This window comes from Dromiciops gliroides, chromosome 2 (assembly GCF_019393635.1).
Source record: "Dromiciops gliroides isolate mDroGli1 chromosome 2, mDroGli1.pri, whole genome shotgun sequence".
Classification (NCBI taxonomy): Eukaryota; Metazoa; Chordata; class Mammalia; order Microbiotheria; family Microbiotheriidae; genus Dromiciops; species Dromiciops gliroides.
Window position 1 is genome coordinate 210,362,228 of NC_057862.1, and position 121,336 is coordinate 210,483,563.

General features: G+C 37.1%; 1 protein-coding gene and 1 non-coding gene across 2 annotated transcripts; both read right to left on the reverse strand.

Annotated features, from left to right (window-relative positions):
• Positions 1–2,011: 2,011 nt before the first annotated feature.
• On the reverse strand, positions 2,012–59,015 carry TC2N (tandem C2 domains, nuclear). Its single transcript, XM_043986689.1, has 14 exons — positions 58,957–59,015; positions 58,612–58,682; positions 44,879–44,932; positions 44,224–44,325; positions 40,188–40,418; positions 29,798–29,965; positions 27,004–27,095; positions 25,638–25,713; positions 24,785–24,885; positions 24,058–24,174; positions 22,999–23,190; positions 14,468–14,582; positions 6,764–6,963; positions 2,012–3,494 (listed from the first exon to the last, which is right to left on the reverse strand). The coding sequence occupies exons 4-14, from the start codon at positions 44,267–44,269 to the stop codon at positions 3,384–3,386; spliced, it is 1,449 nt and encodes a 482-aa protein (XP_043842624.1). The 5' UTR covers positions 44,270–44,325; positions 44,879–44,932; positions 58,612–58,682; positions 58,957–59,015; the 3' UTR covers positions 2,012–3,383.
• Positions 59,016–94,973: 35,958 nt separating this feature from the next.
• On the reverse strand, positions 94,974–95,080 carry LOC122744810. The gene has a single exon (XR_006355153.1). It is a non-coding gene; the product is annotated as a U6 spliceosomal RNA (small nuclear RNA).
• Positions 95,081–121,336: the final 26,256 nt, after the last annotated feature.

Here is a 121,336-nt window from a genome sequence, read left to right on the forward strand (position 1 = left end):
AAACTATATGTATCCCTTGTACTTAGCACATGAGCTTCATACTTATGTTAGTACTTAATAAATGCTTTTGATTCCATTCCATTTTATCTTCCATCTCCATAAATTTGCATAGACTTCCATAACTCAAATGTACTCCTGCTTCATCTGCCCATTTGGAAACCTCTTTCTGCAACTTCCAGCTTCTGTGTTTCTTTTCCATAAAATCTTCTCCAATCCCTTCAGCTAAAAGAATCTTTGCCTCCACAGTTTTTTTCTACAACATTTTGCTGGACCTCTCCTTTACCTCCATCACATTCAATATTGTATCAATATCCATGTTGGATCTTCCCTAGTAGAATACAAATACTTTTAGTATTGTCCTAGAAGAAATGACAAGCAGGATGATTACAGAAAGGTCTGGAAAGGCTTGTATGAACAGATATATGGTGAAGTGAGTAGAACCGAGAGAACACTATACACAGAGACACAACACAATATTGTTTAAAGGACTGTGAACTACTTAACTATTCTCAGCAATACAGTGATCCAAGACAATCCCAAAGAACTAATGAAGCATACTATCCACCTCCAAAAAATGAACTGATATTGAACACAGACTGAAGCATGCTATTTTTCACTTTTTCATCTTTTCTTTTATTCAAGTTCCCTTGTACAAAATTACTAATATGACAATGTTTTATAAAGTTACACATGTATAACCCATATCTGATTGCCTACTGCCTCAGGGAGAGAGGGAGGGGAGGACGGATAAAATTTGGAACTCAAAACTATAAATAAAAATGTTTATTTTTTTAAATACAAATTTTTTTATAATAGGAACATATCACAGTGGATTGAATATGTTGGATGCTTTAGCAAGAGTTAGACTTTTAAGCATTTATTAAGGAGAATAAGAATTTGGTAAAGAGAGAGAAAAAGGCCTAAATTCCTAGCTATTAAAGGGAGAGCACATTTCTAGCTCCGCTCTCCACCAGAGTCCAGAGGAAAGAGCCAGAGTCAGCGCCAGTCTCTTCCTTCCTCCTCCCACTAGCCCGCGTCACTTCCTGACTCCTGGTCTTGCCCTCAAAGACCTTCGCTTCATGGGCAGAACTCTTCTACAGTAAGTATCCAGCAGGTGGCGTTATTCCAATCGTTACAATATATCAAATATGATCAAATTAGTCATGGTGGTAATAAGGTATTTATTTTCCAGGTACCTTAGAAAATATCTATGACACATACATAGGAAGATATAGGTGGGGACCATGCAGTCTGGTCCTCCAACTCAACCCAAATCTAACTATGAATAAGTCACATCACATACTAAAATGTGCTTTCTATGATCATTTTTCCCAAAACAAAAAAAGAACTGTTAGCATGCTTGACATCAGGGAATTCCTCCTACCACCATTCCTAATGCTTTTGTATAGACTGATTCCATGGTGAATACTGTAAAGCATAAAGAGCAGAAGCAAAAGGCAGGGGGATTGAAGGGAATATACTGAATTTTGAGGAAAAGGGGAGAGGCAATAAAAACCAGTGCTGAAGTGGGAAATGTGTATTATGTATTTTTGTAAGAGTATTGATGAGCTGTAAATTGTGAGAAATAATGGGATTTGGCAGATACTCAAAGGCTCATCTGGAGATTAATCTAAACTGATTGAATTAAGTGAGAGTGATTGACTTTGCTGATTAGCCTACTTAAATTAATTAGATTGTAACCACACCTGGCTGGCCCTTAAGGAGTATTGTTCTCAGAAGCTAAGGACTTTGAGACCACTTTCGAGTACAGTGAACCAATGGATTTGGATGACGCCCATCAATCAGCTTGAATCAGTGTGTAAGGACCACCTCTCCTCCAGACCTATAAAAAGCTTCCACATTCAGTTTGACAGAGTTCATGGTTGAAGCAGGCTCATGGCGGAGGACTTGAGAAAGAACCAGACCAGGATGGAACTCTAGGCTAGATAGGCCGTTTCTTAACTCCATGTGTTCTCTTTTTTCTAATAACTAGTATGCTTTAATAAATGCTTAATGCCCAAAGACTGGTGCTAAAGCTTCTAATTTAAGGCGACCGCACATTTAGATTTTAAACATCACAAAATACATAAAGGATACATGGAATGAAAAGGGAAGTATGGGGCTGAGTTGTAGTAGAATGCTCATACTCTCTAAAATAATCACCAGCTGTCAAGAATACAAACCAAAGTGAGTGCAGAGCACGTGGTCTACATTAGCACTAAGCAAAACCATGAGTTTGGAGTTTGGCTTTTTCCCCTCAAGATCTTCATGTTCGAGATGCTGTTATAACCAAATAGAATTTTAATTTCCTCTCTCCCTCTCCCTCTCTGCCAGTTACTTGCATGTCCAACTAAGATGAAATTTCTTATACAAAGAGTTCTAATGAAAACTTGAAAACAAGTTCCAACAATAAATATTTACTTGCAGCTTTGGATAACTCTGCCTGCCTGCAAGGAAACATAGGCAAATATTCCTTCTCATGAGAAAAGTGATTCCTGTTTTAAAAAATCATGGAAATGATTTTTGCCAAATGCTGAGTTTTCCACTTATCCTCATTTCATTCTTTTAATTAGGATTGGCCACATGGATGCTGATCTCATTTTAACTTGGTACAAAATGAGTAGTAAAATGCTTGAAGGATAAAAGCACATACATTTGATCAAATTGGGAAGCCACTTAAAATCCATGGATTCTAAGTTTTAAATTAAATTTCAGTCTTCTGAGGATTAATTTCATTTACTCAAGTTCTTATTTCAGAGGGTGAAGGCTCATTAGCTTTTGGAGATCACATAGCTCTTACAAAGTGGTAATGTTATTCATTATGAATAAAGAGATTATAAAATATGAGTCAAATTTTCTTCAAATACACAGAGAATGAAAAAGTTAGGGGAAAAGTATTTCATTAAATATATTTGGTCTTTTGGAAGAAAGTATGTATATGAAGATATTCCACAAAACAGAGACATAGTCAGTGATTACGATGACTTAAGTATTTGGCAGTAAAAGACTTCCAATCTCATACTACTGTTATCTGAGATTTGATTTTAACATATGAAGCTTTGAAAATATGATTAGAGCTTTAGGAAAATGGCAAGCAAAGACTAGCAAGATCTGAAGTCAGTGTTGTCATCTAATTTGAATTGTATTTTTATTGTATTGCCTTACTAATACCTACATTTCATTTTATTGCCTGTTTTCCCATAGAGCTTACTTTTTGAACAGCTCTTTCTTTTTCTGGTAACAATTTTTTTTTAGGTTTAACCACATGAAGTACCATGAAAGACAATGATTTTCCCTTTCAAAAATGATTTTTAAGTTTTTGAAATCAAAAATATTTTCTACAAGAATTCCAAAGTCCTCTAGCAAACTCATTGCTAAGATCTTCAAGATGGATGTAATTTGTGCCATTTGATAACAACCTTCTCTGGATTTGCAATTGTGTCCTTCCATTGGTTCACAGCTTCAACACAGTTGCTTTCCTCACTTATCCAGATCTGTAAAGGAGTTAATGATGAAACCAATCAATCAGTGACATAGCTAATTGCTAGTCCTAATATCAAGAATTCTTAAGAAAGCCTGAGATTGTTCATTTTGGTTTACATATTATCATATTTTAATTGCTCATGAAACTATTTGGGATTTTAAGAAATTGGCAAAAGATCTGGTTATATTTAGTCTAGAGAAGACCTTGAGAATGCTGGGTACAAGAATTTGGAAGACAGGACATGAAAATGATGGCAGACTTTCTGTATGTCTGCAGAGGAGCCAATAACAATGAAAAGAACACAACCAATTTAAAGCGAGTCATGGTGTAATTGAAAGAGCATTTGCCTGGCATTCAAGAGACTTGTGTTCTAAGGTGGCAGCTATGCTGCTATTTAATGGTGCAGAAATCATTCCAATTTTCTGGGTCTTAATTTAGACAACAGTAAAACACACACAATGGGGTTGGACTAGATTATTTCTAAGATATTTTTAAACTCTATTTTATAATTCTCCAAGGTATCAGCAACATGCTTCTTTTTTTTCTTTACCTAAAGTATTTCTGGGTTGCACAGCCATGGAAAGAACTTTCTAAGTAAAGGTTAAAAGTTATGGTATATGACTATAATGGAATACTATTGTGCTGTAAGAAAGAATAAGCAGGCAGATTTCAGAAAAACCTGGAAAGACTTACAGGAATTGATGCTGAGTGAAATGAGCAGAACCAGGAGAACATTATACACAGTATCAAAAACATTGTGCAATTATCAAATGTAATAGACTTAACTCTTCTCAGCAATACGATGATCCAAAATAATTCCAAAGGACTCATGATGGAAAATACTCTGCATAGCCAGAAAAAAGAACTGTGGAATCTGGATGCAGATTGAACCATACTGTTTCTACATTTTGGGGTTGTTTTTTCTTTTTTGAGGTTTTTTCCTTTTATTCTGATTCTTCTTTCACAACATGACTAATGCAGAAATGTTTAATGTGATTGTACATATATAACCTTTATCAGATTGCTTGCTATCTTGGGGAGCGAGAAAGGAAGGGAGGAAGGGAGAAAAATTTGGAACTAAAAATCTTATAAAAAACAAATGCTGAAACATTTTGTGTTGATCAACTGTGATAGACTTGATACTTCTCAGCAATACAATGGTCCAAGATAGTTCCAAAGGACCCATGAAGGAAAATGCTCTCCAAATCCAGAAAAAGAAAAAAAAAACTGTGGAATCTAGATGCACATTGAACCATAGTATTTCTATTGTTTTTGCTGTTGTTGCTTTTGTTTTTTGAGGTTTTTCCTTTTTGCCCTGATTCTTCTTTCACAGCATGACTAATGCAGAAATATGTTTAATATGATTGTACATATATAACATATATCAGATTATTTGCTTTCTTGGGGAGGGGTAGGGAGGGAAGGAAGGAAGAAAAATTTGAAACTAGAAATCTTATAAAAACAAATGTTGAAAACTATCTCTACATGTAACTGGAAATAATAAAATACTTTTATGACTTAAATAAATAGATAAATGAATGTATAGTTGAATAATAAATAGATAAATGAATGTATAGTTGAATAAATGGCTAAATAAATAAGTGAAGGTTAAACAATATCAACACAAATAAATTATGAGCTGAGGAATATATACTCTGGAGTTGATACCAAATCCTGGTGAATATATGTGTTTTGAAAATCATATATACCACTAAAAATGATAAAGTTACAAGTACCAGATTTGGATATTTTGGTAAAGAATGAAAATTTTTAATTAAGAGATATACATTTTAGGGGCAGCTAGGTGGCGCAGTGGATAGAGCACCGGCCCTGGAGTCAGGAGAACCTGAGTTCAAATCCAGCCTGAGACACTTAACACTTACTAGCTGTGTGACCCTGGGCAAGTCACTTAACACAATTGCCTCACCAAAAAAAAAAAAAAAGAGAGAGAGAGAGAGATATACATTTTAAAACTTTGGTACATTTTTCCTACATTATTTTAAAAAGCTATGGAAATACTTATGATTAGCACAAAGGTATAAAAAACTATTACTGGTCCCCTATAAAATAGAAAAAAGACATTTTTGTGAAGAATCATAAGAGACTTAAGCAGATCTTAGGCTTTATTATATCAATTACTGAATATTTTTAAATAGTGTCTGAATAGGATCATTGAGACCATCATGATAGAAAGTTATATAATAGACAGACATATCTTATGTAAACATTATTTCATATACTGGCAAAAGTTCAAAAACTTTTTTTTCAAGCTACCAAGCCTAGCATAATTTATTCACTCATATGTAAACAGACCCAGATTAATCATAAAATATAATTTGGAAAAGAACCAAATGTTTGATAAGAAATCTAAATAAGAGTTCACTTAAACACATGCTTCCTCTCCCATAAGGATTTGTCATTAGAATAACAGTCTGATCCTGCCTCTTATATAATATTCAAATCTATAACAGAACTAATTTTAGTGTTTTGCTTCTGTTGAATACCTGCAATTGATCTTGTCTATATCTTGTTTGTCCATAGTTGTTTGCATATTGTCTCACCCATTAGACTGAGATCCCTGAAGGTAGGGATAGTCTTTTGCCTTTCTTTGTAGCCCCAGTACTTATTTAGTATAGTTCCTGGTATTAAAAAAAAATCATAGCTTATTGATCATAAAGCTCAAAAAAAAATCTTCCCTATTTTAATAGAAATCCTGACAGTTTGGAGGATTTTCACAAAACGTATTGATACTTTATGTATAAAATATACATAGTAGGTAAGTTTCTCTTAGGATCTCACTTTTAGCAAGGAATAATCAGTTTTGTCTTTTATTAATCTATTAACCTGAACTGCTATACTTTCACTACACAGGACCCTATGTTGATAATAATAATAAGGCACCTACCATGTGCCTACAAATATTATCTTACTTGATCCTCACAACATCCCTAGACGGATAGATGATGCTGTTATTATCCCCATTTTACAGATGAGGAAAATAAGGCAAACAGAGGTTAAGTGATGTGCTAGTAAATGTTAGTAAATGTTTAAGTGTTAGTAAATGTTTAAGACCATATTTGAATTCAGAAACATGAGTCTTCCAGACTGCAAGCCCACTGCTCTAAGCTGCTGCCACATTTGGTACCAAAAGGTAAGGATTTCCCATTAATCTTCCCTATGCTAATGAACTGTGTCTGAAATGCAATAAACTGTAGCCGGATGACAAAAGCATAGAGTCCCAAAAGTTTAAAAACAAATAAACAAACAAAAAACACTAACCTGTCCTACAAAGTGTTTTCTTCTTACTGAGCTCCGACTATAAAGCTTGATAAGAAAATTAATTTCTTTCTCATTCTGTGTAAATGGAAAAATCATTGTTTCTCCCCACTTTACTCTGCCATTGTTGGATTTTAGCAGACGAGTCTTCTTCTTGTAAATCAAATCTCCTGAACTAAACATTGCCACCTTCACAAAGAAATCTAGAAAATTAAAAGTTGGGAAATGGTTATTGTTGGTTTTTTAAAGTACTTTAAGTAACTAAAAACATTTCCTTATCAAAATACTGTTAGATAGGGAGTATATACATTATTGCCCACATATCATACATGAAAAACCAGTTTCCCTAACACTAAGTGACTTATCTGTAGCCAAACAGCTATTGTCAGACACGAAATTTGAACCTGGATCCCCTAACTTCTGGGTCCAATACCCTTTCTATATCATTACATGGTCTTCTTATATGAAATAGTTACAAATTAAAACCTGAGAACTTTTTTTTGAGGGACAGAACTCAAAATTGATAAGCCACAATTAAATTTAAACTTTTTAAAAAGCCCAAATTACCAAAATAATAAGAAATAGTAGATAATGATGAAATCAAGAAAATTATCAGATACTATATTTTTGTATTAACTCAAAATTGTACGTAGTATGAATAGAATTATGGCAAAGAATACTTTTTGGCCAATAAAAATGAGAACTTAAATGGTGGTTATTGTTTTTATTATTCAGTCGTTTTAGTTTTGTCTGACTCTTTTTGACCCCATTTGGGTTTTCTTTGAAAAGACACTGGAATGGTTTGCCATTTCCATCTCCAGCTCATTTTACAGATGAGAAAACTGAAACAAACAGGGATAAATGACTTGCTCAGGGTCAAACAGCTAGTAAGTGTGGGAAGCCAGATTTGAACTGAGGTCCTCTAGGACCAGTGGTCTATCCACTACACCACCTAACTGCCCCAAATAAATGGAGGAACATCTACAAAAATATAAAATACCAGAGCTGACAAAATAAGAAACAAGTGGCAAATAGCACAATCCCAGAGAGAAATAAGGCAAGCCAATAACAAATGTCCCACAAAAAAAAAAAAAATTCCAGGACTAAATGGATTCATGAGTGAATTATCCCACAATTACAAAATATTTAATTCAACATGTTCAAGGTACTCTATAAGGAGTTATGAATAGAAAAAATAAAATAAGTAAGACTCCGTCCCTGCCTTCCTGAAACTTATACTGTAACAGAGGGTTAAGACATATATTGGGGGAAGGGAAAAGCAGAAATAAGGGAGGAAAGAGTCTGGACAGTGACCTAGCAATGGAGACTGAGAAGTGGGCAGGCAGACAGGAGGAGAACCAGGTTAGAACAGAGTCACAAAAATCCAAGGAGGAGTATCATGAGAAGTCATCTTCCATCACCACTCCATTGTGGGAAAGAATGGGAGATGGCCCAGGGGTAAACTTGTTTGGGGGTTTTCATATATTGGTTACTTTTGTCAATTTTTTTTCTTCTCATTCCTGTTCTTCTTTTTTATTTTAAAAAAATTCCATTATAAGGGACAAATCTCTGGAAGTAGAAAAGGGAAACCGAGGAGATGTAAGAACAACAAGGAAAAAAAATCAATAAAAATTTACTTTAAAAAAGATGATTGGTAATGTTGGAGGAAAAAATGTCAAGTCAACTGGTGGTGTTGGAAGTCCTGAGTTCAAACCTGACCTCAGACACTTCCCAGTTGTGTGACCCTGGGCAAGTCACTTAACTCTGTTTGTCTCAGTTTCCTTATCTGTAAAATGAGCTGGAGAAAGAAATGGCAAACCACTCCAGTATCTCTGCTAAGAAAATACCAAATGGGGTCAAGAACAGTTAGACACAATTAAAACAACTGAACAACAAGTGAGTGGTCAGTCAGAGAGTGGGAGGCAAGAAGTCTGGCCATTATCTTCAAGGCATTTGTCTACAGAAGAGATATAAAATGATAATCTGAGGGGAATGGCAGCCAAGTAAAGGATTAAAGAACAATTTGGACATGTATATAGGTATCATATAAGGGAAGGAAACTGAAGCCAGTAAGTAAGATTATTAAAAAGAAACAGAATAACTGAAAGGGGAAAGCTCCCAGAGAAGACAGTATCAAGGACTCAGGTAGAAGTACTTGGACAAGAAGGGTCACTTCTTGCTCAGAAAATGGAGTAAAAAATGAGACAATGGAACAAAATAGATAAAGAAGCATTGAGTTATGATTTAAAGGGGGGGAAGGGAGCTCTCAAGAGGTGGCCTCTATTTTCTCAGTAAAAGTAGGAGTTGAGGTCATCTGCTAGGAAGCAAAGGAGAAGCCTTAAGGGATAAAAAAAAGTTTTAAACAGCTGCATTGGGTAAGAAAAAATAAATAAAAGTGTTATGTATCAGTGAGAGTCCAGGTGCAATTACACAACAAATTTGTGGTGAACCCAGTCAGCAAGGTTTTGTGACTTCTTCCAAAAGTATTCAGCAACATGCAAGCAGGAGCAGACAAAGACAAATAGCAGGGATAATCAAGAGTTGTGGTTTGGCAAGAGAAGACAAGGGGGAAGGGATTCAAGGAAATAGGATCAGGAACCTGGCTTACTCTAGTCCAGATGGTGAAGGGAGATAAGAGAGGCTATAATACAGGTAATGGACTAGGAGAACAGAAAGTTATGGAAGGACTGAACATCATAGGGAATTTAAGAACAGATTTAAGAGTGAAAAAAATGGAAGACAAGGAAGTTACGATCAGAAAGAGAAATTTCAGAATTCAGTATTATGGAAGTAGCACAATTAGGGGTAAGAATTAAATCTAAGATGCTATCATCCCTGTGTTTTTGGAGGGGGAGTGATGCCTACATGTCACCGAATTTCTAGAGATTGATGACCTAAAAAACTAGCATGTTTAAGGGAAAAACAATAGTTATAAATAATTAGAGAGATATTTACTACTCATGGTTGGGCTATGCCAATTTTCCAAAATTGATTTAGAAATTAAATTGTTGTCCAGAAAAAAGAACTGTGGGTTATGAATGCGGATTGAACCATACTGTCTCTACTTTGGGGCTGGGTTTTTTTCTCCTTCTTTTTTGAACTTTTTCCCCTGTGCTCTGATTCTTCTTTCACAACATGACTAATGCAGAAACATGTGATTGTACATATATAGCCTATATCAGATTGCTTTCCGTTGTGGGGAGGAGGGAGAAAAGGGAGGGTGGGAGAAAAATTTGGAACTAAAAATCCTATGAAAAAAAAAGTTGAAAACTATCCTTATATGTAACTGGAAAATAATAAAATACTTATTAAAAAATTTAAAAATTGGGGGCAAGCTAGGTGGCACAGTGGACAGAGCACCAGTCCTGGATTCAGGAGGACTTGAGTTCAAATCTGGCCTCAGACACTTGACACTTACTAGCTGTGAGACCCTGGGCAAGTTGCTTAATCCTCAGTGCCCCATGCCATAAATAAATTAATTAATTTAATTTAATTTTTTTAAAAATTAAAATAGAATAAAGGTTTGCCCTACTGGTAAAAAAGAGAAATTAAATTAAATTGTTGAAGGGATGCCTTTGAAAACTAGATAATATAATGAGAAATTTCATTTAGAAGAACAAAGCAGTTCAAACCACCTAGGAAGAGGTGATTGTTAAATTTTTAGAGTAAGCATTGACACCTTAGAAATTGGCAAATGCAAAAAAATCAGGGCTTCATTTACTGTTTTGTTGATTGAGCTTCAAAAAGTGATGGAGAGAATGTTAATAATGCAGATTAAATTTGAGGATGTCAAGTCTTTTTAGAGAGCTAGTTGTTAAAACATCTACCAGCATACTGCTGCCTCTAAAGATGATGAACTCATTATCTCCTAAGGACCAAATGTACTCTTAGTTCTAATTTTTAGAAAAATTTCCCTTACATAGAGCCAAAATTAGCCTCTTCTGTCCAGATCTATGATTTCATTGGCATAGGAATCTCCCAGTGTGCTAATTCCCTCTACCAATAAAGAAGAGCAATTGTTCTCCAACTTATTCTCTTCTAAACCTTGCAAAATTAGAGAAGGAAACTCTTCCTTGGCCATCCTTTTCATTTGTGAGCCCATCTGCCAACATACTCTTCCTCCCACCCACCCCCCTAAAAAAAGTTATAATCATAACTAATAAGCATAATAGTAATAAAACAGCTGATGCGTGCTTTGTAGTTAAAGAGTACTTTTGTATTCTTTATTTCATTTGATCCACAAACAGTCCTGTAAAGAAGGCAGTCCAAGGATTATCATGTCCATTTTACTTATAAGGAAATTGAAGTTTAAAGAGTTTAAACAACCTGCCCAAAGATGTATGGTAGCAGAGCCAAGGCAAAAGCCTATATCTTCTCACTCCAAGTGAGTTCCTATAACAATGCCTAGAAGAATGCGTAAGAGTAAATAAATTTTTTAATAAAGAAATATCTCATTTTATCCTCAAATCAATCCTGGAAGGTAGGAGCCACTATTATCTCAATTTTACAAATGAGGAAACTGAGACAAACAGAGGTTAAGAGATTTGGATTCAGGTCTTTCTGCTTTCCAGTCCAAAGCTCTCCACTTAACTATCTCAGATTATCATTTTATATCTCTTCTATAGACAAATGCCTTGAAGATAATAGCCAGACTGCCTACTCACTTGTTGTTCAGTTGTTTTAATTGTGTCCAACTCTTCATGACCCCATTTGGGATTTTCTTGGCAGAGATACTCCAGCTCATTTTACAGATGAGGAAACTGAGACAAACAGAGTTAAGTGACTTGCCCAGGGTCACACATCTGGGAAGTGTTTGAGGCCAGGTTTGAACTCAGGAAGAGGAATTGGTCTTCCAACACCACCAGATGACTTGACATTTTTTTCTCCAACATTACCAATGATCACAAAACCTTGCTGACTGGGATCACCACAAATTTGCCTTGTCTATTAAGATTTTAACTAAAATCTGATATACTAAAGTGCTGAAATCTCCTTTATAATCTCCATAATTCTACAACTACCTCCACCTTCTCTTCTAATTAAATTGCCTTGCTTCAAGCATTATTATTCAAAATTAATGTTCTTTGGGGTTTTTTTACTTACTAATAATATGAACTTGTTTTCTACTATTTTCATTATAAATATATTATTCCATATGTGTTATTGACTAAGTAAGTTTTCATATAGAAAACTGACCATGATTTAAAACACTGGAACTTAGATCTCTTCTAGGAATAAACTTAGACATTTAGAGTGGAACCTATCTGTACATTGGGGGGACTTCCTGTAATGAGAAACTAGAGAAGACACATAAGAAGACATGGCATTCAGTGAAGAACCTTGGAGTTGTTAAGGGCTGTGAAGGGGTCCCCTGAACTCGTCTTTTTGAGTTGCCATATGTTCCAGAAACACTGGACCCAAGACATGCAGGAGGCCATGAATGAATGTGTCAAGGACAAACCTGCATCATCCCCCCGCCACCTTCCCTCCCTAACTGACGTAATTTGTTGTTTGCACCCCAAGCTGGATTCTCTGTGTATCCTTGGGAGGCAAGACAGGAGTCAGCCAGTCTGGGATAGGGTTAAATGACTTGCCCAGGGTCAGTCAGCTACTGTCTGAGGCCAGATTTGAACTCATGAAGATGACTCCAGATGTGGCACTCTATCCACTGCACCAACTAGCTACAGGGCAGTGAGGTGGCACAATGGATACAGACAGCAGTGGCCCTAAAGTTGGGAGGACCTGAGTTCAAATCTCACCTCAGACACTTACTAGCTGTGTGACTCTGAGCAAGTTACTTAACCCCAATTGCCTTAAACATCCTGGGTTATCTCTAGGCATCCTGATGTATATCTTGCCACTGGACCCAGATGGCTCTGCAGGAGAGAATGAGGATGATGACCTTCCATAGCCCTCCCTCCCTTAAATCCAATTCACTGCAAGTTATGACATCACCCCCTAATGTCATGTTCCTTTTCAAGAATGAAGGAAAAAAACAAGCCAGGCTGGGATAATGTTTGTGCAGCTGGGTCCTTTACAGATAAGTGAACCCTGCTTGCTTTTCCCAAGGGAAAAGAATGTGACTTTTGCCATGGCCTTGCTCCTCACCCTCAGGAGGGGTTTTGTCTCTTTCCCACCTTTCCTGAACCTTTCCCCTCCCATGTCACACCCCTTCCTGTTTTCTCCTTCTCTTTTTGTTGTACTATCATATATATCCAACTTCTGTAAGGATTGTAAACTCTTTGGGTTCTATGTGCACGTTAATTTCTCTTGTGATAAACCTGGTTTTCACTTAAGTCTCAAGACATTATGATTGCCTACTGACAAAGTCTTGGTGGAAAATTTAAAATTCTTTTTAAAAAAAAGTTATTTTTTTCCACATGATAAAAATTTGATCAAAGGAATCATCTTGTAACAGCATATGCAGAAGAGGAGACAATAGTAGGAACTAAAAGATAAATTAATAGACTAGGAATTTTGTAGCTATAGTCCTAGACTAGAAACCACTGTGTGACTTTAAGTTACTGTGTGACATCTGTGAATTTCAGTGTCCTCATCTGTGAAATGGGAATGATAATATATTACCTGTCCTTATGTGCTAAGTATGGGAAACTATTTTGTAAACTATAATGTACTGTATAGGGCAGCTAGATGGCGCAGTGGATAAGCACCGGCCCGGGATTCAGGAGTACCTGAGTTCAAATCCAGCCTCAGACACTTACTAGCTGTGTGACCCTGGGCAAGTCACTTAACCCCAATTGCCTCACCAAAAATAAAAATAAAAAAATATATAATGTACTGTATAAATTCAAGTCACTACTCTGAAAGGATAAAGGACTAAGTTAGTGTTAGTGCTGACTAGGCAGCTAGGTAACAGGGAAGACAGGATTGAACTTGGAATCAAAAAGAAAGACCTGAGTTCAAATCTACCTCAGACACTTATTGGCTGTGTGGCCCTGAGCAAGTCACTTACCCACTGTCTGCCTCATTTTCCTCATCTGTAAAATGGGGATAATAATAGTACCTATTTCCAAAAGTGTTTGTGAGAATAAAATAAGATATTTGTAAAACTCTTTGCAAATTCTAAAATGCTATATAAATGCTAGCTACTAGCTACTATTAGCTGTAGGAACAGAAAAAAAAATAATGAATCCAAGAGATAGTATGAAAAAAGATGAAAGTGGTGAAAGATTAGATATGGGAGATAAATAGATAGGAAGATTCATTATCAACTGCATAGTTTTAAAACTGGGAAGACAGGGAAAGCAGTGAGAATATTTTCAGTGATTTAGATATTGGGAGATTTTCTTGGGAGATAAAATGACTCAATTTTGCATACTTTAAGTTTCAGATATTAGTAAAACTTCCAAGTTAATATCCCTCAGACAACTGAAGACATAATCCTGGAGAAAAAGTGAAAAGCATAAGGTATCAATCTTTCATATTACCGATACCTGAATCTCATAAAGAAATGGTGTCAAATACCATAGGGGGTTCAAGAAGGATAAAACCTGAGAGAACCATGACTAAGACATTAAAACTGATGATTTTTAATTTATCAATGTAAAAGTTAAGAGCATAATCTTTGCATTAAGAAAAAAAGAGTCATAAGACAATAGTTTTTTTTATCCTAGATGTGAGAAATGAGAAAAGTCTCTTATTAGTAGTTTTGTTTAATATTCTTTTACCAACTGTTATTTAACTTACTCAAAGTTAGAGGAGTAGATGAGCTCGGAAGGTGTTGTGCCTCAAGAATTTGTAACTGAATCCTGCTGTTGACTGCTTGAAAACAAGTTCCCACTTCAAGTTCTGCATGACACACCTGAATAATAAAATAAGGTTACTTTATACTTAGGATTAAGGTATGTGTGTACTTTGAAAATTCAGAGATGTATACCTAGAAAACTTTGCTTTCTACAGGCTTTCAAAACCAAAGATGCTTGTGATGATTATGGAGTTAAATTCCATGGATTCTATAAACACAAATACTCACCTACCACTAATATCTCCTCTTATATCAATGAGTCAAAGAGTATCATAAGCTAGTCTCTAAAAACAGGAAATCTGATCCCTAAATAATGTTACATAGAATGTTCATCATTTAATAAGAAGTATACTTGGACATAATGCTGGGGGAACAAGTGTTTGAAAGGCTGACTTTCTAGAAACAACATAATTCCAAGGTTCAGAATCCAAATACTTAGAAAATCCAAATAGCCTTTTTTTTTCCCAAAGAATACATCAAGGAGAGAGTTTACTGCCAAAACTAGAAATTCAAGAAGCCATTTGATGATGTATAGATTAACTGACTAAAAGACTATAAAAGCTGAAACACTGCTCATATAAGAAAAGAAATTTCTTATAAAAATGTAGGTAAGTCAAGGAAGAAAAAAATATCAGTAGTAGAAAACCAGCAATGAATAAATGAGGAAAGTAATAGAGAGGAAATAGCAGCCAGAAGGAAAAATCAGCATGTAACTATTCAAAACAAGAGGCAGCAAAAGAGTTAACACCATTGTGCAAACAAATACAGTACCAGCTATCTTATTACACAGCTTCAAAAATACCTCCAGTGAGGGCAGCTAGGTGGCGCAGTGTATAAAGCACTGGCCCTGGATTCAGGAAGACCTGAGTTCAAATCCAACCTCAGACACTTGACACTTACTAGCTGTGTGACCCTGGGCAAGTCACTTAACCCCTGTTGCCCCACAAAAATAAAAATAAAAAACAACAACAAAACACAAAAATACCTCCAGTGGAAAAAAATGATGAAGAAAGTTATGTAAATGCTATCAGAGAAAAAAATAACTTCTTAGATCTAGAAAAAGACAATAATATGATCATTTTGGTAGGAGCACAATATTTGCTAGTTTATTAAAATATTATTGTTGAACAATGTATATGACTAGCCTCTACACCTACATAGTCAGTGAAAAAGGTAACCACCATCTCTTGCTAATAGCATTCAAAAGGGAAAACAACTTATCAATAAGCTCAACTTATTAAAACATGTATATTTCCTGAAGCATATCTTTCAAGTTTTAAAATTCACTATATCACAAGAAATCTGCATTTACCAAGTGAAAAATAAGTCATTGAACATGAAATTGAAGAAGAATGAATTAAAATATAACTATTAATTTGGAATTAGGTAAATAAAGTGACTAAAGTGTCCGTACCTTTTGACCCAAAGATTCCACTGCTAGACATACAGCCCAAGAAGATCACTAACAAAAAGAAAGCTCCACACACATCAAAATATTCATAGCAATATTTGTTGTAGTAGCAAAAAACTAGAAATAAGTAGATGTAAACTGACTGGAGAATGGCTTAAAAGAAATCATGGTACATGAATGGAAAGGAATATTATTGCACTTTAAGAAATAATGAACACCGGGGCAGCTAGGTGGCGCAGTGGATAGAGTACCAGCTCCGGAGTCAGGAGTACCTGAGTTCAAATCCGACCTCAGACACTTAACAATTACTAACTGTGTGACCCTAGGCAAGTCACTTAACCCCAATTGCCTCTCTCTCTCTCTCTCTCTCTCTCTCTCTCTCACACACACACACACACACACACAGAAATAATGAACACCAAAAAAAAAGAAATAATGAACACAATGAATAGAGACATAAGTAAATACATGAAGTGACACAACATGAAGTACTCAGATCAAGGAAAACAATATTCACAATGACTACATCAACATAAACAGAAAGAATGTCGAAAAAATAATTGAAAACGAATGTTGCCAAATTATACAGAACAAGCTTGGCCCCAAAGGAGTCAATGAAAAAGAGGCCTTTCAGGCATTTGTGATGAAAAGACCTGAACTGAATAGAAAATATGACTTTCAAATACAAGACCCCAGAGAAGCATAAAAAGGTAAACAGGAAAAAGAAATCATGAGAGATATTAAAAGGTTAAACTGTTTACATTCCTATATGAAAAGATGATACTTCTAACTCATAAGAACTTTCTCACTATTAGGGCAGCTGAATGGAATATATTTAGAAAGAGGGCACAGGTGGGAATTGATTATGAAGTGATGATATATGTAAAGCATTTACTTTTTGTTTATCTTTTTTCTTTTTTTTCCAGGCAGTATAGGTGCAGTGGCATGCCTAGGGTCGAGCAGCTGGTGAGTGACTTGTGTCTGAGGTTGGATTTAGGCTCAGGTCCTCCTGGATCCAGGGCTGGTGCTTTGACCACTGTGCCACCTAGCTTCCCCATGATAACAACTTTAAAATAAAATTAAGGGGGGCAGTTCGGTGGCGCAGTGGATAAAGCACCTGCCCTGGATTCAGGAGTACCTTGGTTCAAATCAGGCCTCAGACACTTGACACTTACTAGCTGTGTGACCCTGAGCAAGTCACTTAACCCCCACTGCCCCGCCCAAAAAAATTAAATTAAATTAAATTAAATTAAATTAAATTAAATTAAGGAGTGAGAGAATTGCACTGGGAAAAGGGAAAGGGCAAGGTGGGATGAAGTTAAGTATCTCACATAAAAGACGCAAGAAAAAGCTAATGAAGTGGAGGGCCAGATGGGGGGAGACGGAGGGGGGCTAAATGAGCCTTAGTCTCATCAGAAATGGCTCAAAGAAGGAATAACATACACACTAAAGTGGGTATAGTAACATATCTTGCCCTGCAGGGAAGTGGGAGGGGAAAGAGATAAGGGGGGAGTGGTGAAGGAAGGGAGGGCAGATTGGGGATGGGGCAGTCAAAAGCAAAAAGCTTTTGAGGAGGGAAAGGGTAAAAGAAGATGGAAAATAGAGTAAATACCATGGGGAGAAAATAGGATGGAAGGAAACACGGCAATAGTCACTGGGGAAAAAATTTGAAGCAGAGGCAAGAGCAATGTAAGATGATGATGGTGGTACTTACTCTGCTGGGCTATTGTGAAGAAAATTCTTTGTCAGGTATAAGGTACTATATAAATGTAAGCTATTACTGTTGCAATAATCAACCTCATGGGTGTTTTGCAAGGAAATCTCCCTTTAAAATACTATATAAATGTAGCTTACTATTAAAAAAAAATGGGGGCAGCTAGGTGGCACAGTGGATAGAGCACCGGCCCTGGAGTCAGGAGTACCTGAGTTCAAATCCGGCCTCAGACACTTAACACTTACTAGCTGTGTGGCCCTGGGCAAGTCACTTAACCCCAACTGCCTCACTAAAAAAAAAAAAAAAAAAATTATTAAAAAAAAAAAAATGAGCAGGATGCTATCAGAAAAACCTGGAAAGACTTATATGAGCTGATGCAAAGTGAAATGTACTATATACAAAATAACAGCAATATTGTAAGATGATCTGCTGCAAATGACCTGGTTGTTTTCAGCAATTCAATGAACCAAGACAACTCTGAAGGACTTCTGAAAAATGTAATTCATCTACAGAGAAAGAACTGATGGTATTTGAATACAGATGGAAGTATATTTTGTTGTTAGTTTCTTTTCTAAAGTTTTTTGTTTGCTATGGTTTGCATGACTGCACATGTATAACTTATACTGAATTGCTTGAGTTCTTAAGGAGGGCATAGGGAGGAAGGAAGAGAATTTGGAACCCAAAGTTTTAAAAATCGATGTTACAATTTGTTTTTATATGTAAAGTGGGTAAAATTCTAAGCAAATAAATAAATAAAGCCACCCTCTTATTCTTACTAGCTGTGAGAATTTAGGCAAGTTGCTTAACCTCTATCTAACTCAGTTTATTCATTCACAGAATGGATATAATAGTAGCATCTATTTCTCAGGGTTGCTTTGAGGATAAATTGTGATAATATTTATAAAGCATTTTGCAATACTTAAAAGTTCTATAAATTCTAGTTATTACTATTGCTGTTGCTATTGTTAATAATAATAATTACTTCTTAATATTTTAGTTTAAAATTCATCAACATTCATTAGGGATATCGGTCATTTGTTTTCTTTGTCTCGTTTCTCCATAGTTCACATATCAAGAACAAATTTATATATCTTAGAAATAGATTGAAAGCGTGTTCTATTTTATTACTTTATTAATCATTTAAAATATTTAATAGAATTTCCTTGAAAATCAAAAAAAAGAATAATCCTAAGGGACTTCAATCTCAATACCTTGAAGTCATTTCAATATTAAATTATACTCAGTACAGTTTTAGTATTAAAAAAAATTTCATTGTGCTCTAATTCTTTGAAAATTGTTAGTTTCTACAGATTAATTCTCAATCTGCATATTCAATAACCTAGACCCCTCTTCTAACCATTCTGGATAAATGAGAATTAATATGATCATCAGACTGAAGAGAATATAGTTATGATTTTAAAACATTTGACAATAGTCATAATAGATTTTTATTTAACTGATTTTACATATGCACGGTGCTTCAGTTTTATACTTTTATCTGTTACCACAAAATAAAGGCCAGAGAAAATTTCCTTTACCCAACTAGAAAACTGTCCTTTCAAGGAGAAGACAAAATAAAAATGAACTCATAAAAGAGATCACTAGGACACACCTTCATATATAAACATGAGTATATCTTGAAGAACAGGAAAATAAAAAACAGGAAAAAAGAAAACATTAGAAATCTTCACAGTTAGGTTCTATTTATAACTCAAGTTATAGCACAACTTCATTTATATATATACATATTTAGGTGAAACTGCTCTGCAGACTTAAAAAGATCCCCAATAAGAGGAAGTATTCTATGGTAATACTTTCTTTTATGGCAATTTGAGTTCTCCAAAATTAGTTTTATAAAATGTCCTCTTACTAAAAAGATCACTCCAGTAGAGTTGTTTCCAGAGTAGTCCTTGTAACTTTTTGATTATTGGCAAATATTTATTAAGGATCTTAGAGAAGTTGCTTGGTAATACTTACTCATATGCTTAGAACACTTTATTAGCACAATGACAGACCTCCATAACACACTAAAGTATTTCATTTACATAAAATAACCACTTCAGCTAAAACTTGTAGCCTTAGAAAAGTCTCATAACACTTTTTCCTACTAATTCAGATTTTCTTACATCCAGAGAATATACTCGAACTGAGTGCCCATACTAGCCATCTTCACTTCAAACCCAAAGCAGCCCCCAACTCCACAAAAAAAATATGACTTCTCTATCTTGCTCTCTCCACATAGACACTTTCCACTTACTCTTCTTAACTCCATTTGATGCATTTTCTTCACTTGCTAGACCAAGACTTCTTAAAACTTTTTCCCCTCATGACTCCTTTTCACCTGAGAAATTTTTATCCAATCCTGGATTTATAAGTATATAAAAGAAGTATACATAATCTTTTTTTTTCTTTTTTTAGTGAGGCAATTGGGGTTAAGTGACTTGCCCAGGGTCACACAGCTAGTAAGTGTTAAGTGTCTGAGGCTGGATTTGAACTCAGGTACTCCTGACTCCAAGGCCGGTGCTTTATCCACTGTGCCACCTAGCTGCCCCCATAATCTTTTACTGTTGCCAAATTTTTCACAACCCCCACATTCAGTGGTGGACCATCTGGACCCACCATATAAGAAGCCAGATGGTAGAATATAAGCAGCTTGAGGAAAAGGATTGTTTTTCTTTTAATTTGCTTTTTTTTTTTTTGGCGGGGCTATGGGAGTTAAGTGACTTGCCCAGGGTCACACAGCTAATAAGTGTCAAGTGTCTGAGGCCGGATTTAAACTCAGGAACTCCTGAATCCAAGGCCGGTGCTTTATCCACTGTGCCACCTAGCTGCCCCCCTAATTTGCATTTGTATTCCAGCACTTAACACAATTCCAGACACAAAGTGCTTAATCTACCTATCTGAGATTATACTGAATATTTTTTTCTTCTTGTTGAAGAAAAAGTATATGTTTTCTATTTTATTTCTGTCCGGTCCTATGAAATTGGCAAATTCTTGGTCATTTAAAATCTTAAAGAGGGGGCAGCTAGGTGGCGCAGTGGATAAAGCACCAGCCCTGGAGTCAGGAGTACCTGAGTTCAAATCCAACCTCAGACACTTAACACTTACTAGCTGTGTGACCCTGGGCAAGTCACTTAACCCCAATTGCCTCACTAAAAAAAAAAAATGGAACTCAAAACTAAAATCTTAAAGAGTTTCTTATTATTATATAATATAATCTCATGATCCCTTACATTTACAAAGTACTTTTATTTATTACCCCCACACCCAAACTCACACCCACCCCATTAATGTCCTAGGCAAGGTGTTAAATGCTGGAAACACAAATACCCAAAGAAAGAAAAGAGTCCCTGCCCAAAAAATAAGCTTACATTCTAAATAGGAAACAATTCAAGTAAGCAAAGGTAGATTCAGAATAGAAACAAGGTGAACTGGAGGGGAAAGCAGTAACAATTTTGGAACATGTAGAAGGTGGCTCTTGAGCTGAATCTGGAGAAAAGCTAGGGAATCTTAGAGGCAGAAGTGAGAAGGGAATGAAGTCTAGGCATGGGAACAACCAGTGCAAAGGCAGAGAGCTCAGAAATAAAGTGCCATTCATAGGAAAACGATTAAGAATAGTGTGACTAGACTACATAATACATGGAGGAGACTTCCAAGTTATAGTATCAGTACTCTGTTCTCAATTCCTTAGACTTTCTTTATCCATATGCTGTACTGATATTATATAAGAATGATCCCTAAGGATCTGCCTATGTAATAAGTCTGGAAAGGTAATTTGGAGCCAGATTTGAAAGAACTAAACTGAGGCATTTATATTTTCTCCAGAAAACTGGGAGCCACTCATTAGAGTTCATTAAGTGACAAGATCAAACCATCACTTTTGGATAATCACCCTGATAGTTAAATAGAAGATAATTTAGAGTGGGCCCTAGACTTAAGACAAAGAGATCAAGATCTGAGCCATTTTTCACAGAAAAACTCCTTTCAGCCCATGTAACGAATACTGGACCAACTAACTGTCTAGACCTTAACACAAGTCTGGCTCAAACTTTCACAAAAGAATTACAACTGTATCTTTCATTCATACCTAGTACCTGCAGCATATGGTTCTCACTTTAACCAACACCTAAACAAGAGATACTTTTTTTGAAGACTAAATCATAAATTTTCTGAGGGTCAGCACTTGACAAATCTTCATTTGAGATATCTGATATGTATGAATCACAGTTGAATAAACATGTTAACTGTCTATATAGTACAGATAGATTGCCCAAGTTTTCCCACTGAATTAAAACATCATATCATCAGAAAGCAAAGTACCCAGACCATAAGCAACTAAGCCCACTGAGTAAGTCTGAGCCTTCAAAGCAATTTGAAAAAGGAATAATCCATTTTAACTATGGCTCTTACTTTTGTAAAACTATTGAATAAGTTTTATCTACTGTTATTCAACAAATATTCCTTTTTTTCAAAGAACCTAGGTAACAAATAAAAATACATAAATATAACAAAGGTTTAAACTTAATTCCAGGGAGGAAAAAAACTTCCCCCAAAATGAGTTTATATAGAGTGTAAAATAGGAGAGGGGAAAGTTGGTAATACCTTCTCTTCTAAGAAACTTAAAAATGTAATTCAGTACACAAATACCTATTCCTCCTGTTTCCTTTAGATGGCTTCTCTTCCACCTATATCTCAAATTGTCCTATATTGTATTGTGTTCAAATTGTAAAATACTTCAATTATTCTTGAGGGCAGCTGGAGTATAAATGCTAAATAATCCACATTTTGACCCTGGGTAGACTTACCTCCCATAGAAATCAATGATATGCCTACACAGTAACGTCTGAATTCAATCCTTATGGATTAGTAAATTTATAACCAACATCTGGCTGGTGAGTTAATGAAAGCAAGTAGTAGCTCTTAAAAGCAATCAGTACTATTGACATTTATGCTTCTTATGGGAAGATCATTTATGAGACCAGGAAATATTTTATTGTAGGAAATTTGTGGGCAGGTATACTATTTTCTGGTAATTAGAACAATGTGCTTAAGATAGCTACAGAGCATTCTCTGATTTGAACAGGCATTTATAATTCTTGCTTTTCCGAAGCAACCAGCTGCTGTCTGTTACTATGATATAAATTTATAATAGATTTCTTTCTTCTAAAATATGAAACCATTTTAAAAAACTTAATGGTGCTTAATATAAAGCACTCATACTTAAAGAGGTAAGCTTATTTAACAGGAAGAGTGTTTAAAATCCTGGTTAAGTCTAATATTAGCTTATTACCTTCTACAAAATCCATCAAGTATAAAATCTTTTCAAGTTACATAATACTATTACTTACTGAAATTTTTGAAGGAGGTGTTATATCCAAACAGTAATCCTTTTCCTGTATGTTAAGCTCTCTGAGAGATAATGAGCATTCTCCAATGGTTTTCTTCCTGGGAGTCTGGGTTTGGATCTTAAACACCAGCCTAACAGTTTTCAGGCTTTGGAGTTTAATAGCAAATACAAAAGTCTCCATAAATTCAATAACCTAAGAAAAGTAAAAATCAAAGCAATTACACTCATTTTATTTTTGAAAAGGATTTTACAATTACAAACACCAATCACAAATATTTTTTTAGTCTTCACAGATAGGGCACATGTTAAAATATTCTTATAAAAATGAGGAAACAGGTTGAAGGAAGCTAAGGTCATTCTGCTACCAGATTAACAGAGCTAAAATTAGAAAGTAGATATTATAACTACTAGCCTAATGGTCCTACTAAAACCATACTGCATCCTCAAAGACGACTGATTAAAACAGAAGTAACTTGGATGTTTGTTTGGGGTTTTTTGGGGGGGAGGGGGGTGTTGGGTGTTTTTGCAGGGCAATGGGGGTTAAGTGACTTGCCCAGGGTCACACAGCTAGTATGGCCGGATTTGAACTCAGGTCTTCCTGAATCCAGGGCTGGTGCTTCATCCACTGTGCCACCTAGCTGCCCCAGTAACTTGGATGTTTAAAGAAAAAGAGATTTATAGATAGAAAAACTATCTATACATTGTAGTTTTGGTGGTGGTCTGAATATTAAATTTTTATAGTCAAACAATCATGACAATTGACTTCTTTATTAGCTTGCTCATATATAATAGTAATTCACATTTTCATAGCACTTTCAAATAAAAGCTGCAAAGATAAAAATTTGGAAATTCTTTAAAATTAATTTTATTACTACATTTTTTCCCGGGACACCTTTATATTCAATACTTAAAATCTAACATTCTGAGCTTCAGAATAGCATTTAACTAGGATGGGTTACATATCATTCTTTCACTTTATTCTTCCAGCTCATTACAGACACAACTGATGAAAACAAGAATGAAATAATGAAATTCAAACACAAACACACTTGCCACTTACACTGGATCCTTCTTTTGCTGAAGATTTGAAATGTACTGGTTTGGGCAAAGTTAATATTCCTTTTATAGAAATAGTAGGGTTTTCTCCATAACTGGAAGACCAACTCAAGTCTCTGCACTAAAACATTAAAGATGGAGTTTTTTAGGAGCCATTAAGAATATAAATGTGTAATTCATATTTAGCATCTTAACCATAACCGTAAGAAAAACAGAACTTCAAAATTAATCCCACTGCACCATCTAGCTACCCAGTTGCCTTGATGAGGTACAAAGATAAACCATAGTAAAGACACACAAGGAATCTGCAATTTCAACAATTCAGGGAACTTCTTCCACCAATACAGATTACAATCTGGCTAATGCCATAGTAGATAAATTCTAGGTAGTTAACTGAAGTTAAATAACATTTCAAGGGTCACGGGGCTAATAAGTGTCAGAGGTGAAATTTGAATGCAGATCTTCCTGACTCCAGACTCAACAGTCTATGTACTACACCATAATACTTCTACAGAGCAACTAAATACTAACAGTAAATAAATCAGATCAAGTGAAGACAATCTACAAATTTGACCGAGTACTTTTGCAGCATATTCCAAATAAGTTAACTCCAATGAACAGGCATCTGGTCCTATTGTTTGTATAAGAGAAAGCCACAAAGGGATTATTTGTAGTATCCCAGAATTCATTTTGTAACAAAGGGAAGAAACCAACTATACTGAATTAATTACCTGTAGAATTGTGATCCAAATCTGTTCTACTGATGAATTATAGAACAATTTTATGTTCAATCTTCCAAAATCTCTTTCATCTCCAGATAATGTGATTGTATCTGAAGTGAGAAGGCACAAATGACATTTGAAATGCCACCAAAAAGTTAAGTCTACATAAACTCTGATCTTATCCAGTTTGACTTTCTGGACTTCAACACAATAATACCCCTATTCATGTTCTTCCCCTATTCAGGTGCAAGGTACTAGAAGGCTGGGACTATATTTTTTCTTGTATTTATTAAATATAAATGCTGGTCCCTCTTGCTTTCCTTTGTAACTCCACTGTTTAACATATTACCTTTCACAAAGCAAGCAGTTAATAAATGCTTGCTGCCTTGTCTTGTTGCCTTGATAATTTAGTTGTTTAAAAAGAAAAAACAAAAGCTGTCATTCAGAAAACTAAATTCATACCATAGAATTATTTTTCAAGGGACTAAGAAGCTGAGGAAATATACAAGCAGATCTTAAAATAGATCTTTAAGATGCAGTGAAGGGGATATAAATTAGACCCAAGAAAGAACTTCCAAATTAGTATTTCTGTGACACTGGAATGCAGAATTCAGGAACCTCCATTAAAAACTTAACCAGCAGAGTCATTCAATTGATGATGTTGCTGGACTGAAGGCAGAAGAACAGACTCTTCAGGCCAAATGACTTTCCTAAGGTCACCTATGACCTTGGTGATACTCCCAGTGTTATTTAGACATAAAACTTTCCCTCCCACCCTACCCATACCATATCACATGTAGTTTTTAATGACTACTATTTGAAATTGACTCAGTGATATAAGCAATAAAATTATATTCTTTACCCAGGCTTCGAGTACTGCCCTGAGAATTCTTCCTTGAAGACGAACTGCTTGGTACACTGGACATTGAATCATATCTCTACAATGAAAATTTTTTCATTATTCAACAAACCTCACATCAAATTCTAAAGATCCTGACATATTTTAAAAACATGGCACATGCTTTAATTTCCATTCTGCAAATAAACTAATGTGTGAGTTCAGCAATGAGAATTTTATACTTTTAGATACTAAAGAATCACCCCACCAAAGTTATCACTCAATTATGGCAATTAAAGGTGGTTCAGAGAGAAACCCTGTTACCTGAAATGATACTAATAATTACATTGTTACTGAAAAAGTTATTATTCATAATAGATGACATTTAAATAGCACTTTAAGGTTTACAAAGCCCTTTTTGCATTCATGATTTCATGTGATCATCATAGTAACCTTGTGAGGTAGTAAGTAATGTATTATTAAATATAGAAATAGAAATAGAAAATAAGACTCAAGAGAGGTTAAGCAGCTTGCTCATGGTCACAGAGGTAACCAGTGATTTGACCTATATTTCTCCTGACTTTAAGAGCAGTGCTTGAAAAATTCTATACTTTTACCAAATGAAAAAACATTGTTCATGCTCAGTTCAGTTTTATTATAAAGAGAAATAAAATATGTTAAAGCCATTGATAATTATATGTAATAAATAATGTAGAGAAAACTTCTTCTAAAGTATTACAGTCCCCTAAAATTCAGCCATTCATAAAATTATTTTAAGACAATGAACTGGGGTTTTTTTTCTATTCCAAATAGATGTATGTGTTTTTATTTTTTGGACTTGATCTATGACCTTTACTGGGTCCAGTAACTAATTTCCTTTATGAATGTAGGACAGCACCTTCTCTAAAATATATAGTCTTAGAGAGTTGCAGCTATATGCAAAATATAGGGAAATAAAATTATTCAGATTTTTGGTATGCAATAGCAATATTTTTTCTTGTTCTCTCAATTGGCACCAAGTGCAAAAACTTGACAGTCAATGGATTGATTTTTTTTTATAGGTAGTTACATTCAAAGAGAAAAGGCAACTTAGATAAGTAATTTCAGATCAAAGTTTAAGTTCCAGAGAAATCAGGTTTCCCTAAGTATATACCAAATAAGAAATAGGAGATCCAAGGAAAAAAAATATATTTTAGTTGTCAACTGAAACTTTCCTGAAATTATGTATCTTAATACTTTCAAGTACTTATTCATCCTACATTGAGGTAAAAGAGGGATTCCATCATAATTTATTGTTCCCATTGCAGTTTACTAAACTGTATAAATTTCTGGAATTCTCTAATCTAAAAATCAATTACTAGAACAAAGTAAATGTATTTTAACAACTCACTTGGATGAATCGCTGTGATGAACCTGTAAGATCAAACATAGATTTGCTTAGTCCAGGGGACCCAGGTGTTTTGGGGCTCCGTAAGTCACAAACTGTAAAGGGAAATAAAAAACACATTGGAATTGTATTTATGTCATGAAGGAAAAATGGACTTACTGTCTTAATAGAAAAATATAACCTTCTGAAAAAAGGATTTTTATCAAAAATTAGTTTAGATTTATTTTGATTATTCAATTTGATTAAATCAGCTGTTGTAGAGAACAAAGTGGTTAAAAAACAACATGAAGAACTAGGTAAGATTCTCCTAACCAAGTCAAGATATACCTTAGCAGACAAGTCACTTCACAGTGTACACAGGGGGAGTTGTGATAAACATAAACAAAAGGTTTATAATACTAATCAGAAGCTTCACCTCTGAATAACATGAATACTTTCTTTGAAGAGAGAATCAAAATGTGCTGTAAATGGCAAACTATAATATCGCAAAAAAATGAAATCAACTTCTTTCACAACATGACTAATGTGGAAATATGTTTAATGTGACTGGACATATTTAACCTATATCAGATTGCTTGCCATCTTGGGGAGGAGGAAAGGAAGGGAGGGAGAAAAATTTGGAACTCAAAATCTTATAAAAATGAATATTGAGGGGCAGCTAGGTGTCGCAGTAGATAAAGCACTGGCCTTGAATTCAGAAGCTCCTGCGTTCAAATCCAGCCTCAGACACTTGACACTTACTAGCTGTGTGACCCTGGGCAAGTCACTTAACCCCCATTGCCTCGACAAAAAAAAAAAATGAATATTGAAAACTATCTTTACATGTAACTGGAAAAAAATGAAATCAACTATACATTAATAGATAGGAAAGCACTGGTTACTAGTATGGGAACAATTTTGTAATTGCTGTTTATATACAAGCAAAATTCTGACCATTGAGAACAATGGTCAAATTCAATGTCAAATTAGAAAAAAAGACAAGTGCATGTTAAAACTGAAGTTAAATGAAATTAAGTTAAATGACTCTTGGGGCAGCTAGGTGGCGTAGTGGATAGAGCACCAGCCCTGGAGTCAGGAGTACCAGAGTTCAAATCCGGCCTCAGACACTTAACACTTACTAGCTGTGTGACCCTGGGCAAGTCACTTAACCCCAATTGCCTCACTAAAAAAAAAAAAAGTTAAATGACTCATCATATTCACACAGCTAGTACATATCACAGACAAAAATAAAAAATCAAGCACTCAATCCTCCTGACTCAACACCTTTTAAGAGTAAATGCTGGGGGGCAGCTAAGTGGCGCAGTGGATAAAGCACAGGCCCTGGATTCAGGAGGACCTGAGTTCAAATCCAGCCTCAGACACTTGACACTCACTAGCTGTGTGACCCCACAAATAATAAATAAATGAATAAATAAATTTTTAAAAAGAGTAAATGCTTATGTTATTAGATTTTGAGATTAAAACATTGTAATGTGCAAAAAAAATTTTTGCATACCTTAAAGCACTACATGTGTGCTGTTATTATTGTAACTGGATTAGGGATATATCCTTGAAAACTAGCTAGTATTTTATAAATGAGGTAATTACAGAAAAGATTTTTAAATTAAGTGCAACATTTAACTTTTACAAAAATTCACCTTGACAAAAAATGAAATGAAAAATTTCCACCATTATATAATATCTACTTCCTTTGTTTACACTAATCAAAAGGTTTGTAGTCATCAAAATATTAACAGATGCTATTCTTCTATTACTGTACAAAATTCTTCTTACATAAGAAAAAAGATAATATTAACATTTCTAAAGGAGGATTTGCAAATGAACATACTGCAATATTAAAAGCAAAGATTCTTTCTCTCAAGGAAAATTAAAGTGTAATTAAGGTTTGCCCAAATTAGGTGACTTATCATACACAAATATGTCATAGAATCATGAACTTAGTGCTAGAAGGGACCTTGAAGGTCATCTAGCCCAACTCCTTCATCTTACTGAAGAATAAACCAACTCTCAAAAAAGCTAAGTGACTTTCCAAAAGTCACAGGTAGTAGTAGTACTAAGTGGCAGAGCCAACCATCTAATCCACAGCTTCCATCTGCAAAAGTTTTCCATACTACCATGCTGCCTTACAAGTACTAAATTACCAAATAAAAAGTTGTTGTTGTTTGTTGTTATATTGTTTGTCCTTCATTCTCAAAGAGGACCATGAGGGGGCAGCTCAATGGCGCAGTGGTTAAAGCACTGGCCCTGGATTCAGGAGTACCTGAGTTCAAATCCAGCCTCAGACACTTAACACTTACTAGCTGTGTGACCCTGGGCAAGTCACTTAACCCCCATTGCCCTGCAAAAAAAAAAAAAAAAAGAGGACCATGAAATCAGGGTGATGTCATGAGTTGCAGTGAATTGGATTTAAGTGAGGCAGGACTGTGCAAAGTCATCAGCCTCACTCTCTCCTCCAGAGCCATCTGGATTCAGTGGCAAGATATACATCAGAATGATTCGAGATGACCTCAGATGTTTAGAGCAATTGGGGTTGAGTGACTTAACCAGGGTCACACAGCTAGTTAAGTGTCTGAGGTGAGATCTGAACTGAGGTCCTCCCAGCTTTAGGGCCAATGCTCTATCCAGTGCATCACTTAGCTGCCCTAAATGAAAACTATGCATTTTAACTACACCCAAGCAACAACTTTTAAAACTTTATTTCCAATAACAAGAATGTTATTGCAGAGTACTATGATTTAGCTTTGCTTCTGTATATGCTGGGGGAAGAGTGTAAAGATAGCAGAACACTACTTCCTACCTGACCCAGATAGCCTCAGAGCTTCACCATTAGGAGGAAATCGCCTAGTTAAGTCTGGTGATACATGCTGATGCATGAAGACTGGATTATATATGTCATAGTTAGATCCATCCAAAGGTGAACTGCAAAGTTCTGTTTTTCGATCTGTAAAGGAGGCTCTGGCAGAACCTGAAAAACACAATGTCCATTAAATGTATTATATAGACACACCTCACCAAACATTGTTAATTGGTTCTATGGAAACACAACTTTAAGTGAAACAAGAGTGGAATAGGACAAAGAGGTAGAAAAGAAAAATTTAGGAATTTTCTCATGACTAGTTTAAGCTTGGACATTTGACTTCCATCACAGTTGGGGAAGTCATAATCCATTCCCCCAAGGAATAAAGCAATAGAAAAGTACCAGGAAGTTGTATTTTATGTGAATAGCTTGAAAATAGCTTAGGAGAGGACAAAGCCAAGATGGTGGATTAGAGGAATCCCAGCTGAACTCTCTCAACATTCTCCTACAAACAACTTTAAAATACCACCTCAAGTCAAATTTTGGAGTGGCAGAGTCAACAAAAGGTCAGGGTGAGACATTTTTCTGGTCTAAGAAAGCTTAGGAGACTGGCAGGAGAAGTTTATAACACCAGAGTGAAGGTGTGTCTGGACCCCAGGGACACACATCATGGCAGCAACAATGACCATAGCAACAGCAACAGCACCTTCAAGAGCTCTCAGCTCAGACATGGTGAGGAGGTCAGACAACTGCTCAGAGATCATAGAAGACCCTTTCTTGGTACTGGGTAGAGCTGGTACAGACTGGAAACTCTATTGCACATACACAGTTCTGGGTCACAGTCCCAGGACAGAGAAAAACTCTACATGTTGGTCACAAGGAAGCAGAGGCCCTGATCACAATTCCAAGGCAAAGAGGAGCCCTACCATTTGTGGCTACAGAGGGTTGGAGACTTTCTTGGGTAAGGATAAGACCACAGATCAGGAGAGTACTGACCACACCTCTCCTGGCATCACACCATCTTGAAAGCACTGAAACTAGCCCCAGGAACAGCAGCTCAAAAAGAGTGTGAAACCTGGAATGGTGCCTCTCTACTCCAAGGTAAGCAGAGGCCAACTTTAACAAAAGGTTCAAAGTCAAGAAATAGGCTAGAAAAAATAAGCAAACAACAATGAAAATAGAATTTGAACATAAAAAGTACTGAAGTGGCAAGGGAGACCAAGAAATAAACTCAGAAGAAGACAACAATGTGAAAATAATTACCCAAAAAAGCATCAAAGAAAAAAGGCTAATTAGACCCAAGCCCAACACTTCCTAGAAGAGTTAAAGATACAAGAACGGTAGAGGAAAAAACTGGGAAAAGAAATAAGAGTGATGCAAGAAAAGTATGAAAATAAAATTGACAACTTGGTAAAAAGAGGCACAAAAATTATTGAAGAAAATAAAACCCTAAAAAAATAATTGGCCTAATGAAAGAGGCACAAAAATTCATTTAAGAAAAGAACTCCTGTTTTTTTTTTCTATTTTGAGGTTTTGCATCACTGCTCTGATTCTTTCTCTTGTAACAGGATTAATGCAGAAATAGGATTAATGTTATTATGTGTATATGTATATATATGTATATATATATATATGTGTGTGTATAGAGATATAACCTATATCAGATTACCTGCTGTCTAGGGGAGGGGGGAGGGAGGGGAGGGAGGGAGAAAAATCTGAAATTGTAAAGCATGTATAAACAAAAGTTGAGAACTATCTTTACATGTAACGGAAAAAATAAAATACCTCATACATTAAAAAAAAAAAAAAGAAAAGAAAAGAACTCCTTTAAAAAAAGAATTGACCAAATGGAAAAAGAGGTACAAAAGTTCACTGAGGAAAATAAATCCTTAAAACTTAGTGTAGGCCAAGTGGAAGTTAATGACACTATGACACATCAAAAAACAATAAAACAAAGTTAAGATCGAAAATATAGAAGAATACATGAAATATATCATTGGAAAAACAAATGATCTAGAAAATAGATCAAAGAGAGATAGTTTAAGTTAAAAGGAGTTTACAAAGATGATATGAATGTGAGTCAATTATGTTGAAATGATTTCCTAAATAAAAAGAAGGGGTAAGAAAAAAGGTTGAACTAAAAGGTGGAAGGAAGAAGAAGAATGGGGAATTCTTTCTCACCTAAAAGAGGCACACAAGGAAAAGCAGGGGGTGATGGACAATGCTTGAACTTCACTCTCATAAGAATTAGTTCAGAAGGAAGAATATATATACACATTTAGCTGGTATAGAAATGTAACTTAACCAATAGGGAAATAGGAGGAGATAAAAGAAAAAAATGGGGGAGGAGGGAAGGAATGATAAAAGGAAGGACAGATTAAGGGAGGCAGTGGTTATAAGCAAAATAGACTTTTGAGGAGTAACAAGGTAAAAAGAAAAAGAAGAAGAAACAAGAAATTGGGATGGAGAGAAAAATATAATTTGTAATCATAACTATGAGTATGAATGAAATGTACTCTCCTATAAAACAGAAGCAGTTAGCAAAATGAATTAGAAACCAGACACACTTGGAATACACACATAAAGTGGTGGAGCTGATATGCCACAGCTAAATTAGAAAAAAAACAAAAGGCAGGGGTAGCAATCATGATCTGACAAAGCAAAAGCAAAAATAGACAATTAAAAGGGACAATCAGGGAAACTACATTTTGCTAAAAGGTACCACAGACCATGAAATAAGATAAAAAATGTTTACAGCAAGTTTTTCTGGTAAAGGCCTCATTTCACAAATATATACTGAGTATGGAACTGAGTAAAATTTATAAAAATAAAAAATATTCCCTAATTAATAAATGGCCAAAGGATATATAAGTGGCAGGAGATAGGCACATTAGATAGAGTGCTGGTCCTGGAGTCAGGAAGACTCATAGCATCTTCCTAAATTCAAATCCAGCCTCAGACACTTACTAGCTCTATGATCCTGGGCAAGTCACTTAACCCTGTTTGCCTCAGTTTCTTCATCTGTAATATGAGCTGAAGAAGGAAATGGTAAGGGGCAGCTAGGTGGCACAGCGGATAAAGCACCGGCCCTGGATTCAGGAGTACCTGAGTTCAAATACAGCCTCAGACACCTGACACTTACTAGCTGTGTGACCCTGGGCAAGTCACTTAACCCCCATTGCCCCACCAAAAAAAAAAAAGAAGGAAATGGTAAACCATTCCAGTGTCTTTGCCAAGAGAATCCCAAAAAGGGGTCACAAGGAATCAGACATGACTGAAAATGACTAAACAACAGAGGACAAAAACGGGCAATTATTAGAAGAAATCAAAGCGGGGCAGCTAGGTGGCGCAATGGATAGAGCACCAGCCCTAGAGTCAGGAGGACCTGAGTTCAAATCCAGCCTCAGACACTTAATACTTACTAGCTGTGTGACCCTAGGCAAGGCACTTAATCCCAACTGCCAAACCAAAAAATTAAATTAAATTAAATTAAATTAATTTTTAAAAAATTTAAAAAGAAATCAAAGCTATCCATAACCAGAAAAAAATGAAAAAAATGTTCTAAATCACTATTGATTAGAGAAGTGCACATTAAAATAACTCTTATAAACCACCTCATACCTATCAGAAATGATAAATGGTGGAGTGATGAGGGGGAAATAGGTGCACTAATGAACTGCTGGTGGAGTAGTGAGTTGATTCAAACCATTCTGGAGAACAATTTGGAACCATGCCCCCAAAGAAATATGAAACCAATGCATGCCTTTTGACCCAGCAATCTCACCACTAGGTCTATATACCAAAGGATAAAAGGGAAAGGACTTACATGTACAAAAATATATATAGCAGTTCTTTTTGTGGTGGCAAAGAACTGGAAATTGGAGGGATGCTCATCAACTGGGGAATGGCTGAACAAGTTGTGACATTTCATTCTGTCAGAGTACTGTTCTGCTATAAGAAATAATGAAGGGAGTGATTTCAGAAAAAACATGACAAGACTTATGTGAACTGATGCAAAACGAAGTGAGAACTGAAAAATCATTGTGCACAGTAAAAGCAATGTTATAACAATGATCAATTGTGAAAGGCTTGGCTACTCTGATCAATGCAATGATTCAAGGGAATTCCAAAGACCTCATGATGAAAAAATGTTATCCAATTCCTAAAAGAGAACTGATGAACTGAGCATAAACTGAAGTATAATTTTCTCACTTTCTTTTTTAAAAAATATGTGAAATATGTTTTGCATAATTTCACATAAATGATTAATATACTATTTGCCTTCTCAATCAGTGGAGGAGGAGATCAAACAGAGGGAGAGAATTTGGAACTCAAAATTTAAAAAGAAAATGTTAAAAATAAACAACAAATTTTTTTTTTTTAGTGAGGCAATTGGGCCTCAAAAGGGCCTTTATCAGGAAAGAGCCTCAATTTTTTAGTGAGGCAATTTTTTATTTTTATAAATTTTACTCAGTTCCATACTCAGTATATATTTGCGAAATGAGGCCTTTACCAGAAAAACTTGCTGTAAACATTTTTTATCTTATTTCATGGTCTGTGGTACCTTTTAGCAAAATGTAGTTTCCCTGATTGTCCCTTTTAATTGTCTATTTTTGCTTTTGCTTTGTCAGATCATGATTGCTACCCCTGACTTGCCCAGGGTCACACAGCTAGTAAGTGTTAAGTGTCTGAGGCCGAATTTGAACTCAGGTACTCCTGAATCCAGGGCCGGTGCTTTAACCAACAAAATTTTTTAAAAGAAAATAGCTTAAATTCCTCCTTAAAATACACAGTACAGTATCTCTAACTGTTGTAGCTGGCAAAGGGAACTCAGTCTCTTTTAAAGAAGGCAATCTGTATCAGAGAGCAGAAAATAGAAACAATTGAATATATATTTTATCAGGAAAGAGCCTCAATGAGACTTCTCTGTGAAAAGAAAAATGCAAATACAGATGTTTAAAAATAGCTAACAAGAAAACTTATAGAGGGAAAGGTACCTTTGAATAGGCTTCACACTGATTATATTAGGAAATCATATTACCACATAACTTTCTTTTCTTGTTTCACTAAGGAAATCAAAAGATGCCCAGCAAGGGCCCTCTAGAGGTCAGCAGAAATGATACAAAGACCAAGAACAAGTTGTCCCTCTTATTAGCCTCAGCAGAATGACTACACTGTGGGTAGGAAGATGAGATTCTAGTATTACACTGTACCAAACAAAGGGACCTGATATGATTGGGGGAACAGGGGATTCCTATCTCTCTTCTCACTCTTTAAAGTACAAGCTTATTGAGTGGAATAACCCACAAGATTTAAATTATTTTTCTGTCACTGTTTTCCTCAAGTCCATAAAGTTGAATATGAGTAAGTGAAATAAATACCATATGATGCAACTCCATTGTAATGAGCCACAGAATTTAGTGGAGAAAGAAGATTAGAAGTGAAGCTTAGGAATGAAAAAAGCAAATTATCTGATCTCCCCTCTTTCAAATAGGAAGGAAAAAATGAAGGTGAATTTTATCTTGTAAAAGTTGGACTATACATATAAACCACTTTAAGCTTCCTCATTTCTAGAAGCAGCCAAATTACTGTAAATGCTAACATGACTCTATTCTGTAAATGCAATTGCTTATCAGTGAAATATTTACATAAAGTACTTGATATATCTCTTACATTTAACAGCTCAGGGAAAGCAAGAAAGGAAGGAAGGAAGGAAGGAAGGAAGGAAGGAAGGAAGGAAGGAAGGAAGGAAGGAAGGAAGGAAGACTCAAAATAGGTAGCAAAGCTAAGCAGTTGAGTTGGAATTGGCTAATAAAAGAGGAAACCCTGACTTTGGGGTAGGTTTTAGATATAATGTGTTTATTAGGGAACGGTGAATTAGACTGGCCTGACAACTTTTTTTAAAAGTATGCTTGTAGAATTTTCTGTTACAGTATAAAGTAATTTTTAATTACTCATAAATTTAAATAATTGTGATTATTAATCATAAAGTTTGTGACCCAGAGAAAAGAGGAAAAAAACCCCTCAGGAACCAACCATCTTCATCAGTAAGAGAAACTCCTAGTATGGAAATTCCCTTCACCAATGTAGATCAGCAACTCACTTGTAACTTACAATTGTATAGACCTGCCAGAGGCAAGGAACTTGCTGGTAGGCACACTGTGTCAGAGGCAGGACTTGAACCCAAATCTTTGTGAGTCCAAGGACATCCCTCTCTTCTATGACACACTGCTTCTCATCATAGCAGTAATAACTTCAATGCAATTCAATCATTTACATACCTACTACATGCAAAAGTTACCGACAGATTTAAAAAAATAAAGACTGACATGGTCACTGACATCAAAATAACAAGATCTAAATAACAAGATGAAATGTCTTGTCTATACAAGCTACTCAAACATAATGACCACTGAGCAACATGTGATAATCTTCAGACATATGAAAAATAAAAGCAAATTCATACTAAGGTTATACCACAACCACTTGGAGGGGACTAGTAGTTTTAAAGTTATCTGAAAATATTTATTCTGAGCTCTCAATTTACTTGATTGTAAAATGGCACAAACCAGTGGTGGGAGAATTAACTATTCAGAGTGGTAAAGGAAGAGAAAAAGAATTAAGGATCCAATCCTAGCATGTTCAACAATATTTAAACAAGCTTCGGCATACATTTCTAAATTGAATTCTTCCATTCATTTATGAATCTGGCTTCTTCTTATAACCTACTACTAAAATCACTGTCAAACTTACTTAACACCCATAGGATTCTAAGACTAGTAAAGCAAAATATAGATTGGCATCATGATACATTAATAATGTACAGTACAGGAAATCATGTGAATAACAAGATGGCACACTAGACATTTTCTCCAAACCCATGACTTCTTAAAACTCTACAAAACAGGAATTAGGTACCAAAGATAGAACAGCTTTAGCTTTCTCCATGGTACAGGACATACAGAATCCTATAGAAAGTTAAGAAAAAACTCAAAACCCAGTGATGCTCACTAACCTTGAATTCACACTGTACCCCTCTCCCACCTCCAACACTTCCAGCAGCGAAGCCAAACAAGCAGACCTAAGGACACAACACAGGTTTACAAAAGAACCTACCTCCTGTACTCTATTCTCCCCTCACTCTTTCCAGTTCCATAGAGATCCCAATTCCAGGCTACAGAAATTTGCTTGGGCCTTAACAACCAGCTTTGCCACAGTCCTCCAGAAATAAAAGCTCAGAGGGGCTGCAACCTGGAAGCATCAGTGCTGCAAAGCCCTGAACTGCCAATTCCAGGCCAAAGAACTGTGGGAATTTATTTTGATTTGGGGACCCTGCCTTCGGGCTAAGATTAAAAAGCCTTAGGCTCTCAGGGGCTTTTTCTGTGTTGGGGGCTGATGCCCCTCACCCTATACTTCAGTTGAGCCAAAAAAAACCCGTGGGCTTTTCAGGACACCAGGTCAGACGGCTGGGGGGAAAAGAAAAAGAAAAAGAAGGCCCAGCTCCCTACGCCCTGAGGGGAGCTGCCCCAGAGATCCCAGGCTTGTTGTGCCAGGCCCTAGCATAGCCTGTGAGGAGGTCCCAGGTGCACAGCAGGGGGCACGGCCCCTCGAGCCCCACTGGGAACAGCCTTAGTGCAGCTGGTAGATTAGCTTGGTGTGTGCGGGGGCGCAGAGAGCCTGAGGTTTGAGGGGAGAGAAGGAACATATATACAGGGGAGCAAAACAAAAGGAGGCCGGAAGATTAAGAGAACAGAAGGACGCTGGAAGATAGAGAACACGAGAGGAGACTAGAGACACTGAGAAGTCGGTGAAAAAGGTATGGTAGAGACACTGAGGAGGAGACAGAGAAAAAGCTAAGAGCAAAGAAGGAGAATGAAACAGTAAGAGACTTTTCAGGGGGGTCAACAAAGTGAAAGGGGCTTGGAATTAGAAAAAAGGAGCAGAGCAGTGAAAGCGGAGTGAAGGAGGAAAAGTGAAAGTTGGAGAAAGCTGGAGCATACCCTAAGGCAAGAGGCAGCATGGGCCCTTATTATATTAAAAGCAGACAGGTTGTATAATTTGCATTTCTTAACCCTTATTGTTTACATTGATTTTTATAAATAAATTCTGCCTTGATTATTTAATTAAGAGGCTTCTTTTTTTGTGTGTGGGGGGGGCAATGGGGGTTAAATGACTTGCCCAGGGTCACACAGCTAGTGTCAAGTGTCTGAGACAGGGTTTGAACTCAGGTCCTCTTGAATCCAGGGCCTGTGCTTTAACCACTGCACCACCTAGCTGCCCCCAATTAAGAGGCTTCTTAATTGTTTGCTTATCAATTTGGGAGCAGTGTGGAGAAATTTTTAAATGGCCAATACTAAATTAATAGCAGTCAGATAGCCAGCCAGTCAAAAGTCCCCAGATTAGTCCATCCTAAGATTAGCTCCTCAATAAAATTAGGCCCAGCTAGTCGGTTAAAATATTTTTTACAAAACTAAGAAATAAGAGAGTGATACAGGAGCAGCTAGGTGGCGTAGTGGATAGAGCACCGGCCCTAAATTCAGGAGTACCTGAGTTCAAATCAGACCTCAGACACTTTACACACTTACTAGCTGTGTGACCCTGGGCAAGTCACTTAACCTCAACTGCCTCACAAAAAACAAACAAACAAACAAAAAACTCAAATAAGACAAGTGCTTAGCACTCTCTCAAAAAAAAAGAAAAAAAGAGAGAGTGATACAGGTTACCAGAACTGAACACCTTGCATGTGGAAGGCTCTGTAGTGCTCTATCCAGCCTGAGGGAAAGAACATGGCGTCCAGCTGGAGCCATTTCTGACCACTCAAAAGTCTCTTGCTACAAAGGGTGATGTTGAGCAAGTAGCTTACCCTCTGAGCTTCAGGTTTTTTTCATCTGTAAAAACAGGGATAGTATGACCAGCCCTATACTTTGCACATTATACCAGCTGTACATAGGTACTCTGGTATAACTTCCAATAATGGGACAGGTCAGATGTTTTCCTACCTTCAAACGTATTTTCCACTTTGCAACCTCCATTAATTATTCTCAGTTCTGATTCTGAGGTCAAACAGAACAAGGCTAATCCTTCTACTACATAACAACTTTTTAAATACTTGAAAACAGCTATCAACTACCCCTTGTTCTGAGATCAGAATACCACCAGTTCCTTGAACCAATTTTTTTAGACCATTGAGCAAACTGATTGCCCTCCTCTAAATACACATCAATCCATGTCCTTCTTAAACTATGGTGACCACAATAACAAGCCCAGAGTACTATAAAATACTTTTTACCAATGTCTTCTGATCATAGTTTAAGAAGGACATTGCAAAACAATACTTCAGATGAGATCTGACATAGCAGAATACAATGGGCTCATTACCTTCCTGTTAACAGAAGCTATGCCCACCACAAGATGACAAAATCAGCTTTTTTTGGTTGTCATGGCACTGCAATCTTATATCAAGCTTTGTAGTCCACTAAAATTAACAAATCATATTCATAGCAAATTCTACCTAAAAATGTCTCTCTAACCATATCCTTCTTTAATTTGGGGTTTTCTGTGTACCTAGGTCTAAGATCCTTGAGAGGAAGCATGGTTTTCTTTTTCTGTTCATGTCCCCAGTGCCTTGCACAGTCTCTGGAACAGAGTAGGTGCTTAATAAATACTTGTTGCTTTACTGACTGATTTATCCTTGTTGAATGTCATTTTATTAGATTCAACCTAGTAGTCTAGCCTGTTAAGATTTTTGGATCTTGATTCTGTTACCTAGTGTGTTAGCTATCTTTCCAAGATTTGTGGCATCTATAAATTTAATGAGCATGTCATTGATGCTGTTAACCAAATCATTAATTTAAAATGTTATACAACATAGGGTGAAGCACATATTCCTAAAATGAGATCACCTGCCACACTGACATAGAACTATATGCAACTACTCTCTGAGTCAGGCCATCCAAACATTTCTGAATCCATTGTAATTGTATTATTATCTAGTCCATATTTCTCTATCCTCTCCTCAGTGCCTCTATAAGCTTTCAAATATTACTTAACAGTGGCTCAATAATTATATTTGCCAGTTCTTTCAGTAAATTTTAATTGTAAAAGGTTTACAAAAAAGGAAGAAGTACAGTAAAGTGGAAATAGCATTGACTTTGTAGTCATACAATCTGGGTTCAAATCCCACCTCTGAATCTTACAACCTACATGAATGAGAAAACAACAATAACCCTGGGTCTCAGTTTCATCATTTGTAAAATAAGCAGGTTGAACTAGATATCCTTTGAGGATTTTACCAGTTCTAGATCTATGACCCTAGAAATGCAAAAATTCTAGCAGTATCAACATTTAATATTGCACATGTGAACTTTTAACATGTCATTTCACCATTTACCTTGAAGTTCCTCCATATGTGAGGGAGTTGCTTGAGTCTTAGGTTGAATATAAGATAATTTAAATCTGGGAACAACAAAGGGCACTTCTTTGCCATCAGATGGAATTTTGGAAAGGAGGTAATCCTCAGTACAGCCAACCTGACGTTTAACAGACACTGAAGACATTGGAGGTAGACATGTAACATTTTGTCCTTCTGGGACTGATGTTTTAGAGTCTTTTTCTGTGGAAGCTGTAGCAAATAATAATGATGATAACAAAAAGAAAAGAGAAGAAATACACATGAATTTACATATAATAATAATACAACATTACATAGAAGGTGCAAGGCATAGTGGATAGAGTAGTAGGTTTAAAGATGGGAAGACCTGGATTTAAATTTCACCTCTGGTACCAGTTGTGGGACCCCTCCCTAGGCAAGTCACTTAACCTGTCTGTTGTACCTGCTTCAAACAACTCCCTAAATACATACTCCTAACTAAATCTATAAGAGTTGGTAGAGAAATACCCCCATGTTGATTTGTAGCTCTTTCACATATTGCCCAAACCCAAAAAGTCTTATTCCAATATAGAAATACCCTACCTTTTCTCTAGTTCTCACTGTCCATCATGACTTTTCCTTTGTCTAGCTGTTTCACATTCCCTCCTGCCAATCTGCTCATCCTCACTAGAAGGCCTATGGGTATTTCAATCATACATTGTAGATTTTCCCTCAAACTATTGCAACTTAAAAATACTGCATCCCGGGGGCAGCTAGGTAGCGCAGTGGATAAAGCACCAGCCCTGGATTCAGGAGGACCTGAGTTCAAATCCGGCCTCAGACACTTGACACTTACTAGCTATATGACCCTGAGCAAGTCACTTAATCCTCATTGCCCCCACACACACACACACACAAAAAAAACTGCATCCCATTTATAAGTGGAAGGGGATGGACCTATGACTGATCATGTATCCCAACTCCTGTTTTGGGAAATATAGTCACCTTTTCCATGCTAAGGTAATCTTATCTATCTTTAAAAGGATTGAAAGAAAAATTTATAATTGAAGCAATTCCCTTTTAAACTCTCATGTACCTTCATCTGCTATAATTTTTCTCCTATATTGGTTCTTGGACAAAAGAAAATTGTTTTCTCTTTGTGTTGATTCTGTGCTCTTTTAGGGAAATCTGCTACATCTAGCTATGCATCCCAATGTCATTCTCCCATTGATCTGATAGTAAAGTCTGCCTGAGAAGCAAAATCATGAATTTTAAAGCTGCCACTTTTGAAATTGCAAGTTCATTAAATCAATAGTATTTATGTGGCAGTCAAAATAAGATAATACAACAAAAGAGGAATATTTTCCAGGACCAGAGAGGTAACAGCCACCTTATCCTCTGACCAGGTCATATCACATGTGGAGCAGTGAGTTCAATTCTAAGCAACATATTTTTGGAACAATATTGATAGAAGATTATCCAGTGCAGAGCAACTAGGATGGTTGAAAGGCCTCAAAATCAGACCCAACAAAGAGTAGTTGAAGGAACTGGGGATACTGAGCCCAGAAAATAAAAAAGAGTCTTCTCCAAATATTTAAAGAATTGCCATAAAGAAGGATTAGACCACAGAAGGAACTTAATAAAAGCTTATTGACTGGCTTATTGTTACACATTAGATTTGTTATGCATATGCACAACTAAAGATCTAAGAACAGTGGATGGAAGTTACAAAGAGGCAGCTTTAAGTCTCATTTAATTAAAAAAAAAACTTCTTAATAATTAGACCTATCCAAAAGTAGAATGGGCTGTCTCAAAACATAACAGAATGCTCTTCACTGGAGACCTTCAAGCAAAGCCTGGATAACCATTTGGTAAGGTGGTACAGTGGATATAGTTCTGAACTCAGAGTCCTGAGTTCAAGTCCTGCTTCTGACACTATAAGTGTGACCCCACTTAGACTCTGTTTCCTCACCTATAAAATTAGGATAATAATAGCACCTCCCTCCCAGAGTTGTAATGAGATAGCATATGTAAAGAACTTTGTAAATCTTAGAATAGCATGTAAATGCTACTATTATTATGTTCTATAGCTACTGGTTGGATTAGATAGCCTCTGAGTTCCCTTCAAAGTCTAAGATTCATTGAGTTGGGAATGAAAAGGAAGAGATAACTGAATTCACCCAATTCTTTTGGAGTTGTTGGTAAGTCAAGAAAAATCCTAATATTTAATATCAGCTTTAAAAAAATGTTTCAATTATTTGGTACAATTAAGAACAAGCATTTCTAAAATAACTGGAATATTTTACAGGAGTTCCACCTAAGTTTTTTGGTTTTGATTTTAAGGATTCTATTCCAAATCACTAATATCAAGAGAAATGAAAACCAAAACAACTCAGGCATGTCATTTCATATCCCCAAAATAAGCAAAAATGGAACAGTCAATGTTGGAGGGGTTGTAGAAGGATAGACACACTAATACATTGTTGGTGGAGCTTTGGATGGGACAACCATTTTGAAAAGCAATTTGGAAATATGTTAACGTGACTGAAATGTCAATATCCTTTGAACCAAAGAGTCCTTATACCCCAAGGAAGCCATCCATAAGAAGAAAGTTCCCACATACTCCAAAATAATAGCAGCACTTTTTATAATAGCTAAGAATTGGAAACAAAGTAGATTCCCATTGACCAAGGAATGGCTAAACAAATTGTGGTACATGAATGTAATAGAATATTACTGTACTGTAAGAAATAATGTCTATGATGAATACAAAAAGCATGAAAAGATCTATGTGAACTAATACAGATTGAAGCAGAGCCAAGAAAACAATTTACACAGTAACTTAACAGTGTAAATGGAAAGAACAACTGCATACCAAAAAAATCAAAAATAAATGTAATACCATTATAAAAATTAAAGCAAGACCTCAATGAAAAGATGAAAAAATACTCCAACCTTCCCTTTCATGGAGACAGGAGGTCCTCGGGTGTTACACAATGCACATATTTAGGGACATTTTGAATGCAGTGACCATTTGTACTGATTTTTCTCTGTAAAAAATACTATTTGTGGGGGCAGCTAGGTGGTGCAGTGGATAAAGCACCAGCCCTGGATTCAGGAGTACCTGAGTTCAAATCTGGCCTCAGACACTTGACACTTACTAGCTGTGTGACCCTGGGCAAGTCACTTAACCCCAACTGCCTCACTAAAATAAAAAAAAAATACTATTTGTCATATGGCATGGCTCTCTGGAAGAGGGGAGTAAAAGGATAAATATCAATAAAAACTTATTTTTAAAAATAAAGGGTTCTACTACTCCTAAAAGATTCAGAACCATGGTTTTAGACTAAAGGGGGACGGGGCGGGGGTGGGGGGGAATGTACATAAAATAAGTAAATGTCAATTTTGAGTGGCTGATAATGCCCACGATCAAAAGTTAATTTATATTAGCCATTTCTAACCTATTTACTCAAAAACATTTCCCCACAGGGAAAAAAAATCTACTATAAGTATAACATTATGCATAAAGCTACAGTAAGTTGAGATAAATGAGAATCTAAGATTCCTTTTTTCTCATTCTCATGCTCAAAGGAACCCATGATAAAATACACACACACACACACACACACACACACACACATATACATAAATGAACCAAGAATTGGGATACTTCATTTGAGAAAGGAAATGACATTAGGTTTATCAACCCAGCCCACAAAAGCTTTTTAGACTATAAAAAGTACACTGACCTATAGTACTATACAATGTAGACACAATTTATGACATGGTTTCTATGGGAAAAGCCTTCTATACAGTAACTAGGGACACTAGGGACAAAGAGCTCCTCTCTTAGCCATGTTAACTGCCAAGGTGATTTCTTTTGATACTCATGTCATCTCTAACCTTAAGTCAAGTGTCTGAAAGTCAAGGATTATCTTAATTAGTATTAATAAGTATTTCATATTATATACCAATTAGTATTAGGGATAATTGGTATTTAGTTAAATAAGAATTGTAATAGTATATAACTCACAGCTATGTTTTTTTTTTATCTCACCATAGAAACAGCCTCTGCAGCAGCTTTTTACAAATTCTGTTGCCATTACTTCTATTATCCACTATCATAGCAATAAAAACAAGGTTCCAAATGTAAATTTATCTGTTGGTAGAAATCAAAAAGAAACCAAAATGACAATAGTTAACATTAATTATTCAACCCATCAACAAGTAATTATTAAATGACAAGTAGGTGACAATTACTATGCTAAGCAGTGGAGACACAAGTACAAAGGATGAAACAATCCCTGCCTGCAGTAAGTTTACATTTTAATGGGGGAAGACAGAAACTACATATAAAAATACATAAAGATTATGAATAATCCTTACCTATATTTTGGAAGCATGATGAAGATTTTGAGGTCGATAAAGGAGTACAAAAACACTTTCTTTCTGTACCTTAAGTAATTCCATAAATTTTTCCTCCTAATAAATTATTGATAGTTTCATTTACTGAAAGTCATCAAAATGTTATCTTAATATTAAAACTGAAAAAAAGTAATGGGAAAAACTCTTGACTTCCTCATTTTTTTTAAACGATTTGAACCTAAATCCACTCCTACAGTCAAATTGGAAAGATAAGACCCTGGCTAAAATATGTAGTAATAGCCCCCTTTTCCTATACAATGTCTTTACATCCCAGAAATAATACTTACCAAAGAGAAGGACCAATGCTTCCTTTTCTTAAAATTAAGTCAATTCTGGCCATTCTGCAAAGAAAAATAAATATTTTTAAAGTTCATTGACAAATAAGATACGACGATAAGTGAACAGAAGTGTAATTACTGTATAATTTGCTAGGAATAAGTTTCAGATCTCAGTCACTGCCAGTTCTTTTTTCCTTCCCTCTACTGCCTACCTTTTTATTTGTTGCTGTTTTCATTAATTGGTTAGTTCAAATGCCTAGGACAGGGTTTCTATAATACAAAGAAAATTATTTCACCAGGATATGATAGCAAACCAATCTTTTCTCTAGTAAACACATCCCTGGTTTACCTGTTGAATCAGACTACTACAGGGATCTTTCCTCCCCGAATATCTTATGTCCTTTTCCTCTTTCTTTACCCAAAAATATATATGCCACTCCCTACCCTCCATATTATAGCTAAACTTCAAATTTTTGCATGGTATTAGATGATAACCAACTCAGTCCTACCTCTGGCATATACTCATAGTGTGACTCTCTACAAAGAAGTACATCTCTCAGTGTACTAAGCAACTCTCTTAAGACTGTAAGTTGCAGTGAAGGTACCAACCTACCGTGATTGAGGGAGTTTCATCATGGAGTTCCCTTTATGAATTAAATCGCATTTATTCTCTATCCTGAGAGGGGAGTCAGATCTCAGGTAGGAGTGAAGTTCTAAAGTTAGCACATAAAGTGAAAATAGCATAAAGTCAATAATCATTAACTTCACTGTCTTCTTATCAGAAAGAACTTTCTTCTGATGGGAGCTTACTTTTGGGGGGGTTCTGATGGGAGCTTACTTTTGGTAGAAAGTATAAGCAAGGAAAACAGGCCAACAGTTTTTTTTTTTTGAGGGGGGGGTAATGTGTTACATTCAGTAATTCATCTTATCCAACAATAAATTAATACCCTTTCAGTTATGACAAATGCCTTCAAAACTTTTAATGAGCTAGAAATGTCATGCTTTATTTGTTTCTTTTTTTGTTTGTTTGTTTTTTGTTTATGCAGGGCAATGAGGATTAAGTGACTTGCCCAGGGTCACACAGCTAGTTAAGTTTCAAGTGTCTGGGGCTGGATTTAAACTCAGGTCCTCCTGAATCCAAGGCCAGTGCTTTATCCACTACGCCACCTAGCTGTCCAAATGTCATACTTTATTAAAAGGGAATCTTAAAGGAGAAATTTTCCTCCATAATCCAACAGCCATGTTCAGGAGGATGAAGAGCTGAGCAAGGGGTTAACCTGCATGAAAGACTATCTTCCCAACTCTGCAAACAAATACACACACACACACACACACACACCCATCCCCTCGGTCCCTGAGGCAAGTAAGGAAGCAGCAAGTTGGCTCCCTCCCCATAGCAACCAGGTGTGTCACTTCCTTGTTCTAGTATGCCTGCTTTTTTCCCTATACACCCATCTATCACAAAGTCTACAGACTACAAAAATAAGAGAAATCCACAATGTCCTTGGAGTTATGCATAAGAAAGCTCCAAGAACTGTGTGCTCATTCTGCCAGGTTTGCCCAACAACTAGCAAGAAAAACAGAGCAGCCATTAAGTTGATAGGTTATTGTCCAAAGACAGTCATGCTCCAGGTGAGCAGGTTTAGCTGAGTTCAAATAAGCTAAATGATACCGCAATACTGTGACGTTTTGTCTCAATGAAATCTCCGCTCCTCTACCTCAATGGCCACCCCTCCTTGAAAAAACCTTATGATATTGAGATTGCAGGACATACATAAATGGATTGAGAGCTTGTCTCAATCAGGAAGACTTGGGTCCAAGTCCTACTTCTGAGATATATTGACTGGGTAAATCATTTAATTTTTTGTTGCCCTCGGCAACTCTCTAACACTCAAGTTAAACAAAGTATTAATCTACATTGATAGGACTTCCCCAGCAGGCACTCCCTTCACCAACGAATATCAGTATACACTTGCTTTTGTAAATTAAAATTAATTTGGTTTTGAACTATTTTTTAAAGAATCTGAAATAGAGATGGATCCCAAATTCCTCAAAACCAGGACTAATTTTTTTTAATTATGTTCCAAAAAGATGTTAAAATGTAATTACAAAATTACAAAATATAAATATTCTTAACTCTTAAGCATTTGCTGGATCATTTTTCTATAGAACCTATTTATATAATATAAAACACTCTTAACGGTTGACTTTTTCTTCAGTTATCAGGCCTTGGAATCACATTAAAAAAAAAATGGTCCCCCCCCACCATTCATAATTGTCAGAGATAATTTTTAACGTTAATATCTCTGCCAGTTTTCATACTGATTTTATCACTTTTTAAAAAAAAATTTTCAAAAAGTCTAATTGGATATGTATGTGGCCCTTGGATATGTGTATCTGTAGCATGATCCTAGACTCCATATGTTTAAATTAACTTTTTTAATCAAATTGACTGTACAGATGTCCATTTTTGACATTTTGTATGATCCTTTTAGATCACATGAAATTTCATTTGCAGACATTTCTATAAATTAATTTGTTTGGGTGGTTGTCTCCTTAATAAATAACCTGAACATAAAAAAATTAATTACAACAAAACCAAAGAAATTGTGTTTACTTAATTCAATAGAACCATTTCTAGCTTCCCAGACTATTTTGATTAAAGGTACCCTATGTATTTTTTACTGACTCCCCTGTCTCCTCAATCTCAAAAGAAAACTGAAGCATTAAAACCTCAAAAGAGACCAAAGAATTTCAAAAACCAAGACTGTTTCCAAAGTTACCAATGATCTTTTGATTGCCAAATCCAACAGCCTTTTCTCAGTGTTTATTCTCCTTGACCTTTTTGCAACATTTAACATTTTGATTATCCCTTCTTCCTAGAATAAGAAGTTTCCTAACCTGGAATCTATAAAGTTTGTGTTTTTATAAATTTTATATCTGTATTTCAATATAATTATAATCCTATTTATTTTATGCTTTTAAAAAACATTATTCTGGGGCAGCTAGGTGGAGCAGAGGAAAAAGCACCAGCCCTGCATTCAGGAGGACCTGAGTTCAAATCCAGCCTCAGATACTTGACACTTACTATCTGTGTGACCCTGGGCAAGTCACTTAACCCTCATTGCCCCGCCCCCCCAAAAAAAATCTATCTCTTCTCCCTAGGTTATTATGACATACCTCTTTCCAGATCCTACTACTACTGCTGTCTGATTACTCCTTGCTTTCATAACTGGATCATCATCCTTTGCTCATTCTTTATGTTTGGGGTGTACTTCCAGGGGTCTGTCCATGACCTTTTTCTTTTCCCTCTCTATACTTTTCTTTCCATAAATTTATCAGATCCCACACACATATGCACAAAGGCCATCTTTCTTCTGAATTCCCCTCCACATCACCAACTTTTAACTGGCCATTTCCAACTATCTCCATTAACAAGCTTTTTTTTTTTTTACTCGTTACTTTTCTGCCAAAAGCCTCCCCTCTTCTTAACTGCCCTACCTCTTTTGATTCACCACCTTATTTCAGTAATCTAAGCTCAAAACCTCAACTTTTGTCTCTCCATCAAACTTCACATCCAATCAGTTGTCAGTTGATTCTTTCTCCACAAAACATTTCACATTGGTTCCTCTTGTCTATAGTCACATAGCTACCACTGTAGTTCAGGCCCTCACCATTTAAAGGCACTAGGTAAGCCATATCTTTGCTATTGTTTTCTGCCCCCATTTATATGATTGGTAAGTAGAGTCTAACAAGTCTGTCATTGAAATATGTTTGAGGTATGCTTGTCCCCAGGCCATTATCCTAAAGGCCTGTTATAGCTCCTCCACCTCATATTGGTTTTCTAAGTTTTTATTACTTCCCTAAAAGTTCCACCAAATCTTCTAAGTTTTCTCATTCCACAAACCATGAACCACACAGGAATTTCTTCTTTTCTGACACCCCAAGATATCTTAAATTACCTCAAGAGGCAATGTGAAAAATTTCCCCAAATCCCAATTTAATTAATTTTAATTTGGAAACAAACAGATGCAATAGATGGCTTTTTAGGGAGTGAAGAAACAAAATCAAAGGAAAAATTGTTCAGAATCATCGGTCTATACATAAGAAAGGGAGGCACCATTGTGAGAACTGGTTCTCAAAACAAAGGAGTGATGGCTTTGCCTAAATTATCAGCTTAATTCAAACTAAAAAAAGTCATTAGGCTAACAGCATTATCCAAATCTAACAAGGAAAAACTATCACCAGTTTGATGCCTCAGTGCCAATAAACCAAATTTATTACATAAATATATAGGATTAGTTGGCTACCATTATTGCCTTTAAAGAATGCTTTTGTAACAGAATAGGCATGGGTGGACTGTCTATACAACGGCATGGAAATGGGAATTGTCATGTCATGTACGGGCAACAACAACAAACTTTTGGTTACAATAGAGAGTGAATAAAGGTGAGCAAGGTGAAGTACACCTGGATAGTTGGAGTGAGACAATGGAGGACTTTAAAAGCCTAACAAAGAAATTTATATTTTATCCTAGAGGTAATAAAGAGTCACTAAAGCTTCTTGAGGAATGAACTGATATGGTTAGACCTGAGCTACCTGAGGGATGTTAATTTGGCAGCTGTGTAGAAGATGAATTGGAGAAAAAAGAGACCAATTAGCTAACTACTTCAATAGTGCAGGAGAGAAGTAATGATGGGCCTTAACAAGGGCCTTGGCACATGAATGGAGAAAAGAGGGCAAATGTTAAGTAGGTGTAGAATCAATAAGACTTCAGTTTACTTCTGCTGACTCAAGGGTTCACAAATGAAACTGCCAGAAAAATCAAGAAAGCATTATTAAGTATAAAAGCCATGGGGCAGCTAGGTGGTGCAGTGGATACAGCCCTGGAGTCAGGAGTACCTGAGTTCAAATCTGGCCTCAGACACTTAACACTTACTAGCTGTGTGACCCTGGGCAAGTCACTTAACCCCAATTGCCTCACTAAAAAAAAAAAAAAAAAAGCCATGAACTGAAAAGCAAGGACTTCAAAAAGGCAAAGTCTATTTAGCTGATTAAAAAGAGGTATCTGAGAATGAGATTTGGATTTCTGGACCACCCCATGTTGAGTTCTTGGTCAGGAATGGAATGCACCTAACCAGATCTAATAAAACTAGATCTACCTAAGAGTCTTGAAAATTTAATCAATAAGACTTTAAATTTAGAGGAAGGGAGAGTGAGCAAACTGCCAAAGTGTGTCCACCAAATGAAATAACAAAGCATGTGCCTACAATGTAGAAAGAAAAAAAGAGTAATAGACTCCTGAAAATACCCAGAAGACACGAGAAGGAAGCAGCAATAAAACCATTGACTTCAAATGTCCATATGCAAATGTATATGGCAATAAAGATAGTTATATGTATCTATACAAATAATAAGGTGAAGTACAGACCCTAATGCAATGAAGCGCATTTGACTGAATAAGGACCACTGATAATGTGGGATGGGAGCTACAAATGGAATATAGTTATGGAAGGGAATATCTTATTCAAACAGAAAGCAGTAAGTGAAAGGAGGCAGGAAGAAGGAGTGACATTTTATGGACACATACTCAAGCGATGAAATCTGGGAAGCAGGTGTAACTAGGCTTTGGTGCATGGCCAACTCACCACATGGAAGCAACCATGTGAGAAACATCAAACACCTGTTTCTAGGAGAAAACATTTTATTCCCCTACCACGTGAGTGGGAGAAGCTTCTCACCATTGACTGTATAGCCAGCCCTGGATGCATCTTTAAATCTAGCTGATGGAAGTTCATTTATTCTCTTTTGTATTGATAGCATCCAGGAATGCTGGTCTTCTTTACCCACATCATAGGCACTGGGCACTAAGCTGGGTGAAGGGAAATGCATCATTCCCTTTTCCCTCCTTTTAAGCCTATGGCACTGAGAAACAGGACTGGGGATTTGGTTTTGCTTCCTTTGTCCTTTTCAGTTCTAGGTGTAGGGATTGGAAAACTAGACCTTGGAGTCAAGATTCCAGGCCAGATGCTGCAACTAGCCCAGCAGGGGAATTTGAGGGGACTGTGGACTTAGTGGGATGAATGCCATATAAGAACTGAGCTAAACTGTGAACCTAATGCCCCTCCCCAGATACCAAGGCTGTAGAAGGGGAATTATGCCCCAGATGTTAAAGGGAATATTTGTATTGTGTTGTTACTTTTCAAGTAAATATTCTTTTGTATAAGTTTATCTAACTGTTAAGTAAATAAATAGAACTAGGGTGCTTAGACCCCCAAAACTGAAGGAATATAATTGATAGTTTTAAGCCAATGGCAGAGACTACATACCCCCAAATCCATAAGGGTACCACAAAATCCTAAGGGAGGGGATAAATGTAACACACCTGGACTTCTGGCAATAGGGGTCAGCATCACTGTTATATATGATATAGCAGGGATGCCACAGTGGTGTCAAACTCAGATGGAAATGGGGCCACTAAATCCTATATAAGGATCCCTGCAAGTTATATAAACTTAGAAAATCATATTAATAGTTTCTATATCCTATTGTATTTTTGTTTAAAATTTCCCAATTATATTTTACTCTGACTCCACAGAGGTTTTGCATTTGACACCTCTGGTATAGAACACTGGGGTAAAGATGAATGGGGTAGAAACAAAAACAATCTTGTATTTGGACAGTACTACAGACTACCCGGACAGAAAGAGGAAAAAGATAAAGAGTTTGAGAAACAGATCACAAATGTGGCACACAGAAATTACCTAGCAATTGAGGGGTTTGGTTACCCTGCAAATCTGCTGACATTCTCTTTCTTCTAAAAGTATGTTGTTTTTCAGTCATGTCCAACTCTTTGTGACCCATTTTGGGGGTTTTCTTGGCAAAGATACTGAAATGACTTGCCATTTCCTTCTCCAGCTCATTTTACAGATGAGGAAACTGAGGCATACAGAATTAAGTGACTTGCCCAGGGTCACACAGCTATTAAGTGTCTGAAGCCAGATTTAAACCCAGGTAGATGAATTGTCCTGACTTCATGCTAAGTGCTCCATTCCCTTCACAAACTAGCTTCCTCTTTTATCCTTGTATTTTTACTTTTTCCTGAGCCATTCAACTTGGAAATTCTGATACCTTATTAAAGTTTTACAGTCTTTTCTGAGCTGTTGATTTTCATAATCTTGCATTCTCCTAATTCCAATCATCCAAAAATGGAAGGGACTACATTGGAAAGTACAAAATTCACTGTCACTGGAGGGTCTTAAAGCAAAGACTGGGTTAGAGATACAGTAAAGAATGCTTCAAATTGAAGTAAATGGCTTGAGTCCCCACCCCTGCCAACCCCCCCCATCCCCCCTTTCAGATTCCCTATTTTTGCAAGGGGCAGGGACCTGTCATTTCATTAGTGTATAGAATCTGAGGTGCAATTTGACAGTTTTTCTCCTCTGTTTTCACCATTTTATGCTTAATTGGCTGAGAGGGATACATGATACAGTTAATGTGTGACACAGGCAGCACTTGAATCTAGTTCACCCTGACTAGGGACCTCTCTATGTACTTAAACCAGGCACTCTCATGACTCCTCTAATGCATGCATATATATATATACACATATATATATATATATATGCTTACTTATGCTACATTTTTCTATGTTCTTATTACTCCTAAAATACCCCACTATCTTGCAGTCTTGCTATAAGCATGGATAGGAAGTACTTTAGAGATGAGGCAGGGAGATAGTTTAAGTAGTGAATGCTACATTTTGTACCAAAGCCATCTCCAAACTTTGGACTGTAGAAAGAGTATGATTTTCTATATATTCCAAAATGAATGAGCTCTTTATAATATCTCTTACTTAACATTAACAGATTTTCTTATAAAGCAATACATATAAAAGGAAAAATAACTAAAGAAAAAAATTCTTCAGTGCTAAATAGCGCTTGATTTTCTAGCTTGTTACTAATCTCTCGCTATTCCAGATGAAACTTGAAAAACACCTGACTTTATACTGGAAATTTTTCCAAATAATGAAAATAACTTATCCATCCACAAAAAAGAAACACACATAAGGAAAATATCTTATCTGGGAGGTGATCCATACCCATGATCTACCTGGGAATTTGTCCATAATTACTTATGTTGCACATGTTACCTAATATTTCAGAGCACATCAATTTCTGTCTTCAAGGCATCTGCCTAGAATCAAGGATGGAAAATTTAGTCGATGTTTATAGATCAAGAATTCTGTACATAATACTTCTTTAATAAATGGTTTTTGAAGATGAAGTTTGTTAAAGTGACATACTGCCCAAAGAATAGTGTTTTCCCTCTAATCAAGAGTATTAGATATTCCCTTTCTCAAAATTTCATATATGGGAGATGGGAAAGTTTGAAAGGCTTTTCAGATTATAGAGATCTATGGGAGAAAGCTTGGCTGGCTCAGTTTAACCAGGTAATGACAAATCCTAAGTTTTTAAACAAATTAAGAACACACCATGTAGAGTTTTTCTCCTTTCATGTCACTCAAAAAACATTTATTAAATCCTTACCACATGTCCACCACTGTACTAAATACAGATCGAATGATATTTGCAAAACACTTAGCATAATACCTGGCATGTAGTAGATGCTATATAAATGCTTCTTTCCTTCCTACTCCTCTTCCTCTCCCCTTTCCCCCTAAGTATTGGGGAGAAAAAGAAAAGCAGAAATAGGCTCTATGATGATACAACATACATTATGATGGAGAAAGTAATAGGTAAATCACTAGGTACATACAAGTTACATAAGGAGTAGATGGAAGGCATACTGAGAGGGGAATGCATTAGCATCAGTAGAGACCAGGAAAGTCTTCTTGAAGGTGGGACCTGAACTGAATCTTAAAGAAAGTAAGTGAAACTAAGAAGTGGAGGTGAGAGGGCAGCTAGGTGGCACAGTGGATAAAGCACCAGTCCTGGATTCAGGAGGACCTGGGTTCAAATCCAGCCTCAGACACTTGACACTTATTGGCTGTGTAACTCTGGGCAAGTCACTTAACCCTCATTGCCCCGAAGAAGAAGAAGAAGAAGAAGAAGAAGAGGAAGAGGTGAGGGGGCACAACATGCTCAGCATAGGGGAATAGCAATCACAAAGGCTCAGATGGAAAGTGACATGATATGCTGAAAAAATTCCCAATGGGCCAGTGTTGCCGGATCACAGAATGTGTAACGGCAAACAAAGTATAAAACTGGAAAGGCAGAAATGGAGCACGTTATAAAGAGTTTTAAACACCAAACAGAAGAGTTAATTTTGACTGGAGATCAAGCAAGGAGATAACACAGTCAGAACTGTACATTAAGAAAAATCAGTTTGGTGGACAACAAATTAGAGTGGGGAGAAACTTGAAGCAAAGAGGCCGATTAGAAGGTTAGGGTTAGGGTTAGGTTCAATAATCAAAATGAAAGATAACGAGGGTTTGAGAAAAAGGGACATACTTCAGAGATATTATGAAGGTAGAAATAAAAAGGCTTGAAAACAGATTAGAGATCTATGGTGAATTATGGCAAATTGGCTCTCACCTGGAGGTCCTCTACCCACCTTTCCTTTCTCCCTCCCTAAGCCTGGGCTGGTTCCTGAATCCAGTCAGTATGGCCAGCCAGAAAGAATGCCACCAGTAGAGGTGCTCTAATTCCTTGTTTTCTCTCTTGCCTGGACTGTTTGCCTGCTCACAAGGTTTAAAGGTGTCACGATTATTTCTTCTGATGAGATGGGAGATGACCACACCTTACCATCTTCCCTGCCATTATATCCTATAATCTACCTGGCTTTCCTATTACCCTACCTCCATGTCCTGCAGACCCTTGGCACTGCCAAGAATGTCTCGGTCTTGCCATCCACCTAGTAGGACTTCTGTGTCTTTCCATCTCCCCTATAGCTAAACTTTCTTTTATGTGTGGTCTCCCCCAATTAAGAGTGTGAGTTCAGGGGCAGCTAGGTGGCGCAGTGGATACAGCACTGGCCCTGGAGTCAGGAGTACCTGAGTTCAAATCCAGCCCCAGACACTTAACACTTACTAGCTGTGGGACCCTGGGCAAGTCACTTAACCCCAATTGCCTCAAAAAAAAAAAGAGTGTGAGTTCATTTCCTACCTGGCCCCATACATAATTTTATGAACTTCAAAATCATGCCACTATTGATGTCTCATCCTGGGCCTCCCCTCAGTGCTTGGGATCCTCTTGCCCTGGGAACATCCTACTAACCTGCTGCTCTCTCAACCCAGAATATGGCTCCCAAAGTCCACTCCCACTCCTTTGCCCATTTTTTAGTTTCTCCTGGAGTCTCCATTTTGTGAAAGGGCTCTGCCTTTCATTTCCCTACCAGTGCTGTTCCTGACATAATCACCTCTATCCACATATCAAATTTTATAGAGATGTTCATGTTTTTTAAAAAATTTGTCCAATTTATCATAGACTGAGCAAGAAATCATACTCAAGGTGTCTTTTGCTACCATTTAATGATGGCAAATTTGGTAAAATTCAGTCAATACCTTCAATTTTTTTTTTTTTTTTTTTTTTTTTTTTTTTTTTTTTTTTTTTTTAGTGAGGCAATTGGGGTTAAGTGACTTGCCCAGGGTCACACAGCTAGTAAGTGTTAAGTGTCTGAGGCCGGATTTGAACTCAGGTACTCCTGAATCCAGGGCCGGTGCTCTATCCACTGCGCCATCTAGCTGCCCCTAATACCTTCAATTTTTACTGTGGAATAAACTGACAAATTCAAAATACTATTGTAAAATGCACAGTTCAAACAAATTTTATTTCTGAGTGCTGTTTACAAAAATTCTAATGAGATCCAAAGTTCTTTATTTTCAAATTTAGTTGCAGATTAAAAACAAAACACCATTTAATAATCACATATACACTTATATAGAAGCCACAGGTGTGAAGCTGTAGAAGCATGTAGTTCAGATACTGTAATAGGGTTTCCTCTTTTCAAAAGAACACAATGAAACACTGAGTGTCCAACTACAGAGTAAACTACAGAAGTCATTATCCAATACAATGGTTCCCATTGTTTTTTATTTCTGCAAACCCCTTTTCAACAGCAACAATAAAAATATGTTGTAAACCTGTAGAGTAATTTAATACACCACTCATAAAATTTTCTACAATTATTTACTGCTTAGGTATAATTAAAGAATGTTTAGCCCAATTCCCTAGGACCATCACTGAACCACTAAATGGAAACCACTCATCTAATGTAATACCCCCTGATTTCAAAGTTCAATTTAGTTTTGTTTCAAATATCTGAGCAGTCAGCGATGATAGATGATGTTTCTATTTTGGGATCATAGACTTTATATCTGAGAGGGGTAAAAACTGCCAATTCATGGAGATTAAGAATGGCTCGGAAGTAAATAGATTATGCTTTTATTAAGAGCTGAACAAAGTGAATACTTGCCAATTAGCATCATCAATTCAACAAGTATTCCATCAATTCTCCTTTCTTCAACTCATTCTATGTATCAGAAACACACATAATCAGCAGATCAACTTACACAAAATACATGGCCTAAATACCTCAAGTTATGTTTCATTGAAGAGTCATTTCTCTAACAAAATCAAGGTTCTCCCTCTCCTACAGGATGGTTTTGGACAAAAACTGACCTTGTGGGGGAGGCCAGAGAAGGAGAACAGAGCAAACAAGAAACAATGACAAATTTTCATTTTCTCCTTCACTTTATCTAGGTTACAACCTAAAACTGAAAGTTTAGTTTATGCAAAACAATGCCCTTATAACACTTTCAGCATTGCTACCACAATAATAGAAAAATCACATTCCAAATGTGTCCAAGAGCAGCACAATCTGAAGCATAACAATTTTCAAAATTGACAATTTTATTAAAACAATGCCATAAAATGGTAACCAATACAAGCCTTTGTATTTTTTTTTTTGAGCAATGAGTGTTACATGACTTTCCCAGGGTCACACAGCTAGTTAGTGTCAAGTGTCTGAAGCCTAATTTGAACTCAGGTCCTCCTGAATCCAGGGCTTGTGCTTTATCCACTGCACCACCTAGCTGCCTCCAAGCCTTTGTATTTTAGAAAGAACTCATTAATTTCACCTTCATATTAATGCCACTGCACAATATAGGAAATTCAAATAATTACATTATTTATTTCTGATACTGATATGAAATGCTGTCATTTTTCCCATATTCCTAAGCAAATACTATCTAATAAAATGATCTTATTCTGAAACTTAAAGCTAATGACTAATTTTCTGTAAGAATTTGAAATGAAACATAATTTTATACGATATCATTTTAAAGAATATTTTCTCTTGGGGCTTCTACAAATGACAGGGATTTCCTGACTTAGATATCTATTTCAAATATTTAGTGATTTAGTTGCTTTGACTGCAGTGATGCAAGTAATGTGATTCAGAAAACAAAACCCAAGACAACAATGCCCTAAGAAGGCTATTAAAATACAACACTTAATACACAAACTGTTTTAGAATTCTAAAGCTGTTTTGTTCTTACTACTAACATCTTGGTCTGTTTCCTTGTTGAAACCAAGATAAAAAAAGGTAAAGGATGAGAAAAATTTTAGTTTCTTCTTAAGTAAAGAGATTGGACTATATTATCTCTAATAGCTTGGAAAGTCCAATTCTTTTCATTCAAAGTACTTTGCCACTACTACTTCTGAGGTTCTTAAAACAACCTAGCAAAACGCCTGGCTAGTATCACTCTCTGCCTTGATGGAGAAAAAAATAACTAAATGCTTAAGCAATTTAAGCTTAAACAGCTTAAGCTTGAGGGAGTAAGTCAGTGATAGTCAAAAGTGCAAGCTAGATTTCCTGGTCTTTGTTCTAGAACACTACATAGAAGTGCATTATATATTCTACCCATTTCTTAAGAATCAAAATTAGTAAACTTATAAGGAAATTAGCAGCTTTTCCTCTTTTTAAAAAGTACCTCCAAATTACTGAAAAATGACAATTTGAGTTATGAGCAAGTTGTAATACATTATGAAAATAAATCCCTTTTATCCCCTTTGGAAAAGGCCAAAGGGGTGGGGGTTGAGGACTAATGATGAGGAGGTACACGACTTTTGAGGCTGCAGTCAGGTGAATACTGGAAATGGCACTGAATTCGATGTGAACTCTGCTCAGTAGCTAGCTCTGAGACCTTGGGAAAGTCCTCGTCCCCTCTCTTGGGCTTCACTTCTCTCATCTAGAGACTTAACCGAGTTCTGAAGTCTCTTTTAAATCTGGGTTCCTGGACTGTTGAAGGCATTGTGAATGCTGAAGAGGTTGTTGGCATAGAGCGGGTAATACGTCAACACTGCCAAAGAAGAAACATTGAGAAGCCGGGAACAGAGACAGCAGGAAACCAGGCTCTGGGTGTTAACACTCCTAGCTCCTTCTCTGTTCACCTCAGGACGCGTCATTCACCTCCTCCGGGACTAAGTGAAAGGTGATTACTAGCCTGGGGGCTAAGGTGAAGTAGACCTAAACACTCTGGATGTGGCGTCAGACATCCAGGATTCAAACCCTGCCTACGCTACTTAATGCCTATGCGGCTTTCGTCAAGTTCCTTCTTCCTCTCTGGTCCTCAGTTTCCTCCGTCGTAAGGGGATCTCGAAGGTCCCTTTCAGCGTTACATCTCCTGGCCAAAGGAAGCACGGCGGAAAATTCTTGGATTAACACCTAGGCTCCCAAGGATTGAAACTCCTCTGACAAAATCAGTTGAGTAAGCCTACCTGTCCAGGTGGCGAGGAGGGGCGGAGAAAGGACCACGAGTCCCGCCCAGCTGGGGCACGGAGGATGGGGGCTGAGGAGGAGAGAGAAAAGAGAGCCCAGGGATTTAGGCGCAATCGAAAAAACTTGTTTTGTTCCAGACCATAAGTTCCAGCCTGGGCTGCTCTCCTTTTTCTCATCCCCCCTCCAAGGAAAAGTGCACCTGAATAGCGGAGACACCCGGCCCGGGTCTAGACCTTCTTGGACTCAGTGTTCGCCGCTCCCAAAATGTCTTCTCCCCCCTACCTCACCTGCGCCAGTCCTCACACCTGGGCTGGCGCGCGTCCCAGCGGACCTCGGTTAGTTACCTGCTTTGCTCACTGTATCCAAAAGGATGATGCTTCCACCGCCGCAGCCTGGAGGATCTAGTTCCCCACACCTACTTGCGCCAGGAGCCGAAAGCTCCGCGAACCCCGCCCCTAGAGCTCCTCCCCGCCCCACCCCATGGGAGGTGTGGCCAGAAGTGAGTGCGGAACCGCTCAATAACCTACCTGAAGTTGCGCCTGCGCCCTTTGTGCCCCTAACACCCCCTCACCCCGACCCTGCCCCCCCCCGGGGGGGGGGGAGTCGGAGGCTGCAGCGAGCTCAAGGCTTTTATTGTGCTCCAGTAGACAGCAAGCTAAAAGAAGGTAAAGGTCACAGAAGCAGGGAGCGGTGGCCACTCTGAATAGGAGTAAGGGTCTTTCCAGCTGGAGACCTTTTCTATCAAACGTATTATACAGAGAGGTCTTGATCGCTGTGTTCCAACCTAGTAGAGGTCCAGAGAGGATCTACTAGGTCTTTATAATTTAGAACAGAATGCCCTCACTTCTCAACCCCCACTCCCAAATCCATCCACAACACACAGCTCTAAGCATAAAATTTGAAACTGGATGGAACTTTACAAATCATCAGGCCCAACTCCATCATATAAAGATGTACATAGTGAGGTTAAGAAAAGAGGTGTAGTTTGCACAAGATCATAGAGGTAGCAGAACAGCAATCTGAACCATGATGTTAAGGTTCCAAATTCAAGGTTTTCTCCATTATGCCATAATTGCCACTCTATCACTTCAGTCTAAATTGGCAGGAACTAATGGAAAAAGTGGGTCTTTTTTATTTCAAATCTAAAAAGAGCAAACTGGTATGTTCAAAGTGAAATATGATTAGGAGCTTCACCTTCTACTTGTCTCATATTCTCTCCCCTGATCCAAATTCTACCCAATTTCTAAGCCCTTTCTAACCCTTAATTCTAACTCTTTATCAAATCCTTAACTACCCCAGGTAAACAATCTCTGTCCAGCAAACTTCTAAAGCCCTTTGGAATCAGTCCCTCGACATTTAGCATATGTTACCTCTTTAAAGTCTTTGGATCATTGTTTTACACTTTTTAACTTTTTACAACTTTCTATCTACATTGTAAACATCTGGAAAGCAAAGAATGAATATTATACTTCTTTGTATCTCACCTAACCCCACCAAGGGCATAAGGTTTCACACACATTGTGTTAAGTAAATATTTGATGAATTAATTTCCAGAACTATTTCATCACCATCTGGCAAATCCTAACTTCTGAGGTGCTAATCTTTTGACTGAAATGATTAACTTATGGTCTGGAACAAAACAATTTTATTAGCCACTCCCGTGCCCACATTCTCTACTCCATTCTTTCTCTAGCCACAATGGCCTCTTCCTCTCATTCCTAAATGTATTTCCCCTTTACACCTTCCCTGCTTGTCTGCCCCTCCTGTTTGTACCCTTACTGTCTAGAGAGAAACAAATAAAATGTCACTAGGGCTAGCAAATGTGTTATACTTCTTTTTTATGTAGTCTAGGTGGGAGATGGCATGGTAAGGAGGCAGAAGGTATGGATAAAACTGGAGATGTGAAGCCTAACAATCTTCAGGGAAAGTCTGGATGACGTTTATTGCAGAGGGATTCTTGGTCTATAGAATCTATAATTCTATTACCTTTTGTTTTCACAACATCTTGATTTTCTATATTTCTTCTTCTCCCCCCCTCCAGAAAACTATCCTTTATAACAGACAGTTTTAAGAAAAGAAAAGGGGCAGCTAGATGGCGCAGTGGATAGAGCACCGGCCCTGGAGTCAGGAGTACCTGAGTTCAAATTCGGCCTCAGACACTTAACACTCACTAGCTGTGTGACCCTGGGCAAGTCACTTAACCCCAATTGCCTCACTTAAAAAAAAAAAAAACAAGCCAAGAAAAGAAAAGTAGAAAAATTCAGCAAAACCAACCAACCCATCAAAAAATAATTTAACATTATATGAAATGTTCCACAATTATAATTGGTCTTCTGGAATATCTCTCCTTTGAGTTTTACATTATCATCCTTTCCTTTTACACCCGTCGTCATTGTGGATATTGTTTTCCTGGCTCTGTTTGCTTTACTTTGAATTAGTTCCACATTTTTAGAAGGTTCTCAGTATTCTTCATGCTACTTGTTCCTACAGCACAATAATAGTCCATTATATTCAGGTGCCACAACTTGTTTAGCCACTCCCCAAACAATATGCATCTAATTTGTTTTTAGTTCTTTGGTACCACAAAAAAAAGGCTCTTAAATATTTTGTTCTTTAGAGAGCTCTAAATGCACTTGTTAATATATATTCTAAGTATTACTTTAAAAGACAATTTCTTTCATTTACTGAGAGAATTTTGAGGAAACCTTGCAGCATGGTATAATGTAAAAAAAAACTGGATTTGGATTGAATCCCGGCTCTGCCAGATGCTGGTGGTATGACTCTAGTCGAGTCATTTGATCTCAGTGGGCCTTAGTTTTCTTGTCTGTAAAATAAGGAGCTTGAACTAGATCAGGGGTTCCAAATTTTTTTTGCCATTGTACCCCTTTGGCAGTCTGGTAGCCTATGTAGCAATTCAGAGGGAAAAAAATGTCCTCAAATGCATAAAATAAAGTACATAGGATTACAAAGCAAACCAACTAAATTGAAATGCATTTATCTAAATATTTTTAAAGCAAGTTCTGAGACCATAGATAAAGAACCCTTGGACTAGATGATTTCTGAGCTCCTTTCCTGCTTTATGTGTCTATAACTTTATAACATAAAAGAATTAGAATTAGGATAAGGCCTGACATGAAGCTTGGGATAAATCAGAAGTTTCTCCTGTTAAAAGCAAAACCCACGATGACCAGATACCAGGAGGAAAGCATAAACATTGAGGAGGACCACCATTTTAAAAAAATCTCCCTCGGCTCTCAGGAATATGACAAGTGACCAAGCTTTCCCTACTCCACCCCAAAAGGGAACCTTCCAGTTTTCAAGTGGACACCCCATCTATCCTCTATAAAAGCTTCTGTCTTCCCTCTGTTCTAGAAGGAGAATGTTTCTAAACCCAGTGATAATGTAATTCTTTATTGAGGAATACCTAAGGACCAGCACAAATCCCCAGTGACAAGGCCCAAGGTACTTACGGCCTCCTTTTGTTCAAGTAAAGTGTTCCCTCCCCTCCTCTCTTTCCTCCTATTACCTCCAGCTAGTATTAGTCTGTCATTGTGTTCCATGCGGCCAAAGGTGGCTTTGAGTGCCATTTCTTAAGTATCCCTCCTCTCCTCCTCCATTCATTTCAAAAGCAGAAGGACTGATTCAAATTTCTAATTCAGAAAAGCTAAGTCTCTGATATCTATTAGAATTGTAAAAATGTCAGCAAATCAAGATAGAGTTCTTATCTGTCCTGAAGAAATTTTACCCCTTGTTTTTATGCTTTGGTTAGAATGTAAAGGCCTGGATTATTTCATTCATTGTATTTGTATTCCAGCCCCTAGCCAAGTGCCTGACACATACTAGATACTTAATAGATAGTTGTTGATTGATTGATAGTATTAAATATTAAAATATACAGTTTATTTTTGCCTGTCTCCTACAAACAGATCAGAGAAATTAATCTTTAATCTCTCCTACAAAATTAATAAACAGATCAGAGAAATTATAATATCTCCTACAAAACAGGTCAGAGAATTAATCTCCTACTAACCAGATCAAAGAACATGATATCTCCTACAAGATAAACCAGATCAGAGATAGACAAAAAAAACATAACACCAGTTTAATTTTGTCTGTGAGGGCCAAAATTTTATATACAGAGCATTATTTGGGTGACTTGCCTTAATATTGGGGTCCCAGAAATACGAAGAACCTTTTAGGTTCTCCCTCTGCTCTGAACTGCCCTTTTAGATATTTCTCCCAGGCCAATAAGAAAGGAGCCTCTAAGCTTTAGTTCATAAAAGGATCAGATTTTATTATTTGGGAATTAATTAAACAACAAAGGTGAAAGTAATAAAAAATTAAAGATAAGGAAATAGGAAAATAGAAATACAGAGAAATGCTCTTAACTCTAAACTTAGCCTATTAGGGTTTTCCATAATTAACTCACCAACCACCTGAACAGCTCACCAATCTAAGGTTGTTTGTGTGCCACCAGGACAGCAGTCCTCAGACAGAGAAAGACTAGCGTTCTGGAAGTGCCCTCTAACCTCCCTTCAGGGAGCGTTCAATCTTTTCTCCCCCAAAAGGGGAAGTCCTTCAAAAGCTGCCTATACCACAAATAATTTTTACCATATGTACCAAGAAGAAATATAACATGATCATGTTGGAGACCCCTTCCCCTCCTCAGAAGTGAGCTCAGAGACCCTCCCCTTCTAAGGGCTTTTAAGGTTTCTTTGCCCATGGGTTACAGGGCATTGTCAGTTTCACTAGTATGATACAGAAGCAAAGGCAGTTTAACAATTTCAGTTATAACAAGTATGGAGGAAATACCAAAGCATCATGATAAGATTACAGAATTGCAAAAAACAGTTTAGCAAGGATGAGGATGTCAGGATGTCACCATAAGATAGGGACTTACTATCCTGAGGGAAAAGAAGTCACTAGGTAGGGTCTTTTATCTGCTACCTATCTGGGTTCAGTTTGGAGTCCAGGGTTTCATAAAAACTACTTTTGGATAAGAAGGCACCTCCATCAAATCCAGGTGATCCATATATTCATATAAACAATAGTTTGATAAATTATTAGATTAGTAGATCTCTGATTTCATTAATTTGTTTACTCTTTCCACCAGTATAGAAAAAGAACAAAAACCCATTCATGCTTTTTAGTCCTGAACAATATATAAACCCTCCATAGAGAATTATTATTATTATTATTATTGAATAAAATAATATTTGAGGAAATTTTTTATTTGTAAAAAAAAAAACCTCATCATGCCCCCCTTTCCCTTCTCCTGCAAGGTATAACCACACATAATTTGTGGATGTTGAAGTTTTAGGCACTGCCTTTTAGTATCAACACCTTGGCACTGTCATAGGGAGGAGGACTCCCCTCCATTCCCAGGGTGTGTTGGGATCTTAGAATCAGACTAACCCATGGCTCAAAAGGAAGGAAAGAGGACAGCTATGGACAAGTATGAAAACCCTAAGATAAGAGTATAGAGGAAAGAGGGTCATAGGAGTGCAGCATTAGTTGCAACTATTTAATATAGCACAGGAAGAAGCAGGCAACCAGCAAAGCTAGTGAAAGATGTAGAAAGATGGAGTGAAAGATTAGAAAGCAGAAAACTAATCGCAAAGCCTTCTGGAAGCACCCCAGCCTCCTAATAGTTTTCTGGGGAACCCCTCTACCCCCATCACATGCCTGACCAACTCACTCATTCCCAGTACAGAAACCTAGAGACTAAAGGAAGAAGTATCAGAGAGGAAAGTGGAACCCAGAAGAACTCAGAAAAGTGAAGAACAACCCTGATTACAGTGGTCTTTGAGTCTCTCTGCAACACTATCCCCAACTGATCGTTCTCATCTCTTATGAACTACAAACCCTATACAATTCATCCAACCAATGATCAAAAAGTCAAGACCTGGGGCAGCTAGGTAGCACAGTGGATAGAGCACTGGCCCTGGATTCAGGAGGACCTGAGTTCAAATCTGACCTCAGACACTTTACACACTTACTAGCTGTGTGACCCTGGGCAAGTCACTTAACCTCAATTGCCTTACAAAAAAAAAAAAGTCAAGACCTGCTATTATGTACTAGATACTATATTAAGTGCTGGAGATAAAAGCAAAACCAGCCCCTGCCTTCAAGGAGCTCACTGTCTAAGAGAAGGGGGAAAGAAGAGAGACAACATACAAACTACTAGGTACAAACAAGATGTAAGCAAGATAGATCCGAGAGAATCTCAGAAGGAAAGCATAAACATTAAGGAGGACCAGAAAAAGCTTCTTAGGGCAGCTGGGATTTTTAGCTGAGACTTGAAAGAAGCCAGGGCACATAATATAGGTACAAAGTCTGGAGAGGGGTACAACAATCCTGAGCTTTCAGTGAGCAAAGAGCCTACAGTAAGAATCACATTTGCATCAAGAATACCATATAACGGGGCAGCTAGGTGGCGCAGTGGATAGAGCACTGGCCCTGGAGTCAGGAGGACCTGAGTTCAAATCCGGCCTCAGACGCTTGACACTTACTAGCTGTGTGACCCTGGGCAAGTCACTTAACCCCAGTTGCCACACACACACACACACACACACACACACACACACACACAGAATACCATATAAAAAATTGGCAGAGAGGTTGATAAAGGCAGAAAAAAGCTGAGAAGAAGAAATGAACACACATTCAAAGAAAAGAGTTATGTCAAAGGACAAGTACTTCATAGAAAAAAGGAAATTAAATCAAAATCCCTTGAGGAAAGAGAAGACTTTACAACAAATTCTACATGTCTCACTGGAATGAAAATGAGCAATTCCAAGAATCTACAGTATGATTCAGAAAAGCAATCAAAGAATTAACTGAAAATATCAAAGAATATCAAAATATCATAAATATCATAATATCAGTTGGAACAGAAATTAGGGCTCTCAAGGAAGAGATCCTTAAAAGAGGCAGTACAAGATGATAACACCCTGAGGAAAAAAGTCTTTAAACCACCAATGCTCCTGGAAAATCTCTAAAAAAGTTTTCAATCTGTATTTATGGAGGGAATTTTTCATCAGGCAGTTCTCAATAGAAGAAAGAAAAAAAAGGGGGGGGGGGATTTAAGAGGAAATAAGTGTGTCAAACAAGCTACCAGAAAAAAAAAAAAAAGACACCCTTCATAACAGTAAATTCTCACACACAAAAAGAGTAGTGAGTAGTAAGTAGTAAGATTGACAAGGGTGGGTGGATCTGGATCTTGGGTATTCCTCAGTAAAGAATTATACTCTTGCACACAATCCAATCTGAATTAAAGTAATCTTTATTTGGTACTAGGTAAGGTGACCAAGAAGAAAGTCAAAGACTTAGCCTCTCGGGGAGGAAGAAAGTTCAAAATTATTTCCTCCAAAGACAGAAGGAAGGCAAAGCGTTTATAGAGGATAGATGAGAGGGTGAACTTGACAGTTTAGGGGCAGAGATACTGAAACAGTTGGTGTTACATTTCCTGAACTCTGGAGTCAAAGGTTACGGGTTTGGGGGAAGGGATAATCTTGTCCTCTGGGATTATTTGTTTCGCTGATCCAACCAGTAGTAGACACACCTGGTTAACATTTGGCTTCCTGCTATCCTGTTGTTATCTGGTAGATAAATCATTTTTCACAGAAAGAGCTTCCCAGGCCCTGCTGCATCTTTGATTTTGTTTCTCACAGGAAAAAACCCTTCTGACTGATATTAGACCCATATCAAGATGACCACAGAGGGGGCGGCTAGGTGGCACAGTGGATGAAGCAACAGCCCTGGATTCAGGAGTACCTGAGTTCAAATCTGGCCTCAGACACTTGATACTTACTAGCTGTGTGACCCTGGGCAAGTCACTTAACCCCCATTGCCCCGCAAAAACAAAATAAAACAAACAAATAAAATACTTGAATTTAAAAAAAAAAAAGATGACTACAGAGGCAGCAGGAAAAATAATAGAAAACGCTTTTTTTTTTTTAATTTGGAAGACATTAGGGCTCTAAAAAATAAGACTACTGAACTTGAAAATAAGATGCAAAGAGATATTCTAAGCATTATAGTGCTTCCAGGGGAGAAAAAATCAGGAAAAAGAACATATAAATACTATACTCTTGAAACCATGCCAAAAATTCCTCCTCCATGGAAATAGATGGTACATGTTGACTACATATTGAAAGAATATGCAGAATTCCAACAGTAACATCCCAAAAGACTGTGTCAAAACATAAAAGAAAAGAATAGACATTCAACAAAAGAAAAAAATTCAAATTATTCTTTCATAAAGTAGCCAGAGGTGAGCAAGCATTAATCTTGTGAAATTATCAAATAGAAATTAAATACTTCTGCATTGTAATGAAAGTATAAGAAATGAAATCTTGTTTTCCTATGATTAAGGCTTCATTCCCCTCATTAAGAAGGGGTGTTGGTGGGGCAGCTAGGTGGCGCAGTGGATAGAGCACCGGCCCTGGATTCAGGAGGACCTGAGTTCAAATCCGGCCTCAGATACTTAACACTTATTAGCTGTGTGACCCTGGGCAAGTCACTTAACCCCAATTGCCTCACTTAAAAAAAATAAAAAATAAAAAAAATAAAAAATAAAAGAAGGGGTGTTGGTGGGGGAGTTCTTTTTGTTTAATTTTCTTTTTTTCTTTAAAATACAGAATGTCTGAGTGACACTGAGATTATAAAAAGAGAAAAAGAACCAAGAAGAAATCTGAGGAACAAAATATAACAGGAAAAATTCAAAGCAATGGAAGACATGAATTCATATTTCAATGGGAAAATAAAACCCCCTCATTCATAGATATACATTGGGATAACAGATAAATAATTCCTTCTTCTGGGGGCTGATTCACAATATTGCATAGATAACTCCCTTTATGCTCATGGTATCCTCCTTCACTGTGCCCTCTATGATCTGCCCCAACATGTTCTAGCCTTCCTCATGTACATATGTTTTTGAATGAGTTAGAAGCTTCAAATCTACCTTTCTTCTTTTATTCTAATGAGAATGTCTATAACAATTGACCATCCCACAATGTTGCTGTTACTATGTACAATGTTCTCCTGGTTCTGCTCACTGCACTCAGCATCAGTCCATTTAAGTCTTTCCAGGTTTTTCTGAAATCTGCCTGCTCATCATTTCTTATAACACAATAGTATTCCATTATATTCATATACCACAACTTGTTCAGCCATTCCCCAATTGATGGGCATCCCCTTGATTTCCAATTCTTTGCCACTACAAAGAGAGCTGCTATAAATATGTTTGTACAACTGGGTCCTTTTCCTTTTTTTATGATCTCTTTGGGATACAGACCCAGTAGTGGTATTACTGGGTCAAAGGGTATGCACAGCCCCATAATCCTTTGGGCATGGTTCTAAATTGCTCTCCAGAATGGCTGGATCATTTCACAACTCCACCAACAATGTGTTAGTGTTCCAAATTTTCCACTGCTTCTCTAACATTTGTTATTTTCCATTTTTGTCATGTTAGCCAATCTGATAGGTTTGAGGTGGTACCTCAGAGTTGTTTTAATTTGATTTCTCTAATCAATAGTGATTTAGAGCAATTTTTCATATAGCAAGAGATAGCTTCGATTTCTTCATCTTAAAACTGCCTGTTCACATCCTATGACCATTTCTCAATTGGGGAATGACTTGTAGTCTTATAAATTTGATTTAGTTCCCTATATGTTTTAGAAATAAGGCCTTTATCGGAAACAATGGCTGTAAAACTTGTTTCCCAGCTTTCTGCTTTCCTTCTAATTTTGGCTGCATTGCTTCTGTTTGTACAAAACCTTTTTAATTTAATGTAATCAAAATGATCCATTTTGTATTTCATAATATTCTCTATCTCTTTTTTGGTCATAAATTCTTCTCCTCTCCATAGATCTGAAAGGTAAACTATTTTCTTCCTCTCCTAATTTGCCTATGGTATAACCCTTTATGTCTAAATCATATACCCATTTTGATCTTATTTTGGTATATGGTGTAAAATGTTGGTCTATGCCTAGTTTTTGCCATACTATCTTTGGAAGGAAACTATTGAGATGCCACCCATAAGAGGGTGAGTGGGTACAGCTTAGGAGGGATTGAATAGCATCCAAAAGAAGAATAGTATGACATTGAGAGGATTATGTTCAGATCTCATAGTTCCCACTGACACCCCCCCACACACACCTTGGCCCCTGTCTCTGAAGATGGTCAACTTAAATAACAGGAAAACTCACTCAGGTATTTCAGCATTGTTTTGTAGCCATGTTAATTTTAGAAGGATGACAGGCTTAAAATTTATCTTTGGCTATGTTGAGAAATCAAAGAAATCAAATAAAGAATAAAAGAATACCCCACTGTTGAGACCCTAGGGTCAAGGGGATTCTGCTCTGAGAGGGAAAGATGTGTCACAAACCATCTGGTCTCAGCTTCATTATCACATCCTGTGCTTGTTTGCAAAAAAGTATAAAAATGGCTTGACTTATTGCTTTGGTGTGTCACATGTCTTGATAGCATGGGCACCTTCTTTCAAAAGAATAAATGAATTCTATATGCTTTGGCCTCCTTTCTTCCTGAGTCCCAAGTATTGAATTGGTGGGCGAATTCCCTGACCCATTCAACATCAAAAAGGATAAGCCAAAAGGGAAAAAAAAAAAAAACAGAACATGAGCAGGCCCCCATAATAAGATTACAGAAGTCTCCCCACTATATCCTGCTACCTCTGTTGAGAATTAACATTTCTAGGAATATTCTAAAGCATTCTAGAAAAAGAAAAGAGTAAGAAAGGGGGTATAATGACAATAATACTTCTTAAAAAGATATATCAAAAATTAAAACCACTTAAATAGAGAATGATCAGAGGGAAAGGAAAGATTCAGTACTATAGTTTTATCTAAACTGGGGAAAAGAAGGATAAAATGTAAGAGAGAGAATGATTAAAGGAAACACAAGCTGGAAAATTGTAACTCTAAATATTAATGAATTAAATTCCCCTATAAGGAAAAATAAATGGAAGAATGGATTAAAACCTTAATAATTAGTTGCATATAAGAAATACATTTAAAGAAAAAAACAAAGTAAAACTGAGCATACTGAGGAACATTTATTATACTTCAGACAATCATGGAAAAGCAGTAATTGCTGTCATGATCTCAGATAATTCAACAAAAATTTGATAATGTCAAAAAAAGTCAAAGAAACTATATTATGTTTAAATGTTCCATTTACAATGAAAAGTTTCTAATATGAATTATATATATGACAAATGGCATTCTTAAAGAGAAAAGCTAGGTGAATTGCAAAAAGACAAAGTAATACCATAACAATAGTAGACTTTGATATTCTTTCACTGCTAGTTAGATCTAACAATAAGTTACTTAAGAAGGAAATTATAACACTGAACAAATTGTTGGAAAAACCATATTTGACCTATGGCAACTTTTAAATGGGATACACATAGATGAATATATCAGATTCTTGGCATCTTAATGTATCTTTTACAAAAACTGATAATATGTTAGGACATAAAGGAATCATAAACAAAAAGCAAAAATAATAAACTTTTATAGACCATAATGCAATGAAAATAGTATCAACTAAAAGAAATATAAGCAAAAAGATGCAGAACTGAATAGATATTTAGTAACAACAGCCTAAATATATGTATAGGTCAAAACTGAAATAATAGAATTAGTAAATAATTAAGGCTAAGATAAAATGTGAGAAAATAATGAAAAAAGATATCATTTAAAGACATATAATGTTAGCAGACTTCAAGCTATATTATTTAAATAATAATCATCCAAACTATCTAGTTAAAAACCAGTAAAGTTAAGTAGAAAAAACTAGATAAGCAAGATATAGAATCAATAGGAAATTGTAGCCTGATGTTTGCTAAACTCAATAATATATAGCATTGTAGAAAGGGCCATCTTTTTGACAAAAACTACTGGGGAAACTAGAAAATAGTTTGGAAGAAATAAATTTTAGACACATTTTATGGCACATATCATAATAAACCCAAAGTGGAAATAAGTATAAATTGAAAAATATCACAACATAAAAAATTAGGGGATATTGAAAGAAGGCACTTTGCACAACCTTGGATGGAGGGGAATTCTTTTTTTTTTCTTTTTTGCAGGGCAGTGGGGGTTAAGTGACTTGCCCAGGGTCACACAGCTAGTAAGTGTCAAGAGTCTGAGGCCGGATTTGAACTCAGGTACTCCTGAATCCAGGGCCAGTGCTTTATCCACTGCGCCACCTAGCCACCCCCAGATGGAGGGGAATTCTTAAACTAACAAAACCTATAGGAGTTTCAAAAACACAATTTTAATTACATAAAATTAAAAAGCATTTAACCTCCCCAAAATGAAGCTTAGAAGAAGAGACAGTTTCAAAAAATTCTAAATCAATACTTAGAAAATTTTACCTCTACCCTACTCATTTCACAAATGAGGAAACTGAAGTTGGCAGAGAGGTTAACTGACTTACTCATGGCCACATAGGAAGGAAACATTAGAGGCAGGATTTGAATGCATATCCCTGCATTTCTCAGACCCTGTACTCAGCTTGTAGAGTGGAAAAAACTACTTGCATCAAATATCACAGATCAAAGTCTAATATCCAAGACAATTGGCACAAAAGTGTAACATCATAAGCCATTCCCCCAATAGATAAGTGCTCAAAAGACATAAAAATATTTGCAAATAATGAAAACATGCTCCAATTCACTATAATAAAAGAAATGCAAATTAAAACAACTCTCACACTTTACAAACTGGCAAATTAGTCAATGTTAGAAAGGCTGTGAGAAGAAGACACTCTAATACAACAATGCTGATGGAGCTGTGAATGGTTCCAACCACTGTTCATATGAGTTTGGAATTGTGCAAGAAAAATAACTAAACTATCAATATTAAACTGTCCATTAACTCAGCAACCCGCTCTTAAACATATAATCCAAACAAGTCAAAGGCAGAAAAAGAGGTCTAGTATAGTCAAAGAAGCATTCTGTGAAAGCAAAGATTCAATCAACAGGCATTTATTAAGTGCCTATTATTTACAGACACTGTACTGTCTTCCACAGATATAGTAAAAAATGAAACAATCCTTCCTCTCAAACAACTGGAAACAAGGAGCATGCCAATTGATTCAGAAATATCTGAAAAACTATTGTTTCTGAATGTAATAATGTACAATGAGGAACGCTGAATTTGAAGGATTCAGAAAAACATACAAGATTTATTTGTACTCATACAGGGTGAAATGGGCAAAAACAAACTAATAATGTATTCAATAACTGCAGTAATATAAATGAAAATTTCACTAGCAAGGAGCCATATTCTGAATAAATGAAAAAAAAAAAAACCACTAGTGATAGCCCAGAAGAACAGACAATACACATTTCTCCCCTTTAGGCAAAGGCGGGAGGGACCACTAGATGAGAATCTTATATATACATTATCAGAGATAATCACTGCATTGGATATTTTTGTCTAATTGTTTTCCTTTTTTACAAGGGAAGGTTAATCTGGAAAAGAGGTGAGGGAAGAGGGTTATTTTCCAGAAATCATTGTGATTTAAAGACAAATGTCATCAATAAAATGTATTTTTAAAGTATCTTTTTCTCTGTCAAGTGTCCAACCATTACCATGTACTCCATGAAATCTTCCAAACTACATCATGTGGATCTCCCTTCCAAAGACCTCATCACCTTAGTGAAGCACTGCAGTACTGATTTCAGTATTTAATCACATATAAAATAATAGTCTCGCTTTCATATGGGACGTAAAGTAGAAATAATAATGGATTTTGAATCTATTCCTGGATACCTGGATTCTAACCCTACCTCAGACACTTGCTAGTTGTGTGACAATGAGCATAGTCATTTAGCTTCTGAATTTCCTCATTGGTAAGATACTAAATAGTAAATAATAAATACCTACCTCACAGATGGTTGTAAAGAAAGTTCTTTGCAAAACTTAAAGTTTATACAAATGTAAACTATGATTATTTGAGTCTTATTTCCTCAACTAAATTACAAGTTAAATGAGGGCAGAACCATGCCCTGTCTTATGCTTCTCTTTAATACTATAGAACCTAATCATGGTGCCAGATTCATAAGCTTATTGAATTGAACCAATGGTCTCTCTCCTGGATATTTTTTTTTTGCAGGGCAATGAGGGTTAAGTGACTTGCCCAGGGTCACACAGCTAGTGTCCAGTATCTGAGGTCAGATTTTAACTCAGGTCCTTCTGAATCCAGGGCCAGTGCTTTATCCTGTGGTAAAAAATGAAAGCTTTTAACTAACATTTAAGAGTTGGCTAAACAAAGGTTAAAGAGGAGTTTAATGCTCTTATATCCTATTTTAAATCTCACAATCCACTGTGCCACCTAGCTGCCCACCCCCCCCATAATTGATCACCAAGCGTTCATTGAAATTCAAATCATGAGAGCAACACCTCCTAAAATTGTACTTAGCCTGATTTGACTTACACCTAACAGAGAACTTCTTAGAAGAACCTTATTCAGAACTTTCCTGAAACAAGTAGTTCTTTGAAAACAATCAAGTGGAAAATCACTTACTGAATTTCCATTGAAATCATCCTCCTCCCTGTTCTACTTTCAGAAGTTGCAGTATCCTGAGATGAATGGAGGAGGTTTGCATACCTTTCTTTGTGCTATTGTTTTGAATCTCTTTGCATAAAACATTTGTTATAATATCCTGGTAGTATTTTTTTCTTTAAATACCAAATTTAGCAACTTAGTCTTACATTGAGGTTTGAGGTCAACTTTGGAGGACAAAAAATTCAAAGAGAATATAGCCATTCATCGATCACCACCTTCATTCATCTCAATGACTGACAGAACATTAAAACATAAAATTAAGCATAAATCATCTAATCCTAGTCACGCAATTCACTTAGAAAAAACATATTTTATGTGCAATACACTAAGAATAAAAATACAGTTCCGGGGCGGCTAGGTGATGCAGTGGATAAAGCACTGGCCCTGGATTCAGGAGTACCTGAGTTCAAATCCGGCCTCAGACACTTAACACTTACTAGCTGTGTGACCCTGGGCAAGTCACTTAACCCCAATTGCCTCACTTAAAAAAAAAAATACAGTTCCCTTCCCTTGAAAAGTGTGCAGTCTAATAGGGGAGATAAGAGAAAGTCACAAATAACTTTCTAAAAATTAGAATGTAATAAGCAGGGCCAGCTAGGTGGCAAAGTGGATAAAGCACTGGCCCTGGATTCAGGAGGATCTGAGTTCAAATCCGGCCTCAGACACTTGACACTTACTAGCTGTGTGACCATAGGCAAGTCACTTAACCCTCATTACCCTGCCGAGAAAAAAAAATGTAATAAGCATATAAGAGAGGTACAAAGTGATAAAAAGTTTGTAGGCTAGGTAAAGGACATTGAAGAAACCATATCCAGGTAGAGAGATCAGAAAAGGCTTCAGAGAAAGAGTTGCCAAATAAACTGAACTTGAAGGTCAGGGCTTAATCTCAGGCAGAGATTAAGAGAGCAATACATTGAAAGTATCAGGACAGGTGTGAGCAAAGGGACAGAGGGAGGAAAAAGTAGGACAAGAAATAGGTGGTCTAGTTTGACTAGAACATAGGATGTGTGAAGGGGAAATTGAGAGAGAAAAGAATGAGAAGAGAGGTTGAGAAGTTTGTTTTGTTACGGAGTTAGGATTAAAATTTAAACTGGCCAACTAAACTGAAGAACCTTGAGGAGCAAGAGAGATAAACCCATTCAGTGTAGCTGCTGCCTGAGTGGTGCCAAGGGGAAAAATAACTTCAGAAATCAGGACCACCTCTCCTCATTCTAGCTTCCCCCACCCCCAAAGGGAACTTTCCACAGTCAGATGATCACCCCATCTGTCTCTCCACCATCTGTCATCTGTAGAAGCTATGGCCTGAGGAGATAGCTATCTCAGAGAATCATGTGTCTCTGTGCTATCCCCCATGAAAGAAGTCCAAGGACTTCTCTCTTGGTTTCCTTTCTTCAGCATCTAAATAAAAGATTATTTTATTCAAATTGGATTTGTGTGCAAGAGGGTGTAATTCTTTAAAGAGGAATACCCAAGGACTCCCACACCAACCATTTACCCTGTGACAATATTTTACTCAATAAACAATGGGAAAGCATCAAAGATTTTTGGCACAGAGGAATGTTGTGATCAGACCTTCACATTAGGAAGATTGTTCTAGGAGCAATATGTAGGGGATTTGAGGCAAGAAAGTGGAGGCAGGAAGAGAAGTTATTGCCTATTGCAATAGATCACATGAGAAGTCATGAGATCCTGGGTTAGGCTTGGATGGGGGGGTTGAGATACAGTAAAGATACAATCCACAATGATTGGATATGGCAGGAAAGGTAGAGAATTTTTTAAAAAAAAACTAAGGTTTCCAAGACTTAGTGACTAGGAAAATGGTAGTATCACTAATTAAAATGGGATAATTAGAAGGAACAAGGTATAAGGAGCAAATGATGGATTCAATTTCAGATGTTGAGTTGGAGTTATCAACAGAACATTCAGTCAGACATGTACAATAGAAGTTGTAAATAGGAGCGTAGTTGGGGAGAGAAAGGAAGGAAAAAGCAAGGCTGGAGGCAGATATTTGGGAGTTATTTCTATAGAAATTAATTATTGAAACTTGAGAGTAGATAAGATCTCCAAGGGGAGGAGGAGGGGGTAGGGAATAACATATGTACCACATAGAGGAGGCAGGAGTAAAAAGTATCCTCAGTAAGGGCCAGAAGCACAAAAATGGAAAGACAACCATGAGAATATTGCATCCTAAATTCCAAGGGGGAAGAGAACATCTAGGAGGAATATGGTGATCAGCATTATTAAATACTGCAGGGTTATCAAAGAGGATGAATACTGACAAAATGTCATTTTATTTGTCAATTAAGAGGTCAAGGGTGACCTCAGAGAAAAGTTTCAGTTAAAGATAAGAATAGAAACAAAAATGCAAAGACTTGAAGAACAAGTGAATAGTGAAGCAGCAGAGCAAAAATGTAGACTGCTGGAATACCCAATATAATTTTGCTCTAACCAATTCTATTGTATTTGTGGTTAATGTATTATAACCCCAACATCTACTGTGTTGTCGATGAACTCTCTGTAATGCTCATTTTGTCGTCCATTATAAATAACTGTTGGGGCAGCTAGGTGGTGCAGTGGATAGAGCACCGGCCCTGGATTCAGGAGGACCTGAGTTCAAATCCGGCCTCAGACACTTAGCAATTATTAGCTGTGTGACTCTGGGCAAGTCACTTAACCCCAATTGCCTCACCAAAATAAATAAATAAATAAATAACTGTTGTGAAGATGTAACATAGTTGTTTAGACATGTTTTCATTAATTCAATTAATGTTAATTAGTGGGGTTATGCATGCCTGTACTTTTATTAGAAGCTTGATAATAAAATGAAGGATAAATTGCTTGATACTTTGCTGGAGGTGGGGGTTGGTTAGATGAAGCTTTTTTAGTTTGAGAGGGTTGTAACGATTGGAATGATGCCACCTGCTGGAGATTTACTGTAGAAGAGTTCCACCCATGAAGCGAAGGTCTTTGAGGGCAAGACCAGGAGTCTTTTCTTTGGCGTCAGGAAGTGATGTTGGCTAGTGGGAGGAAGAAGGAAGAGACTAGCGCTCTGTCTCGCACTCTTTCTTTTGGACTCTGGTGGAGAGCGGAGCTAGAAATGTGCTCTCCCTTTAATAGATAGGAATCTAGGCCTTTTCTTCTCTCTTTACCAAACTCTTATTCTCCTTAATAAATGCTTAAAAGTCTAACTCTTGCTAAAGCTTATAATTTATTGGCGACCACTCATTAGATTTTAGACAGTCTAGCTAGAATTTTAGCCCTTAACAGGGTTTAGGATAAAATGGACCTGAGGATGTTAGTAGGGAGAAGAAAAGGATACAACAAGGAGATTGAAGATGCAAGAGAAAGTAGATGATTTATGAAACATGTTCTGTTGGAGAAAAGATGTGGATGAGATCCATGCTACATAAGGAAAGTTCAACCTTGGTTAAGGAAAAGAACTGTCTTGTCTGCATCTGTAAGGAAGGAGATGGTGGATGGAGCTACAGAGAATTTTTAAGAAATAGAGGTGCTCATCTCAGATTGCTACAAGTATTCATTGAAGGGAGACACAGAATAGTGGAAAGAGATTTGAAATCAGTAGGCCTGGATTTGAATTTCATCTCAGATACTTACTAGTTATATGACCATGGGTAAATGATTTCATTTCCTTATCTCTAAAATGGGGATAATAACCTGCCCTACTTATCTCACAAAGTTATCCCAAAGAGCTTTGAAAGCCTTAAAGCACTACATAAATGTGAGATGGTTCATTCAAACAATTATTAGGCATCTATCATATGCAATGTATCATATGGATGATGAAAGAGATACGAAGATTTATAAGGTTTAGTTTCTTCCTTCAAGGAGTTTATAAGGTGTCCCACTGCATCCAAAGCCGCCTCCAGTCATCCTGATCACTTGCCACTGGACCCTGATGGTTCTGGAGGAGAGAGTGAGGCGGGTGACCTTGCACAGTCCTGCCTCACTCAAATCTAATTCACTGCAAGTCATATTACCTCCCCAATGTCATGGTCCTCTGAGAACAAAGGACAAACAACAAGAACAACAATCAGAGTAAAGTAGAAAGCAAGTTATTCGCTAAGAGTAAGGAACACAGGAATGAAGTTGAGGGCCTGAAGAGAATAGATTTGGAAATAACCTCTGTGAAAATAATGCTATAAATAAAAGTATTGAGGGCCCATTTTTAGGGAACACAATCAGAATGACACTTTCCAACAGTATTTGGTTGCTGGAGAGCAAAGGCAGGGAAGGAAGTTATTGAAGGATACCAGGTGTGGGAATTGGCAGAGCCAAAAGAGAGGGTTACTGGGGGAAGGAATTCAAAAGTAAATAGCCTTACAAATTAGAAAACCAAGGTTCAGGAAAATCAAGTAATTTATACAAACTCATGTATATAGTAAGCTAGCTGCAGAGATGGGTCCAGAACCCTTCCTCAAGTTGGTAAAGTGCTCTTTCCTCTATGTCACATTCTAAATTCTTTTTGTTGTGGTGGTGGTATTCTAAGAAAGGCAATCTTTTCTCAAAATCTTACTAGGTATATTGAAATGGAAACTGTTTACAATTCATAAATTATTTCACCAGGCACAAGGTGTATTGCCTCAAGGTATGTTCTGACTCCAGAATGTTCTTACAACAGGTTAGCCAGGTCACCAAACTGCGAGATTAGTAATCAAGGACATTCTACATAAAACCAAATTTTCCTCTTAGGTACATTACTAGGAATTAACAGAAGGAAAGTTACAAGGGGGGAGGGGAGAGTCAAGGAGGAAAAGGGGAGAGGAACCAAGAACACTAAGCAAGCCATCTGCCCACTTAACTGAGATAGCTCTGGGCTCTGTGCCCAGATGAGGGCTGTGTATGAAACCCATACCTGTGCTTCATTCTCCATGCGGGTTTCACTTTACTGAGTTTGAATGAAATCTGTAAAGTTTCATTTACAAAGTATATTCCCAGTAGTGTCTGGGTTTCTTGTGAACTTTATAAGGAAGAAATCAAAAGGACAAATGAAACCACTTACATCACTTGTAACAATAATGTTTTAAAAAACCTCATTTTATGCAATATTGTTTAAACACTACCAGTTGAATTAAAGGGCAGATCAGAATCCCACTTGTGAGAAATGGGTGTAGATGTTTTTGCTGAAGTTTTAAAGAATCATAAGGTTGCAGAATGAGATAGATTCTTAGAGAGGCAGGGCATCTAGTCCAACATAGTTACAGAAGTCCCCTTTACAATACAGAATTATACAATCTCATTTAACAACCTTATACTGTCAGCAGTCAGCTTCAAATCATCTGACACCTTAACCCACATTATTATATCCCTGGGTATTTTGTCTGGTTATGCCTGTCAATTATAACAGTCACGCTTGGTCCCAACCACCACCTTCCAGCCACCACTATTACTTCTGCCAGACTAGGTGTCACTGGAGCCCATGGGTAGGTGCTGCTTTTAGCCAATCAGACACCTGAGTTACACGACAAAGCAAAAGGTTACACTCAGTATAATCGAGCTGACTGCAGAAAGGCCTAGGTGGTATTCTGTCCTTGGGAGTTTAGTTAAGAAACCTATGGGGAAGGGGCAGCTAGGTGGCAAAGTGGATAAAGCACTGGCCCTGGATTCAGGAGGACCTGAGTTCAAATCCAACCTCAGACACTTGATACTTACTAGCTGTGTGACCCTGGACAAGTCACTTAAGAATTTGGAACACATAGTTTTTTAAAAATTGATATCAAAATTTGTATTTTAGGGGCAGCTAGATGGCGCAATGGATAGAGCACCGGCCCTGGATTCAGGAGTACCTGAGTTCAAATCCGGCCTCAGACACTTAACATTACTAGCTATGTGACCCTGGGCAAGTCACTTAACCCCAATTGCCTCACTAAAAACAAAACAAAACAAATATTTGTATTTTACATGTAATTTCAGAAAACAAAGTTCTCAATATTGAAAATTTTTAAAAATAAGAAAAAAAGAAAAAGAAATAGATATTAAGGAACAGAACTGGAACTTGAATCCAGGTCCTTTGTCTCTAAAAAAAAAAATTTGGGATTATGATTAAAATGATTTCAAATGTGTAATTGAAAAATGACAAAACAAAACCAAACCAAAAAAAGAAACCTATGAAAGGCTTGTGATTATACTCCCAAATAAGAAAAAGAAACAAATTCTCTAACAGAGGCTCTCAAATTCTGGATATCTCAGGACCCCTTGTGCTCTTAAAATGTGACTGAGGATCTCCAAGAGTTTTTGTTCATGTGGATTATATCTATCAATATTTACCATAAAGGAAATGATATACTGAGTGTAACTTTTTGCTTTGTCGTGTAACTCAGGTGTCTGATTGGCTAAAAGCAGCACCTACCCATGGGCTCCAGTGACACCTAGTCTGGCAGAAGTAATAGTGGTGGCTGGAAGGTGGTGGCTGGGACCAAGCATGACTGTTATAATTGACAATAGTTTTAACCTCATAGTCCCCTGCCCCCAGGAATCCCACAGTTTGAGAAACACTGTGCTCCAAACACAGGAGGGAGGTCAGGATTCCACCCTGGAAAGGAAAAGCCACTATCTCTTGGGGGACACACAACTGCCCCACCCCAGCCCCTACACACTCTCTCTCTCTCTCTCTCTCTCTCTCTCTCTCTCTCTCTCTCTCTCTCTCTCTCCCCTAGTAAAACAACAGACATAAGGCAATAATACACATATCTAGACTGGACTGACCACAGAAGCTAATGAGAAGTGAAACTAGTTTTGTCAAACACAATTTCTAGCAGAATAAAGGAATATACTTAGAAATGAACACCAGTCATGTGCAGTGGAAGTAGAAGGGAAGGGAGATAAAGACAATCAGCTCTTCCACATGCTTTTGACCAACTCTCCAATCATCCAAGAGAACAACCACAAGAAAATATGTTCTTATACCTTACCCTTTTCAATTTAATGTTAATAACAGTAATAATAATAATAATGAGTAGTAATAATAATATTATAATAAGTGGCAATAATAAAAGGGTGGTGGTAATAAAAGCATTTATATAATGCTTTATGGTTTGGAAAATGTTTTACTCCAAACCCACCACTTCTCTTGGTGGGTTTGGAGAAGGAAGCTGAGCTGCCATTACAAAAGTGCTCACCCTCTTCCCCACTCTTATTGTCCAATGTCACCCCACTCAGGGAGGCTTCCTCTCTATCCCTCTTAGTGTTTCTCTCTCTCTCTCTTTTTTTTAACATGGGCCCTTTTCAAATTCCACCTCTGACCCAAAACCATGCTATGCAACATTTGTCTTGCCTTGGGAGATGTGGTATTCAGTTATTTTCAGTCATGTCCAACTCTCCATGTCCCCATTTGGAGTTTTCTTGGCAAAGATACTGGAGTGATTTGCCATTTCCTTCTTTGGCTCATTTTACAGATAAGGAAACTAAGGCAACAGAGTTAAGTGACTTGCCCAGGATCATACAACCAATGCATGTCTGAGGCCAGATTTTAATTCAGGAAGATGAGTCTTCCAGGCCTGGTACTCTATCCACTGGATCAGCTAGCTAGGGGATGAGCAAACTCCAAATCCCAACAATCTATGCAGGCCCTGGCCTTTCCTCCCTGCTGTTGAGGAGATATTAAGGTTTTACACTTCCAGATACAGTTTATTAGTTTTCTAGTTTTGTTGTTGGGTTTTCCCATTCAAGCCACATCATCCTGTGAGGCTAATTACTTTGGTAAAAACACTATAAAATTGAGAAAGTTTTAACCACTTGTATCATAAAATTCAACATTCTAAACACCTACCAGCTCCAACTCAAAGCAAATTCTTCTCTTAAGGTTGGAGTTTATTACTAGACAGAGAAATAACCAGGAAATTGATTTGCTTAATAAAACTCACATCTCCATACACTCCAAGAGCAGTGAACCATGATAGTCATACCATGAAACACACAAATAGGTATGTAACTTGAAGTCCTCTTCCTCTTTCACTGGACAAGCTAGTGTTTGTCTGTGCTGGTCTCTACAAGGTGTACTTCCACAAATCACTTTCTTCTGGGCTGGTATCTAACCCTCAGTCACAGTTTCTTCTGTCCACCCACTTCTGCAGCCCATGCCAGAGTTAGAGTTAATGAAATGGAGCACTGTCTACCCTTGTGCCGCAGGCTAAGGAGAAAGTAGAGAGCTTGTCTTATTGGAATTGTCTTTACCCTTTACTTCCATAGGTCCTGAGATGTTTGTGCGTGCCTCACACTTGGGTCCAAAAGGAAGTCACTTTTAGTACTCATGTCCTATTTGCCCCCAAGGGCTTCTGGGAGAATGCTGGCCCCTCCCAGTACTCACATGAAGGTGGCTTACACTTAGAATTATAGAATCTTAGAATTTTATAACCATAAAATCACAGACTTATAAAATCCTAGAATGTCAGAGGTGAAAGGGATTTGAAAGGTTATCTAGTCTGTCCTTCCACCACATTCCTTCTGAAGTATTCCTGGTGTAAAGAATCAATTGTTATTCCAGGTTTCTATGCCACTGGCCTGGGGCTCCGCAAACCTCATGGTGCTCCACCCACTGGTTGTAGCCATAGCCAGGGCTCTGGCACCACACGTTATCACTGCTCACTGACGCCTACATGGGCCTGGCAAAATTATAACGATTGGAAGCCTAGTGAGGGAAGTCACGTGACTGTCAGAGCAGCCATCCCATTGGCTAGGGCTGTGTGGGGAGTTTCTAGGTTTGGGGGAGGTGAATTGGGCATTCGAGGTGGAAGCTGGAAAGCAACAGGTATTCTGCGTATTTTCAGCTGATTCCTGGGCAGTGGTATTTTTTCAGGTATTATAATTTTTCCCCATTTTATTTCCTTTCCCTTGATCCTACTGATCCTGTTTGTGTTTTGTTTTTAAATTCATTCTTGTAAAAATAAATCTTGTTGGGGCAGCTAGGTGGCGCAGTGGATAGAGCACCAGTCCTGGAGTCAGGAGGACCTGAGTTCAAATTTGAACTCAGACACTTGACACTTACTAGCTGTGTGACCCTGGGCAAGTCACTTAACCCCAATTGCCTCACTAAAAAAAAAAAATTTTTAATTAAAAATATAAAATAAATCTTGTTCTGTTTTGAGGGAGGCTGCCAATCTCCTTCCTTGCTCCAGTATTGCAGCAAGCCACTTAGCTAGCACTCCCCAATTAAAAATTGGTCCCCACACTGGCAAGTGATGACTGCATCATTGGCACCCCTGCCACATTTTATGTCCTGAAATTTAGGGGAAAGGAAAAATATAGTATTTCCCTGGAAAAAACATCTTAATGTAAATTATTCATTTCTGGTTTTCTGAAGAATCTGTTTTTACAGAATTATTTCAATTTTTTTAACGGAGACCAAAAATTTTGTACTTCAGTGCTCCATAAAATAAATTCCTATTCTAGTACTTCATTGTAAGATGAAGATGACCCTTGGTTCTTGAAGGCTATGCTAGCAGAAGACAAACTCTGGCAGGTTGTACCAAGCATGAAACACTTCAAATACAGTCCCTGATCAATGTCTGCTGTTTCAGAAGGAGCCCAGCTAAATGCAGAAAAAGCTGGCTATGAAATCAATTCTTTGACCCATGGCAGCCCATAAAACAGATAACACTGTAAATAACTTTCAGTCCTGTAAGGTCCCCTACTTCCAGTCAACAAATATTTCCAATGTTCAAGACACTGGAGATCCAAAGTAAGGCAAAAAAAAATAAAAGTCCCCTTCCCCCAAAGGGCTTACATTTACACATGAGAGAGAACATGCATACAAGAACTATACAGCATAGACAGAGGGCTATCAGAGATGGGGAGGCATTTAGAAGCTAGGAGAATCTAGGAAAGACATATTCCAGAGTGTGGGATCTCAAATGAGACTTTTTTTTTTCTTTGCAGGGGAACGAGGGTTAAATGACTTGCTCAGGGTCACACAGCTAGTGTCAAGTGTCTGAAGTCAGATTTGAACTCAGATCCTCCTGAATCCAGGGTCAGTGCTTTATCCACTGTGCCACCTAGCTGCCCCCTCTAAAATGAGTCTTAAAAGAAACCAGAGAAACTAAGGGATAGAGATGAGGGGCAGAGCATTCCAGGAATGGGGGACAGCCAGTACAAAGGGGCAGAGAGAAAAAAATGGAGTACTGAATAGAGGAATGGTAAGCAGGCCAGTACAGCTAGATGGGAGAGTATAGGGAGAGGAGGGAGATGTAAGAAGATTGAGAAGTGAGAAAGGGGCCAGGTTATGAAGAATTTTAAATGCCAAAGGAGTTTACATATTATGGAGGAGGTAATAAGAAGCTACTGGTGATCATTGAGCAGGAAGAGGTGACATGATCAGATGTACACTTTAGACAAATCACCCTGACAACTGTGTCAAGGATATACAGGAGTAGAAAGAGACTAAAGGCAGAGAAATAAGTCAGAGGACAAAAGTCTAGGCAAGAAGTGATGAGACCTTGAAATAGGGTTGTGGTTTGTATGAGTGAAGAGAAATGGATGTACATGAGAGACGCTCCGAAGGCAAAAACAAGATTTAATAACAAATATTTGGATAAATTGAGAGCTGAGGATTCAAGGATAACCCTGAAGTTATGAGCCTGGATGACCAGAAGAATTATGATCGCCCTTAACAATAACAGAGAAATTTGGGGTGAAAAGGCAAAAATTTGGAGAGAAAGATAATGAGTTCTATTTTGAAAATGTTGAGTTTGAAATGCTTAAGGGAAATCCAATTCAAGATGCCCAATGGACAGTCAGTAATTCATGACTAGAGCCCAGGAGAGAAACTAAAACTATATGTATGGATCTGTTAATCAACTATCCAAAGATGTTACTTAAACCTATGAGAGCTAATGAGATACCAAGTGAGATAGAATAGAGGGAAAAGAGAAGAGGGCATGGGATAGAGCCTTGGGTTAATCATGAGTCTGTGATTAGTAGGAATACATTCAGCAAAAGATACTGAGGAGATATACACTCAATAACGCATCTATAAGAGTGGTGGACAATGTTCTTCCCAGAATCCAAAAAGAAAACTCTTTATAGGGTGAGGTTTTCCCAGTTGTTCCTATTATCAAATTAACATTTTACTGATTACATCAAGCCCCAAAACACTACAGGCCCCCTGAATGAGATGCATAACTATTCAAAAGAGATCAGCCTATCAACCCACACATTAAAAAAATCAAGTGGAAGAAGAATACACATGATAGAAATGAGGCTATGCAGTTGCATAAGCATCTTATTGAATTAGGTCATCAGTGCACATTTTTTGAACAGGTATAGAAAATTAATAAGGATCTGGGCTGAGAATTGTAAAGGACAATAAGGACAAACTAGATTGTTTTGGAGCAATCACACAGTGCTTTCAGTAATCCCAACCTTTTCTCTAGTGCAAAAACCTATCTTTTTGACACATGTTTCTCCTGAAGATGTTGTATAGCTATGAATAAAGGAAACTGATCTCTGAAGAACCAAAATCTCTTTTGGACAATGGGGCAATTTAGAAGCTGATGATAATGGTAAACATGCTGCAACAAATTATCAATGTTGACTCACGTTCAGGAAGCTCTTTAAGGGGCATCATCAACTATGCCCAAAAGGCTATGGGACTGTGCATACCCTTTGACCACTACTAGGTCTGTATCCCAAAGAGAGCATAAAAAAGGGAAAAGGACCCAACATGTCCAAAAATATTTATAGCAGCTCTTTTTTGTGTTGGCAAAGAATTGGAAATTGAAGGGATGGGGGACAGCTAGGTGGTGCAGTGGATAAAAGCACCAGCCCTGGATTCGGGAGGACCTGAGTTCAAATCCAGCCTCAGACACTTGACACTAGCTGTGTGACCCTGGGCAAGTCATTTAACCTTCGTTGCCCCACAAAAAAACCAACAACAACAACAAAAACACACAAAAAAAAGAAATTGAAGGGATGCCCATCAATTGGGGAATGGCTGAACAAGTTGTGGTATATGAATGTAATGGAATACTGTTGTGCTGTAAGAAATGATGAGCAGGCAGATTTTGGATAAACCTGGAAAGACTTAAGTGGACTGATGCTGAGCGAAGTGAGGAGAACCAGAACATTGTACACAGTAACAGCAATATTGTATGATGTTTAATTGTAAAAGATTTAGCTCTTCTCAGCAATACAATGATCCAAGGCAATTCCAAAAGACTTATGATAGAAAATGCTCTCCACATCTAGAAAAAGAACTATGGAGTCTGAATGCAGATCAAAGTATGCTATTTTTATTTTATTTTTTGTTGTTATTTTTTCTTTCTTATGGTTTTTCCCTTTTGTTCTGACTGTTCTTTTACAACATGATTAATATGGAAATATATATAACGTGATTATGTATGTATATATGGATAATTTATATACGTGTGTATGTATGTATGTGTATGTGTGTGGGGGGGGTGTATAAACAAACCTATATCTGATTGCTTGCCGTCTTAGAGAGGGGGAGGGAAAGAAGGGAGAAAAATTTGGAACTCAAAATCTTACAAAAATGAATGTTGAAAACAATCTTTACATGTAATTGGAAAAAAATTAAATACTACCAAGAAAAAAATAGAAAAATTTAAAAGGGTATTATCAGAGTACCTGTACAACTGGAAAAGGAGGTGGGCCAATTATGCATACCACTACTACTACCACCACCACTACTACTAATATCAATAATAATGGTTGATACTTATGTAGCTCTTTATGGTTTGCAAAACCAGCTTCTCCCAGTGCCTTCCTTCTTAGGGCTGGCAGGTTTGCTCTCCTATTTCCCCACTCCAAAGGTTTGTATTGGGTATTCATAGCCTCTCCCCTCAGATGATCCTGGATTTGAGCTCTAGTTTTTATAGGGCAATTATTGGGGGAACTCATTCCCATTCCTCTGAGACCAGTGTGGAAAAGGGGCTTTTACTGAGAGCAGAATTGCCTGTACCAATGAATTAAGTGCCCTAAGCCCCTACATCAAAAATATGAGCCAATCTAACGATGCAGTACCCTAGGGAGCTGAAAACTTTGTTCTCCCCATCACAAATATTTCTAGTTTCTTCACCAAAGGATCTCACCCCCATATGGAGGCCATTCCCAAAACATTTGTGGACTACAGCAGGGCTTGTTAAACTTTTTCCACTTGTGACCCCTTTTTGCCCAAGAAATTTTACGTGACGCCCAAGTATATCAGTATATAAAATAGGTATATATAACCTTTGTTGTCAAACTTTTCACGGCCTCCAGATTCAGTTAGGCAACCCCATTATGGGGTTTCAACCCACAGTTAAACTTTGGACTAGAGGACCCCAGACTCCACACTGATAATGAAATTGATCACATTATATATATATATATATATCTCACTACCATTTACCTATGAATGCTGGGTAGCTCTTCCGCAGTATAGGTTATGAATAACTGTGATTGTCCAAGGACACACAACTCTCCTTCCCCCTTGGGTCACATGGCTGCCCTCTCTAACTGGACAATTATGCTTGTTAGACATATTAGATTGTCAGGAGCAGAGTAAGGGTAAAGCAGTCCTGAAGTTCACCACTCAGCCTTCCCTTCAGGACTTCAACCAAAACAACTTTCAAATCCCTAAACTCATCCAGCCATTCCAGCAGGGGCCCAGTAGGAATGAGGCATCATTTTTGATACTCAGCAATTCTATAGCAGCATCCTGTGATACCCAAATATTTATTTGAGTTCCCTTTAAAATTGCTGGTAATCTTTCAACAGTAGATTGTTGTGATATTCACTTGGGATATTGGTGTTTCATTTTAGCTGGTTGGTGCTGTTACATTGGTAAAAATTCAGTTAAGAGGTTCGAATTACCTCCAAGTGTAATATCTGAATTAGCCATCAGGTGGTACTTGATTTGAACAATTCCTCCCTGTCTGCCCCAACTGTACTGCCTGGAGAAAGCCCCCTTTTAGCATCCTGCAGTATCCCCTCTGGCTACTAGGGGGCATTCAAAGTCTCAGCAAGTCTCACTGCCAAAAAAAACTTAGCTGCTTAACATTTTTTTTCCTTTCTTACCAGGGTACTAACCTAGGAGATGAAACAGTGATCATATATCAATATATGGAAGTTACTATGATAATTTTGGCCCCAACCCCAATTCATAGGAATAGTTCACTATCTCAATTCTGGCCCCTCAATATTCATAGATTTAGACACACAGAGTACAGTTTCACTCCAGCTTTATTGCACATAGAATAAAATTGGAAAGGAAAACAAATTAACCCATTGCTAACTTTCCCTTTTATGGCCCTTTCTCTCCCAAATCTTCTATAAAGAAAGTGTACCAGTGAGATATGGAGACGCAAGTGAAATGTCTTTCATTACTTTTCCTCCTTTCCTATTCTTCATTTAGTAGTAAGATGGTAAAGTCCAAATGTGATAGTTCCACTATTATTACCAATAAGGTACAGTCTCTATAAAAATGCCAACAAATCAGTTTCATTTTGTGTCTGCTTACTTTTGTTATCTTCTCAATTTCATCTTCAAATATTCTTGGGATTGGGGCAGCTAGATGGCGCAATGGATAGAGCACTGGCCCTGGATTCAGGAGTACCTGAGTTCAAATCCGGCCTCAGACACTTAACACATACTAGCTGTGTGACCCTGGGCAAGTCATTTAACCCCAATTGCCTCACTAAAAAAAAGAAAAAATATTCTTGGGATGCTCTCATTCTTCAGGCTCATTCTTCTCAACCACTTTTCAACCTAACCTGTGGTCACCCATCCACTTGATGAAGTTACAGACTGTAAGGAGCATGTGATAGAGTCAATGAGGTATTTTCCAAATATGAGTGGTTACATTCATAACCATTGAGTAGTTAACCTCCTGAATAGCCTATTCACAGAATATGTGTGGGGAAACTGGAGGTTACCAATAATTAGGCACCTTATAAAAGTCACCTCTTATGTACTCTAATGGAATAATGTAAATCAGAGGTGTCAAATATACTGCCAGAGCGGTCATGCTACCCACAACACTCCTGAGTGCTGCATGAACTAGATAAAAAATTGTAAAATATTTAACAAAATAAATATTACATTTTAAAACTAAGTCAATATGTGGCCCACAGGCATCTTTATGACTGGATTAGTGGCCCCCATTTCTATTTGAGTTTGATAGTACTAGTGTAAAGGATGTGGAAAAAAGTTCCTTAAGCCACCTGATGGAACTGTAGGTCATCTAGGCATTAACTGGCTAAAGAATCAGTCATATTTCTGGTAGCCTCAAAAATCATGAGCTAGCTTTGAGAAGGGAGGCATCCATGGCAGTCCATAAGAGAGACAGCTAAGGATGAAAAATTTGCTTGTGTCTCTTTCAGAGTTGGGATGGAGACCGAGGAAAGGCAATTTCTCTCCTTCCCCTCATTGCCAACTCACCTAACAGGAAATGCATACCCAACAAGCAGGCCCAAACAATACAGCCATAGAGTCAAGTTGAGCTTTGGAAAGGAGCAAGCCTGGCAGAGTGTCATGCAGATGCCAAAAGCAAAGAGAGGACCTTGCAGTGCTGGAGGTGCTAGTTACCATGTGTGACCAGATGTGTTCCCCACATATCTGCCACTCTATTAGTATACTTTATGTGTATGACCATCCTTCCCCCTGATGCTGAATGTATTTGTGGGAGAGTGTGCCCTAGGTTTATGAAGAGAATGTTTTCTAGTTACTGCTTTTACTATGCCATTTCAATAAATTTCCTTGCTTTGAACTAATTATGTTGACCAAACTGACTAATAAAGGCAGTGTGGACTTAAGAAGTATAGTTTTGGGGGCAGCGAGGTGGCACAGTGGATGAAGCACTGGCCCTGGATTCAGGAGGACCTGAGTTCAAATCCAGCCTCAGACACTTGACACTTACTAGCTGTGTTTCCTTGGGCAAGTCACTTAACCCTCATTGCCCCGCAGAAAAACAAACAAAAAAAACAAACGACAAGTAAAATAAAATAATTTTTTTTTTAAAGTATAGTTTTAGGAGTGTAGATCTCTAGAGTACCTTGAACCTTCAGTTATCCCTAAAGGAACATAGCTGGTGAATTCAAGTTAGAGAGTAGCTCAGGAAATGGGGTGCTATACAGTATTTGATGTGGCAATGTTTGCTCATAATCTTACAGTGTATCCTACTTCTTTATTTATGTGCTTATTTGGGTTTCTTGCTTGTTATTTATTTATTTATTTGGTCTGAATCTGTGGTTTCCTTGGTTGAGAACTCTATGTATGGAAATAGCCACCACTGATCCACATTAGCAATTCATCTGTAATTTACATTCTTAGAGCAGGGGTGAGGTAAACTACAGCCCTGGGCCAAATCCAGCCTACTGTCTGTTTTTATATCATGAAAAAAAGTTATATACATATACACACACATATATATATAGTTAATATATTATTATAATATAGATTTTATATATTTACATATAAATCCAGAGAGCATCATATATAATATACAGAAAGTACAAAAATAAAGTACATGTGTATACTTCGTATGTAGTACATATATAGTACATACACACAATGGGTATACAGTACATTGTGTGCACATGCACACATATCCATGTGCATGTGTACACATGTCTACATATGTGCCCATATGTGACTGTGTGTGCATGTATGTGCACCGGTATACATACATTCATACATATACACACACAAAAAACAAACCTACAACATATGCCAACCATACTGGGCATCAGGCCATGGCCTGGGCTGTAGTTTGCCCACCCCTGGTCTTAGTTGCCTGAGGTCATTGAAAGGTTAAATAACTAGCCTAGGGTCACACAGACAGGATATGCCAAAAACAGACCTTGAACCTAGGAGTTCAAGACTCCAAAGGCAACCCTCTATCTCTTTTGTCATGCTTCCTGAATAGCATTTAGAAAATCAGCCCATATTTTAAACCAATGATGCCTTGGTGCATCACTATTACCATTTTAAAGATGAAGCTTCCAAGGTTCTAAGAAGGACAGCTATCCCTTCCATATCACAACTCTATCTATTGCGGTTTTGATAGATGTCAGGTTGGCATAAGAAATTAAATGGGAATTTAGGGGGAGTTCTGTGGAAACCACAGACAAAAGGTGAAGGCCAGCAGACAACACAGAAAAAGTGTGGAGACTCAGAAATGCATAAAATATATGTATTATGTAATATCAACCCAAATTTTACAGTAAGGTACTGTAAATGCCCCATAAAAGAAAAAGAAATAATTCAGACTTCTTCTCTGGCACGAAGGGGCAAAAAAATTTTACATGGATTTTCTTGATCAAGGGGGCACCCATGCCCCTAACCCCTGTGATGTGGAAGGAATAATTGTAAATAATTTGCCTAAAGTCACGCAGCTGGTAAGTGACAAAGATTAAACTGGAAATCACGTCTTCTGAATCTAAAGCCAATACTCTTCCCAATAGGGAGAGCTAGTCTCTGTTTATAACCCTGACCCCAAAGCAGCATTTCAGGGGCTGAGCATTCTGGACACATACAACTACTGCAGGAGAAATAGTATCTAATAGTCTATACGTAGCTATGAGTTCATGATTCTAGTCACCTCTTCTATGCATGAAATATGCTTTCCACAGTAAAATATCATTGAACATCTGCTCTGTCTTAGGATAAATGTAAAATCCAAATATGTGTCATATTGGGAAAAGAAAACTTTTTTAAAAAGCCCTTTGGAGGCGCTCTTACTAATTGATTACATGGTTGTTTTTAAATATTAAGTGTTGTTTTGAAAATAATACTCAAAAACACAATCTGAAATGAAATTTGAAGCATATCATCTGAGATTTTGTTTTCATCAGTATTGCAGGAAAACTTGCTGGACCCTACGATATCCTCATGAATTATAATTCCTGGGCTTCCCATCCACATATCCACCCCTACTTTAATCTGCTCCAAATGAATAATAAGGAGGATTGATAAATAAACACAATCAGTTGATGAGCCAAAGAATTTTGTTTTGCAAGAACTAAACAGCCCTTACATTTTGTTTGTGAGTTTAACATTAACCCTAGTCAGAGTGCCAAAGAGACTACATCCAGAAGGTCCCTTAGAGACCATCCAATCTAAGAGGCTCACTTTACAAATGAAGAAAATGTAGTGACTTTTCCAAGATGACATGGCTAGTTAGTAGCAGAAACAACAATAGAAGCCAGGATTTCTGATTCCTGCCCATTATATTTTCCATTGTCACAAATCAGTCAGTCACATTCATTGATATCTTTAAAAAATAATAATTTATAACCATTTTTCAGACATCCCTTTTCCCCCAAGGACTGAGTTTGGGGTATGATTTAGGATTATTGGGGGGGGGAGGTTATTATTATTTTGAAGGGGAGGGAAATAGGAAAATGATAATACTGGGAGTGGGGAGGAAGGTTGAGGCAATGTGTGATTGATGTTTGAAATCTAATGCCTTCTAGTTATGGATTAGGTTACTGGAATGGGGCTGGGGAGGAAAAAAATTAATGCCAGTACAATGACTCCAAAGAGGTGAGTCACTAAGGACTTCCATCTTCATCCCTGAGGTGACAGCTGAGCTGGAGTATAGCAAAGTTATGACAGAAAAGGCCAGTGAAGGGTACCCACGACATCACTGAAAAACATTCTCCCTGGATACTGCTCCTTGGCAAACGATTTAATGTTTCCTGCAAAGCAAGAACTCATTTGGCAGTGGGACTAACTCATCAGCCCTGTTCATCTCATACCACATGACTGACTAATAATAATAACTCACATCTGAGAACAAACTGAACGCAGCTTAATAGGAAAAGAGGAAAAAACAAAATAAAAATAACAACCCTGTCAAAAATTCTTCTTTAAATTCACACGTGCACACAAAACGTAAATGGTCACACAGAGACTCAAAACAACAGCATTTCTGTAGCACTTTAAAGTTTGCAAAGAACCTCATTTATTATTTAATGATCAGTTATTTATTCTTTAATTATTAGTTGTTGTTATATCATTTTTACTTATCATATAATTCTCACAATAACTCTGTGAGGGAGGTGTTATTATTATCACCATTTTATAGATGAAGAAACTAGGGCTGAGAGAGGGTTAGTGATTTTCCCAAAGGCACACAGCTAAAAAATGTCTGAGGGACAATTGAACTCAGGTCTTCCTGACTCCAAGTCCAATACTTTATCCATTGTGTTACCTAAAGACCACAAATAAATTTATGATTATAATTTTATTATAATTATTGTCACACAATAATTACAATAATACAATCTTATAATTATAATTTTATAATGAATTTTAGGAAACTATAGGAACTACGCTGAAAATGAACCTTACCACTCTCATTCCTGGTACTTGTTATCATTCAGACCTTTGTGTTACAGGGGAAATGCCCACCCTTTTGCCCTTTTCTTATCCAAATCTAACCCTTCTGTCATGTTCAACCTCTTCCATAAAAACTTCTCAAACTACTCTAAACCCTTATTAACTGGCCTCTTTTCTAGTCAGTGACTGACTGATACACTATTGAATACTTAGTTTTGTATTGTTTGTATATTTGTACTTTGTATTGTTTTGTATTATTCCTACTTGTCTCATGTCTTATGTCTTATCTCTATGCTTTCTGAAGGCCATGATCAGAACCATGTCATACATTTTTTTTTTTTTAGTGAGGCAATTGGGGTTAAGTGACTTGCCCAGGGTCACACAGCTAGTAAGTGTTGTGTCTGAGTTCAGATTTGAACTCAGGTATTCCTGACTCCAGGGCCAGTGCTCTATCCACTGCACCATCTAGCTGCCCCATACATTTCTAATCTATATCCATAATGTCTAGTATTAAGGTGGGAAGTAGATTGAATATACAGTAAGGAGACCTGTGTTTGAATAATTAAGCTCTGACAGCTTAATAATGACAGCTATGTGGCCAAAGTCAAATCACTTAGGCCTTTCTGAATCTCATTTTTCTTAGTTGTAAAAATGGGAATATAATAAAGATGCCCATCTATTATCCCAGGTCTTCCTTGTGCCATGCTGATAAGGACCTTGTTCTAGCTTTGCTATTTCCTTTTATAAGGTATAAAGTACTGGCATTGATGATATCAGTTATTGATAAGCTGTAAAGGACTTGCCCTGTCCTGGGTTGCCCTATTGACACATTGATTGACTGATTCAGAGCCAGTTCTTACATTTGGACTTTACCCTTGGCCTTGGTCTTTAAATAGGAGAGAGGCACCAAGCAGAGAACAGGAGCTGGGAAATCAACCAGAGTGAAGTTGATCAGGCATACATGGGCTCAGTTCCCTGTCATAAAGAAAGACCAAACAGCCATACAGCTGCAGTAGGGAACCATATGCTACAGAGTGCTGTGTGCAGCAGAGGTATTCCTGGACTCAGTCTGCTGGGTTAGGCAGAAAAACTAAAAAAACAGCAAAGGACAGTCATGATGTAGAAGAGCAGACTGCTGTTTAGTGGTACTGTGCTTTACTTAGAATTTGCAGGTTCAAGGAAAGGCGATAACTATAGCGATCTTGGCTGCTTTCCCCTAGCAACAGCGTTTCAACTCCAGGTTAAACTATGGCAGGAAGGCTGTATACAGCCCTGGATAATGGGGCAGGGCGCACTCACCAGGGGGTGCAAATTGCTTAATGCTGACAATCACAAATGTTTTTCCTTTTAGGAAGTGAGAGTGAAGAAACAGTTTAGAACTCTGCATTTAGCACAATGACTAGCATATAGTAGGTGCTTAATGAATGCTGTGTCAGTCTGTTAATCTACCTATCTAAACTCTGGAAAATAAGAGTACCTGGTGAAATTGAGCTCACAGGAGATGAAGGAGGGTTATTTTAACTGTTTAATGTCTCAGATGCCTGTCCTATTTGTCAGGGAAGGGAGTGGAGGGAGGGTGAATGTCTTTAGTAGAGTTTTTTGTTTGTTTGTTTGTTTTTTGTTTTTGTAGGGCAATGGGGGTTAAGTGACTTACCCAAGGTCACAAAGCTAGTGTCAAGTGTCTGAAGCCGAATTTGAACTCAGGTCCTCCTGATCCAAGGCCAGTGCTTTATCCACTGCACTACCTAGTTGTCCCTAGTAGGGTTTTTATTAACCCTGTTACGTTCAGAATCTTGTTATCATGAATGCTTGGTTGCATAGGAACTAAGGACCCTGCTTTTTTTTTTTTTTTAACGAAGACCTAGAAAGAAACCAAATTCTGCTACCCTCAGAAGGAACATGAACTGAAAAGAGACCTGTCAGATACAACCCCAAGATTGAACCTAGTTCATGTGAACTCAGAGCCTTAGATTCTGGGCAATGTGTTACACTCACTCAAACTATCTTATAAGGTTATTGCTTAAAAAGAAGTAAATTGTTTTTATTATCATAGTACAATGCTAAACACATATGTGTTGAATGGTTGGCTGGATATCAGTGGGGCAGGAAAACAAGAAAAATCAGGATGAGTCTCTGTCTTGTCTTCCCAAGATCATAGGAAATGACAGTTGAGCTTCAGGAAAAACAGTAAAGTTCAGCAGCAACACTGGTATCACTCAATCAGTAGAATTCCCCTTTCTCTCTTTGGTTTAAATATATGATTTCATTGGTGTGAGGAATACCTGGTGTCTAAATGTCTTCCATCTATACATAAGAACATGCAAGTTAAGGAATTTGAAACTTAGCTACCTGGTCATATGCCTAGTACCTCCATTTAGAAGCAGGATTTGAGTAAATCCTCCAAGGACAGCCCTCTATTCATTTTGCCCTACAGCCTTCCTTTGAGGTAATAGTTATCTTTTTTTAAAATATGGAATGCTTCTCGAATTTGCGTGTCATTCTTGTACAGGGGCCATGCTACTCTTCTCTGTATTGTTCCAATTTTAGTATATGTGCTGCTGAAGCGAGCACGGATAATAAGTATCTTAAGGGTAGGAAAAATAAAAGGGCCTGGGTATAGAATGGGACTTGTTCATAGAATTATAGTCTTCACGGGGCAGCTAGGTGGCACAGTGGATAAAGCACCGGCCCTGGATTCAGGAGGACCTGAGTTCAAATCCAGCCTAAGACACTTGACACTAACTAGCTGTGTGACCCTGGGCAAGTCACTTAACCCTCATTGCCCTGAAAAAAAAAAGAATTATAGACTTCAGTTTGGAAGACACCTCCAAGATCATCTAGTCTGGCCCTACACAGATCATTAATCCTTTCTCTTACATCCCCAACTAGTCTCTGCCATCAGAAGTAAGCAAACCATTACACTTTTGTATGACTAAATGTTAGGAAACTTTTCCTTATGTTGAGCAGAAATCTGTCTCTGGGTCATTTCCTGCTTCTCTCCTTGGCAGTCAAGTGGAAAAAACTCCACCCCCAGCTTGAACTATTTAAATTCAGTATTTACTGAAGCATAAAGACATGGCCACACCCACCTTGAATGGATCTAACTACAGGATTTCTTGGATATTATGCAAACCACAAGATAGACTTTTTGGTTTCTCTTACTGCCATCTGTTTTTTCCTCATCTTACAGAAATGATGATGCCTTGTGTGTAGCAGCTCCTAGAAGGTTGTCATTTTCCTGGCCAATAGCTCAGTTCCAGGCTACCACAGTTTCTAGGGGATTCTACAATTTTATATCGAGTTTAACAAAGGGAGTTGAGAGGTGAGCTCTAATTGGCAGGAAGTTTTTCTTTACATCAAGTCTAAATCTGCCTCTGTTATTTCTTCAATTACCAAGTTCACCCTCTGAGGTCAAGTACAACAAAGTCTAATAATCCCTCTTTCACATGACTGTCCTTCAAAGTATTGAATATATAGCTATCATATCCCCAAGTCTTCTGTCCTCTATCTCAGGATTTCATCTGATCCTTATCCATAGGACATCATCTCCAGTCCCCTTATCATGCTGATTGGTCTTCTCTATAGCCATTTAATTTGTCTGTGCCCTTTCTAAAATGTGGACATTCTGATAAACAAAATGCCAATTTACTCAGACTCATTAGAACCAGCCTGAACTTTGGAGAAGATCATCCAGTCTAATTCCTTCATTTTACATAAAGGGAAAACAGAGGATCAGAAAAGTGAAATGATTTGCCCAAGGTCACACAGGTAGCTAAATGGCAAAACCAAGATTTGAACCTGGGTGATCTAACTCCCAGTGCATTGCTCATCCCACTACTGACAGTTCTTCTCTATATTAGAGGATATATTTTTTCAGCAATCACAATACTTCTCTCTGTCAAGGTAACTGGAAAACTGAATTAGAAAGTTTCTTGGCAAGCCCTGAAGCAGAAGAAAGGAACATTCATAAAGCCAGTCTAGTCCCACATCACCAAATGCCTATTGCACATCTCCAACTAGATGCCCTATAGTCATCCCAAGCTTAACATATCCAACATGGGGTCCATTTTCTTCCCCCACTGCCACTACTCCAAACCTAATCACCCTTTAAAGTGATCAATTTCTGTTGAGGGAATAACTATGTATTGAGGAAGCTGAGGGAAAAACTTCAAGAGTCATCCTTAACTATTCTATCTCTCATTACCCATACCAAATCAGCTGCCAAGCTTTGTTCATTCTACCCCAACAATGTCTCTCATGTCCTTCTTTTCTCCACCTACAAGGCTACTACTTTCCTGGACTATTAGTTGGAAACATCATCTTTTTTTTTCCATCTCTTTTTATTCTGACCTTTACAAACACAAACACATATGAGCATTTCCATATACAAAGAACAAAGAGGATTATATATGAAACCATTAATATCTATTATATATAGCTTATTTTTAAATAAGTAAATTCAACATTAATTATAAAGCTATCTTTTTTGTGTATTTTCTGGACTTACATCTTGTCTCTTCTGTGAATTTTAAAGAAATGTTTCCTTGATGCTTTTTTTCTTCTTTGGGGGGAATCATAACGACTACCCCCTCTTGTTCCCATTTTTTCCCTCTCTGTCCTCAAAATCTTCTTTTTGCTAAATAAGTATAGCTGAGTAAAAAAAAAAAATCCACACATTGATCATGTCAGAAAACATTATGTGTCCTTCTTTACCTCTAATTCATCACCTAGCCATTAAGATGTGGGAGGCCTATTTCATTATCAGCCTTCTGAACTTGCAATTGGTTATTGCATTGATCAGAGTTCCTGTCTTCCCAAAATGCTTTTCTTTACAAAGTTGTAGTCAATGCATAAATTATTCTCCTAGTTCTCCTCACTGTTCTCTGCATCAGTTAACACAGTTTTTCTCAGGTTGCCTAAATCTGTTCTATTTGTCATTTCTTATTGCACAATAATATTCTAATACGTTTATAGTCCATAACTTGTTCAGATATTCCCCCAATTGATTAGTACCTTTCATTAGTTTCTAGTTTATTGCAATAAACAAAAATGTAAAAATATTTTAGTACATAATGATCCTTTTCCTTTTTATCTCTTTGGGAGATATATACATACATACATATGTGTGTGTATCCAGCCATTCCAGAATGTCTAGATCATTTACCACACCAATGATACATTACTATCTTTGTCCTTCCATATAACCTTCAAAACTAATTAGTTTCCTTTGTTATTATATTTACTAATCTAATGGTTGTGATAAGAAAATTCAGTTGTGGGGCAGCTAGGTGGTGCAGCAGATAAAGCACTGGCCCTGGATTCAGGAGGACCTGAGTTCAAATCCGGTCTCAGACATTTGATACTTACTAGCTATGTGACCCTGGGCAAGCTACTTAACCCTCATTGTCCCGCCAAAAAAAAAAAAAAGACAGAAAGAAAAAAAGAAAATTCAGTTGTTTTAGTTCTTATTTCTCTCATCAGTGATGTGGAGAAATTTTCATATTGTTGATATCTTGAATTGCTTCCTGTAAGAACTATTCATATTTTTGACTACTTATATATTAGGGAATGGCTCTTTTCCTTATAAGTTTGAATCATTTTTTATATATCTTAACACATCAGAGCTTTATTAGAGAAACTTGTTATGAAGATTTTCCCTAGATACTTGTTTCTCTTCCAATTTTAAATGCATTGATTTTGTTTGTGTAGCAACTTTTCAATTTTATATAAAAACAGTTGTCCATTTTATCTCTTGCGATTATTCCTTGTTAGTAAGAACTCTTCCTCTATGAACTGACCATTTATAATAAGGTTATTTATCTCTTTGGAGTTAATCATGGTATAAGGTATGCAATATTAGTCTAAACCTAATTTCTGCCAGACTACTTCCAAATTTTCCCACCAGGAGTTGTTAAATAGGGAGGCTTTACCCCAGTAGTTGTGGTCCTTGTATTATCAAATACTATACTGCTATGTTCCTTTGTTTATGTCCTTTGTATACACCTAATTTGTCCACTCACAAACTTATTTTTTAATTAGTACCAAATATTGGAGTTTTAATGATTACTGCTTTGTAATGTAATTTAAGACCTGGTACTGATGGACCTTTTTTCATTCTCTGCTTTGAGATTCTTGCCCTTTAGGTCCTTCAGATGAATTCTGTATGAAATTTTTCTAGTTTTATAAAGTAACACTTTTGTTGTTTGATTATGGTACAGAACAAGTAAGTTGATTTAGGTAAGATTGTCATTTATATTAGCATGGCTCAATTGTAAACAATTATTATCACTCTAATTATTTAAGTCTCTATTTCTATAAAGGGTTTTGTAACTGTACTCATGACTCCTCTGCATGTCCTAGTAGGTAGGTAGGTGTTTTATTTATCCTGTAGTTATTTTGGATAGATTTTCTATTTTTAATCTCTTCTTCCTGGATTCTGGAAATATATAAGACGGCTGAGAGGTTTGTGTGTTTATTTTATATCCTGTTACTTTGCTAACATTATTAATTTTCTCAATATTTAGTTTAACCTTTAGGATTCTTTAAGTAGACCATCACATCACTTGCAGAAAAGCAATAATCATTTTCTCTTTGCTTATTTTATTTACCTATTCTTATTGCATTATTCCCTCAATGTCCTTTTCCTTGCCTTATTTACTAACATTCAACCATATCAAATAGTAGTCATAATAATAGATAGCCTTACTTTACCGCTATTCTTCTTGGCAAATCCTCTAGAATTTCTCCATTACAGATAATGCTGGCTCTTGATTTTAGACAGGTAGTATTTAGCATATTAAGAAAAGATCCATTTATCCTTTTGCTTTTTAATGAATTAACACAAATTTATGCTTTATTTGGTCAAAAACTATTTCTGCATATATTGATACAATCATGTGACTTCATATCATTTTGTTATTAATATTATCTATTATGCTTATACTTTTCCTAATATTTTATTCAATATTTACTTAATTTTTTTGACTGTAGTCTTGGTAAACATCAGAAACAGTTATATTTTGCTATAGCTTCTTGACTAATATTTCGTTTAATAGTTTTATGACCATGTGGATTAGGGATATCAGACTAGTTTTCTTTCTGTTTTATTTCCCCCTGATTTTGGTATCAAGAACCTACTTGTTTCATAAAAGGAATGGAATATCCTCCTAATTGGCTTCCTGTTTCTCCCCTTTTCAACAGGTCTTCCACATAGTTATCACTATGTATAACATTCCCCTGCTCAAGAACTTTAAGGAGTTCATTATTGTCTCTAGGATAAAATATGAACTCCTCAGCTTGACAGTTAAAGTCCTTTATACTCTCATTTTTCACATAACTTTTTAGATTTATTTCATATTTTTGTCCTTCATAGATTCTACAGTACAAAGTAGACTGCTAGATATTCCCTGATTTTTGTCATCCTATGTCCTGCCTCCATATCTTTGCCTAAGCTGTGTCTCCTGCCTGAAATATACTCCCTGTTCACCTTAGAATTCCTATTTCCCATCAAAGATCAATTCATATGCTACCTCCCTGAGAAGCCTTTCTTGATCCTTCTTGCCATTGTCAATCTCCCCCTCCTTATCATGTTAGTATTTATCTGTTTACATGTTTAATCTCACCATTAGCATTTAAATTCACTGAGGGCAGGATCTTCTTTTCTTTTTGTCTTCATATCCGCAGCCCTTAATCCAGTGCTTTGACACTTAGTAATTTTTTTAAATAGGATTGGAATTGGAACCATTTGAAAGACATTTTATCTAGCCTATGACAGACCCCTGGAGTATTATTCAATACATCTATACTCATATGCTTATTATCAAAATTAAAAAATTATAGTTAGAAAGTAATTCAGAAGTCATCTGGTCCAACCTTTAACTAAATATTAATCCCCTCTACAGCATTCCCAAAAAGTGGTCATCCACCCTCTAACTAATGACCTCCAATAAAGGGAAACCTACTACCTATCAAGACAACCCATTCCACCTTCAGATAGCTTCCCTTGTTAGGAAGTTTTTCCTTGCCTCAGAACTAAATCTACCTGCTTTCATCTTCCCTTCATTGTTCATAATGCTGGTCCCCCTGGAACAAAGCAGAGTAAACCTAATTCTTCTGGCATATACCAGCTCTTCAAACATTTGAAGATGGCTATCATGTGTTCCTTAATTCTTTTCTCCATGCTAAGCACCTCCCATTCCTTCAAATGATCCTCACCTGTAAAAAACCTGAAGCTTTTCACTATTCTTATCATCCTTTTCTGGATGTTTGCTACAGATTATCAGTGTGTGTTTTTAAAAATGCAGCATCCAAGGGACAGCTAGGTGGCGCAGTGGATAGAGCACCGGCCCTGGAGTCAGGAGTACCTGAGTTCAAATCCGGCCTCAGACACTGTGGTAAAATATGAAAGTTTTTAACAGTCGGTTAGGATAACTGAAAGACGCCAGTTTTTCAAGGACCACCCTTTTGGGGAGGAGATGAACAGTCCGCCTGCTGCGCATGTCAGACTGCCTGCCGGGTACAGTCCGCCTGCTGCGCATGTCAGACTGCCTGCTGGGTACAGTCCGCCTGCTGCGCATGTCAGACTGCCTGCCGGGGTTTTTTTGACTTCCGGGGTGGAGAGAAGGGGAGTAGCTTTTTTTTTGCCGGCTTGGCGGGACTCCTGGCGGCGCGGGACAGACGGTCTGACTCACTCCAAAGGTGGCCTAAATCAGTTTGGTGAGTTTTTATAAGGAATATAGACTAAGCCTAGATTTAAGACGATTTGTACTGTATTTCTATTTTCCTATCCTTCTAATCAACAACACCTTATATACAATAAAGGCTCTATCTAGAAAACCAGAAGCTTCTTCCATTTACTAGTCTGGGAGATAAATTAAGGGAAGGGTTAAGTAGGGGAGATTTATGATCTAATATCCAATTTTAAATCTCACAACACTTAACACTAGCTGTGTGACCCTGGGCAAGTCACTTAACCCCAGTTGCCTCACAAAAAAAAAAAAATGCAGCATCCAGAACTGAACAGTATTCCACATTTGTTCAGACCAGAGAATCATAAAATGAGGTTATCCTCTCCTTTGTCCTGGATCCTGTACCTGTCTGCAACCTTAGGTTGTATTCATTTTCTTGTTTTTTTTTTTTGTTTGTTTAAAAGTTCCCAATGTTCCCAACTTTATTTCTTCTAAAAATTATATAAATATGTCATCTAAGCCTTCATCCACCTTAAATTAGAAGCTTTAGCAAGAGTTTAGACTTTTAAGTATTTATTAAAGTGTATTAGAAGTTGGTGAGGAGAGAGGTAAAAATCTAACTATCTCTAAGAGACCCCAGCATCTGACCCGCCAAGCTGAGGTCAGGAACCAAAAGGCCTCTTGTGAAACAGGAAACAGGGCCATCCACGTACACACAGCTCCAAGCTAATTGGTTGGTAGCACTGATTGACAACTAACAGGTGGTAACTTCCAGATGCTAAAGTCATATGGTTTCTAAGTCACATGCTTTCTCCTCATGGCAGAGCTTCCCTGCAATATCCCTCCCAGCAGATTGGTAGTGCTCTAAATCTCACATCACAAAACTCAAGTTCTCATTTCTTTCTACTTTTCCTCTTCCAAGATTAAAGATCACCCCCATTAAAATCATTACGAAGTGTCATAGTTGAAAGAACAATGGCTCTGTAGTCAGTGAACTTGGGTTCAAATTCCAACTCTATCATTTATTACCTATATGATATTGGGCAAATACTTTAACACCTCCCCTTGATTTCCATATGTATATAATGAGGGGGTTGGATTATATTAATGGTGTCAAAATCAAATACAAATGGGGATCAATAAACTATACATAAGGATCCCTTCCAGGTGCATATTAACTTAGAAAGCCATTGTATTAATATTATCCATGTTTTATTGTATTTTTATTTAGTTAAATTCTTCTCAATTACATTTCTTTTTTTAGTGAGGCAATTGGGGTTAAGTGACTTGCCCAGGGTCACACAGCTAGTAAGTATTAAGTGTCTGAGGCCGGATTTGAACTCAGGTACTCCTGACTCCAGGGCCGGTGCTCTATCCACTGCTCCATCTAGCTGCACCCTCAATTACATTTTTTTCTTTTTTTTTTTTTTTTGCGGGGCAATGGGGGTTAAGTGACTTGCCCAGGGTCACACAGCTACTAAGTGTCAAGTGTCTGAGGCCGGATTTGAACTCAGGTACTTCTGAATCCAGGGCCGGTGCTTTATCCACTGCGCCACCTAGCCGCCCCCTCAATTACATTTTAATGTGGTTCTAGCCATGATATTGCGAACCCCATATTTGACAGCTCTGGACTGAATGACCTCTAGAAGTCTATTCCACAACTATGAGCCTAAGATGGGGAAGACCTTTTGTACCTGATGACTAGCTGTTCAGTCAGTATGAGTGACTGCCAGCCTTTGGCTAGCCTGGGTGAAAAATTGTGTATAGTACAGATAATATTATGAATGAGTAGTTCTGAAACTTCCAGGCATCCCTTTGTGGAGCCATTATAGTTGGAGCTGGGATTTGATCAAAAATAAAGTTTTAACAATTGAACTTTTCTGTTCAGATTTTTAAAAACATCAACTACAAAAGGCTATCTCTAGAAGAGTGTGAAGTCATTGATTGCCAAGAATCCCAGCAGACCTCACAGCATTTCTTGTTATTAAAAATCATTTCCTTGGGCTTACATTTTGGTTTTAGAAGCACAAGAGGTCATGAACTCTAATATCTGAAGCAAATGTGTTGGACATCTGGAATCTGGCACAAGTTTCTCCTGGGGGATATATTGTTTGTGCAAATTTTTATAAAATAAAAAAATAATCGTGAGTTACAAAATATTCCCAGTAATTATTTCCCTGAAAGCCAGAAACTAAATCCAAAATTCATCAAAGTGCTCAATAAACTTAATTTTAAATCAAATTTTAGAATCACTTATAATTTCACATTTATAATTTTTTAAATTAGCTTTTAAAATGTGGAGCTATAGCAGCTTCAGTGGGAATGGGGCTGTGCCAGCTGATTCTCCCAGGTCAGATGCTAAAACTCAACACGATTTTCAATGGGAGGTTTTATGGAATACAGCAGTGGTTCCTATTTAGTGGTTCATGAACTCTTTGGGGATTCTTGATGATGGTCCAGAGGATTTACACTAAAAAAATTTTAATGATGCATTAAGCAGTAAATAATTGCAGAATTATGAATAATATATTAAGCTAAATTGGAAGATCACAACACATTTTGTTATGATTATTGTTGTTGAAAAAATATTGGGAACCACTATTCTAGAGGAAAGTATATAGAGGATCAGAAGTTAACAGACCCGGGTTCTTGGCCTGGTTTTACCACTCACTGGCTATCTGACCAGAACAAGCCATTTAATCAATCAATCAACAAGTGTTTGTTTTGTTTTGTTTTGTTTTGGTTTGGTTTTTTAAGTGAGGCAATTGGGGTTAAGTGACTTGCCCAGGGTCACACAGCTAGTAAGTGATAAGTGTCTGAGGCTGGATTTGAACTCAGGTACTCCTGACTCCAGGTCAGGTGCTCTATCCACTGCGCCACCTAGCTGCCCCCGCCACCTAGCTGCCCCAAGTGTTTGTTAACTACCTCCTATTTTCCAGGTACTCCTATAGCATTGAAAATACAAACACAAAACTAAAAAAGAAAAAATTTCTGTTCTCAAGATAATTAACTCCTATCAGAGAAGCTTATGATCTATCTGATCCTTTGTTTCCATTTCCTCATTTTAGTATTTCATAGAATTTTGTGTAATCACAGAGTTGTAAAGGACCTCAGAGAACATTTAGTTCAAGTCACAACCCCTACCTAAACAAGAACCCTTATTAATATTAACAAATGACATTTATTTTTGCAGTGCTTTCTATATGTTATTTCAGTTGTGCCTCATAACAGCCCTATGAGGTAGGTATTACAGATATTATTCATTTTTCATTTTATAGATATTAACAGATATTATTCATTATTCATTTTACAGGTACAAAAACAGACTCAGAGAAATTAGGGATGACTTACCTCTTGTCACATAGCTGATAAATATCAACAGAGGTACTTAAACCTAGATTTTCCTGAACTCCATCCACTATACCATTCTGCCCATATAGTAGGCAGCCTAATTTACTTTTGGATGGTTCCAATTAGTAGAGCTTTTTTCCTTAAATTGATCCAAAATTTGCCTTTCTTCAATTTCCACCTATTCCTGCAGGCTCTGCCCTCAGGAGCCAATCAGAACAAGTCTAATCCCTCCATCCAAATAACAGCCCTTTAAATAATTGAAGATAATTATCTCATCTTCTAAAATCATCCCTAGAGCTTTCAGTCTTATATCCATCATCTCCATCCAAAACCAGAAACTTTTAAAATATATTCCTATCTAATTATTTTTTCATTGTTTTTATCCAAAGAAAAGTTGTGAAATAATGGAATTGGATTTTTCCAAACTGTCAAACTGTCAAGAAAGGTTTATAATATTTAGAATAAATAAGTTAAAAATTATTTGAATACATTAATTATTTGAAAGGAAGCTGAATCAAAATCTGGAAAAGAAAATGGCAAATCATTCCAATATCTGTCAAGAAAGTATGAGATCACAAAGAGTTCAATGTAACTGAAACTAATGAACAACAACAAAGAAACAAGATATATGCTAGTATAATTGGATAAAATAAAAATATAAAATTAATCTTTTTGGAACAAATTTGAATATATGAAGAAACTAATACTTCAAGTATATGTGATATTGGACAAAAATTGCTTAACCTCTCCCAGTCTTAGTTCTTCCATCTGTAAAATTAAGGAATTAGGGTAGATGACGTCTAAGGTCTCTGCTAAATCTAAATGAATGAGCCTATAATCCACGATTTCATCATTGTGAGTACTCTCTAAATAGACTCAAATGCATTAGTAGATTGTTCTCATGGGTTTCTATTGCCAAAAAAACCTCAAAAACATTATTCTGAGATCACCCTTCTGATGGTAAAACTTTCTGAGACTGACTAGGTTGATCTTTCACAGACACTTTCCAAACTGCTCAGTACTACCAAGGTTTGTGCACCAATGACTTAGTCTTAGAGAACACAGGGTTAACTCTATTACTTCATGATTAGGCATCAAAGAAGGCCTTTCAGTGGAGGATATTTTGAAAACAAAATCTTACTATCTTTTTCAACAATGATATTCCTCCAGTATTTCTATATGGCTATGAATAATGTAATAATGGCACAATCTAAGAAGAATTCAAATTACATATGACCTAAAGAGCACTGGAAAATCATAATGATCATAAGTAGACTGCAATATCACCATAGATGCATTGAGTGTAAAAAAAGATATGAAAGATGCAATTCAATTCAATTGAACATTTACTAAGCAACCACTGTATGCAAAACATTATGCAAGATCCTAGGACTATAAAGAAAGAATGGAATAATCCCTTATCTCTAGAAATTTATATACCAATGAGGATAGATATACACAGGAACTAGGTGGGACAGCACTGGACTTGGGGTTAGGAAGATCTGAATTTAAATCCAGTTTCAGACGCTTAATAGCTGTGTACCTTGGGCAAACCACTTAGCCTCTGTCTGCCTCAGTTTCTTCATCTATAAGATAGAAATAATATCCACCTTCCAGGGTTATTATAAGGATATAATGAGATAATATTTGTAAAAGGCTTTACAAACCTTTAAGCACTATATAAATGTTAGTTATAATAATTGGGTCAGCCAGGTGGTACAATGAATAGAATGTTGCGCCTCAAGACCTGAGTTCAAATGCAGCCACAGATATTTACTAGCTGTATGACCCTGGGCAAGCCACTTAATCTCTATTTGCCTCAGTTTCCTCATTTTTAAAAATGGAGATAATTATAGCACCAACCTTCCAGGCTTGTTGTGAAGATCAAATGAGATAGGATTTGTAAGGTCCTTAGTACAGTGCTTGGAAGATAGTAAACAACATATAAATTTTAGCTATTCTGTACAAACGAATACAAAGCAATTTCAAGGGGGAAGGTATTAACAACTCATAATAGTAAGTGGTAGGGGGTCAGGAAAGACATTGTATAAGAGGTAGCACTTGAGCTGTGTTTAAAGGAAGCTAGGGATCTCAAGAGGTAGAAGTAATGAAAAATCACATTCCAGACATGGCAGCTCATCTGTGTAGGACCTCCAGAGCTTGGTATGGAGAACAGCCCACAAGCCAATTGAACTGGAAAGGAGAGTCCAACAATATGACAATAATACTGGAAAGGTAGGCAGGAGCCAAATTGTAGAGGTCTATCAATAACAGGTTGAAGATTTTGTATTTATATTTTAGGTAATAAGAAGCTATCAAAGATTGTTGAGCAGAGAACTAACATTGTCAAATATGTGTTTCAGAAATATCATTGTTCCTAATGATGTATGGAAGATAGTTGGAAAGGGGTGAGAGAGGAAGTAGGGAGACCAATTAGGATGATAGATATAAATCTATAAGGAACTCAGAAGCCACCTAGCCCAACCCCCTTATTTTACATATGAGGAAACAGGTCCAGGGAGGTTTAAAACCAAATCATAAAGGACTTTTACCTCTAGGCCCACCCCATATAAAAAGAGCAAAATCCCCAAGACAGCAAAAAAGGAAGAATCCATTCAAAATAACTACAAAATGCACTAAAAATTTGGGAGTCAATCTGCTAAAGTACATTCAATACTTGGATAGATTCAGTTACAAAATCTTTCTTAAAAAAATAAGGAACCATCTAAATAGCTATAGAAATATTCATTTTCATGGTGAGGATTTGGTGACATAATAAAAATGATAACATCAAAGTTTATTTACATATTCAATCTTATAACAATCAGACTATGAAAGAGATTATTTATTCAGCTAGATAAAATTTAAAAAATTATTTGGAAGAAGAAAAGATCTAGACTATATTAAAATATATTATATAGAATATCTAGAAAATATTAAAGAAATATTTTTTGCTGTTGTTTGTCCTTTTTTTGCTTTTTCCTTAATAGTCTTTTTCCAATTACATATAAAGTCTTCAACATTCATTTTTTAAGATTTTGAAGTTCCAAGTATTTTTTCCTCCCTCCTCCCTCCCCAAGAGAACAAGCAATCTGATATAGGTTCTATATGTACAATCAAGTTAAACATATTTCTATATTGTCATGTTGTAAAAGAATCAGAAGAAAAAAGGAAAAACCATAAGAAAAAAACAGAAAAACAACAACAAAAGTGAAAATAGTATGCTTTGATCTGCTTTCAAACTCCATAGTTCTTTTTCTGAATGTGGAGAGCATTTTACATCATGAATCTTTTTGGAATTGTCTTGGATCATTGTATTGCTGAGAAGAGCTAAGTCTATCACAGTTGATCATCCCACAATGTTGTTGTTACTATGTACAATGTTCTCCTGGTTCTGCTCAATGCACTCAGCATCAGTCCACTTAAGTCTTTCCAGGTTTTTTTTGAAATCTGCCTGTTCATCATTTCCATGGGGTTTTTTGTTTTTGTTTTTGCAGGGCAATGAGGGTTAAGTGACTTGCCCAAGGTCACACAGCTAGTAAGTCTCAAGTGTCTGAGGCTGGATTTGAATTCAGGTCCTCCTGAATCCAGGGCCAGTGCTTTATCCACTGCGCAACCTAGCTGCCCCCTGTTCATCATTTCTTATAGCACAATAGTATTCCATTACATTCATATACCACAACTTGTTCAGCCATTCCCCAATTGTTGGACATTCCCTTGATTTCCAATTCTTTGCCACCACAAAGAGAGCCGCTATAAATATTTTTGTACATGTGGGTCCTTTCCCCTTTTTTATGATTTCTTTGGGATATAGACCTAATAGTGGTATTATTGGGTCAAAGGGCATGCACAGTTTTAAGGCCCTTTGGGCATAGTTCCAAACTGATCTCCAGAATGGTTGGATCAATTCACAACTCCACCAACAATGCCTTATAGTGTTCCCACATCTTCTCCAACATTTATCATTTTCCTTTTTTGTCATATTAGCCAGTCTGATAGGTGTGAAGTGGTACCTTAGAATTGTTTGGTTTTTGTTTTTTTGTTTTTAGTGAGGCAATTGGGGTTAAGTGACTTGCCCAGGGTCACACAGCTAGTAAGTGTTAAAGTCTGAGGCCAGATTTGAACTCAGGTACTCCTGACTCCAGGGCTGGTGCTCTATTCACTGTGCCATCTAGCTGCCCCTCTTAGAGTTGTTTTAATTTGCATTTCCCTGATCTACATTTTTTTCATATGACTATAGATAGCTTTAATTTCTTCATCTGAAAACATCTTGTTCACATCCTATTACCATTTCTCAATTGGGGAATGACTTGTATTCTTATAAATTTGATTCAGTTCCCTAGATATTTAAGAAATGAGGCCTTTATCAGAAACACTAACTGTAAAAAATGTTTCCCAGCTTTCTGCTTTCCTTCTAATCTTGGTTGCATTGGTTTTGTTTGTGCAAAACCTTTTTAATTTAATGTAATCAAAATGATCCATTTTGCATTTCATAATATTCTCCACCTCTCGTTTGATCATAAAGTCTTCCCCTCTCCATAGCAGAGAAATATTTTTTAGAAGTAAGACTAAATATAGAATAGTAATCCAGATCTGAAACAATATCATAAAGTCAAAATCATCAAAATCACTTGGTACTGGCTAAAAAATAGATGAATGGAACAAACTAGATAAGAAAGAATCAGAAATAATTAAACTCAACAACCCAGTCTTCAATAAACCTGAAAAATCCATCATTTTCAAGAACAACTTAAGAATCATAGGTCTCCAAGAGCATGTTAAATTCAAAACCTGAATAGAATACTTCATTAAATGACACAAAAAAACTGCCCAGAACTTTTGAATACTGACTATATAGAGCACCATTGATCAAATCCATAGATTAAGAAAAAAATCCCATTCTTGAAATGCCTAATCATGCAGTGGCTATATTTCCCAATTTCAACAATGAACAACTAATTTTGCAAACATCTAGCAGAAAGGCCTTCAGCTATGAAAACCAATTCAAATAATTCAGTCTTACTCTTCAGTCATGAGTAATCAGAAAAAAGAATGAAATAAGATATTCCAAAAAACAAAGATCAAGCTGTAAACCAAAATAGCTTGTTGATTAATCATTAAGTATTTATTAAATGTTTATTATGTGACAGGCAATGGGGCAAGGATGGTTAAATGACTTGCCCAGTGTCACACAGCTAGTAAGTGTCAAGTGTCTGAGGTCAGATTTGAACTCAGGTCCTCCTGAATCCAGGGCCAGTGCTTTATCCACTGTGCCACCTAGCTGCCCTGAAATGTACATTTGAAATGAAGATGCCTTTAAAGTTGCATATCTTAGGTTTCTTTTAAGGCACTTGAAATTTTGCTTTGCTCACAGAACATAGTGCCTTCTTTGATGCCATGCTGGGTGGTCCTATGCCAGTGTCTTCCATGTCTCATGATTGATTCCAAAATTCTTCAGTTCATTTCCTCAAAGTTTATACCTTGAGAGTATAGAACCATCAATTGCAGCAAATGGAGAAATATTGAATGCTGTGGATAAGTTCACTTACCTTGGTAGTATACTTTCTAGGGATGTACACAAATACGATGAGGCAGAGCTAGCCCAGCGTTTGGGAAGTTCTGAAGGAAAGTGTAGGAGAGAAAAGGTATTAGGCTGCCTACCAAACTAAAGGTCTACAGAGCCATTGTGCTGACCTCATTGTAGTATACTTGTGAAACCTGGACAGTATACCAGCACTATGCCAGGAAACTGAATTGCTTTTATTTACCTTTAATGGTCAGCCAGATGACATGTTTAGCCCAATTAACACAAGGGAAAGGGATATACTGAGATGGTAGTGGAAGAACAGTAGCTACATAGCATTATCTCCATGAACCTGGGCTCAATTCTCCCACAACTATGTAACGAATTAATTGGAAGAGTCAGACACAAATCATACCTCTCATACTCTAGGGCCCCAAATTCCCATTGCTTCTCTTTTTGTCCTCATGCTACTTCCCCTACCCCCAACTCTCAGACCATGCAGCACCTCTGTTAGGTAGGTCACTCAGCAGGGCACTCTGGGCCTATTTCTCTGCAGTGCTCACCTTCTGATTGCCAGGACCAAATCCCTTTCAACACACCAAGCTCCTCTAGTCTTGTGCCTTGATTTACTGGGACTCCTTCCTGCTGAGTATAGTTTTTCCTCCTGGATGACTAATTTCCCTAAAAGACACTATGGCTGATGGGGAAGAAGAAGAGATACTTTTCCCTTTCTCAGGGAAAGAAGTGATTCCTTCCTTGTTAGGTAATTCTTTCATAATTGGCTCTCTTCATAATTCAAAGAACTCAAACTTCTAAGTGCTGTCTCCAGCATCAACTGAGTATCTGCTGCTTTTTTTTTTTTTTGGTGGGGCAATGAGGGTTAAGTGACTTGCCCAGGGTCATATAGCTAGTAAGTGTCAAGTGTCTGAGGCCAGATTTGAACTCAGGTCCTCCTGAATCCAGGGCCAGTGCTTTATCCACTGTGCCACCTAGCTGCCCCATCTGCTGCTTTTTAAAAGGCTAAGTGGTATGTGGCTGATCTTTCCATGTGCTGATGACTACCTTCCCTAGAATTTCATCTGGCTTGACTGAATAACTTTGTTTGTTTTTTAAACTATTTGTTGCTAGCCTGGGTTTTCTAAAATATTGTTACTTATAATATTAATGACTATTTATATAATAATGGCTATTGCACCTGTTTGGGCAATAAGAATTTATTATTAATATTAGTAAACTATTGACCACATTGCATTTAACACAAGCAGGAGGAAAGCCCCAGAGCTGTGTCTCTCAGAGAGAGAGAGAGAGAGCACATGGCCTACAAGCAGAGCTCAGAAGCCCTACATTACCTACTCTGTCCTAAGAGGAGAGCACATACCAAGAGACAGCAATCCAGGCCAAGAACATGATCCAAGATGGTGACTACCAGGAGCCTCACAATGGTCTCCGCTTTTATCCTCTTTTTTTTTTTTTGGCTTTGAATAGAATTTATTTTCAAAAATATATGTAAAAAACAAATTTTAACATAAATTTTTTAAAACTTTGTGTTCCAACTTCTCTTCCTCCCTCTTTCGATAGAGGCAGGTCACTATATACTGATCAAAGCTAATTGGCTAGCATCATTCAATTAAATTCCAATGGTTGACATGACCTGAGGGTGGTCCATATCAAAATGATCTCTACAGATGACATGGGGAGAAGTATACAAAAGACTACCCCCTAAGTTGCTCTAGGCAAAGTCCATTATCTAGGTGTGGTATAATTCCATCAATTCACTGAACTACACAAAAGAGTCTATCTCTATTCCTTTTCTTCCTTTGGCCTTGCCCTGAGATTAGAACTTTTTAAATAACTGACCTTTCTGAAGTGAGGGGGAGAGAAAGCCAACTAAAACTGGGTCCCTGGGTTCCCAAGAAATTCATTAGTAATAATTACTTTTTCATATAACTTAAGTCCTCACAATGGGGTAACAAAGTATTAATCCTTCATACTTCATTTGAGACCTGTTACTTGTATTTTGCCTTCTGTACTTTCATCAGTTGGGCAGGAGAAATTCAATTGATCAGGTATTTCCTTCTCAACTCTACCTGCTCAAGGCTCCAGTCTCCGCTATATATAAGATATTGGGGGAGGGGGGAGAGGAGGAAGAGAGAGAAAAGAGAGAGGAGGGAGAGAGAAAGAAATAGGAGAGAGGGAGGGAGGGAGAGAATGGAGAGAGAAAGAGAAGGGAGAGGAGGAAGAGAAGAGAGCAGGAGGAAGAGAGAAGGGAGAGATGAGAGTAGACAGGAGAGAGAAGAGAGAAGAAGAAATGGAAAAGAGAGGGAAAGAGGAAGAGAGATAAAGGAGAGAAAAGAGAGAGGAGAGGAAAATAGTGAGAGAAGAAAAGAGTGGAGCAGAGAACATATTTGAGACATTTCCTGTATAAGGAATTAATTGTGATTTGTGGTTTCTATGACCCCGTCTTTGGCTGAAATCAGAAACCCCAGCATGCACCCGTGTGCCCTGATCTTGCGCCATACACCTGCACACCTACATGGGCCTGGCCAAATTATAATGAGAAAGCCCCGCCATGACTAGAAGCTTGGTGAAGACAGGTCAGGTGATCTTTGGTGTCCGGAAGCTGGGGGGCTGGCATTTGTAGAGCCGTTTGTCAGTTCTTTCAGTTAAGGCTGTCAGCCAATGAGCTTGGGGCTGTGTGTGTGGTTGGTCCTGTTTCCTGTGAGAGAGGGGGCTTCTGGGAGAGAGAAGGGAGGAGAGTGCACTTCAGAGTGAGCAAAAGAGGGAGAGGGATGCTGTGCAGCTGATTCTCTTTGAAACTGCTGTTTCTGGGTGGTGATGAGTTTGTGGGTTGTATTTTTTTCCTTTCCCTATTCCCTTTTTCATTGTCCCTAGTTCTATTAACCTTATTTGTGTTTAAATTTGTTCCTACTGTAATGATTGGAATGATGCCACCTACTGGAGACTTACTATAGGAAAGCTCCACCATGAGGAAAATGCCTCAGAGGGCAAGGCCATGTGGCTTTTTCTTGGTGTCAGGAAGTGACGTTTGCTCATGGGTGCTGTCTATCAAGGCTACCAGCCAATCAACTTGAGGAGCCTCCTATTTTCTGGGAGGAGACAGGAAGGAGGAAAGAGGGCCTGCGCAGAGAGCTCTGTCTCTTTTGGGTTCCTGACTTGATGGTGGTGGTGGTGGCAGAGGACTTCACAGGAAATTTGAGGTAAGATAGGAATGCCAGGCTGTTGGAATTCTGTTCTCAATCTTTCTCTTTCTATTTTTCAATAAACCCTTAAAAACCTAAACTCATTTTATCAGTGATTTTAGTCAGTTTCCCCCAAAACTGGGGGAACAGATTTGAATCCACATTTAGAATCTTAAATTACACACTACTAATAAACCCTGTTTTGTTTTTTGAAAGAGGCTTTTAATCTCCTTTCTTACCCCAATATTATAGCAAGCCACCCAATTAACTCTCCTCATACTAAATTTGGCCCTTACACCTACAAAAATAGAAATAGAAGTAAATAGAATTTTCAGTTTTCAAACCCTCCAAAGATATGACTTACAGAAGAAAAGCTAGCAGTGTGACTCGACTAAGAAAAGATTAAATAAAGCAATCAGGTCTCTCATATTTATTTACTATTATATTTTTTTTAAAGAGAGATTGATCTGTGGAATGAAAGAAAGAAGAAAAAGGGATCATCAAGGGACAAAAGGAATCAACACGTGCTTCTACAGATTTAAGGGGAACTTAAAGAATCCAAAGAAGAAGCCAGAATGCTGAATTAAAATTCCTAGGGTGATCTCCTCATGCCCTCCCTATCAATGAATCAATATTATTTGTAGGAAAAAGAAGATGGTGGAAATTTGTACTTGGAAAGTCACCTGGTCCAGTGGAAAGAGAAAAAGAAAGAAGCTCTGGAGTCAAAGGACCTTGGTCCAAATTCAGTCTCTGATCCTTACCATCTTTGTGTCCTTGGACAAGTAACTTAACCTTTCCCGGCCTGAGCTTCCTCATCTGTAAAATAAAGTTTGGACTAGATTCCTTCTCAAGTTCCTTCTAGCTCTAGACTTTCGATGATCCTGTTATCCTACAAATAAATAAAGAGAGGGAGATAAGGGATGCAGTAGAGCTAGAAATAAAGTTCTGGCAGGGTACTTTGCACATTAAGAGACTCACTTCTCTGATGAAGTGTAACGATTGGAATGACGCCACCTGCTGGAGACTTCCTGCAGAAGAGTTCCACCCATGAAGCGAAGGTCTTTGAGGGCAAGACCAGGAGTCTTTTCTTTGGCGTCAGGAAGTGACAGTTGGCTAGTGGGAGGAAGAAGGAAGAGGCTGGCGCTCGGTCTCACGTTTCTTTCCTGAGGACGCTGGTGGAGAAGGCAGCTAGAAATGTGCTCTCCCTTTAATAGATAGGAATCTAGGTCTTTCTTTCTCTCTTTATCAAATTCTTATTCTCCTTAATAAATGCCTAAAAGTTTACCTCTTGCTAAAGCTTATAATTTATTGGCGACCACTCATTAGATATTTTAGACAGACTAGCTAGAATTTTAGCCCTTATCATAAAGGTAGGTACCTCCCAGAACAGTCTCACATGGATGAGTCCCTAATAATGGCCAGCTTCCAGAGTGACAGAGGGAACATAAAACATAACAGACATTAACTAATATGGCCTTAGGAACAGAGAAGGATCATGGTAAAGGTAAGGAGTATAACCAGGGCCCATGACTCAGGACACAGAAAAACATTCATCATACAGTACTACTTTTATTCAATATTCTGTCCTTCATAATTGATAAATATATGAGTAAGACAACAGAAAAAAGGCAGAATGGGATATAGTCTGCAATAACAGAAAAGAAATTGAGGGAGAAGTTCAAAGTTGGCACTACAGAAACTCTCTGTTTCACTTTTCCCCAAATGGGAAAGAAGTAAGAATTTATTTGGTACCTACTATGCGCCAAACATTTTACAAATATCTCATTTTGTCTTCACAATAACACTGGGAGGTTGGTGGTATTATTGTCCTCATTTTATAGTTGTGCAAACTGAAGTTAAATGACTTCCCCTGAGTCACACAGCTAGTAAATATCTGCAGTGAATCTTGAACTCAGGTCTTCCTGACTCCTGGTCCAGGGCTCTATCCACTGAAGTCCCTAGTTGTCTATGGGAAATTAAAATAAAAGAAATAAGGAAAAGGGGAAAGTAATTGAAAAATTTTTGGAAAAGGGCATTGCAAAAGAATGTGACTTAAACTAAGGGGGTGGGGAGGAAGGAAAAGGAAGATTTTGCACCACACACTAAACTGGGTGTGGAAAGAAAAGGAGAAAAAGAAAAACAATATTTTTTCTATTTACTTACCAGTTTTAAGTAAATTCAAAGAACTTGGGGTGGAACAGATAGACAAGAATTGGGAGGAGGAGTTTTGGGAATAGGTTGACATCAAAGCAATGTAAACAAAATTAATTATAGGGATAAAGTTCTGCCTTAAAAAGAAGACTGATAAAATCAAGGTAAAATAAATAAATGGAGGAAAACAGCAAACCAGCTGAACAATGATAACCTTAAATGTGAATAGATTAAATAATCCAGTAAAAGAAAAAGAAAACAAAACCCAATTTCCTACAAATAAAACACATCTAAAACATAAAGACAGACATAAAATGAAAATGAGAGGCTGGATCAAAATTTACTAATGCATTATGTGACTCCAATAAAATAGGCATTGCAATCACTCTACCAGATAAAAAAAATAAAATTCATTTTTTTTTCCTTTTTTGGGGTGGGGCAATGAAGGTTAAGTGACTTGCCCAGGGCCACACAGCTAGTAAGTGTCAAGTGTCTGAGGCCAGATTTGAACTCAGGTCCTCCTGACTCCAGGGTCTGTGCTCTATCCACTGCACCACCTAGCTGCCCCCAATAAAATTCATAATAATGAAAGAGATAAACTTGGAAACTACACTGAATTTTGTGTGTGTGTGAGGCAATTGGGGTTAAGTGACTTGCCCAGGGTCACACAGCTGGTAAGTGTTAAATGTCTGAGACTGGATTTGAACTCAGGTCCTCCTGACTCCAGGGCCAGTGCTCCATCCACTGTGCCACCTAGCTGCCCCTAAATTGAATTTTAAAATAATATATATAGTAAAATGATATCACTACCAAATCTATATGCCTATAATGGCATAGCATCTAAATTCATAAAGTTAAAAAAAACTGTTTACAAAAAGACATAGGTAGTATCAAATAACTGTAGTAGACTTTAATATTTCTCTCTCAGAGCTGAATGAATCTAACAGAGAGATAAGAAGGAAAATATAGAACTGAATAAATTGTTGAAGACATTTCATTTGAAAAACTAAAGACATCTTCTAAATGGAAATTTCAAAAATAAAAACTAATTCTCAGTGCCATATGGTAACTTTGCCAAAAATCAAACATGCATTGAAGCATAGAGAAATTATAAAAGAATGGAAAAAAACCAAAATACTAAACATATCCTTTATAGACCATAACATAATGATCAAAATAGCACTATTGGCATGGGTGACTCCATCTTGGATTTATATGCATATTCCAAGATCCTAAGTATTTAAACGATTTGATTTTATAGTTCTGATAACCAGATGTTCATAACCAACATATCTAGTTATTTTGATCAAATGTTCTTGCAACTGGACAGAGTGGCAAGATCTATTTATCATGAGTTCCTTACAAAATGCTTGACAGTCACCTTGATATATGACATCAATATATTTGTGTATTGGCATAAAAAGCCATGGCTGCAAATTTCATCGGCTAAAAGTTGATTAGTCAAATTTTCTTAAAAGACAGGTCAAGATCCAGTCATTACTACTAATTGTGAACAAACTGCTTGTTTCTGTAGAAGAGACCGAGTCCAGAAAAAAAAAAGTCCACATTTATAATTGCAATTCTTGTTTTTATGCCTGTCGCCTGTAGAAAAAACAGATCAGAGAAATTATTTTCATAATGTCTCCTACAGGAAAAAAAACAGATTAGAGACAGACAGGAAAAACAGTACCAATTTATTTGTCCCAAGAACATGCAAGCATGAATCATGCAGAGACCCCTTCCAAAGAAGGAGCTCGAAGATTCCCTCTTTCTGAGGATATAAAAGGTTTCTTTGCTCACTGGTTACAGGGTGTTATCAGTTTCATTAATATGATACAAATCAACCTAAAAGCAAATACTGTGATGAGAATGGACATTTTAACAATTTCAGTTATAGTTCTACTTAACAGAAACACCATGATAAAATTATATGATTCCCCAAAAGGGTTTGGCAAGAAGGAGGATGCCCAGATATTTTTACAAGATAGGGACTTACTGTCCTGGGGAAAAAAGTCAGAAGATAGGGACTTATTTGCTATCTAGGTTCAGTTTGAAGTTCAGTCAAAGGGCATTTTGCCCCTATTAATCCAGGGTTTCATAAAATCCTTTTGGATAATAAGGTAAATCCAGCTCGTCCACACCTTCATCATAACAATAATAACCTGAAATTTGTAAAGAAATCACATTCCTTTCTCCTAGAGCCTAAAAGGATTGACTGCAACCTCCATAGAAACTAACCCATATCCAATTCCCTACACCCTTTACCTTCAGACCTCCAATTCACCATCATTGTTTCTACCATGTTGGAAAGATAATAAAATGATTTCAGGTAAGTGATGTTGGGATGGGTATTCTCTATTGTACATATTCAGAAACTTAGGTGATTCCTATTGTGTGATATAGAAATAAAAGTAGAGATTTTCCATCCTAATTATTAAGTAAATTGAGTGAAGTAACTAAGAATGCTTATATATTGTTTGAAATAAAGGCAATTTCATTGACTAAATTATCAAGAATCTTGGTTTTCCTTGAATAAAGGCACTGTAAAAAGACTGTGACCCAAACTAAAGGGTAGAGGAGGAAGGAGAAGAGAGATTTCCACTGGGTGTGGAAAGAAACAAAGGAAAAGATCAAATTTAAGTTCTTAGTTTTGGTTGCTCTTTTCCACATAATGACTTATGCACTTAAGTCAATAAAAGAACCCCAAGTAATTTAAACAAAGCCAGTAACAAAATAGCAATTAATACAAGAAACATAATGATGACCCAAATAATGAATAAGTCAAGGAATACATTACAGAAACAAAAACTATAGAAAAGTAGAATAATAATGAAACAATATAACAAAATTTGGGGATGGAGCTAAAATGATCCTCAGAAGAAGAATTATATAATGAACTTGGTATTTAACTTAAAAAAAACTTTTTTAAAAGTACAAAAGGAGAAATCTTTAAAATTAGAGAAGTGAATGAATGAATGAAGTTATTAAGTCCTTACTATGTGCCGAGCACTGAAGGCACATATAGAAAAAACGACATAATCCCTGCTCTCAAAGAATTAATATTTTAAAAGGGAGAGACAATGCATATATGAGAAGTACAATACAGGCTGGAGGGATGGGTCCACTTTAGTGTCACAAATGAGGCAGATGGTAATGAAATGTATTTACTATTATTTCCACTGATAAAACCATAGATGAAGTGGAAAACAGATTTTTTTTAAAAAATAAAGAAATGATAAAACTAAAAGCTGATTCTTTGGGGGGGAGGGGGAGAAAGAAAGTAAAACCTTAAGATATCTTGATCAAAAAAGAGAGGAAAATAAATTACACATGTTAAAAAAAGAAAAAGAAGTCACAACATAAGGAAAGAAAAAAATAATAATGATGAGGCCTAATGGTACAAAATTTTAATGCCAATATAGCAAACAATTCTTTAAATGGATTTGTACAAAAGTACAAAATACTCAAATTAACAAAACATGAAATAGGTATCTTAAATAGTCCAACCTCTGAAAAGTAATTTGGATTCAGCATAAAGCAACTTTTTTCCTATCACAGAAAAAGACCCCTCATTCAGATGGATTTTCCCATGAATTCTGACAAACATTTTAAAATTAACAAATTATAATTAACAAATTATTCTCAAAAAATGAAGGAAAATGAGTATCAAGCTCCTTTTATGAGACAAATGTGGTCCTAATATTTAAAAACAATGAGGTATTGATAAAACAATGATAGACCAATATCACTACTGAATGTTGTTGCAAAAACTTTTAATTAAAACCTAGCAAAAAGACTACACCAATATATGGAAAAAAATTATTCACTATTACAGAGATGGATGCAGCCAAAAAAGGATGCAAGGATAGTTTATAATTAGGAAGACAATTAACATAACCCTCCTATAAGAAACAAAAACAAACTAAACTACATGATTACATCAATAGATTCCCCCCAAAAAAGCATTTTGCAAACTGTAACATTCATTCATGCTAAAAGTCACAAAAAGCATAGTTATAGAAGGGCCAATTTTTAATATGTTAAAAATATTTATTAAAATCTATAAGGAGGGGAATAAAACAAGAACGCCCCCCCTGTCCTCAGTACAGTTTGACAGTTCTAGAAACACTAGACAAAGAAATTAACCACATGATACTCCATTTCCCGACACCATTCATTTTCACTAGCAGACCCCCATGCCTGGAATTCTCTTCCTCTTCTTGTCTCCTGGTTTCCTTCAAATCGGAGTTAAAATTGCACCTTCTTCAAGAAACTTTTCCCTATCCCCCTTAATGGAAGTGCCTTTCTTCTGTTGATTATCTCTGATTTACCCTGTATATATCTTGTTATACATAAGTTATTTGCATGTTGTGTCTTCCATTAGATTGTGAGTTCCTTGAAAGTGGGGATTGTCTATTGATTTTCTTTGCATCCCTAGTGCTTAGAACAGTGTGTAGCGCTGTTAATAAATGTTTATTGATGTGTCTTGACCAAACATTTGCAACAAGAAGGCAACAACATGATGACTTAGTTGGAAAACACCAGAGAATAAGCATAGAAACTTTGTCCTCAGCCCTCCTCTCAGGAGCCTCCCAGGGTTTTCCTGAAGTCTAAATGAGATAATGCCAGGATAGAATGGTAGCAAGCTTTCCTTGCTGGGATTTCTTCCTGAGGAAACTTCTCATGCCCCATAAATAAAGAAACTAGCCATGATGAGAAGTAATCAGAAGTCCCTATCAGAATCAGAACACTAAAAAGAAAACCAGCATCCAGAGGGGTTTCATTTTGCAACTGGTCCTGAGTGCATGACTCCCATTTAGTCTAGAGTCCTAGGTTTCTCAGTCTTAAGAGAAGTTGAGTCCTGAGTTCAGCATTCTGACATCTTCACCTAAAAACTAGACAGAGGAGATCTGAATGGAACATCAGTTATAGACTGTGTTGCATTGTCTGTATTTCTTTACCAGATCTTAGGAGGAATGGCCATGCAAGTCAAATAAACTGAGTAGTACCTTTCCTAGAACTACTGAATTCAGAGTGGCCTTTGTGCTATCTAGGGGTCACCTGGATCTGGTCATGGTTATTAGTGTTCAACCCTGTGAGAGATGCTTTATTAGTTATCTTTTTTGTTATTCTGATTTGTTTTGTTCTTATTGATTCCATGGAAAGAGCAGAAGCAGACATAGAATTGAAATATGACTATCCATTCCTGGGGAAAGATGGAGCCATTATGACAAAATTGCATTACCAGTGCTCAGCATAACATACTGAGTACAGAGGAGAAGTTAGATTGACTAGAGGTGAGTGCTAAGTGATTCTGATTAGGCAACCACAATAATTTACATATATAGAAAACAAGCTGGGGTAATCGCCCAGAAAAAGGTAGAAATAGGGAAGAGAAAGTTGTCCACTTTCTGAAAACCACAGAAAGCTTGGCATCTCCCCAGTATGAAGCAGTATAAACACCAGAGTGAGCATCAAACTGACCTAGAACCTGATCCTTCCTTCTGAAGAGATTCATGTTAGTGGTTAACAATTCTAGCTGATTGTTAAATAACAAACATTTATTAAGCACCTACTGTGTGCATATTATCCTGCTCCAAGACATTAAGGGATATATGTAGTTTGAATAAACCTGGTCCCTGCTCTTAGTGAGTTTACAGAGCACTGGGGGAATAAGATGGCTGAATCTTAAAGAATGAGTATTCAGAAAAGAGGAGGGCATTCCAGTATAAGCTTTTACTAGAGTTCAGCAATCAATAATTATTTTTTTTTTTGGTGAGGCAATTGGGGTTAAGTGACTTGCCCAGGGTCACACAGCTAGTAAGTGTCAAATGTCTGAGGCCGGATTTGAACTCAGGTCCTCCTGAATTCAGGGCTGGTGCTCTATCCACTGTGCCACCTAGCTGCCCCTAGC

Bases quoted from the DNA above. Each gene is read 5' to 3' on its own strand.
- TC2N (XM_043986689.1), bottom strand. From the start codon at position 44,269: ATGGCAACAGAATTTGTAAAAAGCTGCTGCAGAGGCTGTTTCTATG. The intron at 24,175-24,784 runs GTAATTAATTCA...TTAATGTTTTAG, and splicing joins TTTGGATCACAATTCTACAG to TGCAGAGACTTGAGTTGGTC. The intron at 6,964-14,467 runs GTAAGTTAAATA...TTAATTTTCTAG, and splicing joins ATCTACTCCTCTAACTTTGA to ATTTCTTTGTGAAGGTGGCA.